The sequence below is a fragment of the Phocoena phocoena genome, chromosome 13, assembly GCF_963924675.1.
Source record: "Phocoena phocoena chromosome 13, mPhoPho1.1, whole genome shotgun sequence".
Lineage (NCBI taxonomy): Eukaryota > Metazoa > Chordata > Mammalia > Artiodactyla > Phocoenidae > Phocoena > Phocoena phocoena.
The window spans coordinates 31,409,464-31,553,642 of NC_089231.1; the positions used below are offsets into that span (position 1 = coordinate 31,409,464).

Sequence of the window (144,179 nt, forward strand, 5' to 3'; positions counted from 1 at the left end):
ATGAGTAGTGCTATCGTGAGCATTATCACCATAAGCACTGTCACCATGGGCACTGTCATCATGGGCACTGATACCATGGAGACTATCACCGTGAGCACTGTCACCATGAGTAGTGTCACCATTGGCACTTCCACCATGAGCAATGTCACCATGGGCACTGCAACAATGAGCACTGTCTCTAAGAGACATGGGAAATATCTCTGTTTGCACTTTCACCATGAGCACTATCATCATTTTGCCCTGCCACCATGTGAACTAGCACCATGGACACTGTCACCATGGGAACTATCACAGTGAGCACTGTTACCATGGGTACAGTCACCATGGGCACTGCCCCCACGCACAAGTTCATGATGGGCACTGCCCCCATGAGCACTGTCACCATGAGAACTGTCAGAATTGGCACTATCACCATGAGCACTGTCACCATGGGCAGTGTCATCTATTTTCCTGCTACCATGTTCTCTACCACCATGTGCACTCTCACCATGGGCACTACCACTGTGAGGACTGTCACTATGTGTAATGTCACCAAGGGCATTTTCACCATGGGCACTATCACCATGAGAACTGTCACCATGAGAACTGCCACCATGGGCACTTTTCCCATGAGTACTGTCACCATGAGATTTTTCACCATGGGCCCTGTCACTGTGAACACTATCACCATGAGCACTATCACCGTGAGCACTGTCTCCATGGGCACTGTCACCTTAGGCACTGTCACCATGAGCACTGTCACCATAAGCACTGTCACTGTGAGCCTTGTCACCATGGGCACTGTCAACATGGCCACTATCACCTTCAGCACTGTCACTATGGGCATTGTAACCATTGGCACTTTCATCGTGAGCTCTATCACCATGGGCACTATGACTGTGAGCACTGTCACCATGATCACTGTCACCATGGACACTATCACCATAAGCACTGTCAATATGTGTACTGTCAGCGTGGGAACTGTCACCATGGGCACGGCCACCAAGTGCATTATCACCATGGGCACTGTCACCATGAGAACTGCAACCATGGGCACTTTAACCATGGGCACTTTCAACGTGAGAACTATCATAATGGGCACTGTCACTGTGAGCAGTGTCACCATAGGCACTGTCACCGTGAGCAGTGTCACCATGGGAGATGTCACCATGGACACTTTCACTCTGAGCACTGTCACCATGGAACTATAACCATGGGCACTGTCACAGTAGCAACAGTCACCATAAGCACTCTCACCATGAGCAATGTCACCATTGTCACTGTCACCGTGGGCAATGTCTCTGTGGGCATTTTCATCATGGGGACTCTCACCGTGGGTCCTTCCACTGTGAGCACTATCACCATGAGCACTGCTACCGGGAGCACTATCCCCACAATCACTGTCACCATGGGCACTGTCACCATTGGCACTGTCACCATGGGCACTGTCACCATAAGCAGTGATACTGTGGGCACTGTCACCATGCCACTGTGACCATGGGCTCTTTCGCTGTGAGAACTGTCACCTTGCATACTGCAACCATAAGTACTATCAACATGAGCACTTTCACCATAGACATTATCCCCGTGTGAACTGTCAGAATCGGCACTATCACCATGAGCACTATCATCATGGGCACATTCACCATTTTGCACTGCCACCATGTGCACTGTCACCATGGGCACTATCACTGTGAGTACTGTCACCCTGTGTAATATAACCATGGGCACTGTCACCATGGGCACAGCCACCATGTGTACTATCACCATGGTCAGTATCACCATGAGCACTGTCACCATGGTTATTGCCAATGTGGGCACTGTCACCATGGTCACTGCCACCATGGGCACAGCCACCATGGGCACTATCACCGTGAGCACTATCACCATGAGGTCTGTGACCATAGACACTGTCACCATGGACACTATCACTGTGAGCACGGTCACTATGAGCATTGTCATCATGGTTACTGTCACCATAGGCACTGTCACAATGGGTGCTGCCACCATGGGAACTGTCACCATGGGCACTATCACCATGGGCACTGTCACCATGTGCACTGTCACAGTGAGTACTGCCACTTTGAGCACTATCACCATGAGTACTGGTACCGTGAACATTATCACTATTAGCACTTTCACCATGGATACTGTCACCATGGGCACTGTCAACATGACACTTTCACCATGAGCACTGTCACTGTGTGCACTGTCACCATGGGTAATGTCACCATGAGCAGTGTCACCATGAGCAATATCACTGTGAGCATTGTCAGCATGTGCATTGCCACCATGAGCACTGTCACTGTGCGCACTGCCACCATAGGCACTATCACGATGTGCACTGTCACCATTAGAACTGTCACTGTGAGCACTATCACCATGAGCACTGTAACCATGGGCACTATTGCCATGAGCCCTGTCACCATGAGCCCTATCACAGTGAGTACTGTCACCATGGAAACTGTCACCATGAACACTATCATCAAAGTACTGTCATCATGGACACTATCACTGTAAAAACTATCACCATAAGCACTGTCACAATGATCAGTGTCACCATGGGCACTGTCACCATTTTGCACTGCCAACATGGGAACTACCACCATGGGCACTGTCACCATGGGCACTATCACTGTGAGCACTGCCAATGTGTACTGTCTTTATGGGCACTGTCACCATGGACACTATCACCATGGGCACTGCCACCATGAGCAATGTCACCGTGGGCAATGTCACTATGGGCACTGCCACCATGGGCACTATCACCGTGAGCCCTGTCACTATAAGCACTGTCACCATGGGAATTATCACCATGTGCACTGTCACCATGGGCACTCTCACCATTGTGCACTGCTAGCACATGAACTACCACCATGGGCACTTTCACCATGGGCACTCTCACTGTGAGGACTGTCACCATGGGCACTGTCACCATGGGCATGGCCACCATGTGCACTGTCACCAGGGTCACATTCACCATAAGCACTCTCACCATGGGCACTGCCAATGTGGACACTGCCATCATGAGCACTTTCACCATGGAAAATGTCACCATGGACATTGTCACCGTGGGCAGTATCACCGTGTGCACTATCACAATGGACACTATCACCATGAGGACTGTCACCTTGGGCAGTATCACCGTGAACACTATCACCATGAGCACTGTCACCATGGGCACTGTCACCATGGGCATTGTCACCATGAGCACTCTCACCATAGGCACTGGAACTATGGGGACTGTCAACATGAGTACTGTCACCATGGGCACTGTCACTATGAGCACTCTCACCATGGGCACTATCACTGTGAGCACTCCCCCCGTGTACTCTCACTGGGGGCATTGTCACCATGGGCATGGCCACAATGCACACTGTCACCATGGTCAGTCTCACTGTGATCTCTATCACCATGGGTATTGCCAACATAGGCACTGCCATCATAAGCACTTTCACCATGGGCACTATGACCGTGAGCACTATCACCATGGGCATTATCACTGTGATGTCTGTCACCATAGGCACTGTCACCGTGAGAGCTGTCACCATGGACACTATCCCTGTGAGTACTGTTACTATGAGCGTTGTCAACATGGTTACTGTCACCAGGGGCACTGCCACCATGAGCACTGCCATCATAAGCACTGTCACCGTGGGCCCTGTCACAATGGGTGCTGCCACCATGGGAACTGTCATCATGGGCACTATCACCATGGGCACTGTCACCGTGGGCACTGTCACTGTGAGTATTGCCCCTTTGAGCACTATCATTATGAGCACTGCTACAATTATCACCATAAGCACTGTCACCATGGGTACTATCACCATGGGCACTGTCACCATGGGCACTCCCACCAAGGGCACTATCACCTTGAGCACTTTCACCATGAGCACTGTCACCATGTGCACTGACACCATGGGCAATGTCACCATGAGCAATATCACCGTGAGCATTTTCCACATGTGCATTGTCACCATGACCACTGTCACCGTGGGCAGTGTCACCATGAGCATTTCCACCATGGGCATTATCACGCTGTGCACTGCCACCAGGAGCACTGTCACTGTGAGCACTATCACTGTGAGCACTGTCACCATGGGCACCATCACCGTGAGCCCTAACACAGTGAGCACTGTCACCATTGGAACTGTCACCATTAACACTGTCACCAAAGCACTGTCACTATGGGCACTATCACCATGAGCACTGTCACTGTGGTAACTGTCAACATTGTGGCACTCATGTTAATACTGCTCATGTTTGCAGTGCTCTCGGTGATACTGTCAATAGTTTCAGTGCACAGGGTGACAGTGTTTATGGTGATATTGCCCACAGTGGCAGTGCCCACAGTGACAGTGCCCATGGTGATAGTTCCCATGGTGACAGTGCCTGCAGTGATAGTGCCCATAGTGACCATGCCCATGGTCACAGTGCTCATGGTGACAGTGCACATGGTGACAGTACCCATGGTGGCAGTGCCCATGTTGGCAGTGCTCGTGGTTGCAGTGCTCATGGTGTCACTGCCCTTGGTGACAGTGCTCACAGTGATAATGCCCATTGTGACAGTGCATATGGTGGCAGTGCCTATGTTGACACTAACCATGGTGACAGTGATCTCAGTGATACTGCCCATGGTGACAGTGTCTATGTGACAGTGGCCACAGTTTTAGTACACATGGTGGCAGTGCAAAAGGCTGAGAGTGCCCATGGTGACAGTGCTCATGGTGATAGTGCCCATGTTGACACTGAACATGGTGATAGTGACCATGATGACAGTGCTCATGGTGTCAGTTCTCATGGTTTCTGTACCCATGGTGACAGTGTTCACAGTGACAGTGCCCATAGTGGCAGTGCCCACAGTGAGTGTGCTCATGGTGATAGTGTCCATGGTGACAATGACCATAGTGTCAGTGCTAACATTGATAGTGCCCATGTTGACAGTGCTTATGGTGACAGTGCCCATGGCGACTGGGCTCATGGTGACAGTGCTCATGTTGACATTTCTCATGGTGACAATGCTCACGGTGGCAGTGCCCATGGTACCAATGCTCACTGTGGCAGTGCTCAAGGTGATAGTGCTCATGATGACAGTACTCACGGTGATAGTGTCAATGCTTACAGTGCCCATGGAGACAGTGCTCATGGTGACAGTCCTCACAGTGATAGTGCTCACGGTGATATTGCTCACAAGAACAGTGCCCATGGTGACTGTACTCATGGTAACAGTGCTCATGGTGAAAGTGCCCACAGTGACATTGCTCATGTTGACAGTGCTCATGGTGGCAGTTGACAAGGTGATAGTGCCCATGGTTGCAGTGCTCATGGTGATAGTGCTCATGGTGATAGTGCTCAAGGTGGCAGTGCCCATGGTGACAGTACCCATGGTGAGTGCAAATGGTGACAGTGACCGTGGTGGCACTTCCCATGGTGACAATGCACACTGTCCATTGCCCATTGTGACGTTGCCCATGGTGTCAATGCCCATGGTGACAGGGTTCACAGTGACAGTGCCCACAGTGACAATGCACATGATGATAGTGTGTATGGTGACAGTGCACATGGTGGCAGTGGCCATGGTGACAGTGCTCATGGTGATAGAGCACATGGTGAGAGTGCTCACAGTGTCAATGCCCATTGTGACATTATTCATGGTCACAGTGCTTACGGTGAAAGTGCTTACGGTGCTAGTGGTCTTGGTGACAGTGCTCACGGTGAGAATGCCCATGGTGACAGTGCTCGTGGTGAGGATGCTTACGGTGATAGTGCTCACGATGATATTGCTCATGGTGACAGTGCCCACGGTTACAGTTTTTACAGTTATAGTGCACATGGTGACAGTGTCCAGGGTGACAGTGTTCATGGTGACAGTGTCCATGGTGACAGTTCCCATGGTGACACTGCCCTTGGTGACAGTGCTCATGGTGACAGTGCTCACGGTGATAGCTCCCATAGTGGCAGTGCCCATGGACACAGTCCCCATGGTGACAGTGCTTATGTGATACTGCTCACATTGGCAATGCCCGCCATGAAGGTGCCCATAGCTATAGTCCCCATTGTGACAGTGCCCATGGTGACATTGCCCAGGATCACAGTGCCCACGGTGACATGGCTTATGGTGGCAGTGCCCATTGTGACATGGCTCACGGAGGCAGTGCCCATGGTGACACTGCTCATGGTGACAATTCCCATGGTGACAATACTCATGGTTAGAGTGCCCATGGTGACAGTGCCCATTGTGAGAGTGCCCATGGTAACAGTGCTCATGGTGAAATTGCCCATGGTGACCTTGTCCAAGGTGATATTGCCCATGGTGTCAATGCTCATGGTGATAGTGCCCATGGTGACAGTGCCCATTGTGAGAGTGCCCCTGGTGACATTGCTCATGGTGATAGTGCCCAAGGTGACAGTGCCCACAGTGAGAGTACCCAGGGTCACAGTGCCCATGGTGATAGTTCTCATGGTGAAAGTGTCCATGGGGACAATGCGCATGGTGCCAGTGCTGAAGGTGATAATGCTCATGCTGATATTGCTCACGGTGATAGTGCCCATGGTGACAGTGCCGATGGTGACCCTTCCCACAGTGACACTGCCCTTGGTGACAGTGCTCATGGTGACAGTGCCCATGGTGGCAGGGCTCATGGTTACAGTGACCATGGTAACAGCACTCATGGTGACAGTGCACACAGTGGTAGTACACATGGTGACGGTCCACATGGTGACAGTTCTCTCGGTGATAGTGTCCGTGGTGACAGTGCACACCGTGATAGTGCCCATGGTGACACTGCTCATGGTGACAGTGCCCATGGTGACAGTGCTCACAGTTATAGTGCTCACAGTGATATTGCTCACAGTAACACTGCCAATGGTGAGTGTACCCATGGTGACTGTGCTCAGGGTGAAAGGGCCCCTGGTAACGTTGCTAATGGTGACAGTGCTAACGGTGACAGTGCTCATGGTGACATTACTCAAGGTGGCGGTGCCCATGGTGACAGTACCCATGGTGAGAGTGCAAATGGTGACTGTGCCCATGGTGACACTGCTCAAGGTGATAATGCCCATGGTGACAGTGCCCATGGTGGCGTTACCATGGTGACAACACCCACTGTGACAGTGCCCATGGTTACAGCGCATATGGTGATGTTTCCCATGGTGACAGTGCTCACAGTGACAATGCCCATGGTGACAGTGCTCAAGGTGACAGTGCTCATGGTGGCTTGCCCAGGGTGACAGTGCCCATGGTGATAGTTCCCATGGTGACAGTGCCAATGGTGACACTGCTCAAGGTGATAATGCCCATGGTTACAGTACCCATGGTGCCAGTTCTAACAGTGACAATACCCACTGTGGCAGTGCCCATGGTGACAGTGCTCACAGTGATAGTGCCCATGGTGACAGTACTCATGGTGATAGCACCCATGGTGACAGTGCTCATGGTGGCAGTGCCCATGGTGACAGTGCTCATGGTGATAGTTCTCATGGTGGCAGTGCCCATGGTGACAGGGCTCACAGTGGCAGTGCCCATGGTGGCTGTGTCCATCATGACATATCTCACGGTGAGGGTGCCGATGGTGATAGTGCCCATGGTGTCAAGTCTATGGTGATAGTGCCCATAGTAAGAGTGCTCACGGTGAAACTGTCCATGGAGACATTGCCCATGGTGACAGTGCCCGTGGTGATAGTGCCCATGATGACAGTGATCACGATGAAATTTCCCATGGTGAAAATGCCCATGGTGACAGTGCTCAAGGTGATAGTGCCCATGGTGACAGTGCGTATGGTAACAGTGCCCATAGTGACAGTCCCCATGGATACAGTTCTCACAGTGACAGTGCCTATGGTGACAGTGCTCACAGTGACAGTGACCATGGTGATTGTGCGCAAGGTTAAAGTGCAAATGGTGACAGTGTTAACAGTGATAGTGCCTATTGTGATAGCACACTTGGTGGTCGTACACATGGTGACACTGCTCACGGTGATAGTCCCATTGTGACAGTGCCCATGGTGGTAGGGCACATGGTGTCATTGCAAAATGGTGACAATGCCCATGGTGAGGGTACTCATGATGATAGTGCCGATGGTGAGAGTGCTCATGGTGACAGTACTCATGGTGGCAGTGCCCATGGTGACAGTGCTCATGGTGGCTGTGCCCATCGTGATAGTGTCCATGGTCACAGTGCCCATCGTGACAGTACCCATGGTGACAGTGCTTACGGTGATTGTTCCCATGTTGATAGTGCCCATGGTGGTAGTGAACATGGTGGCAGTGCACAGGGTTATATTGCCCATGGTGACAGTGCTCATGGTGACAGTGCTCATTGTTGCAGTACCCATGGTGACAGTGCTCACAGTGGCAGTGCCCATCATGGCTTTGCCCATGGTGACAATGCTTATGGTGAGAGTGCCCAAGGTGACAGGGCTTATGGTGTCATAGCTCATCATGGCAGGGCCCTTTGTGACAGTGCCCATGGTGACAGTGCTTATGTTGATAATGCTCATGGTAGCAGTGTTCATGGTGATACTGCTCATGGTAACAGTACCCATGGTGCTGTGTCCATGGTGACAGTGCTCATAGTGAGAGTGCTCATGGTGATATTGCCCATGGTGACAGTGAGCATAGTGAGAGTTCTCACGGTGACTGTGCTTATGGAGACAGTGCTCATGGTGACAGTGCCCATGGTGACACTGCCCTTGGTGACAGTGCTCACAGTGACAGTGCCCATGGTAATAGTGCTCACTGTCATAGGGCCCATGGTGACAGTCCTCATGGTGATAGTGCTCACGGTTAAGTGACCATGGTGAAAGTGCCCATGGTGACAGTGCCCATGGTGAAATTGCTCATGATGGCAGTGCACATTTTGGCAGTGCCTATGGTGACGCTGCTTACGGTGATAGTGCCCATGGTGGCAGTGCCCATAGTGACATTGCCCATGGTGACAATGCTCCCGGTGATAGTGCTCATGATGATAGTGCCCATTGTGGCAGTGTCCATGGTTGAAGTGCCCATGGAGACTGTTCTCACAGTGGAAGTGCCCATGGTGGCAATGCCCATGGTGACAGCGCACATGGTGACATTGCCCATGGTGACCCTGCTCAAGGTGATAATGCCCATGGTGACAGTGCCCATAGTGGCTGTACCCATGGTGACAATGCCTATGGTGGCAGTACTGATGGTGGCAGTGCTCTGGGTGATAGTGCCCATGGTGACAATTTCTACAGTGACAGTGCCCATGGTGGTAGTGCAAATGGTGGCAGTGAAAAATGCTGACAGTGCCCATGGTGACAGTGCACATGGTGATAGTGTCCATGGTGACTGTGCTCATGGTGTCAGTGCTCATATTTGCAGTAACCATGTTGACAGTGCTCACACTGACAGTGCCCATGGTGACAGTGCCGATGGTGACAGAGCTCATGGTTATCGTGCTCACGGGGATATTCATGGTATCAGTGCCCATGGTGACTGTACCCATGGTGACAGTGCTCATGGTGAAAGTGTTCCTGGGGTTCAGCTTTGGATTTGGCCCCACCTCTGCATGTAGGTCACCTGAGGGTGTCTGTTCTTTGCTCAGACAGGATGGGGTTAAAGGAGCCACTGATTAGGGGGCTCTGGCTCACTCAGGCCGGGGGGAATGAAGGGTATGGATACGGGGTGAGCCTGCAGCAGCAGAGTCCGGCATGATATTGCACCAGCCGTAGGCACACCATGGGTTCTCCTGGGGAAGTTGTCCCTTGATCATGGGACCCTGGCAGTGGCAGGCTGCAGAAGCTCCTGGGAGGGGAGGTGGGGATAGTGACCTGTGCTCACACACAGGTTTCTTGGTGGTTGCAGCAGCAGCCTTAGCATCTCATGCCCGTCTCTGTGGTCCTCCCTGATAGCCATGGCTCAGGCCCGTCTCTGGAGCTCCTTTAAGTGGTGCTCATTATCACCTCTCGTCACGCACCAGGAAACAAAGAGGCAAGAAAGAGTCTCTTTTCCCAGACTCCCTCCCGGCTAGCTGTGGCACACTAATACCTTCAGGCTATGTTCATGCCACCAACACCAGTCCTCTCCCTGCTATCTAAGCTCAGAAGCCCAAACCTCAGCTCCCAGCCCCCGCCCACCCTGGTGGGTGAGCAGACAAGCCTCTGGGACTGGTGAGTACTGGTAGGCACCGATCCTCTTTGTGGAAATCTCTCCACTTTGCCACCCACGCCCCAGTGGCTATGCTCCCTTCCATGGCCCTGAAGCTTCCCCACTCTGCCACCCATAGTCTCTGCCCACGAAGGGGCTTCTAGTGTGTGGAAACCTTTCCTCCTTCACAGCTCCCTCTCACTGGTTCAGGTCCCATCCCTATTCTTCTGTCTCTGTTGTTTCTTTCTTCTTTTGCCCTACCCAGGTATGTGGGGGAGGTTCTTCTCTCTTGGGAGGTCTGAGGACTTCTGCCAGCATTCAGTGTGTGTTCTATAGGAACAATTCCAAGTGTAGATGTATTTCTGATGTATCTGTGGGGAGGAAGGTGATCTCCCCTTCCTACTCTTACACCATCTTCTCCTGTCTCAATTTCTAATGTCTGAAAGTACCTTACATACACTGTTAGTAATCTTCACAACCATTTGAGCTGGGTAAACTCAATCAGGATGGTCAGAATTATTGAATGAATGAATGAATGAGTAAAACGTTCAGTAGCTTTAACGTATCTGGGACAGTCATAGTCTAACCAAGTTTCAATCCATAAGCATTTATTTACAATTCTGAAAACTTCCACATAATTACAAACGGGACAATAGTAGTAAATTACTATTTGTATAAAGAAAAGATACAAGTTAGCACAACATAGTTTACCAACTTTCAAATAGGCACATTCAATTTGGTGCTAAGTCATAAAATATTCTTCTGCAAATTATGAAAAATATCCAATAAGCATGTAATGGCCAAAAAGTACAAATGATACAAATATCTATAGATATGACAATGTACAGCTTGTGATATAAATCTATCAGAAACTAGAAAATCTATGTAGGTCTTATAGTTCCAGCTTGCTAAAAGATACAGGCTTTGGGTGGGAACACAAAAAATCCAGACCTGGCCATAACAGGGTTTCCAGAAAGTATGGGAACTAGCAAAGCATAGGCCTCTGGATGGCAGTGAGTCCAACATGAGATAAAACAGTGCCTTAATGGATATGTTGTATGCTGGGATGGAAAATATAGGAGCAAGGGATATTTGGAGAATCAGACAACTAAGTATTTGACACTAACTAAATCTACCAGTATCCGATAGGCCCTCAGGTACCATGCAAGAGTTTGACGGATTCCAGTATTTAATTAAATCACAATGTGACAATGGGAAGAATTAAAGAGAGCCTCAGGGATAGATGAACTGGGTATGTTGCACCAAGACATGTCTCAGTTAACCTGATGGGTTCAAAATGCAGGAAGTGGGTATACGGGAGAAGACAATACCCTAACTCTAACAATAAAGGTGTAGGTCAGAGTAGGGCTTCATGTTCCTAAGTGTTGAAATAGAGCTCTTTAATTTCTTCCTCCCACATGTAAGATTCTTTTAGAGGTTAAGGTGATGCTGAGCCTGCAAGCTAAAGTTAAATGGCTGGAACTAGGGAGAGAAAATAAGTTACATATCCTTGGAACCAGGAAAATCCTAACTAAGGGTTTACCTAAATAGAAGTGAAGTTGGAACAGAATATTTTAATATGTAAACATTTTACTGATACCAAAATTTGTCTTACCACACTTCCCCCAATCTCTCACCAACTACTCTAACCTGCAGTAGTTATGGGTCCCTTGATTTCCATGGAAATATAGAGAAAAGAGACATTGATCTGGCTTACAGGTATTTAGTAAGTTGTTAGCCTCACATCACATATTAGTATCATGTAAGTAGGCCATCTGAAGTAGGAAGCTTAGGGGAAAAACCTTGAAAAAAAACTTAAAATCTTAAGCCACATCTGTATACTATAACACCTTTCACAATTTCTTCTCAAATAAGCATCATCCCCATCAGTGAAAAAACTCATATCACATAATAGGAGAAACAGCCTAAAAATTAAATGTGTGTTTTTGGAGGTCCCATCTATGGGATATCTTCCTGGTACTAGAAAACGCTCAGAAAGTTCAATCTTTGCACCCCTCCCTGAAAGCTTACCACCAAGGAAAATGACTAGATCCATAGATTTCCTTCCTCAAACCAGCTTACCTCACATATAAATCATTAGCAACTCATCCCTTACTCACATTATCACAGTCACAAGAGTGGTTAGGGAGAAAAGCACTAACCAGGGGAATTTAAACAGAGGCAATCAAGGCCAAGTTGGCTAGAGGGCAGATATGGGCTCCTTACACTGGGATGCATAATGCGTCTCACAGCAATGCCTTTTTCACAAACCCTTTTTAAAATTTCTCCACAAAATCCAACAGGTCTAATTCGTTTATGATCCTCAAGATAAAAAATCATCAAGAGAAAAACAAGCAATATGTCTTACAATGTTGGAGTTCTTAAAAATGTGACAAGGAAATAACCATGTAGACAAAACCAGAGCATTTAAAAAAATCTGTATTCTACAAACATACCAGTAAATGCTATAAATAAGGTAATATGACATAAAACAAAATGAGAAATATATGTAAGACTGTTCCCTTTAGTGTACAGAATTCATGGCAGTTGCTGCAGTACCGAGCTACTTATATCTATGACTGTCTGTTCTGGTAATACAAAATGAGGACAAAGTGTGTCAACTTGTTTCCCACAGAAACCAAAAAATCTACATGAATCACTTTTCTCCTGTGCCCTTTCACCTTATCTGCTCCCAGTTCTCCAGGAAATGTCCTCCTCCTTCTCTAATTATTCTCCTCTTCATTTTGCTAGGCCTTGCACCCAAGCATGCAAGACAGAGAATCCTAGAGGTCCAAGATTCTAGTTATTTGTAAGGGGGAGGAGATTACAGTAACTGCCACACTGTATATACTTCTGTGCAAAGAAAAAGAGACAGTATTCGAAATGTCTCTAACATATAAAAAAGCTGGATGGCAGGATACCTTTGTGGCCCAAGGAACCAGAACTACCAAATTATGGGGAAACAGTTGCAACCAAAGGCTGAAAGAGGAAAGGTCTGCAACCAGCTCTGTCTCCTAGTTCTCTGGTATTTGCTTCCAATGGGCAGAGTCTATTATGTGAAGCATCAAGCACTGAAAAGAAGACTCCTGCTGCTGGAAGTTGAGATCAAGTAACATCCATGAGGGTAAGAATGCAAGATCAAGGTTTGTCCTAGACACAATGCCCATAAGGGAAAAAATTGAAAAAAAAGAAAGCAGAAGAGAAATGTAACTCCAACCTGACCCAGCCTAGCCCAGCCAAAGGAAGGTAGGAGTCAAGGAGATGAAACTGAAGGAGAAGAGCCTTGGACCAGAACATTCTCCACAAGTTACACGCAACAAACTTCACCCTACTGTTTAACCAAGTTACAAAAAGAGTTTCTTAATCCCTACTTTTGCTCCTTAAAAGCTGCTATAAGTTCACTGATTAGACAGACATGATTTCAGAACAACTGTAAAAGTTCAAACTAGATGGATCTTGCCTTCCTAAGGATATTAATTAAATAAGATATATATAGCTCTAAGTATATGATACATAAAATATAATACTCTGTAGAATATTAGTAACTGTTAGTAAATTATATTAATGAACGTCTGTAAGATATGTTGCAATGATTTCCTTAATGTAAGAGCCTCAGGGAGGTAAATCTGTCTTCTAGGATTTCCTCCCCAGAGCTCAGAAATTTAGGTGTTGTTTTAGCTCTCCTACACTCTCTCCACCCATACCTGCCTTGCTGTTGGGAATAGGACCTCCCTATTGGCTATCTCATATATTTAAGCTGCCTGCTTTTGGACATCATTCTGCTACCAAACCCACTACCAGTTGGTAGAGTCTTTGGGTTTCCGTGGAGTTGTTTGTAAATAAATTTGCATCATCACAAGTGACCAGTGACCAGTGACCAGTAAACAGTGACCTTTGTACTGGACACATGCTCCGTTCAGCTGAAGCCACTCAGTCATCCTCTGGTGTTGTCTCCTCATCCCTTGTATATGCAGCTGATGCTTCCTCTTCTTCTCTGACCACGTCAGGTAAGAAAAGAAACTTTTTAAAGATTTTCATTACATTTATTTTGCCCCTAAATTTACTAGTAGATTCAAAATAGCATGGAATAATGAGGGAACGTATTGAACTAGAAGTCTGGAGACCTAATTTCAGTTTTGATTTTGGCGTTTACAAACTGTCTGACTTTGGACAAATCATTGACTCTCTCACAAAGCCTGATTTTCTTCTTATCTGTTACGTTAGGATAATACATTGGTTGACCACACTGATCCCTTCTTTTCTAATATTGTGCCTTAAAGTGTACCCATGTAGAAAATGAAATCAGAGACTTCTCAAGAGTGTTTCAACAGAAACACAGAAAAGCCAGGTGACATAGAAAACTAGCAATATATACCAAGAGGTTTCATCTCTAATGGTCTCCCTCCACTAATATTTCGACTAGTTGAAAAGAGAAAATAGGGAGAGAGAAGGGAGAGTACTAAGCTATTGGGAGGCACAGAGTCAAATGTAAGGACGTTTAGGATAGTTTGCATCAGCACAGGCCAACAGGAACCAAGAGATAGGAAAAAATATAAGAATGAAAAGGGAAAGCATAGAGGAGCTCTCAAGAAAAACATAGTTTGCAATGGAATGTTGATGGGAACCAAAGATTTTAAATTAAAGCAGAAACAGCATAGAGTGAATTCTGGTCAGAGCAGGGCAAAACAAAGTTGATTGTAGCAAATCCTTATTTTCACAGACTAAGAGGAAAGTAAGGACAGAAGAGTGTATCACCAGGAAAGGCAGCTTACCAGAAAAGTGATACTCAGTTTTTTTCTTTTATTACCTCTCTGAATACAGTTGGCAGTTGACAGTTTTGAATATAAACATTTTAGAAATATGTTCTAGAAATGATGCTTCCTATATACAAGAAAACAAAGTGTTTATCTAGGGGTCTGCTTTTCAAAATTTTATTCTTTCTAATTTTTAAACTATGTAGACGTTTTACCAATTAAAAATTTTAAACAATATCTTCGAAACTGAATCAGACTTTGGACAAATCATTGACTCTTTGTGGACATATTACATAACGAAATATGTGGACAAATCATTTCCTTTGTGTGATATGTACGTTCTAAGGCAAGGTTGCTTTTCATTTTTACAGTTCTTTCCTTCCTAACACAGACAGCACATTGATCAACAGCCATCATTCGTTTTTAGATCTTAGCTACCTAAGAAGAAAAAGAAAATGTCAAGCCCCACAGCTCTAATTCCAAATTGAGGGAATATGCTGGCCGTCCAGTGGTTAGGACTCGGTGCTTTCACTGCCAGGGTCACGTGGCATGGCAAAAAAAAAAATCCACATTATCTAAAACAATATTGTACAGTTCCTTGGATTCTCTTACATTTGAAAATCTTTTTTAATTGGCTTCTAGTGATGATGTTTTTTTTAGGTTTGGGATGTGATCTTCTTGGATGTTGAAGATGATTATAAACTAAGTTCTAAGATAAATACAAAAACCTTCTGGATACTTTTTAAGCTTCCTTTCTCCTTATTATATATTTCTATTCTTTGAAATATATATTTCTACCAGGTTTAATACCTGTTACTTGCTGGGTAAAAATATGAATGAGCACAATAATGAAATTCTTTTACACTTATTATTTTGCTGTCTGCTTTGTACCAGTTTTCATTGAAATACTTGTCTACGTATATTGAGGCTATCTATACATTCACATTGATTGCATTTTTTTTCTTGTTATGCATTTTTACTGATATATCTTCTCTGTCTGTATGTATTAGGTAGGAATTCATTCAAAATCACCTTCTATCCAGGTTTTTCGTTAATAGTATTCACTGAAATAGAGTGGACAAAATTCACTTTCATAATATTGCACGTATGGTACAGAATGCCATTTGTTAGTAAATTCATTATGCTTTGATACTTGCCACAAACCCCAGTTTTCATTAATAACTATGTATTTCTTTTTCGTTATGTAATATGTTTTTCATGATTTTTCTTTGTCTTTCTAGAACTTATTGTATCTTCCTCCATATAAATAATACACAATATATCAGTTTATTCATGTATTAATTATTACTGCTATTTTTATTGGTGGTGGTGTTATAACCACTTGACAGATGAGTAATCTGAAGAAAGCAGATAACATTTTTCTTTCCAAAAGCACTTAAGAAATTCACTTTCAGGTAATCATTTTGCGGTAGGATGAGAAACCAGGCTTGAAGAGGGTAAAAATGACTCTTTAAATTTACCAGTTGGACTGAGCTATATGTGAACTCTAGGTAATAGCGTGGGAACTGCACAAGCAAAGTGAGACACTGAAAGTTACAATGGTAATAGCCGTACTGTTTTCTAATGGACAAAAAAAAAATGCCTATATTATAAAGTTCTGTTTCTCCTGCTTTCTGGCAGTATCATGCTCAGAGTAGCGTCCTGGCAAGGAAGTCAGGATACTTAGGTTGTGAAACCTGGTAAGGATACTAACGTAATGAGAGAACTTGAACAAGTCAACCCGACCTCTCTGAGCCTCAGTTTCCTTCCTCATGAAATGAGACTGTGAAAATAGAAGTTCTCTAAGGACCTCCTAGTTCTAAAATGCTTCCAGTCTAGGAAACAGTAGAGAAGTCAATACTAGTGTAGGCTGAAGGGAAAGATAGGGCAGGGAGAAGGTTGCTTCCAACCTAGAGAACAATGTCTGAACTATACCACTTGGGTCTTCTGCCCATCTGTGCCCAACATGGGAGCACAGGCAGTTAATACAGAAGAGTGTAAAACTGCTCAGTCCTTACAACCATCATAACGGTCTGATTTTTGGTTTCTCAGTAAGTATTGACATTAGAGGTGTCCTGATAGCAAGAACCTTAAGAAAATGTTGTTCCTCAAACATAGTGAGAATTTATCAATCTCCCTGATTTTTTCATTACCCTCTTGTTCTTACAGAAAATTTTCAAAATCCATCTGTACTTGGAACTCTAAATTCTCTGCAGCACTCTCTTCCTATGGTGAGCAATGCAACTTCCCTAACAGGAAGTGTCTGCAACTTCTCCAGGGTCTCTTCTCCTGCCGTCATTTTGGCATCAGCTAGGACTACCTCTTTCAGGACACTCATGGGTAATGCCGACCTTCACCAACATTCTAGCACAACTATGTAATCTGGAGTTGCTGACCAGAGCCATATCTCCACTTCAGCTGCTTCCTATCCAGGCGTTCTTGAGTGGGACATCACAGGAAGCATTGAAAAGAATTCTTCTTCACTCGGAGACTTTACTCTGGCAGTCACTGACCAGCACACAGCTGCTTGCTCCATGTTTATGGCAGTCCAGTATGATAAAACTTCAGACACCAATATCATGGTCCCTCTATATCCATTACTTTCTGCAGCCTTCCTCAGGGAACACCATCTCAAATTCCAAACCAGGGACACAGACTGTAACTTCCTTACCAGGAAGGAAGGCAAGTATATGACTATAACCAAGGCACATTAGGGTCTTTACTGTATGGAGAAGTTGGCTCCTTCCTGCAATCCTATGGCTCTGTGTCATTCACACGAAGTAGGGCCTCTGTTCAACCAGAAATGGTAATGGTACTAAAGGAGAGTCAGCCCACAAATATCCTACTGCCAGCTTCCAGCTCTGGAATCTACTACCCTGTGTCTGCTCAACCCATCACAGAAACAACTTTTCAAGGTGAGTACAAACATCAAGAAAGTTGAACAATGAGGTCAGCATTCAAAAATGGGGTCAAATCTACAGCTGGGATGTGGTGTATAGACAGGTAGAATTTAGATCCTGAGCCTTTAATAACTACTACCTTCGCTCAGGGCTCTCTGGTTTTAGACTCTATATAACAACACCTGGGGCTTCTCTGGTGGTGCAGTGCTTAAGAATCCGCCTGACAATGCAGGGGACACGGGTTCGAGCCCTGGTCTGGGAAGATCCCACAGGCCGTGGAGCAACTAAGCCCATGTGCCACAACTACTGCGCCTGCATTCTAGAGCCCGTGAGCCACAACTACTGAAGCCCACATGCCTAGAGCCCAGGCTCCACAAAAAGAGAAGCCACCACAATGAGAAGCCCACACACTGCAACCAAGAGAAACCCCCACTAGCTGCAATGAGAGAAAGCCTGTGCACAGCAATTAACACCCAGTGCAGCCAAAAAAATACATACATAAAATAAATTAGTTCAAAAAATAAATTAAAAGAGAAGAACACCTAACGCAGGTGGGAAGGTGGGACGGACACTGCAAAGGTCATCTATGCTACAGGTACAAGAACCCCGAGAACATACCAATAGGTACCACATTTTTCACTGCTGTATCCGATCATTCCCCCTGTACTACCACACTGTATCACTCCCTTCCCTAATCTACTGCTAGAGTCACTTTGGAAGGTGTTTCAGAACTCTTGGTATAATAGTGCCAGTTTAACTGTCCTCACTTCCTTGTTTTACACTAGGATTTAAGACCATGTCATCCGATATCCTGTCCAGAGCAAGCAGGCTAATATTTTGTCTTTGTTTATATATTTCATCAGGAAGGGCTCTACTCCCTCTCTTAGTTCATGGTATGAAGTATTCTTAGCCTGTCAGGAAAATGGGGAGAATTGAAAGGACTCTATATGAGGATGCTAGGCATTATAAAACATTTCATTTTTAAAAAATGAGACATTTTTTATTTGACTTATAACAATTCTATGAAATACAAAGAAAGCCAAGACTCAGTGACATGAAATAATCACCAGTAAGAATTACAACAGTCACCATTTATCTTATAGGATAGGTACATGATTGCTGTGTTGGTGTTTAGGTGGAGCATCTCACTTACGAGGGACTGACTTCTTCCTTGATTCCTTTGTAGGGATGGAGACTTCCCTGGTGATGAAAAACTCCCTGGGATTGCAACCTCCAAGCCAGACATCTTGTGTGACACAAACTCAAGAACTCTGCAAGTCCTGCAGGAGCAGAAATATTCAGATACTTGAGAGTAACCACCACCTGAACTTGGGGACATTTCAGGGACAGCTCCAGTCCAGAATGTCAGTAGTCTCCTGGCCCTGCCTCCAGCTCCAAACCAGAGTGAAGTAGATAGTAAGAACTTGGAGAATATTAATATCAAGCTTTCAAAGCTTCTGGATGCCTACCAGATCCCAAGAGAAAACCAAGAGCCTCCACTACTCCCTTTAGAAATCCTTGATATTCACCAGCTCCTGGCCTGCACTGATCCCCTCAGCAAAGAGAAGCAGCCTGGCTCTGAAGATGCTGATCTGGAAAAGAACAGCCTGAGTCTTGAGGACCTAGGGACACTTGAAAATGGGATGGAATCTAGCAGTGGTTTAGCAGACATTACTACACTAGCGGAAGATATTCACCTTCCCCAACTCTTTAATTCTTTGAAAGATCTTGATCAATCCAAAGGTGCAAACGTGATCAAAGCCAAGACAACAGAGCCATTAAGGTGAATCAGGTGCAGGAAAAGCCAAGTGTCATAAAGGTTCCCTCTGATCAACACAGGAAGAACAAACACAAAGCCTCTGAGCCTATCAGTGGTGCTCCCAATGCCAGAATCCAGCCAGAGAATTCAGGGTGCCTGTTAGGGGAAGAAGTGGTTCTATGCAATGCTGCAGTCAGTGACTGGACTCCTGTGAACACGGCCAAGGATTCTAAAGGCAAACCTCAGAAAGCTGCATCCAGAAAGATCAGCAAAACGAAAAGCCATTGGTAGGAAAATACCAAAAGGACCAGAGGAAGAAAGAAGGCTGAAGGGAATATAAGCAGTCAGGGAACAAAGTCAAGGCAGAAGGGAAGCCAACACTTCCCCAGACGAAGCGAAAGGAACACCAAACTTAGCTTACCCAAGAGAACATTAAAAAGCCTCGAACCTCCCTAGGCATGCACATGCTGGAGTCTGTGAAGGTTTTTCATGCACTGGGGAAGAAGAATGATAAGAAAACTGGGCTTGCTTCCTGTCAGGTATTGGGAAATTCAAGCAACACTAAACACCCACAGTCACACCCAGCTATCCAGCCATGGCGGCATATCCCACGTGAGGGTAAGAGTTCTGAGAAAACTGAAATTAAAGCCCAGAAACCAGACAGTAGTGCTGAAAAAGAGTGTCCATCTCCATCCCAGTATGAGCTGCCTCCTCCTGGGAAGGTCAAGTTGATACCTCTGCCTTTTTCTGCCTGGGAAAAGCCTCAAGCTTGACCTGCTCTTCAGTGACCACAGTCTCTAGCCTCACATCGCCCTGCTGTTGCTGACCATGCCCAGTCTGCTTCTACTAACTCAGCTCAACCTGCCGCAGTCAGTTCATCCCAGCTAGCTCCTGCCTCTTTACCATGTCCTGCCAAACCAGCTCAGCCAATTGTGACCAACCCAACCCAACCGCATTGGACTGACCATACCCAGCCTATTGTCTCTCAGTCTGCCACTCCCAGGCCTGCACCCTACAAAACTTCACCTTGCGGGAGCCTGTTCCCCCTGCTGAGACTAAGCGCTAGTCCCCACCCAAGGTCCAAACCCCATTTCTACTCCAAGACTTCAGCAAGCAATGAATTCCATGGAGGGAACACAATGTCCCTGAGCCAGTAATGTCAAAGCCCATCGAACAAGAGCAGAAGCCAGAGCAGGAGGCCATGAAGAGGTGGGCCCAACAAGAATGTGAGAATGCTGCCAAACACAACTCTTTGGGGAAACTGCAATTTTTCATTGAGAGGGGAAAAGAAATGGAAATTGCTGACTACTACAGATATTTAAAGTAACAGCTGCTAGGATTGTTAGTGCCACCTTGGGTATCACCTGTTCTTCCAAATATAGATAATATAGGTATAAATTTCTCCTTTTATTTTGATACATTTTAAAACAATAAAATTTAATAAATATAATAGAATTAATAGGTAAGTAATAAAACTTTTGAATTTTGAGATGTTGCTAACTGTGACGTGATTTTTTTTGTTTTCTTTTGTTTTTGATGGGGTTGGAATCAAAGTCTGCATGAGATAGGAAGGACTGAAAGTTGGATGCGAGAATGAAGGAAAGGGATAAAAACTGAGGAAACAGGAAGGAATGTGGCCCAGGGCTAGGAAGGCCAAAAGAGATTTATGGATTTATGAAAGGAAGCAGGAATTAGGATGAAATGGCAGAAGGAAAAAGCAGTGTCAGAGGTCAGGGTTGAAAGAAGAAAATTTGAGTAGAGTTGAAGATGACGGAAGATGAGTCTTGGTTTAGTAGGAGAAATAGAAAACGTCTCTTGGGGAGGTTGGCCTTATGTCTCACAACCACCAGATAGGTATTTAAGAAACCAAGAGGTTCAGGACACATCTCTGAAAGGTTTGAGTTGCCTTATTCAGGTGTGATTATAGTGGGAGAATAGGGAAATCCCCCAGAGAGGGAGCTAGGGCTCAGAGTTATCCTAGGGGCAGCTGATGATAGGGGCAGAGCAAAGGGAACTGTGGCATCAGGAGGCCCACGAATAGGGCCTGGTATGTAAATCACCATGTACTCAACACCTAAGCACCAGGGCAGCTAATGCACTATTCAGTTAATCCTGGCAGCAACAGGCAAAGCCAGTATTCCTGTTCCACTTCACTTAGAGAGGTGCAGCAAAGGGCTGACATCACATCGCATGTGGAGTTACAAGGCCTCAATTTGAGGCCCAAATGCCTCCAAAGTCCTCAGTATTTGCAAGTACCCGCAGGCGGCCCACCTGGCTTACAGAGCACAGCATCCTGAGGTTACTGGTGGACGAGATCAAACTTATGGACAGGCCTAAATATTAACTTCAGGGGCTTCCTCCATTGACCAGGGTGCGTGCCACCTTCTATAAACATCACCATCAACTGAAATGCACAAGAAAAATCTGATGGAAGCGTCCACTCTCATGGGAGAGAGCAGTCGGGGCACGCACACTGGGCAGCCGCTCCAACAGCCACAGGACGCAGGCACCCAGCGGTTCAGGGGCTCACTGGGAGGCCTCATGGGCAAGCTCGAGGGAGTGAGGATGGGAGAGAGCAGCGGGGGGCGGGGGGGCGGGCGTCAAAAGTAATGCAATGGGGAGAAGGGAGAGATGGAGACAGTGGATAGTGACCATGGGAAACCTGGCAATTTTCATTTTCAAAATTATTTTTTGGAGATGTCATTCACATGCCATAAAATTCACCTTCTGAAACTGCAAATTCAGCATCATTTCGTATATTCTCAAACCTATGCCACCATTACTGTCATCTAACCCATCAGGTTTTCATCACCCCAAAAAGAAGCCCCCGTAACCATCAGCAGGTTCTCTTCATCCCCTCCTCCTTCAGTCCCTGCAACCATTAATTTCCTTTCTGTCACTATAGTTTTGCCTTTTCTGGACATTTCATGAAATAATACAAATGTGACCACTATGTATGGCTTCTTTCACTTAGCATAATGTTTTCAAGTTTGTCCATGTCATAGCATGTGTCAGTACTTCATTCCTTTTAATGACTGTATAATATTTCACATATACACCACATTTAAAAAATCCATTCATCCATTGATGGGCATTTGTTTTTTTACACTAATAATCTCCATTTATTGACAGTTTATTCTGTGCCAGGCAGCACCAGTCTAAGTTACTGACCTTATTTCACAGATAAAGAGGCTTGGAGAGTGTGAAGAGTTTGCCCAAGATTAAGAGCTAGTAATTTGGGGAACTGGGGTTTGAACTCAGGCGAACTTCAGAGGTAATAAATTCACATGACAGAACATTAGAAAAGGTACACAAGGGTATTCAATGAAAAGTCACCCTTTTCCCCATGTTCCTCAGCCACATATTTCCCTCCTCAGAGACATCTGCTTTTGCCATGCTGTGGATCCTTCCAGAGAACTATTTATACCTCAACATGTATGTATCACAATTTATTGACTAACCTGTCCCACTGATTTGAAATGTCACTTTTATGGTATAATAGATTCTTACACGTAATTATATTACTTTTTTCAGAGCTGTCCTGACTCTTTTTTGCCTATCTTTTATGTTTTCCATTTCTCTAAAATTCTTTTTATCTTCTTTTTGATTTAAAATGTTTTTCCTTTTCTTGTTTGTTTCTCTTAAGGCATTATCCATTATGTTCATTCACTTGTATTATTTTATTTAATTTATTTATTTTTGGCAATGTCAGGTATTAGTTGCAGCATGTGGGCTCTTCATTGCAGTGCGTGGGCACTTCCTTGCGGCTTGTGGGCTCTCTAGTTGTGGCACGTGGACTCCACAGCACGTGGGCTCAGTAGTTGCAGTGTGCAGGCTTAGTTGGCCTGCAGCATGGGGGATCTCAGTTCCTCAACCAGGGATCGAAGCTGCATCCCCTGCATTGGAAGGCAGATTCTTAACCACTGGACAACCAGGGAAGTCCCCACTCTTGTATTATTTTAAATTTAGTCTGCATTTGTGAATTTTTTTTCTTTTATTTTGAAATCTGTCCTGAGTTCTATCATCTTACCTAATTCTAGTTTATGCTGTTGGTTCATCTTTTTTTCATTATGGTAACATATACATAAAACAAAATTTAGTATTTCAACCATTTTCAAGTATACAATTCAGTGACATTAAATACATTCACAATGCTGTGCAACCATCACCACTATCCAAATTCAAAATAATTATGTCTAAAGATTGAGCAGGACCTCAGAAAGATGGAGGCAGCAGTATAGTTTCTGAATCTCTCCAAACCCTTTCATGGAAGAAGATCAACTAAAACTAAACACCCATAGGTGACATTTATCAGCATCTACCATTTCCAGAACTTTTTCACCATCCCAAACAGAAACTCTATAGCCATTAAACAGTAACTTCCAATTCCCTCCTCGATCCATGTTCTTTCATCTTTTCCATTGTTTTTCCTAACATCTTTTAGCTCACTTTGAAATAATAGGTTACAGTTTTGATCTGTTTTGTGGACCTGTTTTTTCCAACTTGATTTTATTGTCTGAAGAGATGCTATTCTGCTCCTTATTCTCTTTCTTCTTACAGTGCCTCTGTACGGGATTTGATCCCCATCCTTTTCTTTTATTGAGTTTTGGATGAAAAAAGTTTTAAAGCACTTTGAAACGGAGGTGTGAGGCCATGTGGAAATATGTTCTTCATAGCTGTTTCATCAATGCTTCACTTATACTGTATTGAAATAACTGTTTTCCAGGAGGCATAAACAAGTGGGCTTTATCATTGGACAGAGTGCAGAGAAAGGACCCCACGAAAGCTGATCACCTTAGCAAAAATGATTTAGTTATGATTTCACCCAAGATTGGTCATAAACCAGCCTTGGAAACTCAATGAACCAGAGACAAGGTATAATGCCATCTTTCTTTCTCTCTGCCTCAACTCTCAAGGATTTGTCACCTATGTGTTATTAGTAATTATTACTTGTTTTCTGTTCATAATTACTATCAGAAGACACAGCATTTATGGGCTAATTACACTGTCCAGCTACACACCATTCTTCTTCATTTTGGCTTCCTGTCCACTAGCAGGAACCTGATTTATTTTTGTTCTCCCTTCACCACAGCCCAATAATTTTTGTGAATGACTCTCAGTCTCACCAGAATCTGTATCTCTCACTCTGCCCCAACATCCCACCCCATCATTCACTCCCTGAAGTGTACTCTAGAAATTTAGGTAAACTGGATATTTTACCACTGTTCACCATCTCCTATGAAAAAAGAAGAAGAGCAGCTTTCTTATGGAATGATGGAGAACTTGTAAAGATAAAACACCAGTCTGCAGGAGAAAGGGAAGAAGAGAATGATGGAAATAGTTTCTGGAAAACTATTTTTAGATTATGTTTTGTTTGTTCCTGGTAAATAAATTGAAATCTTCTAAACATTAAAAAAAAACCTAAACCACTAAATTCAATAATACAGGAATATAACTTAAAAAAAAATTATTTGGCTGTGCAGCATGTGGGATTGTAGCTCCCCAACTAGGGATTGAACTCACGCCTGCTGCATTGGAAGCACAGAGTCTTAACAACTGGACCATGAGGGAAGTCCCAGGAATATAACTTTTACAGGAGAAGTTATAAACCCCTTGGTTATATGAACTGGAGATTTTTAGTAAGAAGTCATATATTTTAAATGACTTGGAGCTTTAAAGAAAGGAAGGAAGGAAGAAAGAAAAAGGGACTTCCTTTGTGGTGCAGTGGATATAATATCAAAAATAAATAAATTAATTAAATAAATTTTAAAAAGAAAAAAAATGCTGAATCCACTGACTAATTATTTAGGCTGTTATATCTCGCTATTTCCAGATACATCCCTTTAAAAACTTTTGGTTAAAGGTTATCTTATGACAGAACAAATGAATTACAAATTTTTCTCTTTGTCCAAAATTTGAGAAATTCCCCTACACTTCTACCTTCAAATTTTATAAAAAGGGAAAAGTAGTGACAACCCTTATACTTACATCCAATTGCATCATCTGGCCACATGCCTTCTACATCAATCAAATATCTACAAAACAACAAAATTCGAATCATTTGTAAATAAAAATAAAATCAAGGTTTTGCAAAAAAGGTCCATTTCGCTTTAACAAATATAGATATAAAAATCCTAAGAAAATATCAGCATATCTAATCAATAGCTATTAAAGAATGATATACACCAGGACTACAAAAAGGTGTTATTTCAAGGATGCAAGGATAATGCAACTTTAGAAAATCTATTAATATATTTATATTAATACAACAATTTAATTAATAAAGAAAGAGAATAAAATACAGGACAAAACTGACAGATGTTAAAAAGTTATCTGATAACATGCAACAGTCAGTTTCGGTGAAAATGCTCTGTACGCTAAAAACAGGAGACCTGATATGACAGAGTATTCATCAAGAACCAGCAAATAATAAAAGACACATTAAGATAAATATTAACATCATATCTAAAAAACCCTATCTAACCAACCATAGGAGCCAGAAACTTAGGAATCACCGTCACTGACAGTTATTTCTCCCTCACACTCATCCTCAACCCAACACCAGTGCTAACAATGATACTGCCTATATACCTCTAGAATCTGTCCACATCTTTCCACCAAAATGACCACCATACCCTGGTCCAAGCCACCGTTATGCCCAATTTCTACAAAAGTCTCCTAACTTGTTTCCTCATTTCCACTCTTTCTCCCTGCAGTGTATTCTCCACTTGGTAGCAAAATGATAGGTTGAAAATGCAATTGGGTATGTTCCACACACTCACCTTGAAGAAAAAAGTTCAATGGTTTTCTATTACTCTTAAAGTCTGAAACCTTAAACATAAGCCTGCACGATCGATCTCCTACCCACACTTGAAGCTCCATTATAATCACAGGCTCCCCCAACAGCCCCACCTTCCTGACCAGTTCCTCCAACACAGCATATGCTTTCCTCTATAGGATCTTTTGCTATTCCTTATGCTCAGAAATCTCTCCCCAACGTCTCTATCTGGTTAATACCTACTCATCCTCCAGATATCAGCTGAAACATTCCCTAAATAAACCTTCTCTAATCTCCATGATGAGATCAAATCCTCCCTAAAATATGCTCTCATGGCACCATGTTCCTCTGCTTGGCACTTGTCAGAGATGTAATTCTACATGCAGAGTATGATTCTTGAATATCTATTCCCTCTCTGGACTGTTAGAATTCACAAAGGGCAAGCCAAGTCTCTTCACACAGAATTTCACAAGCCTTTTTGCTAGCACCCAGCACAGTGCTTAAACATAACACATGCTCAATAAGTATTTCCTGCGTGAACAACCATAAATTGGTACAGTGTAGCAACAACCACAAAAAGCATAAGGGCATCAACACTTTGATGCAGAAGTCCCATTCTGAGTGAAGTTAACTGAGACAAAGCATATATATTCAAACGTGTTCACACAGGAATGTTCATTACTTTGACGTTTTATAATATCAAAAACTTCTGACTTTTATATGTTCATCAGTGAGCAAAGGAACAAAGCAGCCTTAAAAAAAATAAACAAATGGACCTAATGAAACTTAAAAGCTTTTGCACAGCAAAGGAATATATAAACAAGACAAAAAGACAGCCCTCAGAATGGGATAAAATATTTGCAAATGAATAAACAAAGGATTAATCTCCAAAATATATAAATAGGTCATGCAGCTCATTATTAAAAAAAAAAAAACAAACAACCCAATCAAAACATGGGCAGAAGATCTAAATAGACATTTCTCCAAAGAAGACATACAGATAGCCAAGAGGCATATGAAAAGCTGCTCAACATCACTAATTATTAAAAAAATACAAATCAAAACTACAATGAGGTATCACCTCACACCGGTTAGAATAGGCATCATCAGAAAATCTACAAACAACAAATGTTGGAGAGGGTGTGAGGAAAGGGAACCCTCTTGCACTGCTGGTGGGAATGTAAACTGATACAGCCACTATGGAGAACAGTATGGAGGTTCCTTAAAAACTAAAAATAGAATTACCATAGGACCCAACAATCCCACTACTGAGCATATACACAGAGAAAATCATAATTCAAAAAGACATATGCACCCCAATGTTCAATGTGGCACTATTCACAATAGCTAAGTCATGGAAGCAACCTAAATGCCCATCGACAGATGAAATGACAAAGAAGATGTGGTACGTATACACAATGCAATATTACTCAAAGATAAAAAAGAATGAAATTGGGTCATTTGTAGAGACGTGGACGGACCTAGAGACTGTCATACAGAGTGAAGTAAGTCAGAAAGAGAAAAACAAATATTGTATATTAATGCATATATATGGAATCTAGAAAAATGGTACAGTTGGACGGGTTTGCAAGGCAGAAATAGAGACACAGATGTAGAGAACAAACGTATGGACACCAAGCGGGGAAAGTGGGGCGGGGTGGGGGTCGGTGGTGGTGAGATGAATTGGAAGATTGGTATTGACATATATACACTAATATGTATAAAATAGATAACTAATAAGACCTGCTGTATAAAAAATAAATTTTAAAAATTCAAAAATAAATAAAAATAATAAATAAATAAATAAATTAAAAAAAAAAGAAGAATCAGGTTGGAAGACTGTCAAAACAGCACACAGATCACACACTCAAGCCCCGGAAGATGGGGAAGTGCATTACGTACCCCACTTCGGATGACATCTCCCTGCCTCACAAGTCTCAGTCTGACTGGGCTAGCTTTGGCAAGGGGATGGAGCTGGATCAGGAGCCACTGCTGCCATATCTGGATCAAGTTCCAGTTTTGGTCTATCACCCAACACCTAGCCAGACTCACCTAGCAACTTAACTGAGAGGAACAAAATAGGATAGCTCAAAAGAATAGGCCTCATACAGCATCAGCCTAAAGGAGTTTATGATCCTGGAAGAAACGGATCAGAAAAAGGGATCTCGGGGACTTCCCTGGTGGTACACGGGCTAAAGACTCTGCACTCCCAATGCAGGGGACCCAGGTTCGTTCCCTGGTCATGGAACTAGATCCCACATGTATGCCACTACTAAGAGTTTGCATGCCACAACTAAGGAGCCCACCGGCTGCAAATAAGACCCAGTGAAACAAAAAAAAAATCAATAAAATAAAACAAATATTAAATAAAAAGATCCGGGAGTGTGTGATCTGTATGATGAACTTTGTTTATGAGAACCCAATTTGATTTCTGCTGTGTATGCAGATCACCAGGGCTGTACAGATGACTGGCTGATGAGATGCTTCACGTGCCCCTCCTGCATGGAGACAGTTGACGCAGAACTGCTTTTGTCCTACAAGACTAACTAAGCCAGTGACTCGCACCTGACTTCAAGAGAACCATCATTTTTGGTGGTTTTGATCTTTTGTTGTTGAACCCAAAGAGCCAGGGATTAGGAATTAAGATCATGAATGAAAGTTTCCTAAAAATTCCTGAACAGCTGCAGATGTTGGGGAAAAGTATGTGATATTTTAGAAATTTAGGGGGAAAAGTAGGATGCTATTTTTATGTAAAGCCTTTGCCCAGTGTTTAAAAATATAATTGTATTCAGATCTTGTTATTGCTCCAGTACATAGGATTTGTGTAAAGTGTTAGAGCAGCTATATATGTTTCAATTGTGTGTCGAAGATTAGGATAAAGATAGTGGTTGTTGTTCCTAAGTGAGATATCTTTCTTCTTCCCCCTACCCAAATTCTTTTCTGAAGTTGCTGGAATTTGGGTCAAGGTTTTATTTAAAGCTACATTTTATAACACTGGCACAAAAAAGTAGTTTTAAGCTTTTTTGCACAGTTCTTTTTCTTTTTAGAATAAACATAGAGCATTTATTTTGTACTTTATAGGAACTCCACAAGTTAAGGTCCCATTGTTCTTTTGCTGTGATTGTTGTTACTATTGATGCTGCTGTTTTCTGTCTTTGCTGGTTCTTTCTAATCTACCATTTGTCGTTATTGGCATACAACAATCATCTCAGGGTCACAAGATGACTGCTGTAAAACCAAGTATCATATTCTAACAAAACAAGGAGGAAGCAGAAAAAGAGTCCCAATGGTCATTTTCCTAATGCATATTTATCTTTCTTCAGAGAAAAATATTATTCTCATAAGCACAATAACAACCTTCTCCTAATTGCTCATTTGCCAAAACAGATTGATATGACCATTCATAAGACAATTCATGGCAAAGAGGGATATGATAATGATTGCCTCAGCCTAACAAGGATTTATCCACTAAAGCTGAATGCTTCTCTCCTCAAAGAAATCAACACTTTTCTACATATAAAACACAATTCTCTTGAAGGGTTCTTCATAAGTGCATTATAGAAAAATTTAGTATGTCATAAGCACTTAAGAATTCGACATTCAACTGTAGTAGTATCCATGTTGGTTAATTTTCTTATGAGCCCAATGATGAGTTTGAGAAAAACTGAAAGAATTAGAGTATCAGGTTCTATTAAATCCTTACATGTATCTTGTTTAAGTTTTGGTTCATTAATTTATATCCAAATACATAAAGCAAATTTGGTGGAAAAATAAATAAATAAATAAGATTGAGGTCTGCAAATATTTTCATAGGAAGATGTCCACCATATATTAAATTATAAACCAGAATATCTAAATACTATACCATGAAATCACATGTACAGTCAGTGCTGTATATCCAATGGTTCCATATCCTGAAGATATGGAAGGCCAACAATACTACATCATTTTATGGACGGGACTTGAGCATCTGAGGATTTTAGTATCCATGGGGAGTTCTGAAACCAATCCCCTGCAGATTTCCAGGGACCACTGTATATGCTTATATCTGCAATTTTTTACGTCTCAAAAAATATGTGCTAAATTATTACTGGTGGTCACCACTGAGTAGGGGGCAAAATTGCCTTCCACTTCATACATTTCTCTGACTGCATTTTTTGCATTCAGCTTACATTAGCTTACATTACTACTGTAAACAGAACAATTTAAACATGGTCTGCCTCTTGGGGTTGGCAACTCACCTGCAGATGTGGTAGCCAGTCCTGTTTAAACCATGGGTACAGTGGACACCAATAAGTCTGTCTATAAAAGAGGGAATATTGAATTAAGTAAGTGAAGTAGACACACTAAAAACAAGTTAACAATTTTCTGAAGAGTAGCCTTTATTAGTCACCACAACACTATCACTATTCTGAAAACGAAAAACTCTGAAGACAAGAGTGTTTTTGCAGGAATGTACTACAAAGTATTAATTACTATAAAGTCAAAATTCATTGTCTCTGGGAAATTTTGCATAGCCTCCAATCAGATGTAAGTGTGGACTGGAGAATGCCCATCAGGAACTGATCTGACTATAGAAAAAGGGAGTGGAAAAAAAAAACAGGCTATCAGAAGAATAGAATTTGTTTTGAGTGAAAGAAATGGAATGCCTTCACTTTTAATGCTCAATATTAAAAAGAACAAAAAGTTTCTAAAAGGATCTTGGGGTCCCAAAGAACTTCCATTCCTTCTCTCATTCACTGCTCCTCACACACCATGGGTCTATGTGCCTGTGCAGTTCTCGGGTAATTAGCACTGTGCTTATTTCACAATGAAACAATAAGGCTTGAGACATAAGCCCAAGCTGCACAGCAGGCAAACAGAAAAAAGACTAGAATCGAGCCTCAGATTTTTCCAACTATGCCACAGTATTTCGTGGTCCAGCACTTTAAAAAAATTATATGAGAAAGTAAATAAAACACAACATGTAGCTGATCTCTGCAAAATGTATGTCTGTGACTATGTGGTGTCTGGCATTCGTCATCTCCTGCCTGGATTACTACCGCCCTACAATTCTAACAATCTCTTCTATTTCAACTGATCCTCCACATGGAAGATGTTATCTTTCTAAAATATAAACTTGGCTGGATTGCTCTGTTGCTTAAGCATCTTCACTTAGCACAGAATAAAGCCCAAGTTTTTAGCATAGCATTGAGAATTCTTTATAAACAAATATCATTCTGTCTCTCCAACTGAATTATAAGTTCAAACTATAACTTACAAGGACCTACATCATCCACCTCCCTGCTTTCCACTGCCAGCCTCCCTGATCTCATTCTCTACTGCCCTGCCCTCACTCACTTGCCCCTGTCCAGCCACACTGGCCTCCTTACCATTCCTCAAACATACCAAGCACAGTGGTGCCTCTGGGAATTTTCTTATGAGTTGCATGGTGAGTTTGAGAAAAACTGAAAGAATCAGAATATCAGGTTCCAGTAAATTGTTACATATATCTTGCATAAGTTTTTGTTCATTAATATATATCCAACTACCTAAAGAAAATTTGGAGGAAAATAATAACAATAAATAAATAAATAAGATTGAGGTCTCCAAATATTTTCATAGGAAGATGGCCACCATACATTAAATTATAAGCCAGAATATCTAAACACTATACAACTGAATCACGTGTACAGTCAGTGCTGTATATCCAACTGTTCCATATCCTGCACATATGCAAGGCCAACTATACTACACCATTTGACATACGGGACTTGAGCATCCCAGGATTTTGGTATCCATGGGGAGTCCTAAAACCAATCCCCTGCAGATACCAAGGGATCATTGTATATGCTTATATCTGCATTTTTTACGTCTCAAAAAATATGTGCTAAATTATTACTGGTAGTAACCTCTGAGTAGGGGGCAAAATTGCCTTCCACTTCATACATTTTTCTGACTGCATTTTTTGCATTCAGCTTACATTAGCTTACATTACTGTTGTAAACAGAACAATTTAAACATGGTCTGCCTCTGGGGGTTGGCAACTCACCTATAGATGAGGTAGACAGTCCTGTCTAAAACATGGGTACAGTGGACACCAATAAGTCTGTCTATAAAACAGGGAATATGGAATTAAGTAAGCGAAGTAGATACACAAAAAACAAGTTATACAATTTTCTGAAGAGTAGCATTTATTAGTTACCAAAACATGACCACTTCCTGAAAAGGAAAAACTCTGAAGAAAAGAGTGTTTTTGCAGGAACGCACTATAAAGAATTAACTACTATAAAGTCAAAATTCATTGTCTCTGGGAAATTTTGCATAGCCTCCAATCAGATGCAATAGCATGGACTGGAGAATGCCCATCAGGAACTGATCTGACTATAGAAAAAGGGAGTGGAAAAAAACAAAAACACACTATCAGAAGCATAGAATTTCGTTTTGAGTGAAAGAAATGAAATACCTTCACTTTTAATGCTCAACATTAAAAAGAACAAACGGGTTCTGAAGAGCTCTTGGGGTCCCAAAGCACTTCCATATCTTCTCTCATTCACTGCTCCTCACATACCATGGGTCTATGTGCTTGTGGAGTTCTCAGGTTAACTAGTACCATTTTTATTTCACAATGAAAAAGTAAGGCTTGAGATGTAAGCCCAAGCTGCACAGCAGGCAAACAGAAAAAAGACTAGAATCGAGTCTCAGATTTTTCCAACTATGCCAAAGTATTTCGTGGTCCAGCACTTTAAAAAAATTATATGAGAAAGTAAATAAAATGCAACAACATGTAGCTAATCTCTGCAAAATTTATTTCTGTGACTAGGTGGTGTCTGGTATGCATCATCTCCTGCCTGGATTACTACCACCCTACAATTCTAACAATCTCTTCTATTTCAACTGATCCTCCACATGGAAGATGTTATCTTTCTAAAACATAAACTTGGCTGGATTGCTCTGTTGCTTAAACATCTTCACTTAGCACAGAATAAAGCCCAAGTTTTTAGCATAGCATTGAGAACTCTATAAACAAATATCAGTCTGTCTCTCCAACTGAATTATAAGTTCAAACTATGACTTACAAGGACCTACATCATCCACCTCCCTCCTTTCCCCTGCCAGCCTCCCTGATCCCATTCTCTGCTGCCCTTCCCTCGCTCACTTTCCCCTGCTCAGGCACACTGGCCTCTTTACTATTCCTCAAACATGCTAAGTACAGTCATGCCTCAGGGACTTTGCACCTACTATTCCTCCTGCTTCAGAACACACCCTCCCACCCCATCTCCAATCTCCCAGATATCCAATGGCTTGTATCTCATTTGAAGGCTCTGCTCAATCGACATCTTAATAGAGGGGATTTCCCTGATCACCTACCACATTCCCTCACCTCTTCATCTTCTTTTGTTATTCTCCAAAGCATTTACCACCACTTGACACTCCATATATTGACTTATTTATTCATCTCTCTCTCCCACTAGAATGTAAAGTATGTAAGGGCAAGAATTTTGTTCTCTTCCTACTTCCTAGAACAGTGGCTTCAACTTAGAAGGTGTTATACAAATATTTTCTCAAAATGAATTCTTTGCCCTTTCACACTACCCTACAGTCACACCAGAGTCTGCCCCTACAGAGCACAAGTTCAAACCCTGTGCCTTTTGTACCTGTTCCAAATACCTGGGCTGTCCTTTCCTCATTCCAGCAAAATCCTCTTCCCTGAAGCCCAGCTCAAATGCTGTCTCCTCAGTAAGGCCTTCTTCAATTTCTCCTCTATATTCCTGATGCACTTGATTCTTTTATCATAATTACCCACTTATAGTCACTACATGTTTATCTTCCTAGACAACTGTAAGTTGCTACTGAACAAAGACTTCTACTCACCTCTGTATCCCTGTGCCCAAAACAACAAACCTATAAGGCACTTGGTGTTTACTGAAACTATTTTCTGAGTCTCTACCAATTCTAGGGAGTGGATAGTATAGTCTCCTCCTCATTATCAGTGATTCTGGCAACTGTGGGAGGGGATTATAGCAGAGAAAGTCACGAATGGATCATAACTAAGGTCCTGAGACTGCAATGGAAGAGAGCATGGTGAAATTAGCCCACCGCATGCAGAAGACCCACAGAGGAGTCAGCATATGCAATGGACTACACTTGGTATAACATGTGAACAATCAAGGTTTAAAAACGTGTTCTCATGCACTTGTAAGGATCTTCTAGCCCACGTGGAACAGACAGGACATACACAAAGGAACCTGGAGGAAGTGAGTAGGCTGGCAGCTGCACCTTAACATCTTAAGAGGTAACATTTCTGTGACTACAGTTTACACAAATCAGATAATTTGCCTCCTTTCTAGACACCCTGGTGATCACAGACAAGGCAAAGCCTCTCACGTTTTAAAGCTAATGTACAGAGAAGATCTGTGAATAGGGCTTAAGATATTTAAGAGCTAGTATGTGCATTAAGCAACCAGGTTATAGAATGAAAGTTTATCTTGAAATTCCAGTCTCTCCCTCTCTCTCTCTCACCTCCTATCTCCTATCTTCCCACCTCCATCTCTACTGCTTCTCCCCTACTCCCTGTTTTATGTATATATGCACATTATTTTATATGTACACGGAATATTTACTGTCTTTTAGATTTATTTAATAAAGTGCACACTCCTCAGGCTAAATTTAGAAAGAGGACAAAATGAACACTTTCTCATGGGGGTCAGTGGTGTTACAAAGACAAAAGATTCCTCAGTCTTAAAACATGGCAAACACCATGTTCCTTCTGATAGTTAGATGCTAGAAAAAGGCAAGTGTATCCTTAAAATTCACACGCTATTAAGACCTACTATCAACAATGTAGATCTTAAAGTGGAAACAAGAAAACACCAGCCTTTTAAGTTCTTCCTGTCTGAAGATAAGAATAAGACGTGGTCGTGTTTTTCCTCACTTGCACCCAAAGTGTAAAAGCAGCAAACATATCTTAAACACATATGATGAGGAAGCCACTCTTCCAGTCCACTTTCTTTTGTTTTCCTTCTAGGGATCTGCCTCACCTCGAACCTTTGCTTTTTGTTTTCTCTTTTATATACACTAAGAACCTGAGAGTCTTAACCTTTTCTTCCACCTCTCAACCAATAAATAGGACAAAAGAACATTTTAAAAAATGTATTTTCCATTCAAATTTTTAAAAAAAGAGATAAGTAAGCTAGTTCAGTTCATATTTCTCACAAAAATCACTTTCGAGTCTAAACTAAATTGTTTGTCACCATAAACAGGAAAAACATCGCACTTAACTAGCACCATCTGACATTTCCACCTTAATGTTACCAAACACAACAGGCCTAATGTCAGAACTATTAAAAATGTTAAAAATTGCCAACCCCACTCAAAATGCATACCAAAGTCCAGGTAAAGAAAAAAAAAACAAACAAAAAACAACTCATCATTATCTTTATTTTCTTTCAGAAACCCGTTAACAGCACATTGGAATTTAAAACTAGTGTCGTCATCTGGCACCTGATGCCCAATTGTACAAATTTTAAATAAGGAATAGTTTATGGTAAGTCCTAAAAGGCAAAACCATGAAAATATGTATTATTTCCTTTGTAGGGAAAGAATAAAATATTCATTAGAGAAGGCAGAATATAAACCAGGAGAGTATATTAAACTTAGTATGTCAGTCATTCTGATAAGAGCCATTTTTTCCAAAGCTCCTTTAACCAGTAATTATCACTTGAGTTTCATTAAAACTGCAGAATGGACAGTTACTAGGCATGCAAAAGGAAAAGGAAATCTATGTGAATGAATGCACATTTAACTCAAAATGATATAAACAGTTCTACCTACATTTATGTTCTATCTTACATTTCAAGGGCCATAAAGCAGCTGTGATTTAAGTAGAATAGTAGAATAGAGTCAGAAGAACTTGGATTCGAATTAGGAAACAGAGCCAATTTCAGGCATTGTTGAGAACTGGTATTCGTGGGGTGGGAGATAGTAGACTATCAATAGAAGACAGAAAAGGATAAGTGAAAATTCTCTAGTTCTGAATTTAAATGGAAAGTAGCAGTATGAACCTATGACATATTTTAAAAATATTAAAAACAAACATACATTTTTCCTAGCTCTGACCACTGAAAAGGTCTAGAAACAACAGATGTCATATCAAAAGGACTCAGGAGTCACTGAGAATCTCCAACTGGCCAAAGATAGGGACTCAGAATAATAACTGTAATGGAGTCCATGGTGATATGAATAAATAAATTTACAAAATTGGTCACCACTGGAGGATATTTATGAATCAACTCATTATTTTGAAAACTGTGAAATAAAAGAAGAGAATCATGCCTCTACAACTGGGCAACAAAATAGCTGATGAGGGGAATCTTCTCCTCATAGAAATATACGCAGCTAATAAGTGAAAAAAAGAACAACAGAATTCACCATTTTTTGAAGCCTCAACTGAATTAATGGATGTAGGTATGAATCATCAGTGACTGCTAATATCACAGAAAGAGACAATTACATACGTCTTCGTGAAAGAACACACCATCACCTACGAAACTGTTTTGTCAAAACAAAACATGCAAGTTTCATTCTGATCAACTACCAATTTAAAGAAATAAAAGGACTGAAGAATATGTTCACAACACATGGAATGTAATCATCAAAATCTAGATGGGACAAATTACCTGGTTTCTTTCAAAATAAACTTCAAGGAGGAGAAAAAAGTGAGAGAGACATGCAGGGAGAACCTATAGATTAAACAAGACTTCAGAGACCTAACAATCAACGGCAAAGTGTGGACCTTATGTGGATCTAATTCAAAATTCTTAAAAACAATTTTTATGACATTTAGGAGACAACTGCAAATGTGAGCACTCACTGGGTATTTATTATTAAAAAATGATATTAAGGAATAAAAGCCCTATATTTTAAATATACATACCAAAAATATATAGCTCGGGCTTCCCTGGTGGCACAGTGGTTGAGAATCTGCCTGCAAATGCAGGGGACACAGGTTCGATCCCTCGTCTGGGACGAACCCATATGCCACGGAGCAACTAGGCCCGTGAGCCACAACTACTGAGCCTGCGTGTCTGGAGCCTGTGATCCACAACGAGAGGCCATGATAGTGAGAGGCCCATGCACTGCGATGAAGACTGGCCCCGCTTGCTGCAACTAGAGAAAGCCCTCACACAGAAACGAAGACCAAACACAGCCACGAAATAAATTAATTAATTAATTAATTAATTAAAATGTATAGGTGTAATTACATGTTGTTTTGGTGCTCCTTCAAAATAATATGGAATGGGGTGAAACAGGTGGGGGTATAGATAAAAGATGACAGCCATCACTTGGTAAATATTAAAGCTGGATGAGTTCATGGGTATACAAGGAACACTTACAGTATTTTGTATACTTTTGTATATGTTTAAAATTTGTGATAATTGTTTAAAAACAAGATGACACTGTAGAAAACAGTTTGGCAATTTCTCAAACGTTAAACGTAGAGCTACCGTATAATCCAACAACTCCGCTACTACCTACATTGCACATCTAAAAGGAGTGAAAGCACGGATTTGAGCAAATATTCATACACCAATGATCACAGCAGCATGATTCACAATAGCTACAAGGTGGAAACAACCCAAGTGTCAATCAACCGATGAATAACAAAATATGGTATATACACACAGTGGGATTTATTAAGCCAAAAAAGGAATGGCATTTTATTACATGCTAAAACATGGATGAACTTTGAAAACACTAGGTTTAGTGAAATAAGTCAGACATAGAAGGATAAATATTGTAGATTCCACTTCCACGAGGTATCTAGAATAGGCACATTCATAGAGACAGAAAATAGAATAGAGGCTACTAAGGGCCGATGGGAGGGATAATGGGGTTCTTACTGTTTGACGGTTACAGAGTTTTTGTTGAGGATGATGAAAAAGTTTTGGTTATAGACAGTGGTGATAGTTATACAACACTGTGACTGTATTTAATGCCACTGAACTGCATATTTATAAATGGTTAAAATAAATATGATTTATCTATATTTTACCACAATAAAAAAAGAGGAATAACTGAGTTGAAATTTCAATTTTTCCTTGTCTGAGAGTCACTTTCACTGTCTGTAAAATTAGTAATTGTAGTTGTCTATCCTCTGAGCTTAGTGCAGAGTAAGCACTCAGTAGGAGATATCAGTACTACTTCCACTTCAACAGCAAAGGATTGTTGTGAAGATTAACTAACTCGAATGGATATGAAAGAACTTTGTAAATGGCAAACTGCTATACAAATGTTAACAAACATTAGGTGTTACTGTCACCCAAGGCCATGGAACAGGTCAGAAGAAGGATAATTCTTTGCACTGGTATGTCCTACATGGGCCAAGAGAATACATGGGTTTCTGTATTATATCAGAAGATATTAGGAAAAGAAAGCATAAAACTTAGAGAACAGTTGTCTTTTACAGTGATGCTTAATCATACTCAGGAAACTGCTTAAAATAAGTGCTAAACACATAATGGACGTACCTTTCTTTCATTTTAGGCTATTACTATTCTTACTAAAAGTTTACTTCATTTTCAAAATATAGAACATGGAAGCTTATAGAATTTCTTAAGCATATCTAGAGCCTACTGCCAAATACTATAGTTCAATTCATATCTTTAATCTCATTTTGAAACAGCAATTACAAATGTGTATTTCAGGAAACCACTAGCTTCCCTTTTTGAATCCATGAAAGAAGGCCAAGATTCACCTTAGCATAAGATGATAACTGCTGAACTACTATGAATTATTACAGTATCAGAAAGAAGGTCATTTTCAATTACAGGTTCCGTTTACCTCTGGCTTATAATAGCGGCGAGTATATGTTAAGTCAATAATCAGCCAAAGTTCTTCATTGCATTATTGGAGTCTGTTAAAAGAGATCCAAGGGGGAGAAACGTTCTTCTGGAGCAAGATTCTTTTCAAAACTCTGTCAGAAAGAATAAAATAAGAAAGAACATATGTTAATCCTTTACTATATTATCAATTTATTCAAACCCTGTGATGCTAACATATGAGATTCAAAGTAAAGTTTCTTCCTCTGCAGTTTACAAACGATATTACAATCCTTTCTTCCAGAGAGATTAGATAGAAGAAAATAAGCTCACTTCTATATATTTATTTCTATGTTTGTTTATTTCATGTTGGTCTCCTAACCTGACTGTAAACTCCCAGAATGAAGGGACCACATCAATTTTGCCTACCACTGTATTGCCAGCTCCATCCAGGGTGCCTGAAAATAAACAGAAAAATAAATATTTCTTGAATATCTACATATAGGAAGGATGGCTTTCACTGCTAAATATTCTTTTATGTATTAGGCTTATACATGTACTCTGTTCCATTGATCTGTTTGGTTATTCAAGTGCCAGCAACACACTTTTCTTTTTCAATTAGTAGACTAATTTTAGAGCAGTTTGAGATTCACAGCAAAACTGAGCAAAATGTACACAGTTCCCACTTATATCCTCTCTCCTTCAAACCATACAGCCTTCCCCATTATCAACATGCCATACCAGTGTGCTTCCTTTGTGAGAATTCATGAAGCAACACTGACACATCATGATCAACCAAAGTCCATAGTTTATTGCATTCATGGTACAAGTAACTGACTATTCCTTTATTTCTAGTATAGTCATCCCCAAACATTTACATACTGAGATACATATTACTTTCTTATAAATTACTTTATTCTTTATTTATAGTTAGGGCATTCCATTGGTATTGCTGTTTTTTAAATTAAGTTCAAAAGTAGGTTCTATTTATCTATGAATTCCATTGCTGTATAGTAAAAGAGGTATTAAAATATATTTGCGATAAAAAGGGAAAATGGAGTATGACAGGGTTGAGAGCCAGGGCTCTATATGGTGAATTCAGATTTGTGGAAGAATTTGGTATTAACTTTTGCTTACCTTTTTTTTTTTTTAAACATCTTTATTGGGGTATAATTGCTTTACAATGGTGTGTTAGTTTTTGCTTTATAACAAAGTGAATCAGCTATACATATACATATGTTCCCATATGTCTTCCCTCTTGCTTACCTTTTTTGAAGGAACTTTGAAAGCAATGAAATGAGTCCTAGGCATCTGCTGTCCAACTGGGAGATAGTTTTTCCACCTGTTAATATGTTTTTTGTTAGGCAAATTTTATGTTAATCTGTCTCCCTGCATAGGATGAATGCGCCTTGAAAATGGAAATCATATCCGTCTATAGTAGGGATATGATTTCTTTCTGCTTTACATCTTGCTGCTCCCCTTATTCAACCCCACCTAGTAATAACCTATACTTCCCTTGTTCCTGATTTCCCATCTTGAAAACAGATAAAAGGCAACAAAACAATGCAAAGATCTCAACAAATAAGGGATATCTAAAACCAGAGATGGCCAGAACTTCTGTATCCCTGATAAAACCTAGCCTGGTGTTGACTACTAAGGTATCATTAGTACAGGCGTGTTGACTGAAATAGTTTAAACTCAATTCTTCCACTTCACAATTTACTTTTAGTCCTCATACAAAACCTGATAATAAAATTCCTTAATGCTAGGAATCACAGTGAAAAATAATATGTGAACTGACTTCTGTAAGATGGGTTAGAACTAAGGTTAATTCAGTGTATGTGAAGCATAGAAAGTGAGGGCAAAAGTGGCACAATATGGGGCCAGAGAAGCAGAGAGGATTCTAGACCACGCAGAGTGTTAAAGGCCAACAGTTTGTTTTCTATTCTCAAAACAATGTTTTTGAGCGATGTTTATGAGCAATGTTCCAACTGGCTTTTAAGGTTTCTTGTGTGAAGAATGTATTGGAAGGAAACAAGAAATATGGACACTACTTAGGACCTAATTGCAACAGACAGGCAAATTCAGTATTAGGATGCTGAGGAAGAGTTGACAGATTCAGAAGAAATTCAGGAGGTAAACTGAATCAGGCTTAATGGGGTATGAGATTCAGGAAAGGAAGGTCTTAAGGAATTAAAGGGTTTAGTACGTATATGAGCAAAGCCGAAGAATTAATCATTTGAACGTACAGAGGTAGATCTCTCAAATGACACTGGTTAGGAAGCAATTGTACGCCCTATATAATTCCAAGAGACAACACAAATCAACTGTTTCGATGGAAAATTCGGTGGTACCGGTGCGTTTTTTCACTCAAACTTAGTTCCAGTAACTATTCCTCACATTTTCTGTGCCTAAACAACACAGATTGAGGAACTGAAGGGGATTCCATTTTGGTAATTAAGGAGTGTCCCCAACACTGACAGTCCCATCTTAAAAAGCAGTCCCTCTGCATTTTACCCGAGGAGCAATGGCCAGAGCCTCCCTTTTAAAACGATGGGGAGAAATCAGAATATCACACACGGTCCCTTTCAGCTACTGTGAACTGAGCCGTGAGACGACCAATACCCCTTAGCACAGCGTGGACGGGCCAGTGCATGGGGGCAACTGTGACAGGCGACAGCACAAGAGATGAAGCCCAGGCCCAGGGGCTGTGAGCTCCTCTGTAAACGCCCAGGGGCCACGACATATTACCTTTCTGGGATGTGCTTTCCGCCCTTCCTCGTGGCCAACGAATGTCCAGAAAAGCCACGACGCTGCTCCCAGCACCTGCAGGCATGATGCCACTGGCTCATGTCACCCCTAAGATACCACCCACCCAATGCCAGGAGTCCAAAATCACCAACCCGGTGCCCCCAGTGCCAGCAGAAGGCTACGAACCACAGGCGCCTAGGCACAATCCCACGCAGCTCGTGGACCTCCTTCTACTGCCCATGCGCCACCACGCGTCCAGATGACGTCATCCCGCAGGCGCATTAACGCGCTTGATTAGTAAAGAGGATTCTGATGCCTGCAATTTCCCTCCTAAGCCGGAGGCTGTTTGCAGTCATCCATTAGTTCGTGTGTGTACCTTTCATAATTCCAATCATATGGGACGTGGAAAGTTGTCCCACTCTCCCAGTTTCTTGTGTGGTTCTTTCAGATATTTCCCAAGTGCTTACATTCACACTTGTATCTTGTAAGTAAGTGTTTGTACATAAAAGATATCCTGTATTTCATAGAAGAGCAGCATACTATATACATAGTCTACAATGTGTCTTGGATAGTGATTTTCCCACTCAATTATTGCATACATCAGTTCTATTCTCTTCAATAGCTGCGTTAACATTACGTAATTTTCATGACCAGTTCAATATTGATAGACTTTTAGTTGTTTTCAGATTGGGGTTATTTTTGTTTGTTTTTGTCCTCTGTTACAGATAGGCTGCAATGTGAACCTCTTTACACATGTATATAGCTATATATAAATTTCTAGACATAGAATTTCTGGAATGAAAGAGATGTAAACTTAAAATATTGAAAGATTATCAATCAATCTAATCTGCCTAATCAACCTTCAAAAATATTCTATCAACTGATACTCCACTCACAGTGAAACATTTATTGGGTTTCTATTATGTGCCTGGTATCATGCTGGAGGTTGTCAGTATACATTTACATTTTAGACAATTCCAAGAAATGCCTGATAGAGATAAGAGTGTAGCTCAAGTATAACATTTCCTCACAGTATCAGCCTTAGGGATCTGTACCTGTTAGAAAAACTATGAATCCTGCCACAAGTGGAACAGCAAAGAACAGTATGCCCTACAGTAGTCCTGAGGGTAAAATAGCATACTAAATTCCATTGTTATTTATAATAACAAATGTTTTCTGTTAGTTTTACTTTTTAGTTTCTAATTACTTTTTAAAAACATCTTTATTGGAGTATAATTGCTTTAGAGTGGTGTGTTAGTTTCTGCTTTATAACAAAGTGAATCAGTTATACATATACATATATACCCATATCACTTCCCTCTTGTGTCTCCCTCCCTCCCACCCTCATCACACCCCTCTACGTGGTCACAAACCACATAGCTGATCTGCCTGTGCTATGCGGCTACTTCCCACTAGCTATGTATTTTACGTTTGGTAGTGTATATATGTCCATGCCTCTCTCTCACTTTGTCACAGCTTACCCTTCCCCCTCCCCATATCCTCAAGTCTATGCTCTAGTAGGTCTGTGTCTTTATTCCTCTTACCCCTAGGTTCTTCATGACCGTTTTTTTCTCTTATATTCCATATATATGTGTTAGCGTATGGTATTTGTTTTGCTTTTTCTGACTTACTTCACTCTGTATGACAGACTGTAGGTCCATCTACCTCACTACAAATAACTCAATTTTGTTTCTTTTTGTGGCTGAGTAATATTCCATTGTATATATGTGCCACATCTTCTTTATCCATTCATCTGTTGATGGTTGCTTCCATGTCCTGGCTATTGTAAATAGAGCTGCAATGAACATTTTGGTACATGACTCTTTTTGAATGATGGCTTTTTCAGGGTATATGCCCAGTAGTGGGATTGCTGGGTCGTATGGTCTTTCTATTTGTAGTTTTTTAAGGAACCTCCATACTGTTCTCCATAGTGGCTGTATCAATTTACATTCCCACCAACAGTGCAAGTGTGTTCCCTTTTCTCCACACCCTCTACAGCATTTATTGTTTGTAGATATTTTGATGATGGCCATTCTGACTGGTGTAAGATGAGATCTCAGTGTAGTTTTGATTTGCATTTCTCTAATGATTAATGATGTTGAGCATTCTTTCTTGTGTTTGTTGGCAGTCTGTATATCTTCTTTGGAGAAATGTCTATTTAGGTCTTCTGCCCATTTTTGGACTGGGTTATTTGTTTTTTTGTTATTGAGCTGCATGAGCTGCTTGTAAATTATGGAGATTAATCCTTTGTCAGGCTGCTTCATTTGCAAATATTTTCTCCCATTCTGAGGGTTGTCTTTTGGTCTTGTTTATGGTTTCCTCTGCTCTGCAAAAGCTTTGAAGTTTCATTAGGTCCCATTTGTTTTATTTTTTGTTTTTATTTCCATTTCTCTAGGAGGTGGGTCTAAAAGGATCTTGCTGTGATTTATGTCATAGAGTGTTCTGCCTATGTTTTCCTCTAAGAGTTTGATAGTGTCTGACCTTAGATTTAGGTCTTTAATCCATTTGGAGTTTATTTTTGTGTATGGTGTTACGGAGTGTTCTAATTTCATACTTTTACATGTACCTGTCCAGTTTTCCCAGCACGAATTATTGAAGAGTCTGTCTTTTCTCCACCATATATTCTTGCCTCCTTTATCAAAGGTAAGGTGACCATATGTGCGTGGGTTTATCTCTGGGCTTTCTATCCTGTTCCATTGATCTACCTTTCTGTTTTTGTGCCAGTACCATAGTGTCTTGATTACTGTAGCTTTGTAGTATAGTCTGAAGTCAGGAAGCCTGATTCCTCCAGCCTCATTTTTCGTTCTCAAGATTGCTTTGGCTATTCGGGGTCTTTTGTGTTTCCATACAAATTGTGAAATTTTTTGTTCTAGTTCTGTGAAAAATGCCAGTGGTAGTTTGACAGGGATTGCATTGAATCTGTAGATTGCTTTGGGTAGTAGACTCATTTTCACAATGTTGATTCTTCCAATCCAACAACATGGTATATCTCTCCATCTATTTGTATCATCTTTAATTTCTTTCATCAGTGTCTTATAATTTTCTGCATACAGGTCTTTTGTCTCGTTAGGTAGGTTTATTCGAAGATATTTTATTCTTTTTGTTGCAATGGTAAATGGGAATGTTTTCTTAATTTCACTTTCAGATTTCTCATCAGTAGTGTATAAGAATGCCAGAGATTTCTGTGCATTATTTTTGTATCCTGCTACTTCACCAAATTCATTGATTAGCTCTAGTAATTTTCTGGTAGCATCTTTAGGATTGTGTATGGATAGTATCACGTCATCTGCAAACAGTAACAGCTTTACTTCTTTTCCGATTTGGATTCCTTTTATTTCTTTTCCTTCTCTGATTGCTGTGGCTAAAACTTCCAAAACTATGTTGAATAAGAGTGGTGAGAGTGGGCAACCTTGTGTTGTTTCTGATCTTAGTGGGAATGGTTTCACTTTTTCACCATTGAGGATGACGTTGGTTGTGGGTCTGTCATATTTATTATGTTGAGGAAAGTTACATCTATGCCTACTTTTTGCAGTGTTTTTATCATAAATCGTTGTTGAACTTAGTTGAAAGCTTTCTCTGCATCTATTGAGATGATCATATGGTTTTTCTCCTTCAATTTGTTAATATGGTGTATCACATTGATTGATTTGCATATATTGAAGAATCCTTGCAGTCCTGGAATAAGCCCCACTTAATCATGGTGTATGATCCTTTTAATATGCTGTTGGATTCTGTTTGCTAGTATTTTGTTGAGGACGTTTGCATCTATGTTCATCAGTGATATTGGCCTGTAGTTTTCTTTCTTTGTGACATCTTTGTCTGCTTTTGGTATCAGGGTGATGTTGGCATCATAGAATGAGTTTGGGAGTGTTCCTCCCTCTGCTATATTTTGGAAGAGTTTGACAAGAATAGGTGTTAGCTCTTCTGTAAGTGTTTGATAGAATTCACCTGTGAAGCCATCTGGTCCTGGGCTTTTGTTTGTTGGAAGATTTTTTTTTTGTGGTACATGGGTCTCTCACTGCTGTGACCTCTCCTATTGCGCAGCACAGGCTCCGGACGCACAGGCCCAGTGGCCATGGCTCACGGGCCCAGCTGCTCCATGGCATGTGGGATCCTTCCATAAAGGGACAAGAACCCTTGTCCCCTGCATCAGCAGGCGGACTCTCAACCACAGTGCCACCAGGGAAGCCCTGTTGGAAGATTTTTAATCACAGTTTCAATTTTAGTGCTTGTGATTGGTCTGTTCATATTTTATATTTCTTCCTGGTTCAGTCTTGGCAGGTTGCACATTTCTAAGAATTTGTCCATTTCTTACATGTTGTCTATTTTATTGGCATAGAGTTGCTTGTAGTAATCTCTCATGATCCTTTGAATTTCTGCCGTGTCAGTTGTTACTTTTCCTTTTTCATTTCTAATTCTGTTGATTTGAGTCTTCTCCCTTTTTTTCTTGATAAGTCTGGCTAATGGTTTATCAATTTGGTTTATCTTCTCAAAGTACCAGCTTTTAGTTTTATTCATCTTCGCTATCATTTCTTTCATTTCTTTTTCATTTATTTCTGATCTGATCTTTGTGATTTCTTTTCTTCTGCTAACTTTGGGGTTTTTTTTGTTCTTCTTTCTCTAATTGCTTTAGGTGCAAGGTTATATTGTTTATTTGAGATGTTTCCTGTTTCTTCAGGTAGGATTGCTCTGCTATAAACGTCCCTCCTAGAACTGCTTTTGCTGCGTCCCATAGGTTTTCGGTCGTCATGTCTCCATTGTCATTTGTTTCTAGGTATTTTTTGATTTCCTCTTTGATTTCTTCAGTGATCACTTCGTTATTAAGTAGTTTATTGTTTAGCCTCCATGTGTTTGTATTTTTTACAGATCTTTTCCTGTAAATGATATCTAGTCTCATAGCATTGTGGTTGGAAAAGATAGTTGATACGGTTTCAATTTTCTTAAATTTACCAGGGCTAGATTTGTAACCCAAGATATGATCTATCCTGGAGAATGTTCCATGAGCACTTGAGAAAAATGTGTATTCTGTTGGTTTTGGACGGAATGTCCTATAAATATCAATTAAGTCCATCTTGTTTAATGTATCATTTAAAGCTTGTATTTCCTTATTTAGTTCATTTTGGATGATCTATCCATTGGTGAAAGTGGGGTGTTAAAGTCCCCTACTATGATTGTGTTACCGTCAATTTCCCCTTTTAGAGCTATTAGTATTTGCCTTATGTATTGAGGTGCTCCTATGTTGGGTGCATAAATTTTTACAATTGTTATATCTTCTTCTTGGATCGATCCCTTGATCATTATGTAGTGTCCTTCTTTGTCTCTTCTAATAGTCTTTATTTTAAAGTCTATTTTGTCTGATATGAGAATTGCTACTCCAACTTTCTTCTGATTTCCATTTGCATGGAATATCTTTTTCTATACCCTCACTTTCAATCTGTATGTGTTGCTAGGTCTGAAATGGGTCTTTTTTATACAGCATATATACGGATCTTGTGTTTGTATCCATTCAGCCAATCTGTGTCTTTTGGTGGGAGCATTTAATCCATTACATTTAAGGTAATTATCAATATGTATGTTCCTATTCCCATTTTCTTAATTGTTTTGGGTTTGTTATTGTAGGTCTTTTCCTTCTCTTGTGTTTCTTGCCTAGAGAAGTTCCTTTAGCATTTGTTATAAAGCTGGTTTAGTGGTGCTGATCTCTCTCACCTTTTGCTTGTCTGTAAAGGTTTTAATTTCTCCATCAAATCTGAATGAGATCCTTGCTGGGTAGAGCAATCTTGGTTGTAGGTTTTTCTCCTTCATCACTTTAAATATTTCCTGCCACTCCCTTCTGGCTTGCAGAGTTTCAACTGAAAGATCAGCTGTTAACCTTATGGGGATTCCCTTGTGTGTTATTTGTTGCTTTTCCCTTGCTGCTTTTAATATATTTCCTTTGTATTTAATTTTTGATAGTTTGACTAATATGTGTCTTGGCATGTTCTTTCCTTGGATTTATCCTGTATGGGACTCTCTGTGCTTCCTGGACTTGATTAACTATTTCCTTTCCCATATTAAGGAAGTTTCAAGTATCATCTTTTCAAATATTTTCTCAGTCCCTTTCTTTTTCTCTTCTTCTTCTGGGACCCCTATAATTCAAATGTTGGTGCATTTAATGTTGTCCCAGAGGTCTCTGAGACTGTCCTCAGTTCTTTTCATTCTTTTTTCTTTATTCTGCTCTGCAGTATTTATTTCCACTATTTTATATTCCAGGTCACTTATCCGTTCTTCTGCCTCAGTTATTCTGCTATTGATCCCTTCTAGAGTATTTTCAATTTCATTTATTGTCTTGTTCATCATTGCTTATTTCCTCTTTAGTTCTTCTAGGTGCTTGGTAAATATTTCTTGCATTTTCTCTATTCTATTTCCAAGGTTATGGATCATATTTACTATCATTATTCTGAATTCTTTTTCAGGTAGACTGCCTATTTCCTCTTCATTTGTTACGTCTGGTGGGTGTTTACCTTGCTCCTTCATCTGCTGTGTGTTTTTCTGTCTTTTCATTTTGCTTATCTTACTGTGTTTGAGGTCTCCTTTTCACAGGCTGCAGGTTCGTAGTTCCTATTGTTTTTGGTGTCTGTCCCCAGTGGCTAAGTTTGGTTCAGTGGGTTGTGTAGGTTTCCTGGTTGAGGGGACTAGTGCCTGTGTTCTGGTGGATAAGGCTGGATCTTTTCTTTCTGGTGGTCATGTCCATGTCTTGTGGTGTGTTTGGGGGTGTCTGTGGCCTTATTATGATTTTAGGCAGCCTCTCTGCTAATGGATGGAGCTGTGTTCCTGACTTCCTAGTTGTTTGGCATAGGGTGTCTAGCACTGTAGCTTGCTGGTCGTTGGGTGAATCTGGGTGTTGGTGTTGAGAGGTAGATCTCTGGGAGATTTTCATCCTTTGATATTACGTGGAGCTGGGAGGTCTCTTGTAGACCCGTGTCCTGAAGTTGGCTCTCCCACCTCAGTGGCACAGCCCTGATGCCTGGCTGGAGCACCAAGAGACTATCCTCTACATGGCTCAGAATACAAGGGAGAAAAATTAGAAAGAATGAAAGAAAGAAAGAGGATAAAATAAAATAAAGTAAAATAAAATAAATTTATTAAAATAAAGAATAATTTTTAAGAGAGCAATTTTAAAAATTAAAAAAAGAAAGACGGACGGACAGAGCCCTAGGACAGATGGTGAAAGCAAAGCTATACAGACAAAATTTCAAACAGAAGCATACACATACACACTCACAAAAAGAGGAAAAGGGAAAAAATAATCTATATTGCTCCAAAAGTCCACCTCCTCAATTTGGAATGATTCGTTGTCTATTCAGTTATTCCACAGATGCAGGGTACATCAAGTTGTTTGTGGAGCATTAATCCGCTGCTTCTGAGGCTGCTGGGAGAAATTTTCCTTTCTCTTCTTTGTTTGCACAGCTCCCTGGGTTCAGCTTTGGATTTGGCCCTGCCTCTGTGTGTAGGTAGCTTGAGGGCGTCTGTTCTTTGCTCAGACAGGACGGGGTTAAAGGAGCCGCTGATTCAGGGGATCTAGCTCACTCAGGCCAGGGGTAGGGAGGTGTATGGATGTGGCGTGCGCCTGCAGTGGCAGAGGCCAGTGTGACGTTGCACCAGCCAGAGGTGCACCGTTCATTCTCCCAGGGAAGTTGTCCCTGGATCATGGGACCTTTGCAGTGGCGGGCTGCAGAAGCTCCCGGGAGGGGAGGTGGGGATAGTGACCTGTGCTCACACACAGGCTTCCTGGTGGCTGCAGCAGAAGCCTTAGTGTCTAATGCCCATCTCTGGGGACCGCACTGATAGCCACGGCTTGTGCCTGTCTCTGGAGCTCCTTTAAACGGTACCCTTAATCCCTTTTTTTTTTTTGCGGCAAACGGGTCTCTCACTGCTGTGGCCTCTCCCGTTGGGGAGCACAGGCTCTAGACGCGCAGGCTTAGCGGCCATGGCTCACAGGTCCAGTCGCTCCATGGCACGTGGGATCTTCCCGGACCGGGGCATGAACTTGCGTCCCCTGCATTGGCAGGTAGACTCCCAGTCACTGTGCCACCAGGGAAGCCCTTAATCCCCTCTTGTAGTACACCAGGAAACAAAGAGGCAAGAATAAGTCTCTTGTCTCCTCAGCTGCTGCAGAGTTTTCCTGGACTCCCTCCTGGCTAACCCTGGCTCACTAACCCCTTCATGCTGTGTTCATGCCACCAACCCCAGTGCTCTCCTGGGGTGTAAGCTCCGAAGCCCAAGCCACATCTCCTAGCCCATGCCAGTCGTGGAGGGTGAGCAGACAAACCTATAGGGCTGGTGAGGGCTGGTCAGCACCAATCCTCTGTGTGGAAATCTCTCCACTTTACCCTCCACACCCTGGTGGCTGTGCTCTCCTCCATGGCTCTGAAGCTTCCCCCATCGGCCACCAGCAGTCTCCACCCGCGAAGGGGCTTCTAGCATGTGGAAACCTTTCCTCCTTCACAGCTCCCTCCCACTGGTGCAGGTCCTGTCCCTATTCTTTTGTCTCAGTTGTTTCTTTTTTCTTTTGCCCTACCCAGGTACGTGGGGGAGTTTCTTACCGTTTGGGAGGTCTGAGGTCTTATGCCAGAGTTCAGTGGGTGTTCTATAGGAGCAGTTCCAGGTGTAGATGTATTTCTGATGTATCTGTGGGGAGGAAGGTGATCTCCTAATCCTACTCTTCCGGCATATTCTCCTGTCTCAATTTCTAATTTCTGAAAGTACCTTAAATACACTGTTAATAATCTTCACAACCATTTGAGCTGGCCAAACTAAGTTGGCAAGGTCAGAATTATTGAATGAATGAGTAAATAGATCACTAGATTTAACATATCTGGGAAAGTCATAGTTTAACCAAGTTTCAATCCACAAGCATTTATTTACATTTCTGAAAACTTCCACATAATTACAAACGGGACAATAGTAGTAAATTACTATTTGTATAAAGAACAGATACAAGTGAGCACAACATAGTTTACAAGTGTAAATTTTGGCACATACAATTTGGTGCTAAATCATAAAATATTCTCTTGCAATTTATGAAAAATATCCAGTAGGCATATAATGGCAAAAAGTACAAATGATACAAATAACTATAGACATGACAATGTACAAACTGTGACATAAATCTATCAGAAACTAGAAAATCTATGTAGGTCTTATAGTTCCAGTTTGCTAAAAGATACAGGCTTTGGGTGGGAAAACAAAAAATCCAGACCTGGCCATAATAGGGTTTCCAGAAAGTATGGGAACTAGCAGGGAGAAGGCCTCTGGATGGGAGTGGGTCCAATATGAGATAAAACAGTGCCTTAATGGGTATGTTGTATGCTGGGATGGAAAATATATGAACAAGGGATATTTGGAGAATCAGACAGCTAACAAATATTTCACACTAACAAAATCTACCAGTATGCCATAGGGCCTCAGGTATCATGCAAGTGTTTGAAGGATTCCAGTATTTAATTAAATCACAATGTGACAAAGGGAAGAATAAAGGAGAGCCTCAGGGGTAGATGAATTGGGGATGTTACACCAAGACATGTCTCAGTTAACCTGATGGGTTCAAAATGCAGGAAGGGGGTATATGGGACAAGACAATACCCTAAATGTAAGAATAAAGGTTTAGGTCAGGGTAGGGCCTCATGTTCCTAAGTGTTGAAATAGAGCTCTTTAGTTTCTTCCTCCTACATGTAAGACTCTTTTAGAGGTTAAGATGATGCTGAGCCTGCAAGTTAAAGTTAAATGGCTGGAACTAGGGAGAGAAAATAAGTTACATAGGCTCGGAACCAGGAAAAGCCTAACTAAGGATTTGCCTAAATAGAATTGTATGTTGGAACAGAATATTTTAATATGTAAACATTTTACTGATACCAAAATGTGTCTTACCACATTTCCCCCAATCTCACACCAAGTACCCTAACCTGCAGTAGCTATGGGTCCCTTGATATGTATGGAAATATAGAGAAAAGAGACACTGATCTGGCTTGCAGGTATTACTAAGTTGTTAGCCTCACATCACATACTAGTACCATGTAAATAGGCCATCTGAAGAGGGAAGCTTAGGGGAAAAACCTTGAAAAACACTTAAGAGCTTAAGCCACATCTTTATACTACAACACCTTTCACAATTTCTTCTCAGATAAGCATCATCCACATCAGTGAAAAAACTCATATCGCATAATAGGAAAAACAGGCCTAAAAATTAAACGTGTGTCTTTGGAGGTCTCATCTATGGGATATCTTCCTGGTGCTAGAAAATCCCCAGAAAGATCAATCTTTGCACCCCTCCCTGAAAGCTTACCACCAAGGAAAATGACTAGATCCATAGATTTCCTCCCTCAAACCAGCTTACCTCACATATAAATCATTAGCAACTCATCCCTTACTCACATTATCACAGTCACAAGAGTGGTTAGGGAGCAAAGCACTAACCACAGGAACTAAAACAGAGGCAACCCAGGCCAAGTTGGGCTGATGGCAGATATCTGCTCCTTACGCTTGGGTGCATAATGCGACTCACCGCATTACCTTTTTCACAGACCCTTTTTAAAGTTTCTCCACAAAATCCAACAGGTCAAGTTCGTTCATGATGCTTCAAGAAAAATAATCATCAAGACAAAAACATGCAATATGTCTTACAATGTTGGAGCCCTTAAAAATCTGACAAGGAAATAACCATGTAGACAAAACCAGAGCATTTAAAAAAAATCTGTATTCTACAAACATACCAGTGAATGCTATTAATATGGTAATATGACATAAAACAAAACGAGAAATATATGTAAGACTGTTCCCTTTAGTGTACAGAATTCATGGCAGTTGCTGCACTATCGAGCTACTTATATCTATGACTGTCTGTTCTGGTAATACAAAATGAGGACAAAGTGTGTCAACTTGTTTCCCACAGAAACCAAAAAATCTACATGAATCACTTTTCTCCTGTGCCCTTTCACCTTATCCCCGCCCAGTTCTCCACGAAATGTCCTCTTCCTTGTCTAATTATTCTCCTCTTCATTTTGCTAGGCCTTGCACCCAAGCATGCAAGACAGAGAATCCTAGAGGTCCAAGATTCTAGAGTGGCTGTTTGCAAGGGGGAGGAGGAGATTACAGTAACTGCCACACTGTATATACTTCTGTGCAAAGAAAAAGGGACAGTATTCAGAATGTCTCTCACATATAAAAGAGCTGGATGGCAGGATACCTGTGTGGCCCAAGGAACTAGAGGTAGCAAATTATGGGGAAAACAATTGCAACCAAAGGCTGGAAGAGGAAAGGTTTGCAACCAGCTCTGTCTCCTTGATCTCTGGTATTTGTGTCCAACAGGCAGAGTCTATTTTGTGAAGAATCAAGCACTGAAAAGAAGACTCCTGCTGCTGGAAATTGACAGGAAGTAACATCCATGAGGGTAAGAATGCAAGATCAAGGCTTGTCCTGGAAACAATGCTCATAATGGAAAAAGAAAAGAAAGCAGAAGAGAAATGTAAGAGGCAAGTCCAAGTTGGCCGAGCCTGGCCCAGCCCAATGAAGGTAGGAGTCAAGGAGATGAAACTAACAGTGAAGATCCTTGGACAACAACACTCTCCACAAGGTACACTCAACAAACCTCACCCTACGCTTTAACCAAGTTACAAAAGGAGCTTCTTAATCCCTACTTTTGCTCCTTGAAAGCTGCTATAAGTTTACTAATTAGACAGATATGATTTCAGAACTGTAATAGTTCAAACTAGATGGCTCTTGCCTTCCTAAGGATATTAATTAAATAAGAAACATATAGCTCTAAGTATATGATACATAAAATATAATACTCTGTAGGGTATAGGTAACTGTTAGTAAATTATATTAATGAACGTCTGTTAAGAAATGTTGCAATGATTTCCCTAATGTAAGAGCCTGGGGGAGGTAAATCTGTCTTCTAGGATTTCCTCCCCAGAGCTCAGAAATTTAGGTGCTGTTTCAGCTCTCCTACACTCTCTCCACCCAAGCCCGCCTTCCTGTTGGGGATCGGACCTCCCTATTGGCTATATCATACCTTTAAACTGCCTGCTTTGTGACATCATTCTCCTACATCATCACAGGTGACCAGTGACCACTGAGCAATAACCAGTGACCTTTGTACTGGACACATGCGCCATTCAGCTGCAGCTACTCAGACATCCTCTGGTGTTGTCTTCTCATCCCTTGTATCTGCAGTTGATGTTTTCTCTTCCTCTCTGACCATGTCAGGTAAGAAAAAAAACTTTTTAAAGTTTTTTGTTAGATTTATTTTGCCCCTAAATTTACTAGTAGATTCAAAATAACATGGAATAATGAGGGAAAGTATTGAACTAGAAGTCTGGAGACCTCATTTCAGTTTTGACATTGGCATTTACTATCTGTGTGACTTGGGACAAATCATTGACTCTCTCACAAAGCCTGATATATTCCTTATCTGTTACATTAGGATACTACATTGGTCGATCACTCTGATCCCTTTCTTTTCTAATATTGAGCCTTAAAGGGTACCCATGTAGAAAATGAAATCAGAGACTTCTCAAGAGTGTTTCAACAGAAACGCAGAAAAGCCAGGTGACATAGAAAACTAGCAATATACAGCAAGATGTTTCATCTCTAATGGTCTGTCACCACTAATATTTCGACTAGTGGAAAAGAGAACATAGGGAGAGAGGATGGAGAGTACTGGGCTATAGGGAGGCACAGAGTCAAATGTAAGAAGTTTAGGATTGTTTTCATCAGCACAGTCCAACAGGAACAAAGAGATAGGAAAAAATATAATAATGAAGAGTGAAAGCAAAGAGGAGCTCTCAAGAAAAACGTAGCTTGCAATGGAATGTTGATGGGAACCAAAGATTTTAAATTAAAGCAGAAACAGCATAGAGTGAATTCTGCTCATATCAGGGCAAAACAAATTTGATTGTAACAAATCCTTATTTTAACAGACTAAGAGGAAAGTAAGGAGAGAACGGGGTATCACCAAGAAAGGCAGCTTACCAGAAAAGTCATACTCAGTTTTTTTTCTTTTATTGCCTCTCTGAATACAGTTGGAACTTGACAGTTTTGAATATAAACATTTTAGAAATATGTCCTAGAAACGATGCTTCCTATATACAAGAAACTAAAGTGGTTATCTATGGTCTGCTTTTCAATGTTTTATTCTTTCTAATTTTTAACTATGTAGACGTTTTACCAATTAAAAATTTTAAATGGTATCTTCGAAACTGAATCAGAAGGACTATTTCCTTTTTGTGATATGCAGGTTCTAAGGCAAGGTTGTTTTCATCTTTACAGTTCTTTCCTTCCTAACCCAGAGAGTACATTGATCAACAGCCAGGGTTCGTTTTTAGATTTTAGCTAGCTAAGAAGAAGAAGAAAAAGTCAAGCACCACATCTATAATTCCACATTGAGGGAATTCGATGGTTGTCCAGTGGTTAGGACTCAGTGCTTTAACTGCCAGGACCACGCAGTGTGGCCAAAAAAAAAATTTCCATATTTATCTAGAACAATATTGTGGAGTCCTTTCGATGTTCTTGCATTAGAAAATCTTTTTCAATTAGATTCTAGTGATGATGGATTTTTTTAGGTTTTGGGATGTCATCTACTTGGATGTTGAAGAAGATTATAATCTAAGTTCTAGGACAAATACAAAAACCTTCTTGATACTTTTGAAGCTATCTTTCTGCTTACTATATATTTCTATTCTTTGAAATATATATTTCTACCAGACTTAATACCTGTTACTTGCTGGGTAAAAATATGAATGAGCACAATAATGAAATTCTTTTACACTCATTATTTTGCTGTCTGCTTGGTACCAGTTTTCATTGAAATACTTGTCTGCATATATTGTGGCTACATATCCATTCACATTGATTGAATTTTGTTGCTTTTTATGCATTTTTACTGATATATCTTCTCTGTCTGTATGTATTAGCTAGGAATTCATTCAAAATCACCTTCTATCGTGTTTTTTGGTTAATAGTATTCACTAAAACACAGTGGGCAAAATTCACTTTCATAACATTGCATGTATGGTACAGAATGTCATTTGTTAGTAAACTCATTATGCTTTGATACGTGCCACATACCCCAGTTTTCATAACTATGTATTTCTTTTTCGTTACATAATACGTTTTTCAGGATTTTTCTGTGTCCTTCTAGAACTTACTGTATCTTCCTCCATATAAATCATACACAATATATCAGTTTATTCATGTATTAATTATTACTGCTAATTTATTGGTAGCGGTGTTATAACTACTTGACAGATGAGTAATCTGAAGTAAGCAGATAACAATTTTCTTTCCAATAGCACTTAAGAAATTCACATTCAGGTAATCATTTTGAGGTAGGATGAGAAACCAGGCTTGAAGAGGGTAAAAATGACTCTTTAGATTTACCAGTTGGACTGAGGTATGTGTGAACTCTAGTTAATAGCGTGGGAACTGCACAAGCAAAGTGAGACACTGAAGATTACAATGGTAATAGCTGTACTGTTTTCTAACGGACAAAAAAAAATGCCTATATTATAAGTTCTATTTCTCCTGCTTTCTGGCAGTATCATGCTCAGAGTAGCATCCTGGCAAGGAAGTCAGGATACTTAGGTTCTTAAACCTGGTAAGAATACTAACATAATGAGAGAACTTGAACAAGTCAACCCGATCTCTCTGAGCCTCAGTTTCCTTCCTCATGAAATGACACTGTGAAAATAGAAGTTCTCTAAGGACCTCCTAGGTCTAAAATGCTTCCAGTCTAGGAAACAGTAGAGAAGTCAAAACTAGTGTAGCCTGAAGGGAAAGATAGGGCAGGGAGAAGGTTGCTTCCAGCCTAGAGAACAATGTCTGAATACCACTTGGGTCTTCTGTCCATCTGTGCCCAACATGGGAGCACAGGCAGTTAATACAGAAGAGTGTAAAACTGCTCAGTCCTTACAACCATCATAACGGTCTGATTTTTGGTTTTTCAGTAAGTATTGACATTAGAGGTGTCCTGATAGCAAGAACCTTAAGAAAATGTTGTTCCTCAAACATAGTGAGAATTTATCAATCTCCCTGATTTTTTCATTACCCTCTTGTTCTTACAGAAAATTTTCAAAATCCATCTGTACTTGGAACTCTAAATTCTCTGCAGCACTCTCTTCCTATGGTGAGCAATGCAACTTCCCTAACAGGAAGTGTCTGCAACTTCTCCAGAGTCTCTGCTCCTGCCGTCAGTTCGGCATCACCTACTGGTACCTCCTTCCAGACACTCATGTGTAGTGCCTACCTTCACCAACAGTCTAGCATAACTATGTTATCTGCAGTTACTGACCAGAGCCAGATCTCCACTTCAGCTGCTTCTTATCCAGTTGTTCTTCACTGGGACATCACAGGAAGCACTGAAAAAATTTTTCTTCACTCGGAGACTTTACTCTGGCAGTCACTGACCAGCACACAGCTGCTTCCTCCATGTTTATGGCAGCCCAGTATGATAAAACTGCAGGCACCAATAACATGGTCCCTCTATATCCATCACTTTCTGCCAGGCTTGCTCAGGGAACACCATCTCAATTTCCCAATCAGGTACACAGCCTGTCACTTCCCTACCAGGAAGGAAGGCAGTTATATTACTATAACCAAGGAACTTTAGGGTCTTTACTGTATGGAGAACGTGGCTCCTGCCTGCAATCCTAAGGCTCGGTGTCATACACAGGAAGTAGGGCCTTTGTGCAACCATAAATGGTAATGGTACTAAAGGAGATTCAGCCCACAAATATCCAACCACCAGCTTCCACCTCTGGAATGTACTACCCTGTGTCTGCTCAACCCATTACAGAAACAAGTTTTTAAGGTGAGTACAAACAGCAAGAAAGTTGAACAATGAGGTCAGCATTCCAAAATGGGAACAAATCTGCCACTGGGAAGTGATGTATAGACAGGTAGAATTTAGATCCTGTGCCTTTAATAACCATTACCTTCGCTCAGGGCTCTCTGGTTTTAGACTCTATATAAGAACACCTAGGGCTTCCCTGGTGGCACAGTGGTTAAGAATCCGCCTGACAATGCAGAGGACACAGGTTTGAACCCTGCTCTGCGATGATACCTCATGCCGTGGAGCAACTAAGCTCATGTGCCACAACTACGAAGCCTGCATTCTAGAGCCCGTGAGCCACAACTACTGAAGCCAATGCGCCTATAGCCTGTGCTCCACAGTAAGAGAAGCCACCACAATGAGAAGCCTGCACACTGCAACCAAGAGTATCCCCCACTAGCCGCAACTAGAGAAAGCCCATGCACAGCAATGAAGACCCAGTGCCACCAAAAAAATACAAACAGAAAATAAATAAGTTCAAAAAATAAATACATAAATTTTAAAAGAAGAATACCTAATTCAGGTGGGGAAGTGGGAGGGACATTCTAAAGGTCATCTATGCTACATGTACAAGAAACCTGAGTGCATACAAATAGTACAACATTTTCCACTGCTGTAGCTGATCATTCCCCTTGTACTACCACACTGTATCACTCCCTTCCCTGATCTACTTTTAGAGTCTCTTTGGAAGGTGTTTCAGAACTCTCGTTATTCACTTCCTTAATTTATACCTGGATTTAAGACCTTGTGGTCCGAGATCCTGCCCAGAGGAAGCAGGCTAAGACTATGCCTTTGTTTATACATTTCATCATGAAGGGCTCTACTCCCTCTCCCAGTTCATGGTGTGAAGTGTTCTTAGCCTCTCAGGAAAGTGGGGAGAATTGAAAGGACTCCATATGAGAATCCCGGTCTTTGTAAAACATTTCATTTTTTAAAATTAAGACTCATTTTTTATTTGACTCATAACAATCATATGAAATACAAAGAAAGCCAAGAATCAGTGACATGAAATGATCACCACTAAGATTTACAACAGTCACCGCTTATCTCGTAGCATAGGGCACTGTCTATGATCCTTAAGAAGAGTTAGTAGAAATGCCTTGTCTATCTTCCCCCAAAACATCAGCACAGCAATCATGAACCTTGAAAGGTACATGATTGCTGTGTTGGTGTTTAGAGGGAGCATCTCACTTACCAGTGACTGTCTTCCACCTGGATTCCTTCATAGAGATGGAGATTTCCCTGGTGATGAAAAACTCCCTGGGATTGCAACCTCCAAGCCAGACATCTTGTGTGACACAAACTCAAGAACTCTGCAAGTCCTGCAGGAGCAGAAATATTCAGATACTTGAGAGTAACACACCACCTGAACTTGGGGACGTTTCAGGGACAGCTCCAGTCCAGAGTGCCAGTAGTCTCCTGGCCCTGCCTCTATCTCCAATCCAGGGACAAATAGATAGTACGAACTTGGAGGATATTAAAAACCAACCTTAAAAAAAAAAAAAAAAAAAACAACCTTTCAAAGCCTCTGGATGCCTACCAGTCCCAAGAGAAAACAAAGAGCCTCCGCTACTCCCTTTAGAAATCCCTGATATTCACCAGCTCCTGGCCTGCACTAATCCCCTCAGCCAAGAAGAGCAGCTTGGTTCTGAAAATGCTGATCTGGGAAAGAACAGCCTGAGTCTTGAGGACCTAGGGACACCTGAAAATGGGGTGGAATCTTGCACTGGTTTTGCAGAGATTACTACATTGGCGGAGGATATTCACCGTCCCCAGCTCTATAATTCTTTGAAAGATCTTGATCAATCCAAAGGTCCCAACATGATCAAAGCCAAAGACAACAGAGCCATTAAGGTGAATCAGGAGTAGGAAAAGCCAAGTGTCATAAAGGTTCCCTCTGATCAAACCAGGAAGAAAAAACGTAAAGCCTCTGAGCCTATCAGTGGTGTTAACAAGGCCAAAATCCAGCCAAAGAATCCAGATTGCCTGTTAGGGGGAGAAGTGGTTCTATGCAATGCTGCAGTCAGTGACAGAGCTCCTGTGAACACGATGAAGGATTCAAAAGGCAAACCTTAGAAAGCTGCATCCAGAAAAATCAGCAAAACGAAGAGCCATGGGCAGGAAAATACCAAAAGGACCAGAGGAAGAAACAAGGTAGAAGAGAATTAGCAGTCAGGAAAAAAAGTCAAGGCAGAAGAGAAGTCAACAATTCCCCAGACGAAGTAAAAGCAACACCAATTTGAGCTTATCCAAGAGAGCTTTAAAAAGCCTTGAACCTCCCTAGACATGCACATGCTGGAGTCTGTGAAGGTTTTACATGCACTGTGGAAGAAGAATGATAAGCGAACTGGGCTCTCATCCTGTCGGGTCTTGGGAAATTCAAGCAACCCTAAACACCCCTAGCCACCCACAGCTATCCACCCATTGTGGAATAACCCACGTGAGGGTAAGGGTCCTGAGAAAACTCAAGTCAAAACCCAGAAACCAGACAGCAGTGCTAAAAAAGAGTGTCCATCTCCATCCCAGTATGAGCTGCTGCCTCCTGGGAAGGTCAAAGTTGATACCTCTGCCTTTTTCTGCCTGGGAAATGCCTCAAGCTCGACCTGCTCCTCAGAGACCACAATCTCTGGCCTCACATCGGCCTGCTGTTGCTGACCGTGCCCACCCTGCTTCTACTAACTCAGCTCAACCTGCTGCAGTCAGTTCTTCCCAGCCAGCTCCTGCCTCTTTGCCAGGTCCTGCCAAACCAGCTCAGCCAACTGTGACCAACCCAACCCAACCGGGTTGGACCGACCATACACAGCCTAGTGTCCCTCAGTCTGCTGCTCCTAGGCCTGCACCCTACAAAAATTCATCTTGCACTTCTCTCCAGTGGGAGCCTGTTCACCCTGCTGTGACTAAGCACCAGTCCCCAGCCAAGCTCCAAACCCCATTTCTACTCCAAGACTTCAGCAAGCAGCCAATTCCATGGAGGGAACGCAATGTTCCTGAGACAGCAATGTCAAAGCCCATCGAACAAGAGCAGAGGCCAGAGCGGGAGGCCATGAAGAGGCGGGCCCAACAACAACGTGAGAATGCTGCCAAATACACCTCTTTGGGGAAACTGCAATTTTTCATTGAGAGCGAATAAGAAATGGAAATTGCTGACTACTACGGATATTTAAAGTAACAGCAGCTATGATTGTTGGTGCCACCTTGGGGACCAGCTGTTTTTCCATATGTAGATAAGATAGGTATAAATGTATTTATATTGGTATATTTTAAAACAATAAAACTGAATAAATAAATGTAAGAGAATTAATAGATGAGTAATAAATCTTTTGAATTTTGAGATGCTGCTAACTGTGGCGTGTTTTTTTGTTGTTGTTGTTTTGTTTTGTTTTGTGTTGTTTTTGATGGGGTTGGAATCAAAGTCTGCATGAGAAAGGAACGACTGAAAGTTGGATGGGAGAATGAAGGAAAGGGGTAAAAACTGAGGAAAGAGGAAGGAATGTGGCCCAGGGCTAGGAAGGCCAAAAGAGATTTATGGATTTATGAAAGGAAGCAGGAGTGAGGATGAAATGGCAGAAGTAAAAAGCAGGGTCAGAGGTCAGGGTTAAAAGAACCAAATTTGAGTAGAGTTGAAGATGACAGAAGGTGACTCTAGGTTTACTAGGAGAAATAGAAAAAGTCTCTTGGGGAGGTTGGCCTTAAGACTCACAACCACCAGATAGGTATTTAAGAAAACAAGAGGTTCAGGACACATCTCTGAAAGGTTTGAGTTGCCTTATTCAGGTGTGATTATAGTGGGGGGATAGTGAAATCTACCAGAGAGGTGGCTAGGGCTCAGAGTTATCCTAGGGGCAGCTGACGACAGGGGCAGAGCCAAGGGAACTGCTGCATCAGGAGGTCACGAACAGGGCCTAGTATGTAAATCACCATGTACTCAACACCTGAGCACTAGGGCAGCTAATGCACTACTCAGTTAATCCTGGCAACGAAAGGCAAGGCCAGTATTCCTGTGCCACTTCACTTAGAGAGGTGAATATAATCATGAAAATCTAGATGGGACAAATTACCTGGTTTCTTTAAAAATAAAATTCAAGGAGAAAAAAAATGTGAGAGAGACATGGAGGGAGAACCTAGAGATTAAATAAGACTTCAGAGACCTAACTATCAACGGCAAAGTATGGATCTTATTTGGATCTAATTGAAAATTCTTAAAAGCAATTTTTTATGACATTTAGGAGACAATTGCAAATTTGAGCACTCACTGGGTATTTACTATTAAAAAATGATATTAAGGAAAAAAGTCCTATATTTTAAATATACATACCAAAAATATATAGCTAGGGCTTCCCTGGTGGTGCAGTGGTTGAGAATCTGCCTGCCAGTGCAGGGGACACAGGTTCGAAACCTGGTCTGGGAAGTCCCCACATGCCGCGGAGCAACTAGGCCCGTGAGCCACAACTACTGAGCCTGCGCGTCTGGAGCCTGTTCTCCACAACAAGAGAAGCCGCGATTGTGAGAGGCCCGTGCACTGCGATGAGGAGTGGCCCCTGTTTACCGCCACTAGAGAAAGCCCTCGCACAGAAACGAAGACCTAACACAGCCAAAAAAATTAATTAATTAATTAAAGAAAAACGTATAGGTGTAATTACATGTTGTCTCGGAGCTGCTTCAAGATAATATGGAATGGGGTGAAACAGGTGGGGGTATAGATAAAACATGACAGCCATCAGTTGGTAAATATTAAAGCTGGATGAGTTCATGGGTATACAAGGAACACTCACAGTATTTTTACACTTTTGTATATGTTTAAAATTTGTGATAATTGTTTAAAAACAAGACGACACTGCAGAAAACAGTTTGGCAGTTTCTCAAAGGTTAAACGTACAGCTACCATATGATCCAACAACTCTGCTACTACCTACACTGCACATCTGAAAGAACTGAAAGCAGGCTTTTGAGTAAATATTTGTACAGCAATGATCATAGCATCATGATTCACAATAGCTACAAGGTGGAAACAACCCAAGTGTCAATCAACCGATGAATAACAAAATATGGTATATACACACAGTGGGATTTATTAAGCCAAAAAACAAATGGCATTTTGTTACATGCTATAACATGGATGCACCTTGAAAACACTAGGTTTAGTGAAATAAGCCAGACATAGAAGCATAAATATTGTAGATTCCACTTACACGAGGTACCTAGAATAGGCAAATTCATAGAGACAGAAAATAGAATAGAGGTTTCTAAGAGCTGGTGGGAGGGATGATTGGGTTGTTACTATTTGATGGTTACAGAGTTTTTGTTGAGGATGAAGAAAAAGTTTTGGGTTCAGACTGTGGTGCTGATAGTTACACAACATTGTGACTGTATTTAATGCCACTGAACTGCATATTTTTAAATGGTTAAAATAAATATGATTTATGTATATTTTACCACAATAAAAAAAGAGGAATAACTGAGTTGAAATTTCAATTCTTCCTTGTCTAAGAGTCAGTTTCATCGTCTGTAAAATTAGTAATTGTAGTTGCCTATCCTCTGAGCTTAGTGCAGAGTAAGCACTCAGTAGGAGATATCAGTACTACTTCCACTTCAACAGCAAAGGATTGTTATGAAGATAACAAAGTCAATGGATATGAAAGAACTTTCTAAATGGCAAACTGCTATACAAATATTAACAAACATTAGGTGTTACTGTCTCCCAAGGCCATGGAACAGGTCAGAGGAAGGATAATTCTTTTGCACTGGTATGTCCTACATGGGCCAAGAGAATATATGGGTTTCTGTACTATATCAGAAGGTATTAGAAAAAGAAAGCATAAAACTTAGAGAACAATTGTCTTTTACCCCGATGCTTAAACATGCTCAGGCAACTGCTTCAAATAAGTGCTAAAGACATAATGGTCATACGCTTTCTTTCCTTTTAGGCTACTACTATTCTTACTAAAAGTTTACTTCATTTTCAAAATATAGAACATGGAAGCTTACAGAATTTCTTAAGCATATCTAGAGCCTAATGTCAAATACTATAGTTCAATTCATATCTTTAATCTCATTTTGAAACAGCAATTACAAATGTGTATTTAAGGAAACCACTAGCTTCCCTTTTTGAACCCATGAAATAAGGCCAGGATTCACCTTAGCATAAGTTGATAACTACTGAATTACTATGAATTATTACAGTATCAGAAAGAAGGTCATTTTCAATTACAGGTTCCATTTACCTCTGGCTTATAATAGCGGCGAGTATATGTTAAGTCAATAATCAGCCAAAGTTCTTCATTGCATTATTGGAGTCTGTTAAAAAAGATCCAAGGGGGAAAAACATTCTTCTGGAGCATGATCCTTTTCAAAACTCTGTCAGAAAAAATAAAATAAGAAAGAAAATGTGTTTAAAATCCTTTATTATATTATCAATTTATTCAAACCCTGTGATGCTAACATATGAGATTCAAAGTAAAGTTTCTTCCTCTGCAGTTTACAAGCGATATTATGATCCTTTCTTCCAGAGAGATTAGACGGAAGAAAATAAGCTCACTTCTATATATTTATTTCTATGTTTGTTTATTTCATCTTGGTCTCCTAACCACACTGTAAACTTCCAGAATGCAGGGACTACATCAGTTTTGCCTACCGCTGTACTGTCAGCTCCAAGCAGAGTGCCTGTAAATAGACACATAAATAAATACTTCTTGAATATCTACCTATATGAAGGATGGCTTTCACTGCTAAATATTCTTTTATGTATTAGGCTTATACATGTACTCTGTTCCATTGATCTGTTTGGTTATTCAAGTGCCAGCAACACACTTTTCTTTTTCAATTAGTAGACTAATTTTAGAGCAGTTTGAGATTCACCGCAAAACTGAGTAAAATGTACACAGTTCCCACTTATACCCTCTCTCCTTCAAACCACACAGCCTTCCCCATTATCAACATGCCATACCAGTGTGCTTCCTTTGTGAGAATTCATGAACCAACACTAACACATCATTATCAATCAAAGTCCATAGTTTATTGCATTCACGGTACAAGTAACTGACTCTTTCTTTATTTCTAGTATAGTCATCCAGAAACATTTACATATGAGATACATATTACTTTCTTATAAATTACTTTATTCTTTATTTATACTTAGGCATTCCATTTTTTTTTATTTTAAATTAAGTTCAAAAGTAGGTTGTATTTATGTATGAATTCCATTTCTGGATAGTAAAGGAGGTATTAAAAAGTATTTGCTATAAAAATGGAAAATGGAGTATGATGGAGTTGAGAGCCAGGGCTCTATATGGTGAATTCAGATTTCTGGAAGAATACGGTATTAAGTTTTGCTTACCTTTTTTAAAGGTACTTTGATAGCAATGAAACGAGTCCCAGGCATCTGCTGTCCAAAGGGCAGATAGTCTTTCCAACTATTAATATATTTTTTATTAGGCAAATTTTGTGAGGCTGTCTCCCTACATAGGATGAATGCGCCTTGAAAATGGAAATCATATCCATCTATAGTAGGTTCCTCTTCTTTGCACTTTGCTGCTCCACTTACTCAACCCCGCCTTGTAATAAGCTACACTTCCCTTGTTCCTGTTCTCCCATCTTGAAAACAGATAAGAGGCAACAAAACAATGCAATGGTCTCAATAAATAAGGGTTATCTAAAACCAAAGATGGCCAGAACTTCTGTATCCCTGATAAAACCTAGCTTGGTGTTGACTACTAAGGTATCATTAATACATGAATGTTGACTGAAATAGTTTGAACTCAATTCTTCCACTTCACTATTTACTTTTACTCCTCATACAAAATCTGAAAATAAAATTCCTTAATGCTAGGAATCACAGTGAAAAATAATATCTGAACTGACTTTTGTAAGATGAGTTAGAAATAACGTTAATTCAGTGTATCTGAAGCATAGAAAGTGAGGGCAGTAGTGGCACAAGATGGAGCTAGAGCAGCAGAGAGGATTCTATACCACGCAGAGTGTTAAAGGCCAACAGTTTGTTTTCTATTCTGAAAAAAATGTTTTTTGAGGAAGTTTATGAGCAATGTTCCAACTTGCTTTTAAGGTTTCTTGTGTGAAGAATGGATTGGAAGGAAACAAGAAATATGGACACTACTTAGGACATAATTGTAACAGACAGGCAAGTTCAGTATTAGGATGTTGAGGAAGAGGTGATAGATTCAAAAGAAATTCAGGAGATATAATGAAGCAGGCTTAATGGGGTATGAGATGGAGGAAAGGAAGGTCTTAGGGAATTAAGGGGTTTACTGCACACATGAGCAAAGTCTCAAAATTAATCATTTGAACGTACAGAGGTAGATCTCTCAAATGACACCGGTTAGGAAGCAACAGTACGCCCTTTATAATTCCTAGAGACAACACAAATCAACTGTTTTCAATGGAAAATTTGACAGTGCCTGTGCATTTTTTCACTCAATCTCAGTTCCAGTTCATCTTACACACATTTTCTGTGCCAAAACGACACAGCTTGAGGAATTGAAGGGGATTCCATTTCGGTAATTAAGAAGTGTCCCCAATACTCACAGTCCTATCTTAAAAAGCAGTCTCTCTGCATTTTACCTGAGGAGCAATGGCCAGAGCCTCCCTTTTAAAACGATGGGGGAAAATCAGAATACACACACTGTCCCTTTCAGCTACTGTGAACTGAGCCGCGAGACGACCAATACCCCCTAGCACAGCGCGGACGGGGCAGCACGCGGGGGCAACAGTCACAGGAGAGAGCACAGGAGACGAAGCCCAGGCCCAGGTGCTCTGAGCTCCACCAGCAACACCCAGCGGTCAAGGCATGTTACCTTTCCGGGATGTGCTTTCCGCCCTTCCTCCTGGCCGACGAATGTCCGGAAAAGCCGCGACGCTGACCCCAGCGCCACGGGCATGATGCCACTGGCTCATGTGACCGCCTAGGTGCCGCCCACCGAACGCCAAGAATGCCAAAGTCGCCAACCCGGCGCCCCCGGTACCAGCACAAGGCCCCCGAACAACAAGCGCCTAGGCACAAGCCCACGCATCGCGCGGACCTCTTTCTACTATGCATGCGCCACCGCGCGTCGAGATGACGTCATCACGCAGTTGGATTAACGCGCTTGATTAGTAAAGAGAATTCTGATACCTGCAATTTCCCTCCTTTGCTGGAATGTGGTTAAATATATGTAAATCATATTTATTTTAACCATTTATAAATATGCAGTTCAGTGGCATTAAATACAGTCACAGTGCTGTGTAACCATCACCACTGTCTATAACCAAAATTTTTCATCATCCTCAACAAGAACTCTGTAACCATCAAACAGTAACAACCCCAATTTCCCTCCCACCAGCCCTTAGTAACCTCTATTCTATTTTCTGTCTCTGTGAATTTGCCTATTCTAGGTACTTCGTGTAAGTGGAATGTACAATATTTGTCCTTCTGTGTCTGCCTCTTTCACTAAACATCGTGTTTTCAACGTTCATCCATGTTATAGCACGTAATGAAATGCCATTTCTTTTTTTGCTTCATAAATCCCATTGTGTGTATATACCATTGTTTCTTCTTCAACGGTTGATTGACACTTGGGTTTTTTCCACCTTGTAGGTATTGTGAATCATGCTGCTATGATCATGCTGTACAAATATTTGTTGAAATCCCTGCTTTCAGTTCTTTTAGATGACCAGTGGAGGTAGTAGCAGAGTTGTTGGATCATATGGTAGCTGTACGTTTAACCTTTGAGAAACTGCCAAACTGTTTTCTACAGTTTTGCCTTGTTTTTAAACAATTATCACAAATTTTAAACATATACAAAAGTATAAAAATACTGTGAGTGTTCCTTGTATACCCATGAACTCATCCAGCTTTAATATTTACCAACTGATGGCTGTCATGTTTTATCTATACCCCCACCTGTTTCACCCCATTCCATATTATCTTGAAGCAGTTCTGAGAAAACATGTAGTTACACCTGTAGGTTTTTGGTATGTATATTTAAAGTACAGGACTTTTATTCCTTAATATCATTTTTAATAGTAAATACCCTGTGAGTGCTCAAATTTGCAGTTGTCTCCTAAATGTCATAAAAAATTGTTTTTAAGAATTTTCAATTAGATCCAAACAAGGTCCACACTTTGCCATTGATTGTTAGGTCTCTGAAGTCCTGTTTAATCTCTAGGTTCTCCCTCCATGTCTCTCTCACTTTTTTTCCTCCTTGAATTTTATCTTTAAAGAAACCAGGTAATTTGTCCCATCTAGATTTTCATGATTATATTCACCTCTCTAAGTGAAGTGGCACAGGAATACTGGCCTTGCCTTTCGTTGCCAGGATTAACTGAATAGTGCATTAGCTGCCCTGGTGCTCAGGTGTTGAGTACATGGTAATTTACATACCAGGTCCTATTCGTGGGCCTCCTGATGCAGCAGTTCCCTTGGCTCTGCCCCTGTCGTCAGCTGCCCCTAGGATAACTCTGAGCCCTAGCCACCTCTCTGGTAGATTTCACTATCCCCCCACTATAATCACACCTGAATAAGGCAACTCAAACCTTTCAGAGATGTGTCCTGAACCTCTTGTTTTCTTAAATACCTATCTGGTGGTTGTGAGTCTTAAGACCAACCTCCCCAATAGCCCTTTTCTATTTCTCCTAGTAAACCTACAGTCACCTTCTGTCATCTTCAACTCTACTCAAATTTGGTTCTTTCAACCCTGACCTCTGACCCTGCTTTATACTTCTGCTTTTTCATCCTCACTCCTGCTTCCTTTCATAAATCCATAAATCTCTTTTGGCCTTCCTAGCCCTGGGCCAAGTTCCTTTCTCTTTCCTCAGTTTTTACCCGTTTCCTTCATTCTCCCATCCAACTTTCAGTCGTTCCTTTCTCATGCAGACTTTCATTCCAACCCCATCAAAAACAAAACAAAACAAAAGAAAAAAACACACCACAGTTAGCAGCATCTCAAAATTAAAAAGGGTTATTACTCATCTATTAAGTCTATTACATTTTTATTCAGTTTTATAGTTTTACAATATACCAATATAAATAAATTTATGCCTATCTTATCTATATATGGAAGAACAGCGGGTCCCCAATGTGGCACCAACAATCCTAGCAGATGTTACTTTAAATATCCGTAGTAGTCAGCAATTTCCATTTCTTATTCCCTCTCAATGAAAAATTGCAGTTTCCCCAAAGAGGTGTATTTGGCAGCATTCTCACGTTGTTGTTGGGCCCGCCTCTTCATGGCCTCCCGCTCTGGCCTCTGCTCTTGTTCGATAGGCTTTGACATTGCTGTCTCAGGAACATTGCGTGCCCTCCATGGAATTGTTTGCTTGCTGAAGTCTTGGAGTAGAAATGGGGTTTGGAGCTTGGCTGGGGACTGGTGCTTAGTCACAGCAGGGTGAACAGGCTCCCACTGGAGAGAAGTGCAAGATGAATTTTTGTAGGGTGCAGGCTAGGAGCAGCAGACTGAGGGACACTAGGCTGTGTATGGTCGGTCCAACCCGGTTGGGTTGGGTTGGTCACAGTTGGCTGAGCTGGTTTGGCAGGACCTGGCAAAGAGGCAGGAGCTGGCTGGGAAGAACTGACTGCAGCAGGTTGAGCTGAGTTAGTAGAAGCAGGGTGGGCACGGTCAGCAACAGCAGGCCGATGTGAGGCCAGAGACTGTGCCCGCCGAAGAGCAGGTCGAGCTTGAGGCATTTCCCAGGCAGAAAAAGGCTGAGGTATCAACTTTGACCTTCCTAGGAGGCAACAGCTCATACTAGGATGGAGATGCACACTCTTTTTCAGCACTGCTGTCTGGTTTCTGGGCTTCGACTTGAGTTTTCTCAGGACCCTTACCCTCACGTGGGGTATTCCGCCATGGCTGGATGCTTGGGGTGTCTGGGGGTCTTTAGTGTTGCTTGAATTTCCCAAGACCCGACAAGAAGAGAGACCAGTTTTCTTATCATTCTTCTTCCCCAGTGCATGAAAAACTTTCACAGATTCCAGCATGCGCCTGCCTAGGGAGGTTCGAGGCTTTTTACTGCTCTCTTGGATAAGCTCAATTTGGTGTTGCTTTTGCTTTGTCTGGGGAATTGTTGACTTATCTTCTGCCTTGACTTTGTTCCCTGACTGCTTATTCTCTTCAGCCTTCTTCCTTCCTCTGGTGCTTTTGGTCTTTTCCTGCCCATGGCTCTTCGTTTTGCTGATCTTTCTGGATGCAGCTTTCTGAGGTTTGCGTTTAGAATCCTTGGCCATGTTCACAGGAGCCCAGTCACTGACTGCAGCATTGCATAGAACCACTTCTCTCCCTAACAGGCACTCTGGATTCTTTGGCTGGATTTTAGCCTTGGGAGCACCACTAATAGGCTCAGAGGCTTTATGTTTGTTCTTCCTGGTTTGATCAGAGGGAAACTTTATGACACTTGGCTTTTCCTGCACCTGATTCACCTTAGTGGCTCTGTTGTCTTTGGCTTTGATTGCGTTGGGACCTTTGGGTTGATCAAGATCTTTCAAAGAATTAAAGAGCTGTGGAAGGTGAATACCCTCCGCCAGTGTAGTAACGTCTGGAAAACCACTGCTATATTCCATCCCATTTTCAGGTGTCCCTAGGTCCTCAAGACTCAGGCTGTTCTTTCCCAGATCAGCATTTTCAGATCCAGGCTGCTCCTCTTGGCTGAGGGGATCAGTGCAGCCCAGGGTCTGGTGAATATCAGGGATTTCTTGAAAACTTGTTTCGGTGATGGGTTGAGCAGACACAGGGTAGTACATTCCAGAGGTGGAAGCTGGTGATTGGATATTTGTGGGCTGAATCTTCCTCAGTACCATTACCATTTCTGGTTGCACAGAGGCCCTACTTCATGTGTATGACACAGAGCCATAGGATTGCAGGCAGTATCCAAGTTCTCCATACAGTAAAGACCTCAATGTGCCTTGGTTATAATAATATACCTGGCTTCCTTCCTGGTAGGGAAGTGACAGGCTGTGTCCCTGATTTGGAATTTGAGATGGTGTTCCCTGAGCAAGCCTGGCAGAAAGTGATGGATATAGAGGGACCATGTTATTGGGGTCTGCAGTTTTATCATACTGGGCTGCCATAAACATGGAGGTAGCAGCTGTGTGCGGGTCAGTGACTGCCAGAGTAAAGTCTCCGAGTGAAGAAGAATTCTTTTCAGTGCTTCCTGTGATGTCCCAGTCAAGAACCCCTGGATAGGAAGCAGCTGAAGTGGAGATCTGGCTCTGGTCAGTGACTCCAGATAACATAGTTGTGCTAGACTGTTGGTGAAGGTAGGCACTACACATGAGTGTCCGGAAGGAGGTACCAGTAGGTGATGCCGAACTGATGACAGGAGGAGAGACTCTGGAGAAGTTGCAGACACTTCCTGTTAGGGAAGTTGCATTGCTCACCACAGGAAGAGAGTGCTGCAGAGAATTTAGAGTTCTAAGTACAGGTGGATTTTGGAAATTTTCTGTAAGAACAAGAGGGTAATGAAAAAATCAGGGAGATTGATAAATTCTCACTATGTTCGAGGAACAGCATTATCTTAAGGTTCTTGCTATCAGGACACCTCTAACGTCAATACTTACTGAGAAACCAAAAATCAGACCGTTATGATGGTTGTAAGGACTGAGCAGTTTTATACTCTTCTGTATTAACTGCCTGTGCTCCCATGTTGGGCACAGATGGGCAGAAGACCCAAGTGGTATTATTCAGACATTGTTCTCTAGGCTGGAAGCAACCTTCTCCATGCCCTATCTTTCCCTTCAGCCTGCACTAGTATTGACTTCTATGCTGTTTCCTAGACTGGAAACATTTTAGAACTAGGAGGTCTTTAGAGAACTTCTATTTTCACAGTCTCATTTCATGAGGAAGGAAACTGAGGCTCAGAGAGGTCGGGTTGACTTGTTCAAGTTCTCTCATTATGTTAGTATCCTTACCAGGTTTCAGAACCTAAGTATCCTGACTTCCTTGGCAGGACGCTACTGCCAGGATGATACTGCCAGAAAGCAGGAGAAATAGAACTTATACTATAGGCAGTTTTTTTGTTCGTTAGAAAACAGTACAACTATTACGATTATAATCTTCAGTGTCTCACTTTGCTTGTGCAGTTCTCACGCTATTACCTAGAGTTCACATATAGCTCAGTCCAACTGGTAAATTTAAAGAGTCATTTTTACTCTCTTCAAGCCTGGTTTCTCATTCTACATCAAAATGATTATCCGAAAATGAATTTCTTAAGTGCTTTTGGAAAGAAAAATGTTATCTGATTACTTCAGATTACTCATCTGTAAATTGGTTGTAATACCACCACCAATAATGATAGCAGTAATAATTAATACATGAATAAACTGATATATTGTGTGTGATTTATATGGAGGAAGTTACAATAAGTTCTAGAAAGACACAGAAAACTCATGAAAAACATATTATGTAATGAAAAAGAAATACATAGTTATGAAAACTCGGGTATGGGGCAAGTATCAAAGCACAATGAGTTTACTAACAAATGACATTCTGTACCATACATGCAATGTTATGAAAGTGAATTTTGCCCACTGTGTTTTAGTGAATACTATTAAAGAAAAACACTATGAAGAAAGAATTTATCTTTGTTTGAAAGAATTCCTAGCCAATACATAGAGACAGAGAAGATATATCAGTAAAAATGCATAAAAAGCAACAAAATTCAATCAATCTGAATGTATAGGTAGCCACAATATATGCAGACAAGTATTTCAGTGAAAACTGGTACAAAGCAGACAGCAAAATAATAAGTGTAAAAGAATTTCGTTATTGTGCTCATTCATATTTTTACCCAGCATGTAACAGGTATTCAGCCTGGTTGAAATATATATTTCAAAGAATAGAAATATATAATAAGCAGAAAAGAAGCTTAAAAAGTATCAAGAAGTTTTTTGTATTTTTCCTAGTACTTAGATTATAATCATCTTCAACATCCAAGTAGGTGAAATTCCAAAACCTAAAAAAAATCATCACTAGAATCCAATTAAAAAATGATTTTCAAATATAAGAACATCGAAAAGACTCCACAATATGTTTCTAGGTAAATGTGGAATTTTTTCTTTTTTGCTGCGCCACGTGGCCCTGGCAGTGAAAACACTGAATCCTAACCACTGGACCGCCAGCAAATTCCCTCAATGTGGAATTAGAGATGTGGGGCTTGACATTTCGTTTTTCTTCTTAGGTAGCTAAGATCTAAAAACTAACGATGGCTCTTGATCAATGTGCTCTCTGTGTTAGGAAGGAAAGAACTGTAAAGATGAAAAGCAACCTTGCCTTAGAAGCTACATATAACCCAAAGGACATAGTCCTTCTGATTCAATTTAGAAGATATCATTTAAACTTTTTAATTGGTAAAACATCTACATAGTTTAAAAATTAGAAAGAATAAAACATTGAAAAGCAGACCCATAGATAACCACTTTGGTTTCTTGTATATAGGAAGCATCATTTCTAGGACATATTTCTAAAATGTTTATATTGAAAACTGTGAAGAGCCAACTGTATTCAGAGAGGCAATAAAGGAAAAAAAAACTGAGTATGACTTTTCTGGTAAACTGCCTTTCCTGGTGATACCCCATTCTGTCCTTACTTTCCTCTTAGTCTGTTAAAATAAGGATTTGCTACAATCAACTTTGTTTTGCCCTGATATGAGCAGAATTCACTCTATGCTGTTTCTGCTTTAATTTAAAATCTTTGGTTCCCATCAACATTCCATTGCAAACTACATTTTTCTTGAGAGCTCCTCTATGCTTTCCCTCTTCATTCTTATATTGTTTCCTATCTCTTTGTCCCTGTTGGCCTGTGCTGATGAAAACAATCCTAAAGTTCCTTACGTTTGACTCTGTGCCTCCCTATAGCTCAGTACTCTCCGTCCTTTCTCCCTATTTTCTCTTTTCAACTAGTCGAAATATTAGTGGTGGGAGAACATTAGAGATGGAACATCTTGTTGTATATTGCTAGTTTCCTATGTCACCTGGCTTTTCTGTGTTTCTGTTGAAACACTCTTGAGAAGTCTCTGATTTCATTTTCTACATGGGTACCCTTTAAGGCTCAATATTAGAAAAGAAAGGGATCAGAGTGATCAACCAATGTAGTATCCTAATGTAACAGATAAGGAAAATATCAGGCTTTGTGAGACAGTCAATGATTTGTCCAAAGTCACGCAGATAGTAAATGCCAAAGTCAAAACTGAAATGAGGTCTCCAGACTTCTAGTTCAATACTTTCCCTCATTATTTCGTGTTATTTTGAATCTACTAGTAAATTTAGGGGCAAAATAAATCTAACAATAAACTTTAAAAAGTTTCTTTTCTTACCTGACATGGCCAGAGAAGAAGAGGAAACATCAACTGCAGATACAAGGGATGAGGAGACAACACCAGAGGATGTCTGAGTGGCTGCAGCTGAATGGCGCATGTGTCCAGTACAAAGGTCACTGGTTATTGCTCAGTGGTCACTGGTCACTTGTGATGATGTAGGAGAATGATGTCACAAAGCAGGCAGTTTAAAGGTATGATATAGCCAATAGGGAGGTCCGATCCCCAACAGGAAGGCGGGCTTGGGTGGAGAGAGTGTAGGAGAGCTAAAACAACACCTAAATTTCTGAGCTCTGGGGAGGAAATCCTAGAAGACAGATTACAGGCTCTTACATTAGGGAAATCATTTCAACATTTCTTAACAGACGTTCATTAATATAATTTACTAACAGTTACCTATATCCTACAGAGTATTATATTTTATGTATCATATACTTAGAGCTATATGTATCTTATTTAATTCATGTCCTTTGGATGGAAAGAGCCATCTAGTTTGAACTACTAAAGTTGTTCTAAATCATATCTGTCTAATAGTGAACTTATAGCAGCTTTTAAGGAGCGAAAGTAGCGATTAAGAAGCTCTTTTTGTAACTTGGTTAAAGCGTAGGGTGAAGTTTGTTGAGTGTAACTTGTGGAGAGTGTTGTGGTACAAGGCTCTACTCTTTTAGTTTTGTCTCCTTGATTCCTACCTTCCATGGGCTGGGCCATGCTGATCCAGGTTGGACATGCGACTTACATTTCTCTTCTGCTTTCTTTTTTTTTTTTTCCCCATTATGGGCATTGTTTCTGGGACAAGCCTTGATCTTGCATTCTTACCCTCATGGATGTTACTTCCTGTCAACTTCCAGCAGCAGGAGTCTTCTTTTCAGTGCTTGATGCTTCACAAAATAGACTCTGCCCATTGGAAGCAAATACCAGAGAGCTAGGAGACAGAGCTGGTTGCAGATCTTTCCTCTTCCAGCCTTTGGTTGCAATTGTTTTCCCCATAATTTGCTACCTCTAGTTCCTTGGACCACACAGGTATCCTGCCATCCAGGTCTTTTATATGTGAGAGACATTCTGAATACTGTCCGTTTTCCTTTGCACAGAAGTATATACAGTGTGGCAGTTCCTGTAATCTCCTCCCCCTTACAAACAGCCACTCTAGAATCTTGAACCTCTAGGATCCTCTGTCTTGCATGCTTGGGTGCAAGGCCTAGCAAAATGAAGAGGACAATAATTAGAGAAGGAAGAGGACATTCATGAAGAACTGGGAGCAGATAAGGTGAAAGGGCACAGGAGAAAAGAGATTCATATAGATTTTTTGGTTTCTGTGGGAAACAAGTTGACACTTTTTGGCCTCATTTTGTAATACCAAAACAGACAGTTATAGATATAAGTAGCTCGATAGTGCAGCTACTGCCATGAATTCTGTGCACTAAATTGAACATTCTTACATATATTTTTCATATTGTTTTATGTCATATTACCTTTTTAATAGCATTCACTGGTATGTATTTAGAATATAGATTTTTTTAAATGCTCTGGTTTTGTCTACATGGTTATTTCCTTCTCATATTTTTAAGAACTCCAACATTGTGAGACATATTGCTTGTTTTTCTCTTGACGATTGTTTATCTTGAGGATCATGAACGAACTTGACCTGTTCGATTTTGTAAAGAAAAATTAGAAAGGGTCTGTTAAAAAGGCATTGTGGTTAGATGCATTATGCATCCCAGCATAAAGAGCACATATCTGCCATCTGCCCAACTTGGCCTGGATTGCCTCTATTTGAATTCCCTTGGTTAGTGCTTTTCTCTCTAACCACTCTTGTGACTGTGATAATGTGAGTAAGGGCTGAGTTGCTAATGATTTTTATTTGAGGTTACCTGGTTTGAGGGAGGAAATCTATGGATCTAGTCATTTTCCTTGGGGGTAAGTTTTCAGGGAGGGGTGCAAAGATTGGTCTTTCTGGGGATTTTCTAGCACCAGGTGCTGAGCCTGCATGTCCGGAGCCTGTGCCCTGCAATGGGAGAGGCCACAGCAGTGAGAGGCCCACATACCACAAAAAAAAAAAAAGAGAAAAAAAAATCTATGAACAATAAATATTGGAGAAGGTGTGGAGAAGAGGGAACCCTCTTGCACTGTTGCTGGGAATGTAAATTGATACAGCCACTATGGAGAACATTATGGAGCTGCCTTAAAAAAAAATTAAAAATAGAACTACCAGACGACCCAGAAATCCCACTACTGGGCATATACCCTGAGAAAACCATAAATCAAAAAGAGTCATTTACCACAATATTCATGGCAGCTATACTTACAATAGCTAGGACATGGAAGCAACCTAAGTGTCCATCAACAGACGAATGGATAAAGAAAATGTGACACATATATACAATGGAATATTACTCAGCCATAAAAAGAAACGAAATTGAGCTATTTGTAATGAGGTGGATAGACCTAGAGTCTGTCATACAGAGTGAAGTAATTCAGAAAGAGAAAAACAAATACCATATGCTAACACATATATATGGAATTTTTTAAAAAATGGTTATGAAGAACCTAGGGGCAAGATGGGAATAAAGATTCAGACCTACTAGAGAACGGACTTGAGGACATGGGGAGAAGGAAGTGTAAGTTGGGACAAAATGAGAGATTGGCATGGACTTATATATACTACCAAATGTAAAATAGATAGCTAGTGGAAAGCAGCTGCACAGCACAGGGAGATCAGCTCGGTGCTTTGTGACCACCTTGTGGGGTGGGATAGGGAGGGTGGGAGGGAGGGAGATGCAAAAGGGAAGAGATATGGGGAAATACGTATATGTATAGCTGATTCACTTTGTTATAAAGCAGAAACTAACACACCATTGTAAAGTAATTATACTCCAATAAAGATGTTTTTAAAAAGAACTCTAATTTTCAAATTTTATAGAGTGTTATTTAGAATGCCCTTAGAAGATAGTCATAACTCTCAGGGCTTAATATTAGAGACTGGAAGGAGGGGGCTCGTCTCATCAATTTACTCTCCAAAATTCATACTGCTATGTCCTGTGGGTGTGGGTGTGTGTTGCAGTTTTGTGTAGTCAGAGGAAAGCTGTGGTTCCAGAGAAGGGAGAGGTGATCCACAAAGAGATTTTTCTTTCCAGGGTATCTAAATATCGAACTTCTATTATTTCACAATATCACTTGAAAATTTTCTCATCTTGCCATAATGAAATTTGATTCATGTTCAAGACATTCCCATCCGAATCCATGTCATTTTCTGTGGCTGACTATGCAACTGTCTGCCCAGAAGTCAACATATCCATTTTCTGTGAGAGAATCTGTTCTTTCTCATAGTGAATTATAGGCCACAGTGACCTCAAAGCTTTCAGGGAACGCACAAAGACACATTTGTTGTTTATCCATACAACACATCCAAGTGATTATTTCCCTCTTTAATGGAAAGTGTAATTTGAAGCTAAAAGTCTGTAATGCTCATGGTTTTTAAACAGATTATATTTTTGTTTTGGTTATTTTGAGAGTATGCTCCTGGGTAAATTATAGGCTTCTAATGCTTCATATAGCTATTTTGTTTTTTTTTTTTTTTTAAACATCTTTATTGGGGTATAATTGCTTTACAGTGGTGTGTTAGTTTCTGCTTTATAACAAAGTGAATCAGCTATACATATACATATGTTCCCATATGTCTTCCCTCTTGCGTCTCCCTCCCTCCCACTCTCCCCATCCCACACTTCCAGGCTGTCACAAAGCACCGAGCTAATATCCCTGTGCCTTGCGGCTGCTTCCCCCCAGCTATCTACCTTACTACGTTTGTTAGTGTGTATATGTCCATGACTCTCTCTCGCCCTGTCAAAACTCACCCTTCGCCCTCCCCATATCCTCAAGTCCGTTCTCCAGTAGGTCTGCGTCTTTATTCCTATCTTACCCCTAGGTTCTTCATGACATTTTTTTCCCTTAAATTCCATATATATGTGTTAGCATACGGTATTTGTCTTTTTCTTTCTGACTTACTTCACTCTGTATGACAGACTCTAGGTCTATCCATCTCATTACAAATAGCTCAATTTCATTTCTTTTTAAGGCTGAGTAATATTCCATTGTGTATATGTGCCACATCTTCTTTATCCATTCATCCGATGATGGGCGCTTAGGTTGTTTCCATGTCCTGGCTATTGTAAATAGAGCTGCAATGAACATTTTGGTACATGACTCTTTTTGAATTTTGGTTTTCTCAGGGTATATGCCAAGTAGTGGGATTGCTGGGTCATATGGTAATTCTATTTGTAGTTTTTTAAGGAACCTCCATACTGTTCTCCACAGTGGCTGAACCAATTCACATTCCCACCAGCAGTGCAAGAGTGTCCCCTTTTCTCCACACCCTCTCCAGCATTTATTGTTTCTAGATTTTTTGATGATGGCCATTCTGACTGGTGTGAGATGATATCTCATTGTAGTTTTGATTTGCATTTCTCTAATGATTAATGATGTTGAGCATTCTTTCATGTGTTTGTTGGCATTCTGTATATCTTCTTTGGAGAAATGTCTGTTTAGGTCTTCTGCCCATTTTTGGATGGGGTTGTTTGTTTTTTTGTTATTGAGCTGCATGAGCTGCTTGTAAATTTTGGAGATTAATCCTTTGTCAGTTGCTTCATTTGCAAATGTTTTCTCCCATTCTGAGGGTTGTCTTTTGGTCTTGGTTATGGTTTCCTTCGCTGTGCAAAAGCTTTGAAGTTTCATTAGGTCCCATTTGTTTATTTTTGTTTTTATTTCCATTACTCTAGGAGGTGGGTCAGAAAGGATCTTGCTGTGATTTATGTCATAGAGTGTTCTTCCTATGTTTTCTTCTAAGAGTTTGATAGTTTCTGGCCTTACATTTAAGTCTTTAATCCATTTTGAGCTTATTTTTGTGTATGGTGTTAGGGAGTGATCTAATCTCATACTTTTACATGTACCTGTCCAGTTTTCCCAGCACCATTTATTGAAGAGGCTGTCCTTTCTCCACTGTACATTCCTGCCTCCTTTATCAAAGATAAGGTGTCCATATGTGCGTGGGTTTATCTCTGGGCTTTCTATCCTGTTCCACTGATCTATCTTTCTGTTTTTGTGCCAGTACCGTACTGTCTTGATTACTGTTGCTTTGTAATATAGTCTAAAGTCAGGGAGCCTTATTCCTCCAGCTCCTTTTTTCGTTCTCAAGATTGCTTTGGCTATTCGGGGTCTTTTGTGTTTCCATACAAATTGCGAAATTTTTTGTTCTAGTTCTGTGAAAAATGCCAGTGGTAGTTTGATAGGGATTGCATTGAATCTGTAGATTGCTTTGGGTAGTAGAGTCATTTTCACAATGTTGATTCTTCCCATCCAAGAACATGGTATATCTCTCCATCTATTTGTATCATCTTTAATTTCTTTCATCAGTGTCTTATAATTTTCTGCATACAGGTCTTTCGTATCCTTAGGTAGGTTTATTCCTAGATATTTTATTCTTTTTGTTGCAATGGTAAATAGGAGTGTTTTCTTGATTTCACTTTCAGATTTTTCATCATTAGTATATAGGAATGCCAGAGATTTCTGTGCATTAATTTTGTATCCTGCTACTTTACCATATTCATTGATTAGCTCTAGTAGTTTTCTGGTAGCATCTTTAGGATTCTCTATGTATAGTATCATGTCATCTGCAAACAGTGACAGCTTTACTTCTTCTTTTCCGATTTGGATTCCTTTTATTTCCTTTTCTTCTCTGATTGCTGTGGCTAAAACTTCCAAAACTATGTTGAATAAGAGTGGTGAGAGTGGGCAACCTTGTCTTGTTCCTGATCTTAGTGGAAATGCTTTCAGTTTTTCACCATTGAGGATGATGTTTGCTGTGGGCTTGTCATATATGGCTTTTATTATGTTGAGGAAAGTTCCCTCTATGCCTACTTTCTGGAGGGTTTTTATCATAAATGGGTGTTGAATTTTGTCGAAAGCTTTCTCTGCATCTATTGAGATGATCATATGGTTTTTCTCCTTCAATTTGTTAATATGGTTTATCACATTGATAGATTTGCATATATTGAAGAATCCTTGCATTCCTGGAATAAACCCCACTTGATCATGGTGTATGATCCTTTTAATGTGCTGTTGGATTCTGTTTGCTAGTATTTTGTTGAGGATTTTTGCATCTATGTTCATCAGTGATATTGGCCTGTAGTTTTCTTTCTTTGTGACATCCTTGTCTGGTTTTGGTATCAAGGTGATGGTGGCCTCGTAGAAGGAATTTGGGAGTGTTCCTCCCTCTGCTATATTTTGGAAGAGTTTGAGAAGGATAGGTGTTAGCTCTTCTCTAAACTTTTGATAGAATTCACCTGTGAAGCCATCTGGTCCTGGGCTTTTGTTTGTTGGAAGGTTTTTAATCACAGTTTCAATTTCAGTGCTTGTGATTGGTCTGTTCATATTTTCTATTTCTTCCTGATTCAGTCTTGGCAGGTTGTGCATTTCTAAGAATTTGTCCATTTCTTCCAGATTGTCCATTTTATTGGCATAGAGTTGCTTGTAGTAATCTCTCATGATTTTTTTTATTTCTGCAGTGTCAGTTGTTACTTCTCCTTTTTCATTTCTAATTCTATTGATTTGAGTCTTCTCCCTTTTTTTCTTGATGAGTCTGGCTAGTGGTTTATCTATTTTGTTTATCTTCTCAAAGAACCAGCTTTTAGTTTTATTGATCTTTGCTATTGTTTCTTTCATTTCTTTTTCATTTATTTCTGATCTGATTTTTATGATTTCTTTCCTTCTGCTAGCTTTGGGGTTTTTTTGTTCTTCTTTCTCTAATTGCTTGAGGTGCAAGGTTAGGTTGTTTATTCGAGATGTTTCCTGCTTCTTAAGGTGGGCTTGTATTGCTATAAACTTCCCCCTTAGAACTGCTTTTGCTGCGTCCCATAGGTTTTGGGTCGTTGTGTCTCCATTGTCATTTGTTTCTAGGTATTTTTTATTTCCTCTTTGATTTCTTCAGTGATCACTTCATTTTTAAGTAGTGTATTGTTTAGCCTCCACGTGTTTGTATTTTTTACAGATCTTTTCCTGTAATTGATATCTAGTCTCATGGCGTTGTGGTCGGAAAAGATACTTGATACAATTTCAGTCTTCTTAAATTTACCAAGGCTTGATTTGTGACCCAAGATATGATCTATCCTGGAGAATGTTCCATGAGCACATGAGAAAAATGTGTATTCTGTTCTTTTTGGATGGAGTGTCCTATAAATATCAATTAAGTCCATCTTGTTTAATGTATCATTTAAAGCTTGTGTTTCCTTATTTATTTTCATTTTGGATGATCTGTCCATGGGTGAAAGTGGGGTGTTAAAGTCCCCTACTATGAATGTGTTACTGTTGATTTCCCCTTTTATGGTTGTTAGTATTTGCCTTATGTATTGAGGTGCTCCTATGTTGGGTGCATAAATATTTACAATTGTTATATCTTCTTCTTGGATCGATCCCTTGATCATTATGTAGTGTCCTTCTTTGTCCCTTTTAATAGTCCTTATTTTAAAGTCTATTTTGTCTGATATGAGAATTGCTACTCCAGCTCTCCTTTGGTTTCCATTTGCATGGAATATCTTTTTCCATCCCCTTACTTTCAGTCTGTATGTGTCTCTAGTTCTGAAGTGGGTCTCTTGTAGACAGCATATATAAGGGTCTTGTTTTTGTATCCATTCAGCCAATCTATGTCTCTTGGTGGGAGCATTTAGTCCATTTACATTTAAGGTAATTATCGATATGTATGTTCCTATTTCCATTTTATATATTGTTTTGGGTTCGCTACTATAGGTCATTTCCTTCTCTTGTGTTTCGTGTCTAGAGAAGTTCCTTTAGCATTTGTTGTAAAGCTGGTTTGGTGGTGCTGAACTCTCTCAGCTTTTGCTTGTCTGTAAAGGTTTTAATTTGTCCATCTAATGTGAATGAGATCCTTGCTGGGTAGAGTAGTCTTGGTTGCAGGCTATTCTCCTTCATCACTTTCAGTATGTCCTGCCACTCCCTTCTGGCTTGTAGGGTTTCTGCTGAGAGATCAGCTGTTAACCTTATGGGGATTCCCTTGTGTGTTATTTGTTGTTTTACCCTTGCTGCTTTTAATATGCTTTCTTTGTATTTAATTTTTGACAGTTTGATTAATATGTATCTTGGCGTGTTTCTCCTTGTATTTATCCTGTATGGGACCCTCTGTGCTTCCTGGACTTGATTAACTATTTCCTTTCCCATATTAGGGAAGTTTTCAACTATAATCTCTTCAAATATTTTCTCAGTCCCTTTCTTTCTTTCTTCTTCTTCTGGAACCCCTATAATTCGAATGTTGGTGCGTTTCATGTTGTCCCAGAGGTCTCTGAGACTGTCCTCAGTTCTTTTCATTCTTTTTTCTTTATTCTGCTCTGCAGTAGTTATTTCCACTACTTTATCTTCCAGGTCACTTATCCGTTCTTCTGCCTCAGTTATTCTGCTATTGATCCTATCTAGAGTACTTTTAATTTCATTTATTGCATTGTTCATCGTTGCTTGTTTCATCTTTAGTTCTTGTAGGTCCTTGTTAACTGTTTCTTGCATTTTGTCCATTCTACTTCCAAGATTTTGGATCATCCTTACTATCATTATTCTGAATTCTTTTTCAGGTAGATTGCCTATTTCCTCTTCATTTGTTAGGTCTGGTGGGTTTTTATCTTGCTCCTTCATCTGCTGTGTGTTTTTCTGTCTTCTCATTTTGCTTATCTTACTGTGTTTGGGGTCTCCTTTTTGCAGGCTGCACTTTCGTATTTCCCGTTGTTTTTGATGTCTGTCTCCAGTGGCTAAGGTTGTTTCAGTGGGTTGTGTAGGCTTCCTGGTGGAGGGGACTAGTGCCTGTGTTGTCCTGGATGAGGCTGGATCTTGTCTCTCTAGTTGGCAGGTTCACGTCTGGTGGTGTGTTTTGGAGTGTCTGTGGCCTTATTATGATTTTAGGTAGCCTCTCTGCTAATGGGTGGGGTTGTGTTCCTGTTTTGCTAGTTGTTTGGCATAGGTTGTCCAGCACTGTGGCTTGCTGGTCGTTGAGTGAAGCTGGGTGCTGGTGTTAAGATGGAGGTCTCTGGGAGATTTCCACCGTTTAATATTATGTGGAGCTGGGAGGTCTCTTGTTGACCAGTGTCCTGAAGTTGGCTCTCCTACCTCAGAGGCAGAGCCCTGACTCCTGGCTGGAGCACCAAGAGCCTTTCATCCACACAGCTCAGAATAAAAGGGAGAAAAAGTAGGGAGAATTAGTAGAAGTATGAGTAAAGAAAGAAGGAAAGGAGGAAAGGAAGGAAGGAAGAAAGAAGCAAAGAAGGAAAGAAAGGAGGGAGGGAGGGAGGGAGGGAGGAAGGAAGGGAGGAGGGAAAGAAGGAAAAAAGAAAGAAAGATGATACAGTAAAAATAAAATAAAGTATAATATAGTTATTGAATTAAAAAATATTTAGAAAAAAAGGGACAGATAGAGCCTTAGGACAAATGTTGGAAGCAAAGCTATACAGAGAAAATCTTACACAGAAACATACACGTTCACAAAAAGTGGTAAAGGGGGAAAAATCATAAATCCTGCTCCCTGAGACCACTTCCTCAATTTGGGGTGATTCGTTGTCTAAAGGAGGGAAGGAAGGAAGGAAAGAAAGAAAGAACGAAGGAAAAGTATAATAAAGTTATTACAATTAAACTTAATTATTAAGAAAAAGAATTTTTTAAAAAAAAGTCATGGACGGATAGAGCCCTAGGACAAATGGTGGAAGCAAGAGTATACAGGCAAGATCTCACACAGAAGCATACACGTACACATTCACAAAAAGAGGAAAAGGGAAAAAAATCATAGATCTCGCTCCTAAATTCCACCTCTTCAATTTGGGATCATTCCTTATCTATTCAGGTATTCCACAGATGCAGGGTATATCAAGTTGATTGTGGAGCTTTAATCCGCTGCTTCTGTGGCTGCTGGGAGAGATTTCCCTTTCTCTTCTTTGTTCTCACAGCTCACAGGAGCTCAGCTTTGGATTTGGCCCTGCCTCTGCTTGTAGGTCGCTGGAGGGCGTCTGTTTTTTCGCTCAGACAGGACGGGGTTAAAGGAGCCGCTGATTCGGGGCCTCCGGCTCACTCAGGCCGGGGGTTGGGGGATGGGGGAAGGAGGGGCACTGCGTGCGGGGCGGGCCTGCGGCGGCAGAGGCAGCGTGACGTTGCGGCAGAGGCCGGCGTGATGTTGCACCAGCTTGAGGCCCGCCGTGCGTTGTCCCGGGGGAAGTTGTCCCTGGATCCCGGGAACCTGGCAGTGGCGGGCTGCACAGGCACCGCGGAAGAGGGGTGTGGAGAGTGACCTGTGCTCGCACACAGGCCCCTTGGTGGCGGCAGCAGCAGCCCTAGCGTCTCCCGCCCGTCTCTGGGGTCCGCGGTTTTAGCCGCGGCTCGCGCCCGTCTCTGGGGTTTGCGCTTTCAGCCGCGGCTCGCGCCCGTCTCTGGGGCTCGCGCTTCCCGCCGCGGCTCGCGCCCGACTCGGGGGCTCGTGCCCTCAGCCGCGGCTCGCGCCAGTCTCGGGGGCTCGCGCCCCCAGCCGCGGCTCGCGCCCGTCTCTGGGGTTCGCGCTTTTAGCCGCGGCTCGCGCCCGTCTCTGGAGTTCCTTTAAGCAGCGCTCTTAAACCCCTCTCCTCGCGCACCAGGAGACAAAGAGGGAAGAAAAAGTCTCTTGCCTCTTCGGCCGGTGCAGCCTTTTACCCGAACTCCCTCACGGCTAGTCGTGGTGCACTAACCCCTTCAGGCTATGTTCAAGCCGCCAACCCCAGTCCTCTCCCTGAGCTCCGTCCAAAACCAAAACCCGAGCCTCAGCTCGCAGCCCCGCCCGCCCCGGCGGGTGAGCAGACAAGCCTCTCGGGTTGGTGAGTGCTGGTCGGCACCGATCGTCTGTGCAGGAATCTCCCCGCTTTGCCCTCCGCACCCGTCGCTGTGCACTACTCCGCGGTCCCGAAACTCCCCCCTCCGCCTCCCGCAGTCTCCGCCCGCGGAGGGGCTTCCTAGTGTGTGGAAACTTTTCCTCCTTCACAGCTCCCTCCCACTGGTGCAGGTGCCGTCCTTATTCTTTTGTCTCTGTTTTTTCTTTTGCCCTACCCAGGTACGTGGGGAGTTTCTTGCCTTTTGGGAGGTCTGAGGTCTTCTGCCAGCCTTCAGTAGGAGTTCTGTAGGAGTTGTTCCACGTGTGGATGTATTTCTGGTGTATCCGTGGGGAGGAAGGCGATCTCCGCGTCTTACTCTTCCGCCATCTTCAAGGTTCCCCTGTTGGAAGATTTTTAATCACAGTTTCAATTTCAGTGCTTGCGATTGGTCTGTTCATATTTACTATTTCTTCCTGATTCAGTCTTGGCAGGTTGTGCATTTCTAAGAATTTGTCCATTTCTTCCAGATTGTCCATTTTATTGGCATAGAGTTGCTTGTAGTAAACTCTCATGATTTTTTTTATTTCTGCAGTGTCAGTTGTTACTTCTCCTTTTTCATTTCTAATTCTATTGATTTGAGTCTTCTCCCTTTTTTTCTTGATGAGTCTGGCTAGAGGTTTATCTATTTTGTTTATCTTCTCAAAGAACCAGCTTTTAGTTTTATTGATCTTTGCTATCATTTCCTTCATTTCTTTTTCATTTATTTCTGATCTGATTTTTATGATTTCTCTCCTTCTGCTAGCTTTGGGGTTTTTTTGTTCTTCTTTCTCTAATTGCTTGAGGTGCAAGGTTAGGTTGTTTATTCGAGATGTTTCCTGCTTCTTAAGGTGGGCTTGTATTATTATAAACTTCCCCCTTAGAACTGCTTTTGCTGCATCCCATAGGTTTTGGGTCGTTGTGTCTCCATTGTCATTTGTTTCTAGGTATTTTTTATTTCCTCTTTGATTTCTTCAGTGATCACTTCATTTTTAAGTAGTGTATTGTTTAGCCTCCACGTGTTTGTATTTTTTACAGATCTTTTCCTGTAATTGATATCTAGTCTCATGGCGTTGTGGTCAGAAAAGATACTTGATACAATTTCAGTTTTCTTAAATTTACCAAGGCTTGATTTGTGACCCAAGATATGATCTATCCTGGAGAATGTTCCATGAGCAATTGAGAAAATTGTGTATTATGTTGTTTTTGGATGGAGTGTCCTATAAATATCAATTAAGTCCATCTTGTTTAATGTATCAATTAAAGCTTGTGTTTCCTTATTTATTTTCATTTTGGATGATCTGTCCATGGGTGAAAGTGGGGTGTTAAAGTCCCCTACTATGAATGTGTTACTGTCAATTTCCCCTTTTATGGCTGTTAGTATTTGCCTTACGTATTGAGGTGCTCCTATGTTGGGTGCATAAATATTTACAATTGTTATATCTTCTTCTTGGATCGATCCCTTGATCATTATGTAGTGTCCTTCTTTATCCCTTTTAATAGTCCTTATTTTAAAGTCTATTTTGTCTGATATGAGAATTGCTACTCCAGCTTTCTTTTGGTTTCCATTTGCATGGAATATCTTTTTCCATCCCCTTACTTTCAGTCTGTATGTGTCTCTAGGTCTGAGGTGGGTCTCTTGTAGACAGCATATATAAGGGTCTTGTTTTTGTATCCATTCAGCCAATCTGTGTCTTTTGGTGGGAGCATTTAGTCCATTTACATTTAAGGTAATTATCGATATGTATGTTCCTATTCCCATTTTCTATATTGTTTTGGGTTCGTTATTATAGGTCGTTTCCTTCTTTTGCATTTCTTATCTAGAGAAGTTCCTTTAGCAGTTGTTGTAGAGCTGGTTTGGTGGTGCTGAACTCTCTCAGCTTTTGCTTGTCTGTGAATGTTTTACTTTCTCCATCAAATCTGAATGAGATCCTTGCTGGGTAGAGTAGTCTTGATTGCAGGTTTTTCTCCTTCATCACTTTCAGTATGTCCTGCCACTCCCTTCTGTCTTGTAGGGTTTCTGCTGAGAGATCAGCTGTTAACCTTATGGGGATTCCCTTGTGTGTTATTTGTTGTTTTTCCCTTGCTGCTTTTAATATGCTTTCTTTGTATTTAATTTTTGACAGTTTGATTAATATGTGTCTTGGCGTGTTTCTCCTTGTATTTATCCTGTATGGGACTCTCTGTGCTTCCTGGACTTGATTAACTATTTCCTTTCCCATATTAGGGAAGTTTTCAACTATAATTTCTTCAAATATTTTCTCACCAATATTTTGGTGCGTTTCATGTTGTCCCAGAGGTCTCTGAGACTGTCCTCAGTTCTTTTCATTCTTTTTTCTTTATTCTGCTCTGCAGTAGTTATTTCCACTACTTTATCTTCCAGGTCACTTATCCGTACTTCTGCCTCAGTTATTCTGCTATTGATCCCATCTAGAGTACTTTTAATTTCATTTATTGCGTTGTTCATCGTTGCTTGTTTCATCTTTATTTCTTCTAGGTCCTTGTTAACTGTTTCTTGCATTTTGTTCATTCTACTTCCAAGATTTCGGATCATCCTTACTATCATTATTCTGAATTCTTTTTCAGGTAGATTGCCTATTTCCTCTTCATTTGTTAGGTCTGGTGGGTTTTTATCTTGCTCCTTCATCCGCTGTGTGTTTTTCTGTCTTCTCATTTTGCTTATCTTACTGTGTTTGGGGTCTCCTTTCTGCAGGCTGCACGTTCGTAGTTCCCTTTGTTTTTGATGTCTGTCTCCAGTGGCTAAGGTTGTTTCAGTGGGTTGTGTAGGCTTCCTGGTGGAGGGGACTAGTGCCTGTGTTGTGCTGGATGAGGCTGGATCTTGTGTCTCTAGTGGGCAGGTTCACGTCTGGTGGTGTGTTTTGGGGTGTCTGTGGTCTTATTATGATTTTAGGTAGCCTCTCTGCTAATGGGTGGGGTTGTGTTCCTGTTTTGCTAGTTGTTTGGCATAGGTTGTCCAGCACTGTGGCTTGCTGGTCGTTGAGTGAAGCTGGGTGCTGGTGTTAAGATGGAGGTCTCTGGGAGATTTCCACCGTTTAATATTATGTGGAGCTGGGAGGTCTCTTGTTGACCAGTGTCCTGAAGTTGGCTCTCCTACCTCAGAGGCAGAGCCCTGACTCCTGGCTGGAGCACCAAGAGCCTTTCATCCACACGGCTCAGAATAAAAGGGAGAAAAAGTAGAGAGAATTAGTAGAAGTATGAGGAGAGAAAGTAGGAAAGGAGGAAAGGCAGGAAAGAAGAAAGAAGCAAAGAAGGAAAAATGGAGGGAGGGAGGGAGGGAGGAAGTAAGGAAGGAAGGAGGGAAAGAAGGAAAAAAGACAGAAAGAAAGAAGATACAGTAAAAATAAAATAAAGTATAATATAGTTATTGAATTAAAAAAATATTTAGAAAAAAATAAAAAAGGGACAGATAGAACCTTAGGACAAATGTTGGAAGCAAAGCTATACAGAGAAAATCTTACACAGAAACATACACATTCACAAAAAGTGGTAAAGGGGGAAAAATCATAAATCTTGCCCTCAGAGACCACCTCCTCAATTTGGGGTGATTCGTTGTCTAAAGGAGGGGAGGAAGGAAGGAAGGAAAGAAAGAAAGAACGGAGGTAAAGTATAATAAAGTTATTACATTTAAAATTAATTATTAAGAAAAAAAATTTTTTTAAAAAACTATGGACGGATAGAGCCCTAGGACAAATGGTGGAAGCAAGAGTATACAGACAAGATCTCACACAGAAGCATACACGTACACATTCACAAAAAGAGGAAAAGGGAAAAAAATCTTAGATCTCGCTCCTAAATTCCACCTCTTCAATTTGGGATCATTCCTTGTCTATTCAGGTATTCCACAGATGCAGGGTATATCAAGTTGATTGTGGAGCTTTAATCCGCTGCTTCTGTGGCTGCTGGGAGAGATTTCCCTTTCTTTTCTTTGTTCTGACAGCTCACAGGAGCTCAGCTTTGGATTTGGCCCTGCCTCTGCGTGTAGGTCGCTGGAGGGCGTCTGTTTTTTGCTCAGACAGGACGGGGTTAAAGGAGCCGCTGATTCGGGGCCTCCGGCTCACTCAGGCCGGGGGTTGGGGGATGGGGGAAGGAGGGGCACTGCGTGCGGGGCGGGCCTGCGGCGGCAGAGGCAGCATAACGTTGCGGCAGAGGCTGGCGTGACGTTGCACCAGCCTGAGGCCCGCCGTGCGTACTCCCGGGGAAGTTGTCCCTGGATCCCGGGAACCTGGCAGTGGCGGGCTGCACAGGCTCCGCGGAAGAGGGGTGTGGAGAGTGACTTGTGCTCGCACACAGGCCCCTTGGTGGCGGCAGCAGCAGCCTTAGCATCTCCCGCCCGTCTCTGGGGTCCGCGCTTCTAGCCGCGGCTCGCGCCCGTCTCTGGGGTTCGCACTTTTAGCCGCGTCTCGCGCCCGTCTCTGGGGTTCGCGCTTTTAGCCGCGGCTCGCGCCCGTCTCTGGAGTTCCTTTAAGCAGCGCTCTTAAACCCCTCTCGTCGCGCACCAGGAAACAAAGAGGTAAGAAAAAGTCTCTTGCCTCTTCGGCAGGTGCAGGCTTTTCCCCGAACTCCCTCCCGGCTAGTCATGGTGCACTAACCCCTTCAGGCTATGTTCAAGCCGCCAATCCCAGTCCTCTCCCTGCGCTCCCTCCAAAACCGAAACCCGAGCCTCAGCTCGCAGCCCCGCCCGCCCCGGCGGGTGAGCAGACAAGCCTCTCGGGTTGGTGAGTGCCGGTCGGCACCGATCGTCTGTGCAGGAATCTCCCCGCTTTGCCCTCCGCACCCATCGCTGTGCACTACTCCGCGGTCCCGAAACTCCCCCCTCCGCCTCCCGCAGTCTCCGCCCGCGGAGGGGCTTCCTAGTGTGTGGAAACTTTTCCTCCTTCACAGCTCCCTCCCAGTGGTGCAGGTGCCGTCCTTATTCTTTTGTCTCTGTTTTTTCTTTTTTTCTTTTGCCCTACCCAGGTACGTGGGGAGTTTCTTGCCTTTTGGGAGGTCTGAGGTCTTATGCCAGCCTTCAGTAGGTGTTCTGTAGGTGCTGTTCCACGTGTGGATGTATTTCTGGTGTGTCCGTGGGGAGGAAGGCGATCTCCGCGTCTTACTCTTCCGCCATCTTCAAGGTTCCCCTATTGTTCAGTTTTACAATCGCTATTTAATAAAAATAATGGAACCACAGGGTCTTGATTTACTAAGAGGACACCCATCAATTTGTTACATAAAATTAGCCCAATAGAGTTATCCATAGACAGAAATAAAACAATGAGTCATTATATAATGTTTTCCTTCTTTCTCCCATTTAATCAATTGGTACAGATAGAGATTCTGTTTTTGCTCAGTTCCTTCTCCTGCTTTTGAATAATCTAAGTTCTATTCAGTTACACAGCAAACAGCCATCTTTTTCTTGCTGTTCTTTCTCTACTAACAAACATCATGCCTGTGCTGTACAATATGATAATCACTATCCACATGTGGCTAGCATGTAAAATGTGGTCAATCCAAATTGAGATGTGCTGTAAGTATAAAAAACATGCTGCATTTCTAACGTTAGGTATGAAAATTTTAAAAAACAATGTAAACTATCATTAAGTTTGTATATTTGCTGCATGTTGAAACAATATTTGAATATACTGGGCTAAATAAAAATATATTATTAAAATCAAGTTTATCTATTACTTTGTAATTTTTTGATGTGGCTACCAGTAAAGCTAGAATTACATATGTAGGCTGAATAATATTTATATTGCAGTGTGGTCCAGGCAGGAAAAGCATCCAGTTGGTATTCTGATACAATGTCTTCTTACTCCTTTATTCACCTCTCTTAATGCTTGTGGACAGCAGTGGCAGAAAGAATATATTGGAAAGGTAAATAGATATTGGGAGATGAACCAATTTATTCTACAAACTATAAGAAAGAAAATCTGAAACTATGCTTATGGTTATAACACTCTCTAAATGAAAATTCTTCAGTGAATTTTTGTTTTTCTCAGAGTAACATCCAGGGTCTGTCACACACCTTAAGGCCTTGCATAACATGGCCCTTGTCTTTGTTCAAGCTTCATCTCTCCAAACTCCCCACCTGGCAGTTACATTGCCTCTATGCAATTTTTTTTTAATTTCTCATACAGAACTTCTTCTCTCCTGCACACAGATTTTTGCACAAGTCTGTAAATACCTCTCTTTAATCATCATTTCACATGGTTAAATTTTGCTCATCCTTCTTTTCACAGAAGTTCCCTAATTTTCTAAAGGTCCAAAGTTGGCTTAGGCATATCAAGTGTATATGTTGTAATATCTCATATGAGTGGCAATTATATATTTTAATTTTATATGTTATGTCATATTTTAAAATGCACATTGTTTTCTTTTCCTGCAGTGGTATTCAAGAGAGGCACTATAAGCATGTTGGGCAGGCCATTCTTTATTAAATGGGTCTCTCCCAGGTTGTACAGGATGTTTACCATGGACTTCAATCATTGAAGATCCATAGTACTGCCCAATCATTATTTCAATTAATAGCAGCCAAGCTCTCTCCTGCCCCACTACATACACACACATTCACCACTTGCCAGTTTTCCACATCCTACCTAGAGGGAGGCTAATCAGCTCTGGTTGAAACCCACCTGATTATAAGCCCCATGAAATCAGAACACCATGTCTGACCATTTCATTACTGAGACCCTTGCATCCAGTGTAGTATATGCCATAGAGCAGTAGTGCTCTGTTTATTAAAGTAGAATTTTTCCTAGTATTATTTTAAACTTTATAACATGATATACCACTAGTCATTTTTAAATGACTAAATAAAATAGAGCAAGTTTCAGGGCTCCTTATTTAGCAAATATTCGTTAAGGTCATCACTATCACTACATTCCTCCTTGGGTCTTACAATCCAGACTATATAAGTATTTATGAAATGAAGGCTGAGGTAACTAACTGTCCTTATTCTCATAGTCTCTGAATTCCAAGCTCCTTTAAACATCAAGGTTGGTACATTTCAAAAGAACTTAATGCAATATCCAACTTAATAAAAAATCTTTTCTAATGGTTCAAATATTTAGTTCATAATTATTGTTCAATAAATATTTATTAAATTAAAATTAATATGTAAGTGCTATTTTTCTATAAAAGATAGTGTTGGTTGCTAGAAATGAAAACACTTAAGTGTTTTTCTTTAAGTGTAACACTTAAAGAAAAAAGAGTAATTGGGCTGAATGGGGTACTTTGTTGACTAATTTATTGCTTACATATTTCTGTAATTCTCCAATTAAGTCTAATGCCTGGTTATTGTTACATAAGTTTGCCTAGGCATTAAATTTGATGCTTACCAAGGCTGTCTCATTTCCATCTTCTATTCTTGTCCCAATGTTTTTCCACTGCAACCCAAGTTACCAGTGTTGGCAGAGCCCCTACATCATTTTTACAAATGACATGTGTATGCATGAGAGCTTTTGTTCTAAACAATGAGTCCTGAATCTTAAGCTCTGGCCAATAATAGTACAAGATATAATATGGGAATTCATATTAAGTACAGAAATTAAATTTAGATCCCAGCTTCAACAATCAATATTTAGGAAACTACTAAAATATCCAGAAAATGAAAGCCAACACACTCAGAATACAACTAAGTGAACAAAATATTTGTTTTGAGATATCATTATAAGCCACTTAAAAATCATTTTTGGATTAAAGTTTGAGCACAGATAAACTAAAAATAAAATGTGTGTTTTTATTTTAGGGGGAAAAGAAATATTGATCTTGGTGACTGCCATGAGAAAAAAAATCAACAGATGCAAAATGGACTGGTGACTTCAGATTTTTGTTGTTGTTAGGTTTTTAAAACACCTGGTGCACCACCTGTACCAAGAATCTGACAAATTGAAAGAAAATGATGTGCAATGTGCTAGCTTAGAATTAAAACAATATACTCTTCCAGTTCCATATTTAATTTACTACCTGATAATATGTATTTACATAGAATTTAAGAATGAATTATTTCAATTCATTCTTATAATTTCCCTACAAGTAGAGCATTATTTGTTTTATTTGTATAATTCAACAACCAGATTATCCATCCTTATTGATTTTCCTTCACTGAGATTGACTGTCTTATCATTTAATTTCTTAGTCACACCCTCTCTAACCAATTTAACAGTAAATTATATCTTTTTTAAGCTAATTGCTATCCCATATGTTTGTCTTCCTTCTCAGATGCACTAAAAGATGTTTTTGGTCCAAGCATTATATTATTACAGTTGTATACATTCAGACACATGTTTACTTATTCATTAGCCATGAATTGATCATTTACTAAATAGAAAGGCAATAGTGATATATATATGAATAAAATGCAAAAAACAAAGAGGTTGCATTTAAATAGAAGAGGGATACTTGCATAAGCAGCTTCAATTACAGATATTGAGTAAAAGGAATGAAAGGTCATTGTCTGGTGTACATTAATAACATAGATAATCGACCTCAAGTTTCTATTCTTGAGAATGATGTTTTCCTATGTGCCACTTGAAAATCCTCTTTTAATAGCTGCCTGGTCCTTTCTAAAGCTTAATTACTAGAGGCTTGAAAGTAAGCATATTTAAAGGACTACCCCAAAATCATTATGTTAAATTTTAAAATGTATCTGGACATCTGAAGAGACTTCACAGTGTTTGGTAAACACTGGATCCCTGCTAAGTATTCAATAAATAATTGTTTGGTTATTGAGACTTTAGTAGACACTGTTGATGCTGTCAATTACAATTGACACTCACCATTGGGACTTGCCATCTACCTCTACAAGGATTAAACCATGTGCTGCTGCACCTGCTGATTTTCAACACCCCCCTGAAAGGAGTTCAGGGTGGAGAACTGAAATGAGGCACTCTGTGCTCTGGGAAAAACTGGCAGAACAGGTCTTCAGATAGTTAGATATTGTCAGGAGCTGATTTTATGAGCCCAAATCTTGTATCTCCTCATATCTAGAGAAACACTAAAATTCTTCATGGTGATGTCTGCTCCTCGTGACTAGCAGTAACTTTCATGAGACTAACAGAAACGTTCTAAAAAAAAGATGTGCTTGATTGCATGTATTCCCCCTTCACCAAAATCACATATATACTGTCCTTCCTCCCTAACTCTTTGGAGCAGTTTCTCAGAGCTATCTGAAATATTGTCTCCTAGGCTTCAGTTCTCATTTTGCCCCAAATGAAACTTAACTCGCAACTCTCACGTTGTGCATTTTTTAAAGTCGACAGTTATGGCGACCACGAAGGAAGAGACAGAGTGAACTCCTCTCCTTTGCCTGAACTCTACAAGGATCGGGAGGCTTGGTACCAGCAGAGGTCCCTTGCATCCATCTGTCTCCTCAGAGAGTCCAGACGAATTTGGGTAAGTCTCTGCTGGTTCTCGGATCTCCCGTATTGGTTGATAATCCTGAGTTTTATTTGGCAGTATTGCAGGTACCTGCCTCCTCCCAGTGGAAAGATACTGGGCAGGGGGTTCCTGGTTGAAAGATACTGGGGAATACCCACCCAGGTGAAAGATACTGGGGTGGGGGAGGCTGGTTGAAAGATACCAGGGTTTGTTCAGTTGTAGGAGACTGAGTGGTCTGCGCTGAGTGGTTAGGTAATTTGTTGATCTGACGCTTTTTCTCAATTCGGCTGCCTTAATAGAATTTGTAGGGATAAAAGTGGAGATATTACATTAGAGCTTTGCTCCGAAGAAAAGGGACAAGACACCTCCCGGCCGGTTACAGCTTTCTCAGGTGACTGAGAAATATACAGGAGTGGTGGAGGCAGAGTCCTCATACTGTGCAGTGGTCCCATAGGGAAACCCACTCATTAATTAAAATACTTGCTCATCCAGGGTTCACAGATAAGAATTGGCCATTCAGTGATTTGAGCACCAGTGGTGGTCTTAGACCGTCGAAGGGAGAAACAGAGAGGTAAGAGGGCTGAAACAACTCTAGGGTGATGCCTAGAGGAATTAAGCTCACAAGAAGTACACAATTTCACTAGTGTTTTTATCCCTGACAAATTCAACTTTAAAATGGGAAACAGAGACTTTCAAACAGAAACAAGGGGCGTCAGAAATCCAGCCTCTGACTAACACTCCAGCCAGGTTCATATACATACAAAAACTCATACTTGCAAGTACCTACTTAATTGGGGAACTTATACTAAAGGAGATCTCAACTTAAAATGACCAAATTGGGTTTCTTTTTTTTTATTTTTTTTTATTTTTTTAACATCTTTATTGGGGTATAATTGCTTTACAATGGTGTGTTAGTTTCTGATTTATAACAAAGTGAATCAGCTATACATATACATGTGCTCCCATGTGTCTCCCCTCTTGCGTCTCCCTCCCTCCCACTCTCCCCCTCCCACCCCTCCAGGCTGTCCCAAAGCCCCGAGCTTATATCCCTGTGCCTTGCGGCTGCTTCCCCCTAGCTATCTACCTTACTACGTTTGTTAGTGTGTATATGTCCATGACTCTCTCTCGCCCTGTCAAAACTCACCCTTCCCCCTCCCCATATCCTCAAGTCCGTTCTCCAGTAGGTCTGCGCCTCTATTCCTGTCTTATCCCTAGGTTCTTCATGACATTTTTTCCCCTTAAATTCCATATATATGTGTTAGCATACGGTATTTGTCTTTGTCTTTCTGACTTACTTCACTCTGTATGACAGACTCTAGGTCTATCCATCTCATTACAAATATCTCAATTTCATTTCTTTTTAAGGCTGAGTAATATTCCATTGTATATATGTGCCACATCTTCTTTATCCATTCATCCGATGATGGGCGCTTAGGTTCTTTCCATCTCCGGGCTATTGTAAATAGAGCTGCAATGAACATTTTGGTACATGACTCTTTTTGAATTATGGTTTTCTCAGGGTATATGCCCAGTAGTGGGATTGCTGGGTCATATGGTAATTCTATTTGTAGTTTTTTAAGGAACCTCCATAGTGTTCTCCATAGTGGCTGAACCGATTCACATTCCCACCAGCAGTGCAAGAGTGTCCCCTTTTCTCCACACCCTCTCCAGCATTTATTGTTTCTAGATTTTTTGATGATGGCCATTCTGACTGGTGTGAGATGATATCTCATTGTAGTTTTGATTTGCATTTCTCTAATGATTAATGATGTTGAGCATTCTTTCATGTGTTTGTTGGCATTCTGTATATCTTCTTTGGAGAAATGTCTATTTAGGTCTTCTGCCCATTTTTGGATGGGGTTGTTTGTTTTTTTGTTATTGAGCTGCATGAGCTGCTTGTAAATTTTGGAGATTAATCCTTTGTCAGTTGCTTCATTTGCAAATGTTTTCTCCCATTCTGAGGGTTGTCTTTTGGTCTTGATTATGGTTTCCTTTGCTGTGCAAAAGCTTTGAAGTTTCATTAGGTCCCATTTGTTTATTTTTGTTTTTATTTCCATTACTCTAGGAGGTGGGTCAGAAAGGATCTTGCCGTGATTTATGTCATAGAGTGTTCTTCCTATGTTTTCCTCTAAGAGTTTGATAGTTTCTGGCCTTACATTTAGGTCTTTAATCCATTTTGAGCTTATTTTTGTGTATGGTGTTAGGGAGTGATCTAATCTCATACTTTTACATGTACCTGTCCAGTTTTCCCAGCACCATTTATTGAAGAGGCTGTCCTTTCTCCACTGTACATTCCTGCCTCCTTTATCAAAGATAAGGTGTCCATATGTGCGTGGGTTTATCTCTGGGCTTTCTATCCTGTTCCACTGATCTATCTTTCTGTTTTTGTGCCAGTACCATGCTGTCTTGATTACTGTTGCTTTGTAGTATAGTCTGAAGTCAGGGAGCCTGATTCCTCCAGCTCCTTTTTTCGTTATCAAGATTGCTTTGGCTATTCGGGGTCTTTTGTGTTTCCATACAAATTGCGAAATTTTTTGTTCTAGTTCTGTGAAAAATGCCAGTGGTAGTTTGATAGGGATTGCATTGAATCTGTAGATTGCTTTGGGTAGTAGACTCATTTTCACAATGTTGATTCTTCCCATCCAAGAACATGGTATATCTCTCCATCTATTTGTATCATCTTTAATTTCTTTCATCAGTGTCTTATAATTTTCTGCATACAGGTCTTTCGTATCCTTAGGTAGGTTTATTCCTAGATATTTTATTCTTTTTGTTGCAGTGGTAAATGGGAGTGTTTTCTTGATTTCACTTTCAGATTTTTCATCATTAGTATATAGGAATGCCAGAGATTTCTGTGCATTAATTTTGTATCCTGCTACTTTACCAAATTCATTGATTAGCTCTAGTAGTTTTCTGGTAGCATCTTTAGGATTCTCTATGTATAGTATCATGTCATCTGCAAACAGTGACAGCTTTACTTCTTCTTTTCCGATGTGGATTCCTTTTATTTCCTTTTCTTCTCTGATTGCTGTGGCTAAAACTTCCAAAACTATGTTGAATAAGAGTGGTGAGAGTGGGCAACCTTGTCTTGTTCCTGATCTTAGTGGAAATGCTTTCAGTTTTTCACCATTGAGGATGATGTTTGCTGTGGGCTTGTCATATATGGCCTTTATTATGTTGAGGAAAGTTCCCTCTATGCCTACTTTCTGGAGGGTTTTTATCATAAATGGGTGTTGAATTTTGTCAAAAGCTTTCTCTGCATCTATTGAGATGATCATATGGTTTTTCTCCTTCAATTTGTTAATATGGTTTATCACATTGATAGATTTGCGTATATTGAAGAATCCTTGCATTCCTGGAATAAACCCCACTTGATCATGGTGTATGATCCTTTTAATGTGCTGTTGGATTCTGTTTGCTAGTATTTTGTTGAGGATTTTTGCATCTATGTTCATCAGTGATATTGGCCTGTAGTTTTCTTTCTTTGTGACATCCTTGTCTGGTTTTGGTATCAAGGTGATGGTGGCCTCGTAGAAGGAATTTGGGAGTGTTCCTCCCTCTGCTATATTTTGGAAGAGTGTGAGAAGGATAGGTGTTAGCTCTTCTCTAAACGTTTGATAGAATTCACCTGTGAAGCCATCTGGTCCTGGGCTTTTGTTTGTTGGAAGATTTTTAATCACAGTTTCAATTTCAGTGCTTGTGATTGGTCTGTTCATATTTTCTATTTCTTCCTGATTCAGTCTTGGCAGGTTGTGCATTTCTAAGAATTTGTCCATTTCTTCCAGATTGTCCATTTTATTGGCATAGAGTTGCTTGTAGTAATCTCTCATGATTTTTTTTTATTTCTGCAGTGTCAGTTTTTATTTCTCCTTTCTCATTTCTAATTCTATTGATTTGAGTCTTCTCCCTTTTTTTCTTGATGAGTCTGGCTAGTGGTTTATCTATTTTGTTTATCTTCTCAAAGAACCAGCTTTTAGTTTTATTGATCTTTGCTATCGTTTCCTTCATTTCTTTTTCATTTATTTCTGATCTGATTTTTATGATGTCTTTCCTTCTGCTAGCTTTGGGGCTTTTTTGTGCTTCTTTCTCTAATTGCTTGAGGTGCAAGGTTAGGTTGTTTATTCGAGATGTTTCCTGCTTCTTAAGGTGGGCTTGTATTGCTATAAACTTCCCCCTTAGAACTGCTTTTGCTGCATCCCATAGGTTTTGGGTCGTTGTGTCTCCATTGTCATTTGTTTCTAGGTATTTTTTTATTTCCTCTTTGATTTCTTCAGTGATCACTTCATTATTATGTAGTGTATTGTTTAGCCTCCATGTGTTTGTATATTTTACAGATCTTTTCCTGTAATTGATATCTAGTCTCATGGCGTTGTGGTCAGAAAAGATACTTGATACAATTTCAATTTTCTTAAGTTTACCAAGGCTTGATTTGTGACCCAAGATATGATCTATCCTGGAGAATGTTCCATGAGCACTTGAGAAAAATGTGTATTCTGTTGTTTTTGGATGGAGTGTCCTATAAATATCAATTAAGTCCATCTTGTTTAATGTATCATTTAAAGCTTGTGTTTCCTTATTTATTTTCATTTTGGATGATCTGTCCATGGGTGAACGTGGGGTGTTAAAGTCCCCTACTATGAATGTGTTACTGTCAATTTCCCCTTTTATGGCTGTTAGTATTTGCCTTACGTATTGAGGTGCTCCTAAGTTGGGTGCATAAATATTTACAATTGTTATATCTTCTTCTTGGATCGATCCCTTGATCATTATGTAGTGTCCTTCTTTATCCCTTTTAATAGTCCTTATTTTAAAGTCTATTTTGTCTGATATGAGAATTGCTACTCCAGCTTTCTTTTGGTTTCCATTTGCATGGAATATCTTTTTCCATCCCCTTACTTTCAGTCTGTATGTGTCTCTAGGTCTGAGGTGGGTCTCTTGTAGACAGCATATATAAGGGTCTTGTTTTTGTATCCATTCAGCCAATCTGTGTCTTTTGGTGGGAGCATTTAGTCCATTTACATTTAAGGTAATTATCGATATGTATGTTCCTATTCCCATTTTCTATATTGTTTTGGGTTCGTTATTATAGGTCTTTTCCTTCTTTTGCATTTCTTATCTAGAGAAGTTCCTTTAGCAGTTGTTGTAGAGCTGGTTTGGTGGTGCTGAACTCTCTCAGCTTTTGCTTGTCTGTGAAGGTTTTACTTTCTCCATCAAATCTGAATGAGATCCTTGCTGGGTAGAGTAGTCTTGATTGCAGGTTTTTCTCCTTCATCACTTTCAGTATGTCCTGCCACTCCCTTCTGTCTTGTAGGGTTTCTGCTGAGAGATCAGCTGTTAACCTTATGGGGATTCCCTTGTGTGTTATTTGTTGTTTTTCCCTTGCTGCTTTTAATATGCTTTCTTTGTATTTAATTTTTGACAGTTTGATTAATATGTGTCTTGGCGTGTTTCTCCTTGTATTTATCCTGTATGGGACTCTCTGTGCTTCCTGGACTTGATTAACTATTTCCTTTCCCATATTAGGGAAGTTTTCAACTATAATTTCTTCAAATATTTTCTCAGTCCCTTTCTTTTTCTCTTCTGCTTCTGGAACCCCTATAATTCGAATGTTGGTGCGTTTCATGTTGTCCCAGAGGTCTCTGAGACTGTCCTCAGTTCTTTTCATTCTTTTTTCTTTATTCTGCTCTGCAGTAGTTATTTCCACTACTTTATCTTCCAGGTCACTTATCCGTACTTCTGCCTCAGTTATTCTGCTATTGATCCTATCTAGAGTACTTTTAATTTCATTTATTGCGTTGTTCATCGTTGCTTGTTTCATCTTTATTTCTTCTAGGTCCTTGTTAACTGTTTCTTGCATTTTGTCCATTCTACTTCCAAGATTTCGGATCATCCTTACTATCATTATTCTGAATTCTTTTTCAGGTAGATTGCCTATTTCCTCTTCATTTGTTAGGTCTGGTGGGTTTTTATCTTGCTCCTTCATCTGCTGTGTGTTTTTCTGTCTTCTCATTTTGCTTATCTTACTGTGTTTGGGGTCTCCTTTTTCAGGCTGCACGTTCGTAGTTCCCTTTGTTTTTGATGTCTGTCTCCAGTGGCTAAGGTTGTTTCAGAGGGTTGTGTAGGCTTCCTGGTGGAGGGGACTAGTGCCTGTGTTGTGCTGGATGAGGCTGGATCTTGTTTCTCTAGTGGGCAGGTTCACGTCTGGTGGTGTGTTTTGGGGTGTCTGTGGCCGTGTTATGATTTTAGGCAGCCTCTCTGCTAATGGGTGGGGTTGTGTTCCTGTTTTGCTAGTTGTTTGGCATAGGTTGTCCAGCACTGTGGCTTGCTGGTCGTTGAGTGAAGCTGGGTGCTGGTGTTAAGATGGAGGTCTCTGGGAGATTTCCACCGTTTAATATTATGTGGAGCTGGGAGGTCTCTTGTTGACCAGTGTCCTGAAGTTGGCTCTCCTACCTCAGAGGCAGAGCCCTGCTTCCTGGGCTGGAGCACCAAGAGCCTTTCATCCACACGGCTCAGAATAAAAGGGAGGAAAAGTAGAGAGAATTATTAGAAGTATGAGGAAAGAAAGAAGGAAAGGAGGAAAGGAAGGAAGGAAGAAAGAAGCAAAGAAGGAAAGAAAGGAGGGAGGGAGGGAGGATGGAAGGAAGGAAGGAGGGAAAGAAGGAGAAAATGTAGAGAGAATTAGTAGAAGTATGAGGAAAGAAAGAGGGAAAGGAGGAAAGTAAGGAAGGAAGAAAGAAGCAAAGAAGGAAAGAAAGGAGGGAGGGAGGGAGGGAGGAAGGAAGGAAAGAAGGAGGGAAATAAGGAGAAAATGTAGAGAGAATTAGTAGAAGTTTGAGGAAAGAGAGAAGGAAAGGAGGAAAGGAAGGAAGGAAGAAAGAAGCAAAGAAGAAAAGAAAGGAGGGAGGGAGGGAGGAAGGAAGGAAGGTAGGAGGGAAAGAAGGAGAAAATGTAGAGAGAATTAGTAGAAGTATGAGGAAAGAAAGAAGGAAAGGAGGAAAGGAAGGAAGGAAGAAAGAAGCAAAGAAGGAAAGAAAGGGAGGGAGGGGAGAAGGAAGGAAGGAAGGAGGGAAAGAAGGAGAAAATGTAGAGAGAATTAGTAGAAGTTTGAGGAAAGAAAGAAGGAAAGGAGGAAAGGAGGAAAGGAAGGAAGGAAGAAAGCAAAGAAGGAAAGAAAGGAGGGAGGGAGGGAGGGAGGAAGGGAGGAAGGAAGGAGGGGAAGAAGGAAAAAAGACAGAAAGAAAGAAGATACAGTAAAAATAAAATAAAGTATAATATAGTTATTGTACTAAAAAATATTTAGAAAGAAAAAAAAAAAAAAAAAAGAACAGATAGAACCCTAGGACAAATGTTGGAAACAAAGCTATACAGAGAAAATCTTACACAGAAGCATACACATATGTGTTCACAAAGAGAGGCAAAGGGGGAAAAATCATAAATCCTGCTCCCAGAGACCACCTCCTCAATTTGGGGTGATTCGCTGTCTAAAGGAGGGAAGGAAGGAAGGAAAGAAAGAAAGAAAGAATGAAGGTAAAGTACAATAACGTTATTACAATTAAAATTAATTATTAAGAAAAAAAAATTTTTTTTAAAAAAAAAACCATGGACGGATAGAGCCCTAGGACAACTGTTGGGAGCAAAGCTATACAGAGAAAATCTTACACAGAAGCATACACATACACATTCACAAAGAGAGGCAAAGGGGGAAAAATCATAAATCCTTCTCCCAGAGACCACCCCCTCAACCTGGGGTGATTCGCTGTCTAAAGGAGGGAAGGAGGGAAGGAAAGAAAGAAAGAAAGAACGAAGGTAAAGTTCAATAAAGTTATTACAATTAAAATTATTAAAAAAAAATTTTTTTTTTTTAAAAAAAAAACCATGGACGGATAGAGCCCTAGGACAAATGGTGGAAGCAAGAGTATACAGACAAGATCTCACACAGAAGCATACACGCACACATTCACAAAAAGAGGAAAAGGGAAAAAAATCACAGATCTCGCTCCTAAATTCCCCCTCTTCAATTTGGGATCACTCCCTGTCTATTCAGGTATTCCACAATGCAGGGCACATCAAGTTGATCGTGGAGCTTCAATCCGCCACCTCCGCGGCTGCCGGGAGAGACCTCCCCCTCTCCTCCCTGCTCTCACAGCTCACAGGAGCTCAGCTTTGTACCCGGCCCTGCCCCTGCGCGCAGATCGCTGGAGGGCGTCTGTTTTTTTGCTCAGACAGGACGGGTTAAAGGAGCCGCTGATTCGGGGCCTCCGGCTCACTCAGGCCGGGGGTTGGGGGATGGGGGAAGGCGGGGCACTGCGTGCGGGGCGGGCCTGCGGCGGCAGAGGCGGCGTGACGCTGCGGCAGAGGCCGGCATGACGCTGCACCAGCCCGAGACCCGCCGTGCGCACTCCCGGGGAAGCTGTCCCTGGATCCCGGGAACCCGGCAGTGGCGGCCCGCACAGGCTCCGCGGAAGAGGGGCGCGGAGAGCGACCTGTGCTCGCACACAGCCCGCCTGGTGGCGGCAGCAGCAGCCCCAGCGTCTCCCGCCCGTCTCTGGGCTCCGCAGTTTCAGCCGTGGCTCGCGCCCATCTCTGGGGCTCGCGCTTCCCGCCGCGGCTCGCGCCCGTCTCAGGGGCTCGCGCCCTCAGCCGCGGCTCGCGCCCGTCTCTGGGGTTCGCGCTTTTAGCCGCGGCTCGCGCCCGTCTCTGGAGTTCCTTTAAGCAGCGCTCTTAAACCCCTCTCCTCCCGCGCCAGGAAACAAAGAGGGAAGAAAAAGTCTCTTGCCTCTTCGGCCGGTGCAGGCTTTTCCCCGAACTCCCTCCCGGCTAGTCGTGGCGCACCAACCCCTCCAGGCTATGTTCAAGCCGCCAACCCCAGTCCTCTCCCCGCGCTCCATCCAAAACCGAAACCCGAGCCTCAGCTCGCAGCCCCGCCCGCCCCGGCGGGTGAGCAGACAAGCCTCTCGGGTTGGTGAGTGCCGGTCGGCACCGATCGTCTGCGCAGGAATCTTCCTGCTTTGCCCTCCACACCCGTCGCTGTGCACCACTCCGCGGTCCCGAAGCTCCCCCCTCCGCCTCCCACAGTCTCCGCCCGCGGAGGGGCTTCCCAGTGTGTGGAAACTTTTCCTCCTTCACAGCTCCCTCCCACTGGTGCAGGTGCCGTCCTTATTCTTTTGTCTCTGTTTTTTCTTTTTTCTTTTGCCCTACCCAGGTACGTGGGGAGTTTCTTGCCTTTTGGGAGCTCTGAGGTCTTCTGCCAGCCTTCAGTAGGTGTTCTGTAGGAGTTGTTCCACGTGTAGATGTATTTCTGGTGTATCCGTGAAGAGGAAGGCGATCTCCACGTCTTACTCTTTCGCCATCTTCCCGCCGACCTGGGTTTCTTTTGATATTCCAAAATTAATATTTTGCACACACAGAAAAAAGCCAGCCATAAAATCAAACAGACTGAATAGAATGCTTACTAGGATCTTCTAAAAGAAGAAATGATAGAGTAACTTCTTTGCATGAAACCAACAATTAATTACTTGAAACTATATCAGACCAACTTTGCAGAACCATTAAATAGAAAGAAAAGTGGGTATCTACAAAAAAATTTTTTTAAACATCTTTATTGGGGTATAATTGCTTTACAATGGTGTGTTAGTTTCTGCTTTATGACAAAGTGAATCAGCTATACATATACATATGTTCCCATATGTCTTCCCTCTTGTGTCTCCCTCCCTCCCACTCTCCCCATCCCACCGCTACAGGCTGTCACAAAGCACCGAGCTAATATCCCTGTGCCTTGCGGCTGCTTCCCCCCAGCTATCTACCTTACTACGTTTGTTAGTGTGTATATGTCCATGACTCTCTCTCGCCCTGTCAAAACTCACCCTTCCCCCTCCCCATATCCTCAAGTCCGTTCTCCAGTAGGTCTGCGTCTTTATTCCTGTCTTACCCCTAGGTTCTTCATGACATTTTTTTCCCTTAAATTCCATATATATGTGTTAGCATACGGTATTTGTCTTTTTCTTTCTGACTTACTTCACTCTGTATGACAGACTCTAGGTCTATCCATCTCATTACAAATAGCTCTATTTCATTTCTTTTTAAGGCTGAGTAATATTCCATTGTGTATATGTGCCACATCTTCATCCATTCATCCGATGATGGGCGCTTAGGTTCTTTCCATCTCCGGGCTATTGTAAATAGAGCTGCAATGAACATTTTGGTACATGACTCTTTTTGAATTTCGGTTTTCTCAGGGTATATGCCCAGTAGTGGGATTGCTGGGTCATATGGTAATTCTATTTGTAGTTTATTAAGGAACCTCCATACTGTTCTCCATAGTGGCTGAACCGATTCACATTCCCACCAGCAGTGCAAGAGTGTCCCCTTTTCTCCACACCCTCTCCAGCATTTATTGTTTCTAGATTTTTGATGATGGCCATTCTGACTGGTGTGAGATGATATCTCATTGTAGTTTTGATTTGCATTTCTCTAATGATTAATGATGTTGAGCATTCTTTCATGTGTTTGTTGGCATTCTGTATATCTTCTTTGGAGAAATGTCTATTTAGGTCTTCTGCCCATTTTTGGATGGGGTTGTTTGTTTTTTTGTTAATGAGCTGCATGAGCTGCTTGTAAATTTTGGAGATTAATCCTTTGTCAGTTGCTTCATTTGCAAATGTTTTCTCCCATTCTGAGGGTTGTCTTTTGGTCTTGGTTATGGTTTCCTTTGCTGTGCAAAAGCTTTGAAGTTTCATTAGGTCCCATTTGTTTATTTTTGTTTTTATTTCCATCACTCTAGGAGGTGGGTCAGAAAGGATCTTGCTGTGATTTATGTCATAGAGTGTTCTTCCTATGTTTTCTTCTAAGAGTTTGATAGTTTCTGGCCTTACATTTAGGTTTTTAATCCATTTTGAGCTTATTTTTGTGTATGGTGTTAGGGAGTGATCTAATCTCATACTTTTACATGTACCTGTCCAGTTTTCCCAGCACCATTTATTGAAGAGGCTGTCCTTTCTCCACTGTACATTCCTGCCTCCTTTATCAAAGATAAGGTGTCCATATGTGCGTGGGTTTATCTCTGGGCTTTCTATCCTGTTCCACTGATCTATCTTTCTGTTTTTGTGCCAGTACCATGCTGTCTTGATTACTGTTGCTTTGTAGTATAGTCTGAAGTCAGGGAGCCTGATTCCTCCAGCTCCTTTTTTCGTTATCAAGATTGCTTTGGCTATTCGGGGTCTTTTGTGTTTCCATACAAATTGCGAAATTTTTTGTTCTAGTTCTGTGAAAAATGCCAGTGGTAGTTTGATAGGGATTGCATTGAATCTGTAGATTGCTTTGGGTAGTAGACTCATTTTCACAATGTTGATTCTTCCCATCCAAGAACATGGTATATCTCTCCATCTATTTGTATCATCTTTAATTTCTTTCATCAGTGTCTTATAATTTTCTGCATACAGGTCTTTCGTCTCCTTAGGTAGGTTTATTCCTAGATATTTTATTCTTTTTGTTGCAGTGGTAAATGGGAGTGTTTTCTTGATTTCACTTTCAGATTTTTCATCATTAGTATATAGGAATGCCAGAGATTTCTGTGCATTAATTTTGTATCCTGCTACTTTACCAAATTCATTGATTAGCTCTAGTAGTTTTCTGATAGCATCTTTAGGATTCTCTATGTATAGTGTCATGTCATCTGCAAACAGTGACAGCTTTACTTCTTCTTTTCCGATTTGGATTCCTTTTATTTCCTTTTCTTCTCTGATTGCTGTGGCTAAAACTTCCAAAACTATATTGAATAAGAGTGGTGAGAGTGGGCAACCTTGTCTTGTTCCTGATCTTAGTGGAAATGCTTTCAGTTTTTCACCATTGAGGATGATGTTTGCTGTGGGCTTGTCATATATGGCCTTTATTATGTTGAGGAAAGTTCCCTCTATGCCTACTTTCTGGAGGGTTTTTATCATAAATGGGTGTTGAATTTTGTCGAAAGCTTTCTCTGCATCTATTGAGATGATCATATGGTTTTTCTCCTTCAATTTGTTAATATGGTTTATCACATTGATAGATTTGCGTATATTGAAGAATCCTTGCATTCCTGGAATAAACCCCACTTGATCATGGTGTATGATCCTTTTAATGTGCTGTTGGATTCTGTTTGCTAGTATTTTGTTGAGGATTTTTGCATCTATGTTCATCAGTGATATTGGCCTGTAGTTTTCTTTCTTTGTGACATCCTTGTCTGGTTTTGGTATCAAGGTGATGGTGGCCTCGTAGAAGGAATTTGGGAGTGTTCCTCCCTCTGCTATATTTTGGAAGACTGTGAGAAGGATAGGTGTTAGCTCTTCTCTAAACGTTTGATAGAATTCACCTGTGAAGCCATCTGGTCCTGGGCTTTTGTTTGTTGGAAGGTTTTTAATCACAGTTTCAATTTCAGTGCTTGTGATTGGTCTGTTCATATTTTCTATTTCTTCCTGATTCAGTCTTGGCAGGTTGTGCATTTCTAAGAATTTGTCCATTTCTTCCAGATTGTCCATTTTATTGGCATAGAGTTGCTTGTAGTAATCTCTCATGATTTTTTTTTATTTCTGCAGTGTCAGTTGTTACTTCTCCTTTTTCATTTCTAATTCTATTGATTTGAGTCTTCTCCCTTTTTTTCTTGATGTGTCTGGCTGCCAGCAGGATATTTACCGAGAAATTCGGGGGTGCAGTTAGTTTGGCCAAAGTAGAAGTGGGGTGGTGTGGAGAGCACACGGACCTGAGCCCCGCTGTACTGAGTGGCAGTGAGGGCCTTTTAGGTCCTCCAGTTTTCAGGATATGTGCACAAGATTCCAGCCACCATGGTGATTCTGCAGAGAAAGGGGTTAATTTATTGTTGTATTACTATGTGATCATTTTAAGCTGGGTACCTTATAAAAGTGATGCCTAAGGCTCTTAGAGGGAAGGCTAGCATGAAGATTTTATCAATAATGTGAAGATTCATTAAGTCAATTGAACTAAATTATTCCATTGCTTAAACAACCCTATGATATTTGAAGCACCCGCTCAATATTTATTTAGCTTACTTAATACATTAAGGGTCTTTTAAAATATTTCATATACTAGCTGGAATAAAGAAAAAAAAATCTCTTAAAAGTTTTTTTAATTTTATCTCAAGAATTAATATAAGTACATTATTATTATGATAGATAATTCTACTTAGAATTATTATCTTCTCTTACGTACAGTACTAACATTTCCATAAACTAGCAACAGGGAGAGCTAATATCGCTGGGATTTTTCAACCCTCATTACACGACTGGGACACATTTCTTTGTAAAAAAACAACAACATTCTCAGATGACTATTACCCACTGTGATAAACTATTTCTTACTCTGCCATTATTGTCATAAGAGTTAATGAAAAGCCTCTTGTTACTTTACAAGTACAAATCTTTAAAAAAAAAATTTTTTTTATGAAAGTAGAGTCAAGTTACAATGTTCCAGGTATACAGCAAAGTGATTCAGTTTTATATATATATATATATATATATATATATATATATATATATATATATATATATATGATATTGAATATAGTTCCCTGTGCTATACAGTAGGTCCTTGTTTATCTATTTTATATGTCGTAATGTGTATCTGCTAATCCCAAATTTCAATTTTATCCCTCACCCCCTTTCCCCTTTGGTAACCATAAGTTTGTTTTCTATGTCTAGGATATTTTAAAATATTCATTCAGAAAATAGTTATTATTATTATGTGACTGACTATGGATTAGGGACTAAGAATACAACAATAAAGACAAATGCTTGTGCCTCATGGTTTTCATTCTAGTGAGGATAAGGTTATGTCTAAGTGGGTTTTTCCTTTCTTGGCCACACACTTAGATACTGACATTTGAATATCTAAATTTTAGCATCTCATGTTGTTTTGTTAGCTCTATTATGCATCTCTGATTGTTTTGTGTATTTTTTCTTTAGGGAGTTGGTAACAACTTAGTGGTAAAAAGTGCAAGGTTAGGGCCTTATTGCCTAGGTCTGAGTCCTGCTCAGCTACTTTCTAGTTGTGTTATATTGAACAAGTTTTCTTTATCATTATAAGCGTCCCAGGAGTAGCAGTAGGGACAACTATGCCATAGGTTTAAAAGAGACACTTGTAAAGCACTTAGCAGAGTGCCAGGCACATTCATTAACCATTATTTCTTAAGATTAACTATTAATTTTGAGACCAAATATTTTCATTAATACATATTTTTCATATCCTATAACAATTAGAATGGTGCTGTGTTCACAGAGAGGCAATAATAAATTCCCTGGAAAAAAGTAATAAGAGCAGCTTTGATAAAGAAAAGCAGGGGAGAATACACAGGCTCTAAGCAATTCCATCAGGGGAAGTGATAAATGAAGGGGAGAGGGGAGCTGAAAACAAAGGTCTCAAGGTAAAGCCATACTCCATAGTTAGCCACTTTTACCATTTATTAATGACCAGTCTTAAGGGGGAGGATTCAAAAGAATTTTTTTTTGTTTTTTAAACAATATTCTCCTCAGAATTGAAACTCCATATCTATAGTTCTCCCTTTCCCTGGAGGAAGTTAGATAAGAGAATACAGAGAAAGGGTCATCTTTGAAAAGTCTTCTCTTCCTTGAAATGAGTTTCAGACCCAATAGCACAATGTGTTGGAGAGGCAAGGGAATTGTGGCCCATCAACTGCAAAGATGTCTTCCTTCTCTGCTTTACTAAGAATCCAGATGCCTGGGAATGACTGCTTTGGTCTCCTGACATCTCCAGAAGGTTTGATGTGTTACTGTGGGGGTCAATAAACCATTTTATCTGTGATGACAGAGTTCTGAGTCCAGCTGTGTCAGACACAAAGAGGAGTGATTCTTTCCTTCAAATGTTCGGGCTGTCACCTAGTGTGAGACACCTCGATGGGGTTGTAACTTTGGGGAGATGTGACAATGATAGCATAGCCCTGTTTGCTGGGTCTGAGTGATGCATAATTCTTGCAGTCAGCAAAATCCTCAGCCAAGAACAGAGAAACCTTTTGTACCGAGTTTCTCTTTTCTTCACACTCTTCTCTTTAGAGAATTCCGAGTTGAATTGGGCTGATGGAGATTTTGCTATTTATCACATCAGACAGCTTTCTCTCCAGACACAATTTTTCTGGGAGTTTCACTGATTTTAGATGAAAGTCTACACGTGCCACATCCAAATTTGGGCTAAAGAATTTAGAAATGTAATCAGGAGTCATCACTATTTAGAAAATGTCTTTGTCCTTGCTTGTTAGTTTAGCTTTTGCTGTGGGTTTTCTCAGTCTGGAGCTGGTCCAAGCAAATATGCTTTTACCAGCACCTTTCATGGCAAGCTATGCTGTTGACAGTATGATTTCAACCTGAGAGTAGATAGAGTCCCAGACTGTGAGCTGATTGAAATCTCTCTCCTCAAGTACTGGAGGAGGAACAATCTTTTATTAAACCAGCACCTATTATGTCATGTCCTGGTAATGTGCCATTTGCATGGCAATAGGAGATAAATAGCCTGCTACACCTCAGCTCAAACTCACCCAGTGATTCATGAAGCACCATTACATTAAGGCAACTCAAAGTGGCTCATATAAAAAATTATTCTTAAATCTCACCTATCTGAATGCAGATTTAGAAAAGCAAATGGAGTAATATAAAATAATTCAGTAAATTTATCATGAAAAATGCATTTATACCAATGTGTAAAGTTTGCTGCTAAAATGTGAACAAGATGGTAAAATAAAAAACAGAAGGTTTGTCAATGTATCAAGCAGGTACAAAAGAATTTAGATATGGATAGGGGGCTCTGTGTGTAAGTTATAGTGTCTTTTTATTGATGGCATTTAAGTTTGTTCATGTTTAGAGCAAAGCCTTTTTCATTTCCAGAAGCAGCTTGAAAATGACAAATGGTATTTGTAAAAGGGTAAGGAACAGATATTTTTATAGGGTGAGGGAACAAATTAATGTATAGTTTATATATAGTTTATAGTTTATATAATGCTTGATAAGACATGAATCTGTCACTTTATATTAAGTACATCCTAGTGATCTAGTAACATGTTAATTCGCCTGGAAAATTTGAAAAACAGAACCCCCGACCTGCAGGTACATACACTGTAAACACATTTTCTTGAAAACATGCCATAGAGGAAGAGCAGTATAAATTAAAACACTTAGCTATTTATCATTCAAATTATATTTGTGATTCTTAGAAGTATGGAGTGTAGTAATTTAGGAAACTGTGGATAATCTAAAGTGAGGGATAATTTTTAGGAGAAATAGGGGAAGAGGGCATGCAGGGTAGCGTGAGGGCTAGGGTAACACCATGGCTCATGTACATCTGTCAGTTTGGGCCACTGATGAGAGAGATAGGAAGTAAGGGGGTGGGAACAGTGACCTAGAGAGAGCTTGAAAGATTAAAAGAGAAGCATAGAATACATGTGCCAGGCAATCAGGAGACATCATTGCACTGAGAATATAACTGCAGGCACTGATTAGGTAAAAGCCTCCACACTGTCTTTCCATGAATTGGTGAATTTTGCACTCAGGTTTACAAGATGAAAGCTTTCTCTTTAGAGCATTTGCTACTTTGCACTTCCCAGGATGCTTGAAATCTTGCCTAGTCATCAATAATCATTCACTCATCACTTGCTGTATTCAGTTGTCCGAGATCCTGATGCCCTATCAACCTATCTGATTTCCAAAAGACTACAGATCTATTGGAGCATTTGAAGTTGGGTTTCAATGGGACTTCTGAACATGTCTTCATTCCTCCCTCCTCAACAAACAAAATTAGGCTTGGAAGAACTCCCTTTGCTTTTCGTTCATTTGCATGTTAATAAAACAAAACCAAACCAATGGAGTAGGGATCTATCATTTTGATCTGCTTGTATCCCAGGGAGCTTTGTTAAACTACTTTTATCACTCACTACTGGAAGCAACCAATTGAGTGAGGAACAATCTCTGAAGCCTGGTACTGATCTTGCTAACACGGAGGTAGGTGTAGTTAGTGGAAAGATATATGGCTATAGATGCAGACGATCCCACTGTACTCATACCCTGGATCTGCCTGAGGGCAACTCTTTTGGGGATCTGACTCCTGTTATCAGGGTGAAATAAAACAACCTCTGTAAAATATGTTGTAGTAACAAAAAGCTGAACATTCACTTATTAATAAATAAAAACATATTTTCAGGCAAATACACAATGAAATGTCTCCCTATGATTCATGTTTAGCTTTGGGGATACCACGGTAAAAGGGATTGATATGGTTCTCCCTCTCGTGGAGTTCCCAACCTAGTAAATTAGGGGTTTGGAGGATGAGAAAAATGTCATTGAACTAGGAAGAAAGAGGAGGAACATGAGAGGTGCTAGGCTAAAAATCATATGATTATGTACCTTAACGAAACTGTAGACATAATTTCCTATACATGAAATAAAATGCAGCAAGGCCTAAATTTTCTTGTTCATGATCTATTTCCTTTTCCCTATTACCAACCCTGGTCATAACATACAAGATCTACTGAAATTCTGGCACTATCTGTTCCTTGTAATGTCCCAGGCTAGATAAATATACCACCCTTAGAAACTCCAATTTGTTCTTCTGGCAACAAAGGAATCTTCTTAGGTTGTTGGATCAGAAAAAAAAATTAGTTGCAGAGACTAGCAGGGAACAAAGAAACAGAGAAAGAATTAAGACAAAAAACAAAAAAAGAAAGAAAGAAAGAAAAGAAAAGAAAAAATGAAAAAAATAAAACAGAAAAAAAGAAGAAAGAAATAATGGGCTGGAGAAAAAAAGTATTAAAATCTTGTCATTCTTGCTTACTCCCCAGTCTTTATTTATTTATTTTTCACTGCATACATTCACCAATGCATGGAAAGGCAGTGTGGAGGTTTTGACCTAATCAGTGCCTGTAGTTATATTCTCAGTGCAATGATATCTCATTATAAAAGGTTATAAATTATAAAAGGTTATAACTCAGGAGCACAGAGCTTCCATGCCCTCTGAGTTCTCTACTTCCCAAATCTCCACAAGTTCACCAACCTGGAAGCTCTCTGAACCTTATCATTCTGGGGTTCTATGGAGGCTTCAGTACGATGGGCATGACTGACTAACTCACTGGCCATTAGTGATTGTGTCAACCTCCAGCCCCTCTCCCCTCTCCAGGAATCAGGGGGTGGGACTGAAGGGAAGTAGAAAGATCTTAGAGGAACCAGATTCAAGCCACTGGGCAAAGAACACCTCTGCCTGGATATTTTAGTAAAATACTCTGGTGACTGTCTAGAAGATGAGCCAGAGATATTTGGGGGGTATCAAGGCAATGCCAGCCTCACAGAATAAGTTAGGAAGTGTTCTTTCTCCTGAATTTTTTTTGCATGACTTTGAGAAGGCTTGGTGTTAGTTCTTCTTTAAATGTCGTATGATTCACCTGTGAATCAGTTTGCCAGCTATCAATTTGTTCCAGAGCTCTTTTTTAAAGAGGTTTTTGATTACTGATCCAATCACCTTACTAGTTATGAGTCTATTCAGATTTTCTATTTCTTTGTGATTCAGCCTTGGGAGGTTTTATACTTTTAGGGATTTGTCCATTTTATCTAGGTTATCCAATTTGTTACAGTACAATTTTTCATAATCCTTTTTATCTCTCTACAGTCAGTAATAATGCCCCCATGTTCATTTCTGATTTTAATAATTTGTCTTCCCTTTTCTTTAGTCATTCCAGCTAATGATTTGTCAACACTGTTAATTTTTCCAAAGAACCAGTTTTGGGTTTTGTTGATTTTCTCTATTGGTTTTCTACTCTCTATTTTGTCTCTGCTCTAATCTTTATTATTTGCTCCCTTCTGCTAGTATTAGGTTTAGTTCATTCTTCTTTTACTAGTTCCCTAAGTTTCATGAGGTTAGGTTGTTGATTTGAGGGTTTTAAAAATGTGTTTATAGCTATAAATTTCTCCTTAGCACTGCTTTGCTCTTTCCTATGTTTGGTGTGTTGTGCTTCATTTTCCTTTATCTCTAAGTATTTCCTAATTTCCCTCTTGCTTTCTTCTTTGACATGGTGGTTCTATAAAGTGGTTTAATCTTCACAAATTTGTGAATTTTCCACTTTTCCTCCTGTTGCTGGTTTCTTTTTTTTTTTAATAAAAAATTCTTTTTTTTAACGATTTTTTTGATGTGGACATTTTTTAAAAGTCTTTATTGAATTTGTTATAATATTGCTTCTGTTTTGTTTTGATTTTTTGGCCCTGAGGCACTCTGGATCTTAGCTCCCTGACCAGGGATTGAACCCACACCCCCTGCATTGGAAGGTGAAGTTCTTTTTTTTTCTTTTTGAATTAATTAAAAAAAATTTTTTTTTATTTATTTACATTTTGGCTGTGTTGTGTCTTCATTGCTGCAAGAGGGTTTTCCCTAGTTGTGGTGAGTGGAGGCTACTCTTCATTGTGGTATATGGGCTTCTCATTGCAGTGGCTTCTCTTGTTGCAGAGCATGGGCTCTAGGCATGCAAGCTTCAGTAGTTGTGGTGCACAGGCTTAGCTGCTCCACAGCATGTGGGATCTTCCCAGACCAGGGCTTGAACCCATGCCCCCTGCATTGACAGATTCTTAACCATTGTACCACCAGGGAAGTCCAGAAAGTGAAATCTTAACCACTGGACTGCCAGGGAAGTCTCACTCTTTCTGATATCTATTATCCCATTGTAGTTGGAGAAGATACTTTGTACGATATCTATCTTTTAAAATCTACTGAGACAAATCGTGACCTAACACATGGTCTGTCCTGGAGAAGGTCCCACATGCACTTGAGAAGAACATGTGTTCTGTTGTTGGGAAGGGTTCTGTGTGTGTCTATTAGATCTAATTGGTTTATTGTGTTGTTCAGTATTGTGTCCTCTACCTCCTCACTTCTGTTGTCTGGTTGTTTATCCATCATTGAGAGTTGAATATTGAAGTCTCCAACTATTATGTAGAATGATTTTTCCCTTCAGTTCTGTCCACATTTGCTTGTCTTTAAGTATGTAAATGTTTATGATTTTACCTTCTTGCTCTATTGAACCCCTTATTAACATATAATGTCCTTCTTTGTCTCTTGTAAACTCTTCTGGGTTAAAGTCTATTTTGTCTGATATTAGTACAGCCACCCCTGCTTTCTTTTGGTTACTATTTGCATGGACTATCTTTTGCTATCTATGTTCAACTTTTTTTGGTCTTTGGATCTGAAGTGAGTCTCTTATAGGTAGCAAATATTTGCATCATATGTTTTTATCTTTTTTATCTGGGAATGTCTTAATTTCTCCCTCATTTTTGAAGGACAGTTTTGCTAGTTATAAGATTCTTTGTTGACAGCTTCTTTCCTTCAACACTTTGAATACATCAACCCAAGCCATCTGATCTCCAAGTTTCCTGATGAGAAATCTGCTAATGATCTTCCTGGCAAATCTTCCTCTCAGCTTCCTGGATAATAATATACGTTATCATGTCTTATGCAAAAGAAAATTTTTCTACAGTGTCCTGACATCAGTTAAGTTGTAACATCTTTTTAAGACCAGAGCTTAAGGAAAAGGAATTGAATATTTCAAGTGTAGATATTATGAGGTCTTTAAAATTCCTACAGATTTTCAAACTAGAAAAGAAAATGTCACTGAAGCATCTTACAGATTTAAATGTATAACAAAGTAAATACCAATCTGTAATAACATACATAAAGAAAAATCTCTTTGGGATCATTTTTTTCTAAGCATAAAGGGGTCTTGAGACCAAAACATGAAAGAAAGAAAGAAAAAAAAAAAAAGAAAGCAAAACACTGTGGTTTATCCCCAGCCATGATTGGTCCATTTCTTTCTCTGACCTCATAAGGTGCCATTAAGTCCCTGATTAGGCCTAAGTTTTTTGTCCTTAGAGTCCAGGAAGATTCTTTTTGTGACCTGATATCCTTGAACTCACAGTGAGCTTGTGTTTTCTCCTTGTTTTTGCCATCTTGTTTTCTTTATTTTTTTCTTTTTCTCTACTCTTTTTTATTTTTCTCATTTTCTTTTGCTTTTCATTTTACTTTTCTTTGTTCTGTTTTCTCATTTTTCTTTATTAAAAAGTTTTTTTCTTCTCAATTTTTTTGTTTTCCCCACTTTTTTCTTTCTGCTTTTTTTTCTTTCTTTGTTTTTTCTCATTTTATCTTATTTTTTCCCCTAATATTGCTAGTATTAGTTAATATTGTTGGTATAGTTAGCATAGTTGGTATAGTTAATATTGTTTATTAGCATAGTTGGTATAGTTAGAATTGTTAATATTAGCACTGTTAGTATAGTTAGTGCACTTAGCATAGTTAGCATTGCTAGTTAGTGCTGTCAGTTGGTGTAGTTAGCAGGCCACCATGATGAAGGGCCCCAAGGCCATCTCTGCTGATGAGGAGGTTCATATTGACAACTATGAGATCCTCCACACCATTGGTGAAGGTAACTTTTCCAAGGTGAAGCTGGCCTGGCACATTCTGACTGGGACAGAGGTAGCCATCAAGGTCATTAAGAAAAGTCAGCAGAGCTCCTCCAGCTTCCTGAGACTTTTCTGGGAAGTCCACATTATGAAGGCTCTGAATCACCCCTATACTGTACAGCTGTTGGAGGTGACTGACACTGTTCCTGGACATGGAGTACCTAAGTGGGGGGAACATGTCTAGCTAGGTACAGCACCATGGCCACATGACAGAGGCAGAGGCCTGAGGCACATTCTGACAGCTGATCTCTGCTCGGCAGCACTGCCAACATTGGGCATCATGCACCAGAACCTGAAGCCATGGAAGCTCCCCTTTGATGCCAAGATGAACATGAACATTACAGACTTTGGCCTCAGCAATGAGTTTAATTAGTGTGACAAGCTTGATATCTTCTGTGGCAGCCCCATTCATGCTGCCCCAGAACTCTTCCTGGGCCAGAACTATGCTGACCCTGTGGTGGGCGAGAGAATCCTGGGGGTGGTTCTCTACTTTATGGTGACTGGATCTCTACCCTTTGGAGGAGAGAACTTTTGGGAGCTGGGCAGTAAACCTTGAAAGGGCAACATTATATCTCCTTTTATCTCTCCTTAGAGATAGAAAATCTCTTGAAAACAATAATGACCCTCAACCCCAGGAACAGAGGCACTTTAAATGACCTAATGAAGCATGCATGGGTGAACATGGGAGAGGAGGAGCCACTCAGGCTGTACAGTGAGCTGTCTTGTGAAAAGAGCCCCTGAGATTGGGGTGGAACCAGGTTCACCACTCAAGAACAGGCAGGAGGCATGACAGCATGAGCTCTAAGGAACCCAAGGTTGGGTCTGCACCATCACTATGAAGCCCTCCCCTTCCACTAACCTCAGCAGCCACAGGGTTGAACCTCCCCAAGTCCTGAGGTGTCTGTGAAAAGTGAGCCTCTTAACCCCACATGGCTGTAACAGGGAGAAAATGAGTGGCTTCAGGAGAACCAGGAGTCAGCGCAGAAGGCCAGAGGGCCTGCCAATTCCCCATCCAGCCTGGAGGTGAATACTGCCAGCCCCATCCCAGTCCACCCGGTGTGGGCCTGGGGCATCCTCCTCCAACGGGAGCACCAGTAGCAAGACTGGAGCTCAAGAAGGAACCAGCTGCTCTCAGGGAGTATCCAACTCTGGAAATTCCTCCCATGCTGGGGAGGCTGATAGAGTGTCCCCATCTGCTCCCTCTGGCCACAGCCAGAAACAGCAGGGGGTGGCTGGGAGATTCTGGAACTTTATTTTAAAACACCTATGTTTCAGACTGCCCAGCAAGAAGTGTCAAAATAAAGTGAGCCCAATGTAATACCGAATGGATGGCCAAAGCATGAAGGTCAGGCCGTGCTCCCTGGGACTTTGTCCATTGGATGATGGGAGTTTTCTTTGCACATCCATGGCCTTCAGAAGCATCATATCCAAAACATGGCCAGCTCAGAGGATGGTTTGGAGTCACCTGGAGGACCAGAGTAGAGGTCACCCTGACTGCAGGTCTGTCCCCTCAGTCCCCACCTAGGTGAAAATTAAGAGACTGAACTGCATCTCCTGGGACACTTTCCCTCATTCTGTCTTCCATGTTGATGGAGGAGGGGGCTAGCTCTTTTCAGCTACTTTGTTCTTCCAATTCTTGTCAATAAACTTGATGCTCCAGAAAGATATATCACAAACACTTTGTTTTGAATCTTCCCTTCACAGAATTGGGGCTATGCATTTTCCAGTTTGAGAAGCATGTAGTCATGCAACACTTGGAGATAATGAGAACTAAATGGAAAAATGACCTAAGAGAATTATCACGATGACTCCCAACGGCAACAATTGCTGCATTGCAGGGTAGAAATGCAGAAAGTGTGTATTACCTTCTGGCACTAACATTACCAAACATTTTCATAAGGTCCAAGAGGAACTTTTGGTCCCTGCAACCTGTGTTAATTATGAGAAATGCCATAAAATTATTCTATAGTTTACCCTGAGCTTAACTAGTATTAAAGAAATAAGGATTTCAGGTGTCTTTAGAAAGGAATTGCCACAGATACATCATTTCATTAATTGAAAGGCTCTTTATAAACTTGATCCTGAATACCTCTTTGCCCTGGGTTGTTTGTTTTATTAAAAAAATTATTACCTAACTGCACTGTATACTTGAAATTTGCTGAGAGAGTAGATCTTAAGTGTTTCGCTACACACACAATATGATACCTTTTTGTGGTGGATATGTTAATTGTTTTTACTAAATCATTTCACAATGTATATTTATATCAAAACATCATGTTGCACACCTTTGATATATATAACTTTTATTAATAAATAAAATTCTCACTGAAATATAAAATAAATTATGACTGAGAGGTGTGTAATAAGATAACAAGGCCCCATGAACCAAACTGTGTGTGGTGTGGTCAGTTTCCTGTGCAGCTGAGTTTCCTATCATGTAGGATTTGGGCTCTGCCATCCCCTCTCCCCATGGGGAGGGGTCCCAACATATGGATTTGACCACAGGAATTGGAGAGCAGGCATCAGTGCAGTAAGAAGTTGAAGTGTTAGTTTCTGGCCTTACATGTAGGTCTTTAATCCATTTTGAGCTTATTTTTGTGTATGGTGTTAGGGAGTGATCTAATCTCACACTTTTACATGTACCTGTCCAGTTTTCCCAGCACCATTTATTGAAGAGGCTGTCCTTTCTCCACTGTACATTCCTGCTGCCTTTATCAAAGGTAAGGTGACGATATGTGCGTAGGTTTATCTCTGGGCTTTCTATCCTGTTCCATTGATCTATCATTCTGTTTTTGTACCAGTACCATACTGTCTTGATTACTGTGGCTTTGTAGTATAGTCTGAAGTCAGGGAACATGATTCCTCCAGCTCCATTTTTCGTTCTCAAGATTCTTTTGGCTATTCGGAGTCTTTTGTTTCTCCATATAAATTGTGAAATTTTTTGTTCTAGTTCTGTGAAAAATGTCAGTGGTAGTTTGATAAGGATTGCATTGAACTGTAGATTGCTTTGTGTAGTAGAGTCATTTTCAGAGTGTTGATTGTTACAATCCAAAAACATGGTATACCTCTCCATCTATTTGTATCATCTTTAATTTCTTTCATCAGTGTCTTATAATTTTCTGCATACAGGTCTTTTGTCTCCTTAGGTAGGTTTATTCCTAGATATTTTATTCTTTAAGTTGCAATGGTAAATGGGAGTGTTTTCTTGATTTCACTTTCAGATTTTTCATCATTAGTGTATAGGAATGCAAGAGATTTCTGTGCATTAATTTTGTATCCTGAAACTTTACCCAATTCATTGATTAGCTCTATAAAACTCTTAGAGCAAAACATAGGCAGAACACTCTATGACATAAATCACAGCAAGATCCTTTTTGACCCACCTCCTAGAGAAATGGAAAGAAAAACAAAAATAAACAAATGGGACCTAATTAAACTTCAAAGCTTTTGCACAGCAAAGGAAACCATAAACAAGACCAAAAGACAACCTTCAGAATGGGAGAAAATATTTGCCAATGAAGCAACTGACAAAGGATTAATTTCCAAAATTTATAAGCAGCTCACGCAGCTCAATAACAAAAAAACAAACAACCCAATCCAAAAATGGGCAGAAGACCTAAATAGACATTTCTCCAAAGAAGATATACAGACTGCCAACAAACACATGAAAGAATGCTCAACATCATTAATCATTAGAGAAATGCAAATCAAAACTACAATGAGATATCATCTCACACCAGTCAGAATGGCCATGATCAAAAAATCTAGAAACAATAAATGCTGGAGAGGGTGTGGAGAAAAGGGAACACTCCTACATTGCTGGTGGGAATGCGAATTGGTACAGCCACTATGGAGAACAGTATGGAGGTTCCTTAAAAATCTAAAAATACAACTACCATATTACCCAGCAATCTCACTATTGGGCATATACCCTGAGAAAACCATAATTCAAAAAGAGTCATGTACCAAAATATTCATTGCGGCTCTATTTACAGTAGCCTGGAGATGGAAACAACCTAAGTGCCCATCATCAGATGAATGGATAAAGAAGATGTGGCACATATATACAATGGAATGTTAGCCATAAAAAGAAACGAAATTGAGCTATTTGTAATGAGGTGGATAGACCTAGAGTCTGTCATACAGAGTGAAGTAAGTCCGAAAGAGAAAGACAAATACCGTATGCTAACACATATATATGGAATTTAAGAAAAAAAATGTCATGAAGAACCTAGGGGTAAGACAGGAATAAAGACACAGACCTACTGGAGAACGGACTTGAGGATATGGGGAGGAGGAAGGGTGAGGTGTGACAAAGCGAGAGAGGGCCATGGACTACACATACACTACCAAACATAAGGTAGATAGCTAGTGGGAAGCAGCCGCATAGCCCAGGGATATCGGCTTGGTGCATTGTGATCTCCTGGAGGGGTGGGATAGGGAGGGTGGGAGGGAGGGAGGTGCAAGAAGGAAGAGATATGGGAACATATGTTTATCTATAACTGATTCACTTTGTTATAAAGCAGAAACTAATAAAAAAAATTGCTCTTTAGGAAATCAGCAGAACCTCAGAGGACTGCTCATTTTATATACTTATCCCACCTGAAGTAGAAGGAGAAAATGAATTGCAATAAATGAACTTTCATTCCACCCAGAGGCTGGAAGCTGAAAGCAATATAATCTAAGTCTGAGAACAGTCTGGTTCTCACTTTTTTATTTATTGAGAATTTAGGGAAGGGAGACTTTGTAAAGACAGTAAAAGATTTTTTTCTGGACAGCCTCCTATAGAAAAGCCAATGCCCTCTAAAAGAGCCTACTAGTAGAATGTTAATATGACATTGAGCTACTAATAAATATAGCCCAGAAAGAGTCAGTTTTATAGCCCATACCAGAGTGCTATCCTAAACTCACCCTCTTCCCCTTTGGAAAGTCACTATTGACATAGATTAATAAGTAGATTCACACAGAGGAAATAAAATGTTTCATAATAAAAAAAAAAAGAAGTTGAAGTGTTGGGAGTGAGGCTGGGGAGTGGGGTGTTAGATGAGCACCCCTTGCTTCCAGACCACCTCCAGTGGTGCACTGTGCTCTGTGTCTCCAAACTTAAACATCCCCCAATTCAGGGCTGGAAAGCAGTCAGGCCTGATGACAGAACACTCTGCTTATGAGAACATCTCCTGTTCTGTAAGCCTTGGGCCTAGACTGGCTGGCTGCGCCATGGCTGCCTCTGGTTGTCCTCATTAGTCCAAGCACAGTCCCACAGGGAGGGCTGTGGGTTTTGTTCTAAAGAGCAGGGAGTCCATGAGCAGGAAGTGACATGGTCACCTTCCATTGGATAAGACATCTCTGGCTTCAGGTGCCCAGTGGGCTAGTCCTAGAGGAGGAGGATGGGACACCACGCATGACCTCACCACATGAGGAAGCACAGGAGGAGATGGAGGAGCAGGGAGCTGTGAACAAACGGGAGACTTTATCGTGTTTCATCACTGCCTGGATCATTCTTGTCTGTGGCCTACAGTGTCCACACACCCAGCACACATTCACTGAGCTCCTACTGTGTGCTGGGCAGCTTTTAGACACCAGGCACAGAAAGGAGTGAAGCAGGTGGGTTTCCATTCTGAAGGAACAGACAGCACAAATAAGTCCACAGGCAGAAGGGTTCTGGCAGGGTTGTACTTGGAGCTCAATGATATCAGCAGGAATTGTCTCTCCCAAACTCTTGGCTCTGCATACTGGTGTCATCCTCACTCAGGTGGCTGTACCTTTATGAGAGCAAGATGACCACCCTGTCATAGGCTGAGGTCATGTCTCTTCTGCTCCAAACAGAAATCTTATTTCCCTGTCTTTATAAGCTCATGTTAATATTTTTATTCTTTTTATTTTTGTTATAGTCTCTATCAGTACCACAAAATACAGCTTTCAGTCATATTCAGTTATAATTTTGATTATGGTTAGTAAAAACAAAAACTGATTTGAATTAAATTAAACTAATACTAAAAATAATAATAATGATTTATTCTGATCTGCAAGGTTGGCACACAGAATGAAAAGGCAGAATATAGCTGGGTTCAGGAGAATAAAAGCAGAAAATGTAAAGCTATCATAACTTCTTTTTGACTCCTGATTCTGCCTTTCCCAGCATATCTGCTCTTTTTAGTTCTCCCTGCATGGCAGCTCTCTGTTGCAGATGTGGTTTCTAGGATGAAGATGCTGAAATGGTTGGGATGCAAGATGTTTATCAGCAATCATTATAAAGGAAAGCAGGAGAAAACAGAATTGGGTGGAGAAAAAAATTCAAATTCAAAGCAGGAAAAAACAGAATTGGGTAGAGGCGTGCCTGACCAGGCCTCTACCAAGTTGGCAGAGATCTGGAGTGAGTATTACCCATCAGGGCTATGCCCTGTCGGGCTGAAGTGAGGGCAGCATTTTACCCCCTCTTGGCAGACGTAGGATTTAGGCTGCCCTAGAAGATGTGAGAAGGACATGACTTTAGGAAAAGGCGGGTCTGGCTCCACGGAGCTGAGCAGGGACTGACAAGAAGATGTGTGCTGACCACACTTCTCAAAACTGGCAGCAAGTCTTTCCTTAAAGAAATCTGAGTGTCACATCTTCATGTTCACCACACTCTGACTTTCTTGACCTCATGTAAGAGTGGTCATTTCACCATGGCTGAGTTTCTTTCACATGCTGTCTAGCCAATACCTTTTAGAAGGCAAAAATTTCCCTTTACCACTTGTGTATTCCCCATAGGAGCCTGAGCAATTAGAAAGTAGACATTCAGATCACCACACCATCAATACAAGAAGTACTACACTTTTTTTTTTAACATCTTTATTGGAGTATAATTGCTTTACAATGGTATGTTAGTTTCTGCTTTATAACAAATCAGCTATACATATACATATATCCCCATATCTCCTCCTTCTTGCATCTCCTTCAGATCCTCCTTATCCCACCCCTCTAAGTGGTCACAAAACACGGAGCTGATCTCCCTGTGCTGTGTGACTGCTTCCCACTAGCTATCTATTTTACATTTGGTAATGTATATATGTCCATGCCACTCTCTCACTTAGTAAGCTCTAGTAAAATTCTTGATTAGTTTCTGAGGAAGACAGACATAGAAAAAATTAGGAAGTTTTATAGTTGGGTGGGGCAGAAAGAAAGGATTCTAGTGAGGAGAAACAGTAGAACAGAGTACTGAGGAACTTTGTGGAACTTCTTTTCCTAGAGAACATTAAGGGGGGGGGAAATAATAATTTGCTTTAAAAATATATGTACAAGAGTTAACGTTGGCAACTTCAGTTTCTGCCTTAGTTATATTAACAATTCTACATGTGACATTGTTCAAGGCACTTAGATTTTCTGGGATCCTGTTTTTTAATCTGGTAAACAAGAGGTTGGGGTGAGATGTCTCATGAAATCTATAAGAACATAGATAGTTACATACTGGGTCATGCTAGATGTTTTAGCCATTTATCACTGAAAACTAGATGTCTTCCTCAAGGGTTACTTGTTTTTTTCTTAATTTAGGACTTCTCTAATTATAAAATGAAGGTTTATAGGGTAAATCAATAAAGAAGGAACAGAACGAAGAGGCAACAACATGGAGAAGACAAGATGAAGTAAGCCACTATGGCTGACTTGGATAATTATTACAATAGAAACATTTTTTTGAAGCCTTGGATTTAACTATAGATAAACTTGAGTTGGAATTCATCTTCTTCCACTGATTAGCTCAGTGACTGTGATAGGCCACTTAAACCCACTGAAACATTTCCCATACCATTTATAAGAGGTATGTATAATATCTAACATATGCACATCAAGAAAATGTTGTAGGGTTATAATCAATAGTGTATGGGGAATGGTGCCTTGTAAAGTGTAAAGCTTTATACATACTTTAATGTGGTTATAATTTCTTCATCTTAGATAGTTAATAGTTTTGGTATTTTAAAGAAGCTTAATCATGAGCAGGTCAAAGTGGGTGAATTTATAAGACCACCTTTCATGATAGTGTGGAAATCTGGGATAATTTGAGGCATTAAAAATCGAGCAAGAAGTAGGGATGCTATAAAAATGTAAGGGTAAGAATTAGGGTGGAATGGATAAACTATGACTTCCAATATTTCTGAGATTTGGTATGTTATCTGACTTGACATGTCATCTCTGTCCCAAGCCTGTCATTTTTTACTATCTATTGACAGAGATTTTTTTTCCTCAAGATAAAATAAAATTTCAAGAGATAATTGAAGTAAAATTTAGCTCTTAAAGAAATAAAGCCAGCCATAAAATGAAAGACTTCTTCAAACAATAAACTTCATTGAAGCCTATCATTTCAATTAAAGCTCATTCTAAGGATCCATGATGGTCTCATATTTTTCTTAGTCACCAAGATTTTTCATGGAGCAGACATAAAGTCAGTAATAGATAAATAGATTTGTGATTAATAAAAAAGTTTTAAAATCATCATTTTTAGTCACTGTAGTTTATATATAAGAAATCATACAATAATGGTAAATGATAATAATGTTTATAATCTCCTAACCTCTTTCTTGACCTATACTGACCAATTTTGTTTCATGATAGTAAAATTGTGTATAAATAAAATTGATATAAATAAATACTCATGAGCATGCTTTCCTAGGAAATACTTTGTAAAACTAAGAATAATTTTGTGAAGTAAAAGACTGGTTTATAGTTATGTAGATTTGGATAATCAACATTTGGGGTTTTTAGAAATTAATTACATCTCAGTTCCTATTGATATACAATCACTTAAAGCTGGCAATTATATTTGAAATTCCCTTGTCTAGCCCCTTTTATTTTTCTGGAGGATAAATCTGAAACACTGGAAAGTGAAGAGATCTGCCAAAAACTCACAGCTCTTTATTAACAGAGCCTGAGCCTGAGCTCATTCTTCTGATGCCAAGACTAGTGCAAAAGACATTGTGACTCTAGCCCTCCAAGCTCGCAGCATGAGCAGTCATTTCCAAAGTGTTCTGGATTCATCAACATTTATAATTGTTCTCTCTAGAAATCATCTTCTGAGTTCTTGGTCCTCCAATATTTGTGCCAGTGTAAGACATTCTTATTGGGTACATGTAACTCCAGTGACAGACTCCAAGAATCATAGTAAAAGGAGACCTTAGAAGTCACTTATTATTACTCTTTATTCCATGCATGATGCCTTCAGAATGGCCACATAAAACCTGATGAAACACCTCCAAAGACAGAAACTTACTGCTTTATGTCATTGTAGGTAGCTTTAAGCATTGGTTAGTCATCTGTTTAAAACCATAATATTCTGTTTCAAATTTGAAGATATTTGAGGCAGCCATTTTTCTTCTTACCTGTTCTCTTTTCCAGGTAAACATAAAACATTAAGCCATGCACTGACACATTATTGTGTCTACTAAAGATCTTTATCTCAAACTTAAATAGGTCATTCACTCATGAGAACTTAAAAATGCATAGCATCAGGGAATAGAAAAATAAATTTATAAATAGTTCTATCATAATGAACTCATAGTCCAGTTGAGGGAAAAGTTAGGTAACTAAATACTTGCAAAACTCTTATTTAAGCACAATATAAGTTAAGCAATGCAACTTAGGAACATAAATGATTGAGAGAATGTGTCTAGAAAATGGGGAGAGGTAGAATTTCCAAGGTGCATCAACATTGTTGTACTTGTGGAATTAACTCAAGGACCAGAAACAGAACTGACAATAAAGATCACTTCCAATTTGCTGATTTTAGAGATGGAGACATTGAATCTTAGAGAAGTGACTTCTCCAATAGCTTTGATGAGAAACTGGGGCTTCTAACATGCTCATAAAGACCCAAAGGGAATTCAGTGGAAGGGCATTTTAGATCAAGGAACAGCACTGTGAGACTTGGAGGTAAGACACTTCAGGAGTTGTCAGAGTTGCAGTAAGCAATTCAACATGGTGAGGCCATTGTAGAACCAGGGAGGAACAAAACAGAGAAAAATCCCTATTAGTAAAAATAAAATTTAAAAAGCTCCAATGCTTTTTTTTTTTTTATCCAGTTCCAACCTTTCTCAACCTCCACCGTCAGAGAGTTCTTCCCTCTGATAAACCTCTTTCGTTTGTTATCATTAATTAGAATTATAGAAAACAAATGGATATAATTGTTCATTATTCATTGCTCTAGCTCAAACAAATGGCTCTTCAAATTCACATTACCGCCTTCCTAATTTACATGTAAAGAATTAGAGGAGTAGATTTCTAGTTACCACTTTCTTGGTTTTCCTTTTATCTTGATGCAAGAACAATTGGGTTAAGACATTGCAGAAACTTCCTCATCTCTTCTTCAGCCCTATTATATGGTTTCCCTTGGTTTTTATCCATCTACTTTTCTCCATGATGTAACAGAACTATTCACTTCACATAGTTATCCCTTCTTCAGGGTTTGTTTCCTGTCCACTTATTCTGACATTATGGAAATGAACCTCAGATGTGAGGATCGAGAAGGCAGGCCTGTATAAATCACCACCATTAGAATTATTGGCATATGTATAGCTGATGTTTATTAGAAAATAAATAAATGTTACTCTCTACTGTTTTTCATTTGTAAATATGAGCGAATTCAGGGAGAATACAAGTAAAATCCTGTTTGCTTAAAAACAAAATAGCTGATAGGGGACCTTGAAGATGGCGGAAGAGTAAGACGCGGAGATCGCCTTCCTCCCCACGGATACACCAGAAATACATCCACACGTGGAACAACTCCTACAGAACTCCTACTGAAGGCTGGCAGAAGACCTCAGACCTCCCAAAAGGCAAGAAACTCCCCACGTACCTGGGTAGGGCAAAAGAAAAAACAGAGACAAAAGAATAAGGACGGCACCTGCACCAGTGGGAGGGAGCTGTGAAGGAGGAAAAGTTTCCACACACTAGGAAGCCCCTCCGCGGGCGGAGACTGCGGGAGGCAGAGGGGGGAGTTTCGGGACCGCGGAGTAGTGCACAGCGACGGGTGCGGAGGGCAAAGCGGGGAGATTCCTGCACAGACGATCGGTGCCGACCGGCACTCACCAACCCGAGAGGCTTGTCTGCTCACCCGCCGGGGCGGGCGGGGCTGCGAGCTGAGGCTCGGGTTTTGGTTTTGGACGGAGCTCAGGGAGAGGACTGGGGTTGGCGGCTTGAACATAGCCTGAAGGGGTTAGTGCACCACGACTAGCCGGGAGGGAGTTCGGGGAAAAGCCTGCACCGGCCGAAGAGGCAAGAGACTTTTTCTTCCCTCTTTGTTTCCTGGTGCGTGAGGAGAGGGGTTTAAGAGCGCTGCTTAAAGGAACTCCAGAGACGGGCGCGAGCCGCGGCTAAAAGCGCGAACCCCAGAGACTGGCGCGAGCCGCGGCTGAGGGCGCGAGCCCCCGAGACGGGCGCGAGCTGCGGCTGAAAGCGCAAACCCCAGAGACGGGCGCGAGCCACGGCTAAAACCGCGGACCCAAGAGCCGGGCGGGAGACGCTAAGGCTGCTGCTGCCGCCACCAAGGGGCCTGTGTGTGAGCACAGGTCACTCTCCACACCCCTCTTCCGCGGAGCCTGTGCAGCCCGCCACTGCCAGGTTCCCGGGATCCAGGGACAACTTCCCCGGGACAACGCACGGCGGGCCTCAGGCTGGTGCAACGTCACGCCGGCCTCTGCCGCAACGTCACGCTGCCTCTGCCGCCGCAGGCCCGCCCCGCACGCAGTGCCCCTCCTTCCCCCATCCCCCAACCCCCGGCCTGAGTGAGCCGGAGCTCCCGAATCAGCGGCTCCTTTAACCCCGTCCTGTCTGAGCAAAAAAACAGACGCCCTCCAGCGACCTACACGCAGAGGCAGGGCCAAATCCAAAGCTGAGCTCCTGTGAGCTGTGAGAACAAAGAAGAGAAAGGGAAATCTCTCCCAGCAGCCACAGAAGCAGCGGATTAAAGCTCCACAATCAACTTGATATACCCTGCATCTGTGGAATACCCGAATAGACAAGGACTGATCCCAAATTGAAGAGGTGGAATTTAGGAGCGAGATCTATGATTTTTTTCCCTTTTCCTCTTTTTGTGAATGTGTACGTGTATGCTTCTGTGTGAGATCTTGTCTGTACTCTTGCTTCCACCATTTGTCCTAGGGCTCTATCCGTCCATGACTTTTTTTTAAAAATTCTTTTTCTTAATAATTAAGTTTAATTGTAATAACTTTATTATACTTTACCTTCGTTCTTTCTTTCTTTCCTTCCTTCCCTCCCTCCTTTAGACAATGAATCACCCCAAATTGAGGAGGTGGTCTCAGGGAGCAGGATTTATGATTTTTCCCCCTTTACCTCTTTTTGTGAAGGTGTATGTGTATGCTTCTGTGTAAGATTTTCTCTGTATAGCTTTGCTTCCAACATTTGTCCTAAGGTTCTATCCGTCCCTTTTTTTTTTCTAAATATTTTTTAATTCAATAACTATATTATACTTTATTTTATTTTTACTGTATCATCTTTCTTTCTGTCTTTTTTCCTTCTTTCCCTCCTTCCTTCCTTCCTCCCTCCCTCCCTCCCTCCCTCCTTTCTTTCCTTCTTTGCTTCTTTCTTCCTTCCTTCCTTTCCTCCTTTCCTTCTTTCTTTACTCATACTTCTACTAATTCTCCCTACTTTTTCTCCCTTTTATTCTGAGCTGTGTGGATGAAAGGCTCTTGGTGCTCCAGCCAGGAGTCAGGGCTCTGCCTCTGAGGTAGGAGAGCCAACTTCAGGACACTGGTCAACAAGAGACCTCCCAGCTCCACATAATATTAAACGGTGGAAATATCCCAGAGACCTCCATCTTAACACCAGCACCCAACTTCACTCAACGACCAGCAAGCCACAGTGCTGGACAACCTATGCCAAACAACTAGCAAAACAGGAACACAACCCCACCCATTAGCAGAGAGGCTGCCTAAAATCATAATAAGGCCACAGACACCCCAAAACACACCACCAGACGTGAACCTGCCCACTAGAGAGACAAGATCCAGCCTCATCCAGCACAACACAGGCACTAGTCCCCTCCACCAGGAAGCCTACACAACCCACTGAAACAACCTTAGCCACTGGAGACAGACATCAAAAACAACGGGAACTACGAACGTGCAGCCTGCAAAAAGGAGACCCCAAACACAGTAAGATAAGCAAAATGAGAAGACAGAAAAACACACAGCAGATGAAGGAGCAAGATAAAAACCCACCAGACCTAACAAATGAAGAGGAAATAGGCAATCTACCTGAAAAAGAATTCAGAATAATGATAGTAAGGATGATCCAAAATCTTGGAAGTAGAATGGACAAAATGCAAGAAACAGTTAACAAGGACCTAGAAGAAATAAAGATGAAACAAGCAACGATGAACAATGCAATAAATGAAATTAAAATCACTCTAGATAGGATCAATAGCAGAATAACTGAGGCAGAAGAACGGATAAGTGACCTGGAAGATAAAGTAGTGGAAATAACTACTGCAGAGCAGAATAAAGAAAAAAGAATGAAAAGAACTGAGGACAGTCTCAGAGACCTCTGGGGCAACACGAAACGCACCAACATTCGAATTATAAGGGTTCCAGAAGAAGAAGAAAGAAAGAAAGGGACTGAGAAAATATTTGAAGAGATTATAGTTGAAAACTTCCCTAATATGGGAAAGGAAATAGTTAATTAAGTCCAGGAAGCACAGAGGGTCCCATACAGGATAAATACAAGGAGAAACACGCCAAGACTCATATTAATCAAACTGTCAAAAATTAAATACAAAGAAAGCATATTAAAAGCAGCAAGGGAAAAACAACAAATAACACACAAGGGAATCCCCATAAGGTTAACAGCTGATCTCTCAGCAGAAACCCTACAAGCCAGAAGGGAGTGGCAGGACATACTGAAAGTGATGAAGGAGAATAGCCTGCAACCAAGACTACTCTACCCAGCAAGGATCTCATTCACATTTGATGGAGAAATTAAAACCTTTACAGACAAGCAAAAGCTGAGAGAGTTCAGCACCACCAAACAAGCTTTACAACAAAGGCTAAAGGAACTTCTCTAGACATGAAACACAAGAGAAGGAAATGACCTATAGTAGCGAACCCAAAACAATATATAAAATGGAAATAGGAACATACATATCGATAATTACCTTAAATGTAAATGGACTAAATGCTCCCACCAAAAGACACAGATTGGCTGAATGGATACAAAAACAAGACCCTTATATATGCTGTCTACAAGAGACCCACTTCAGAACTAGAGACACATGCAGACTGAAAGTAAGGGGATGGAAAAAGATATTCCATGCAAATGGAAACCAAAAGAAAGCTGGAGTAGCAATTCTCATATCAGACAAAATAGACTTTAAAATAAGGATAATTAAAAGGGACAAAGAAGGACACTACATAATGATCAAGGGATCGATCCAAGAAGAAGATATAACAATTGTAAATATTTATGCACCCAACATAGGAGCACCTCAATACATAAGGCAAATACTAACAACCATAAAAGGGGAGATCAACAGTAACACATTCATAGTAGGGGACTTTAACACCCCACTTTCACCCATGGACAGATCATCCAAAATGAAAATAAATAAGGAAACACAAGCTTTAAATGATACATTAAACAAGATGGACTTAATTGATATTTATAGGACACTCCATCCAAAAACAAAAGAATACACATTTTTCTCAAGTGCTCATGGAACATTCTCCAGGATAGATCATATCTTGGGTCACAAATCAAGCCTTGGTAAATTTAAGAAAACTGAAATTGTATCAAGTATCTTTTCCGACCACAACGCCATGAGACTAGATATCAATTACAGGAAAAGATCTGTAAAAAATACAAACACATGGAGGCTAAACAATACACTACTTAATAATGAAGTGATCACTGAAGAAATCAAAGAGGAAATAAAAAAATACCTAGAAACAAATGACAATGGAGACACAACGACCCAAAACCTATGGGATGCAGCAAAAGCAGTTCTAAGGGGGAAGTTTATAGCAATACAAGCCCACCTTAAGAAGCAGGAAACATCTCGAATAAACAGCCTAACCTTGCACCTCAAGCAATTAGAGAAAGAAGAACAAAAAAACCCCAAAGCTAGCAGAAGGAAAGAAATCATAAAAATCAGATCAGAAATAAATGAAAAAGAAATGAAGGAAACAATAGCAAAGATCAATAAAACTAAAAGCTGGTTCTTTGAGAAGATAAACAAAATAGATAAACCACTAGCCAGACTCATCAAGAAAAAAAGGGAGAAGACTCAAATCAATAGAATTAGAAATGAAAAAGGAGAAGTAACAACTGACACTGCAGAAATAAAAAAAATCATGAGAGATTACTACAAGCAACTCTATGCCAATAAAATGGACAATCTGGAAGAAATGGACAAATTCTTAGAAATGCACAACCTGCCAAGACTGAATCAGGAAGAAATAGAAAATATGAACAGACCAATCACAAGCACTGAAATTGAAACTGTGATTAAAAACCTTCCAACAAACAAAAGCCCAGGACCAGATGGCTTCACAGGTGAATTCTATCAAAAGTTTAGAGAAGAGCTAACACCTATCCTTCTCAAACTCTTCCAAAATATAGCAGAGGGAGGAACACTCCCAAATTCCTTCTACGAAGCCACCATCACCTTGATACCAAAACCAGACAAGGATGTCACAAAGAAAGAAAACTACAGGCCAATATCACTGATGAACATAGATGCAAAAATCCTCAACAAAATACTAGCAAACAGAATCCAACAGCACATTAAAAGGATCATACACCATGATCAAGTGGGGTTTATTCCAGGAATGCAAGGATTCTTCAATATACGCAAATCTATCAATGTGATAAACCATATTAACAAATTGAAGGAGAAAAACCATATGATCATCTCAATAGATGCAGAGAAAGCTTTCGACAAAATTCAACACCCATTTATGATAAAAACCCTACAGAAAGTAGGCATAGAGGGAACTTTTCTCAACATAATAAAGGCCATATATGACAAGCCCACAGCAAACATCATCCTCAATGGTGAAAAACTGAAAGCATTTCCACTAAGATCAGGAACAAGACAAGGTTGCCCACTCTCACCACTCTTATTCAACATAGTTTTGGAAGTTTTAGCCACAGCAATCAGAGAAGAAAAGGAAATAAAAGGAATCCAAATCGGAAAAGAAGAAGTAAAGCTGTCACTGTTTGCAGATGACATGATACTATACATAGAGAATCCTAAAGATGCTACCAGAAAACTACTAGAGCTAATCAATGAATATGGTAAAGTAGCAGGATACAAAATTAATGCACAGAAATCTCTGGCATTCCTATATACTAATGATGAAAAATCTGAAAGTGAAATCAAGAAAACACTCCCATTTACCGTTGCAACAAAAAGAATAAAATATCTAGGAATAAACCTACCTAAGGAGACGAAAGACCTGTATGCAGAAAATTATAAGACACTGATGAAAGAAATTAAAGATGATACAAATAGATGGAGAGATATACCATGTTCTTGGATGGGAAGAATCAACATTGTGAAAATGAGTCTACTACCCAAAGCAATCTACAGATTCAATGCAATCCCTATCAAACTACCACTGGCATTTTTCACAGAACTAGACCAAAAAATTTCGCAATTTGTATGGAAACACAAAAGACCCCGAATAGCCAAAGCAATCTTGAGAACGAAAAAAGGAGCTGGAGGAATAAGGCTCCCTGACTTTAGACTATATTACAAAGCAACAGTAATCAAGACAGTACGGTACTGGCACAAAAACAGAAAGATAGATCAGTGGAACAGGATAGAAAGCCCAGAGATAAACCCACGCACATATGGACACCTTATCTTTGATAAAGGAGGCAGGAATGTACAGTGGAGAAAGGACAGCCTCTTCAATAAATGGTGCTGGGAAAACTGGACAGGTACATGTAAAAGTATGAGATTAGATCACTCCCTAACACCATACACAAAAATAAGCTCAAAATGGATTAAAGACTTAAATGTAAGGCCAGAAACTATCAAACTCTTAGAAGAAAACATAGGAAGAACACTCTATGACATAAATCACAGCAAGATCCTTTCTGACCCACCTCCTAGAGTAATGGAAATAAAAACAAAAATAAACAAATGGGACCTAATGAAACTTCAAAGCTTTTGCACAGCGAAGGAAACCATAACCAAGACCAAAAGACAACCCTCAGAATGGGAGAAAACATTTGCAAATGAAGCAACTGACAAAGGATTAATCTCCAAAATTTACAAGCAGCTCATGCAGCTCAATAACAAAAAAACAAACAACCCCATCCAAAAATGGGCAGAAGACCTAAACAGACATTTCTCCAAAGAAGATATACAGAATGCCAACAAACACATGAAAGAATGCTCAACATCATTAATCATTAGAGAAATGCAAATCAAAACTACAATGAGATATCATCTCACACCAGTCAGAATGGCCATCATCAAAAAATCTAGAAACAATAAATGCTGGAGAGGGTGTGGAGAAAAGGGGACACTCTTGCACTGCTGGTGGGAATGTGAATTGGTTCAGCCACTGTGGAGAACAGTATGGAGGTTCCTTAAAAAACTACAAATAGAATTACCATATGACCCAGCAATCCCACTACTTGGCATATACCCTGAGAAAACCAAAATTCAAAAAGAGTCATGTACCAAAATGTTCATTGCAGCTCTATTTACAATAGCCAGGACATGGAAACAACCTAAGCGCCCATCATCGGATGAATGGATAAAGAAGATGTGGCACATATACACAATGGAATATTACTCAGCCTTAAAAAGAAATGAAATTGAGCTATTTGTAATGAGATGGATAGACCTAGAGTCTGTCATACAGAGTGAAGTAAGTCAGAAAGAAAAAGACAAATACCGTATGCTAACACATATATATGGAATTTAAGGGAAAAAAATGTCATGAAGAACCTAGGGGTAAGATAGGAATAAAGACGCAGACCTACTGGAGAACGGACTTGAGGATATGGGGAGGGCGAAGGGTGAGTTTTGACAGGGCGAGAGAGAGTCATGGACATATACACACTAACAAACGTAGTAAGGTAGATAGCTGGGGGGAAGCAGCCGCAAGGCACAGGGATATTAGCTCGGTGCTTTGTGACAGCCTGGAAGTGTGGGATGGGGAGAGTGGGAGGGAGGGAGACGCAAGAGGGAAGACATATGGGAACATATGTATATGTATAGCTGATTCACTTTGTTATAAAGCAGAAACTAACACACCACTGTAAAGCAATTATACCCCAATAAAGATGTTTAAAAAAAAAAAAAAAACAAAATAGCTATATGAAGCATTAGAAGCCTATAATTTACCCAGGAGCATACTCTCAAAATAACCAAAACAAAAATATAATCTGTTTAAAAACCATGAGCATTACAGACTTTTAGCTTCAAATTACACTTTCCATTAAAGAGGGAAATAATCACTTGGATGTGTTGTATGGATAAACAACAAATGTGTCTTTGTGCGTTCCCTGAAAGCTTTGAGGTCACTGTGGCCTATAATTCACTATGAGAAAGAACAGATTCTCTCACAGAAAATGGATATGTTGACTTCTGGGCAGACAGTTGCATAGTCAGCCACAGAAAATGACATGGATTCGGATGGGAATGTCTTGAACATGAATCAAATTTCATTATGGCAAGATGAGAAAATTTTCAAGTGATATTGTGAAATAATAGAAGTTCGATATTTAGATACCCTGGAAAGAAAAATCTCTTTGTGGATCACCTCTCCCTTCTCTGGAACCACAGCTTTCCTCTGACTACACAAAACTGCAACACACACCCACACCCACAGGACATAGCAGTATGAATTTTGGAGAGTAAATTGATGAGACGAGCCCCCTCCTTCCAGTCTCTAATATTAAGCCCTGAGAGTTATGACTATCTTCTAAGGGCATTCTAAATAACACTCTATAAAATTTGAAAATTAGAGTTCTTTTTAAAAACATCTTTATTGGAGTATAATTACTTTACAATGGTGTGTTAGTTTCTGCTTTATAACAAAGTGAATCAGCTATACATATACGTATTTCCCCATATCTCTTCCCTTTTGCATCTCCCTCCCTCCCACCCTCCCTATCCCACCCCACAAGGTGGTCACAAAGCACCGAGCTGATCTCCCTGTGCTGTGCAGCTGCTTTCCACTAGCTATCTATTTTACATTTGGTAGTATATATAAGTCCATGCCAATCTCTCATTTTGTCCCAACTTACACTTCCTTCTCCCCATGTCCTCAAGTCCGTTCTCTAGTAGGTCTGAATCTTTATTCCCATCTTGCCCCTAGGTTCTTCATAACCATTTTTTAAAAAATTCCATATATATGTGTTAGCATATGGTATTTGTTTTTCTCTTTCTGAATTACTTCACTCTGTATGACAGACTCTAGGTCTATCCACCTCATTACAAATAGCTCAATTTCGTTTCTTTTTATGGCTGAGTAATATTCCATTGTATATATGTGTCACATTTTCTTTATCCATTCGTCTGTTGATGGACACTTAGGTTGCTTCCATGTCCTAGCTATTGTAAGTATAGCTGCCATGAATATTGTGGTAAATGACTCTTTTTGATTTATGGTTTTCTCAGGGTATATGCCCAGTAGTGGGATTTCTGGGTCGTCTGGTAGTTCTATTTTTAATTTTTTTTTAAGGCAGCTCCATAATGTTCTCCATAGTGGCTGTATCAATTTACATTCCCAGCAACAGTGCAAGAGGGTTCCCTCTTCTCCACACCTTCTCCAATATTTATTGTTCATAGATTTTTTTTTCTCTTTTTTTTTTTTTGTGGTATGTGGGCCTCTCACTGCTGTGGCCTCTCCCATTGCAGGGCACAGGCTCCGGACATGCAGGCTCAGCACCCATGGCTCATGGGCCCAGCCACTCTGCGGCATGTGGGATCTTCCCTGACTGGGGCACGAACCCACGTCCCCTGCATCGGCAGAAGGACTCTCAACCACTGTGCCACCAGGGAAGCCCTGTTTGTAGATTTTTGATGATGGCCATTCATTGTAGTTTTGATTTGCATTTTTCTAATGATTAGTGATGTTGAGCATCCTTTCATGTGTTTGTTGGCAATCTGTATATCTTCTTTGGAGAAATGTCTATTTAGGTCTCCTGCCCATTTTTGGATTGGGTTGTTTGTTTCTTTGATATTGAGCTGCATGAGACGCTTGTAAATTTTGAACGTTAATCCTTTGTCAGTTGCTTCATTTGTAAATATTTTCTCCCATTCTGAGGGTTGTCTTTCCATCTTGTTTATGGTTTCCTTTGCTATGCAAAAGCTTTTGAGTTTCATTAGGTCCCATTTCTTTATTTTTGTTTTTATTTCCATTTCTCTAAGAGGTGGGTCAAAAAGGATCTTCCTGTGACTTATGTCAGATAGTGTTCTTCCTGTGATTTCCTCTAAGAGTTTTATAGTGTCTGACCTTACATTTTGGTCTTTAACCCATTTTGAGTTTATTTTTGTGTATGGTGTTAGGGAGTGTTCTAATTTCATTCATTTACATGTAACTGTCCAGTTTTCCCAGCACCACTTATTGAAGAGGCTGTCTTTTCTCCACTGTGTATTCTTGCATCCTTTATCAAAGATAAGGTGACCATATATGCGTGACTTTATCTCTGGGCTTTCTATCCTGTCCCATTGACCTTTATTTCTGTTTTTCTACCAGTTACTGTACTGTCTTGATTACTGTAGCTTTGTAGAATAGTCTGAAGTCAGGGAGCCTGATTCATTTTTCTTTCTCAAGATTGCTTTGGCTATTTGGGGTCTTTTGTGTTTCCATACAAAATTTGATATTTTTTGTTCTATTTCTGTGAAATACGCCACTGGTAGTTTGATACGGATTGCATTGAATCTGTAGATTGCTTTGGTTAGTATAGTCATTTTCACAGTGTTGATTGTTACAATCCAAGAACATGGTATATCTCTCCATCGGTTTGTATCGTCTTCAATTTCTTTCATCAGTGTCATAGATTTCTGTCCACAGGTCTTTTGTCTCCTTAGAGAGGTTTATCCCTAGGTATTTTATTCTTTTTGTTGCAGTGGTTATGGTAGTGTTTCCTTGATTTCTCTCTTAGATTTTTCAACATTAGTGTATAAGGATGCAAGAGATTTCTGTGCATTAAGTTTATATCCTACTACTTTACCCAATTCATTGATTAGCTCTAGTAGATTTCTGGTGGCATCTTTAGGATTCTCTATGTATAGTATCATGTCATCTGCAAACAGTGACAACTTTACTTCTTCTTTTCTGATTTGGATTCCTTTAATTTCTTTTTCTTCTCTGATTGCTGGGGCTAAAACTTCCAAAACAATGTTGAATTATAGTGGTGAGAGTGGGCAACCTTGTCTTGTTCCTGATTTTAGTGGAAATGCTTTCGGTTTTTCACCATTGAGAATGATGTTAGCTGCAGGTTTGTTATATATGGCCTTTATTATGTTGAGATAAGTTCCCTTTATGCTTACATTCTGGAGTGCTTTTATCATAAATTGGTGTTGAATTATGTCGAAAGCTTGTTCTGCATCTATTGAGATGATTATATGGTTTATGTTATTCAATTGGTTAATATGGTGTCTCACATTGATTGATTTGCGTATATTGAAGAATTCTTGCATTCCTGGGATAAACCGTACTTGATCATGGTGTATGATCCCTTTAATGTGCTGTTGGATTCTGTTTGCTAGTATTTTGTTGAGGATTCTTAAATCTATGTTCATCAGTGATATCAGCCTGTAGTTTTTTTTCTTTGTGATATCTTTCTCTGGTTTTGGTATCAGAGTGATGGTGGCCTTGTAGAATGAGATTGGGAGTGTTCCTCCCTCTGCTATATTTTGGAAAAGTTTGAGAAGGATAGGCGTTAGCTCTTCTCTAAATATTTGATAGAATTCACCTGTGAAGCCATCTGGTCCTGAGCTTTTGTTTGTGGGAATATTTTTAATCACAGTTTCAATTTCAGTGCTTGTGATTGGTCTGTTCATATTTTCTAATTCTTTCTGGTTCAGTCCGAGAGTTGTGCATTTCTAAGAATTTGTCCATTTCTTCCAGGTTATCCATTTTATTGGCATAGAGTTGCTTGTAGTAATCTCTCATGATCCTTTGTATTTCTGCAGTGTCAGTTGTTACTTCTCCTTTTTCATTTCTAATTGTATTGATTTGAGTCTTCTCCTTTTTTTTCTTGATAAATCTTGCTAATGGTTTCTCAATTTTGTTTATCTTCTCAAAGAACCAGCTTTTAGTTTTTTTGACCTTTGCTATCATTTCCTTCATATCTTTTTCATTTTTTTCTGATCTCATCTTATGGTTTCTTTCCTTCTGTTAACTTTGGGGTTCTTTTGTTCTTCTTTCTCTAACTGCCTTAGGTGTAAGGTTATGTTGTTTGCTTGAGATGTTTCTTGTTTCTTAAGCTAGAATTGTATTGCTCTAAAATTCCCTCTTAGAACTGCTTTTGCTGCCTCAGATAGGTTTTGGGATGTTGTGTTCTCATTGTCATTTGTTTCTATATATTTTTTGATTTCGTCTTTGATTTCTTCAATGATCTCTTGGTTATTAAGTAGTGTATTGTTTAGCCTCCATGTGTTTGTATTTTTGACAGATTTTTCTGTGTAATTGATATATAGTCTCATAGCGTTGTGGTCAAAAAAGATACTTGATATGATTTCAATTTTCTTAAATTTATCAAGGCTTGGTTTGTGACTAAAGTGATGATTTTTCCTGGAGAATGTTTCATGAGCACTTGAGAAGAAAGTGTATTCTGATGTTTTTGGATGGAATGTCCTATAAAGATCAATTAAGTCCATCTTTTTTAATGCATCATTTAAAGCTTATGTTTTCTTATTTATTTTCATTTTGGTTGATCTGTCCATTGGTGAAAGTGGGGTGTTAAAGTCCCCTACTATGATTGTGTTGCTATCAGTTTCCCCTTTTATGGCTTTAGCATTTGTCTCATGTATTGACGTGCTCCTATGTTGGGTGCATAAATATTTACAATTGTTATAACTTCTTCTTGGATTGATCCCTTGATCCTTATGTAGTCTCCTTTTTTGTCTCTTGTAATAAGCTTTATTTTAAAATCAATTTTGTCTGATATGAGAATTGCTACTTCAGCTTTCTTTTGATTTCCATTTGCATGGAATATCTTTTCATATCACCTCACTTTCTATCTGTATGTGTCCCTAGGTCTGAAATGGGACTCTTGTATACAGCCTATATACAGGTCTTGTTTTTGTATCCATTCAGCCTGTCTATGTCTTTTGGTTGGAGCATTTATTCCATTTACATTTAAGGTAATTATCAATGTGCATGTTCCTATTCCCATTTTCTTAATTGCTTTGGGTTTGTTATTATAGGTCTTTTCCTTCTCTTGTGTTTCTTGCCTAGAGAAGTTCCTTTAGCATTTGTTGTAAAGCTGGTTTGGTGGTGCTGATCTCTCTCACCTTTTGCTTGTCTGTAAAGGTTTTAATTTCTCTGTCAAATCTGAATGAAATCCTTGCTGGGTAGATTAATCTTGGTTGTAGCTTTTCCCCTTTCATCACTTTAAATATGTCCTGCCACTCCCTTCTGGCTTGCAGAGTTTCTGCTGAAAGATCAGCTGTTAACCTTATGGGGATTCCCTTGTATGTTATTTGTTGTTTTTCCCTTGCTGCTTTTAATATTTTGTCTTTGCATTTAACTTTTGATAGTTTGATTAATATGTGTCTTGATGTGTTTCTCCTTGGATTTATCCTGTGTGGGACTCTCTGCACTTCCTGGACTTGATTAACTATTTCCTTTCCCATATTATGGAAGTTTTCAACTATAATCTCTTCAAATATTTTTGCAGTCCCTTTTTTTTTTCTCTCTCTCTTCTTCTTCTGGGACTCCTGTAATTCGAATGTTTGTGCATTTAATGTTATCCCAGCAGTCTCTGAGACTGTCCTCAATTCTTTTCATTCTTTTTTCTTTATTCTGCTCTGAAGTAGTTATTTCCACTATTTTATCTTCCAGGTCACCTTTCCATTCTTCTGCCTCAGTTATTCTGCTATTGATTCCTTTTAGAAGATATTTAATTTCATTTATTATGTAGTTCATCACTGTTTGTTTACTTTTTCGTTCTTCCAGTTTCTTGGTAAATGTTTTTTGTATTTTCTCCATGTTATTTCCAAGATTTTAGATCACATTTACTGTCATTACTCTGAATTCTTTTTCAGGTAGACTGCCTATTTCCTGTTCATTTCTTTGTTCTGGAGGGTTTTTACCTTGCTCCATCATCTGCTGTTTGTTTCTCTGTCTTCTCATTGTGCTTCACTTACTGTGTTTGGGGTCTTCTCTTTTCAGGCTGCAGGTTCATATTTCCCATTGTTTTTGGTGTCTGCCCCCAGTGGCTAAGGTTGGTTCTGTGGGTTGTGTAGGCTTACTGGTGGAGGGGACTAAGGTCTGTGTTCTGGTGGATGAGGCTGGATCTTGTATTTCTGGTGGGCAGGTCCACGTCTGGTGGTGTGTTTTGGGGTGTCTGTGAACTTGTTATGATTTTAGGCAGCCTCTCTGCTAATGGGTAGGGTTGTGTTCCTGTCTTGCTAGTTGTTTGGCATAGGGTGTCCAGCACTGTAGCTTGCTGGTCGTTGAGTGGAGCTGGGTCTTGGTGTTGAAATGGAGACCTCTGAGAGTTTTTGCCATTTGATATTATGTGGAGCTGTGAGGCCTCTGGTACACCAATGTCCTGAACTCAGCTCTCCCATCTCAGAGGCACAGGCCTGACACCCGGCAGTAGCACCAAGACCCTGTCCTCTGCACAGCTCAGAATAAAAGGGAGAAAAAACAAGGAAAGAAAGAAAAAATAATAATTAAAGTATAAAAAATAAAATTAATTAAAAAAAATTAAAAAATAATTAAAAAAAGAAAGAAAGAAGAGAGCAACCAAAACAGAAAACAAATCCAGCAATGGTAACTGGTGCTAAAAACTGTACTAAAACAACAACAACAAAAACGGACTAGACAGAATCCTAGGACAAATGGTAAAAGCAAAGCTATACAGACAAAATCACACACAGAAACATCCACATACACAGTTAACAAAAAAGAGAAAAAGGAAAAAAAAATATATATCATTGCTCCCAAATTCCACCCCCTCAATTTTGGGATGATTCATTGTCTATTCAGGTATTCCACAGGTGCAGGGTACATCAAGTTGATGGCGGAGATTTAATCTGCTTATCCTGAGGCTGCTGGGAGACATTTCCCTTTCTCCTCTTTGTTTTCAGAGCTTCTGGGGTTCAGCTTTGGATTTGACCCCACCCCTGCATGTAGGTCAACTGAGGGCATTTGTTCATCTCTCAGACAGGACGGGTTTAAAGGTGCAGCCAATTCAGGTGCTCTGGCTCACTCAGGCCGGGGGGTGGGAGGGGTACAGAATGTGGTGCAAGCCTGTGGCAGCAGAGACCGGCATGAAGTTGCACCAGCCTGAGGCACACTATGTGTTCTCCCTGGGAAGTTGCACCTGGATCACGGGAACCTGGCAGTGGCGGGCTCCACAGACTTCCAGGAGATGAGGTGTGGATAGTGACCTGTGCTTGCACATAGACTTCTTGGTGGCTGCAGCAGCAGCCTTAGCATCTCATGCCCATCTCCGGTGGCCACGCTGATAGCTGCAGCTTGTGCCCGTTTCTGGAGCTTGTTTAGGCGGTACTCTGAATACCCTTTCCTTGCGTACAGCTAAAGGCAATGTCTCTTGCCTCTTCAGCAGTTCCAGACTTTTTCCCGGTCTCCCTCCTGGCTAGCTGTGATGCACTAGCCCCATTCAGGCTGTGTTCACACAGCCAACCCCAGTCCTCTCCCTGGGGTCTGACCTCCGAAATGGAGCTTCAGCTGCCAGCCCCCACCCGCCTTGGCGGGTGAGCAGAGAAGCCTCTCAGGCTAGTAAGTGCTGGTTGGCACCGATCCTCTCAGGCTAGTAAGTGCTCTCCTCCGTGACTCCAAAGCTTCCCCCCACCAGACACACCCCCCCGTCTCCACCAGTGAAGGGACTTCCTAGTGTGTGGAAACTTTTCCTCCTTCCACAGCTACCTCTCACTGGTGCAAGTCCCATCCCTATTCTTTTGTCTCTGTTTTTTTCTTTTTTCTTTTGCCCTACCCAGGTACGTGGTGAGTTTCTTGCCTTTTGCGGGGCCTGAGGTCTTCTGCCAGCTTTCAGTAGGTGTTCTGTAGGAGTTGTTCCACATGTAGATGTATTTCTGATGTATTTGTGGGGAGGAAGGTGATCTCCACGTTTTACTCTTCTGCCATCTTGAAGGTCTCTTTGGAAAATAGATTTTTAAAATTAATTTATTTATTGGTTAAACCAAGCTCTCACCATGTGCCATAACTCTTGATCTAGAAGAACTTACAGGCTACACAAGGAGACAGACATGCAAACAAACACTGAAGAAATCAGTAGAGTTGTAAATGCAGCCATTTGGTTTTATTCCAAGAGGTACAGACACAGAAGTAAGGGGAATCTCTTCAGAGAGTTCACCTTTTGCTTTTGAGTTCTCAGCCTTCCCAATTTTCTAGCATTATGCCCTGCTGGCATTCTCTTTTTCACCATATCCCCACTGCCTGTCAATTGCCTCCATCCCCAATACCACCTCCCTCAGAATATCAAAATCTGATTTCTAATCTATTCACACTGAGATATAAATGTGGAAGGGTGGACTTGGGGGATGGGCTATATAAAACTCTAGGAGTATAATTTTAGGTATAATCTAATAGACAAAAAGTATGTTTGTGCAAGGAATATAGTGAGGGGAGGGAGAAGCAGGCCTCAGGCCCTTGTCTAGGACCCCAGACAATGTGTAAAGCTAGTACTAGAAACATACACCATGTGGCTATTTGTAATTGGGGCAAGCACTAATGGCTGTATAAACCTTTGCTCTGTCTACACATGCTGATTCAAAACTCCATGTTCCTCTTTCCTGAAGAATGTAAGCAGTGTGCAAAAAATAGCTTGCATACACTCAAGAATAAATCACATCTGATGTCACCTGCCATTTACTGCTATGTTTTTTCCTCCAGTGTTTCAGCCTCCTCTTGCTGTGTAGCTTGGTGTCTTATGGATTTTCTGTGCTTTCAGTGATTTTGGAAGCTGGTGTTGCTTCCTGTAGGTTTTCCTCTGGTTGAAGATTATCCCATTAGGGTCTATGAAAGAGATATCACAAATTGCTTTCCTCTGTTCAGATACAATAACAATAATTTGCAAATCAAAACATGGGGACTAACAAAAAAATTTCTTCAAGTAAGTGCTGTGTTCATATTCTTTCACTTTTATAGCAAATAATTCACATTTACTTATATGTTTACTTTATTAAATACTAATACAGTTATACTAATATAGTGATCATTAAAATCATTACTTTAATCAATTACTGTGGTTTGATACTTATATCCTGTTGAAAACTCAGTTTGAACAATAAGCATTTTTTAAGAGGAATGATTCAGTTGGATTCTAGTTGTCAATATTTTGGAATTTTCAGGGCATTTCTATGATATATGAGGAAAACACGTAAGGATATATGAAAATGGCATAAATAAAAATCTCCTTTGCCCTCTAATTCTCTACAGGAAGAATGATTTCAATAGAATTATGATCATTTTATTGTTTTGTTTTATGTTAATTTATTTTAGGTTAGGAAATGAAACTCTTTTGCATTCCTGCTGGTATGAAACTCTAGTCAGGCAGATGTCTGCTTAATTAAACAACAGCAAAACATTTTGAAAAGCTAATCATAGTAGCTTTGTTTCATTTTTTGGTTTTTACACTGGTTCATGTGGTTTTTAATACTTCATAAGTAGCTTCTGATATCCATATACTTCTCAACAACCAGGTTGTGGAATTGGGGAAAGTGGAAAGAAATAGGGGGTTGTACGCATAATTTCATGATGTAGAAGTCTAGCAAGACTTACTAGGACTATTATGATCACATTTTGAACTCTCTTTTTTCTCTGTTGGAATACAACACTCATTTGCTGCACCAATGACTCCATTATTCCCTACACGCTTTATATTCCCAACCATATCTTCTCTTTCAGGTCCCTTGTCCTTTATACTACAGTGAAATGAAAGTTAAGCAGGCTGACTTCTTGGACCATGTCTCAGTACATGTCTCCTTCCTACATTTGAATTTCTTAGGGTTGTTTTTATTACAAATATTTTCCTATACTTCTTATCTAGTGTCTTCAAACCCATAGATGGAACATAGATACAATTCAGGCAATACTGATATTGCTTGCAAAATTTTGGGTGTGTACATTTTTAGGCATCTTTCTTGGAGGAGGTTTGTTAATTCTTGATAAATTCTCTAAAAATGACTAAAAAATCTCTTTGTTATATTGTCTAGGCTTAGTTTTTAAATAATTAATATAACTTGATCAGCTCATT

The 144,179-nt window shown here is 40.5% G+C and overlaps 3 protein-coding genes and 5 pseudogenes across 3 annotated transcripts; 4 read left to right on the plus strand and 4 right to left on the minus strand.

Annotated features, from left to right (window-relative positions):
- The first annotated feature begins 263 nt into the window (after positions 1 to 263).
- LOC136132539 (uncharacterized) lies at positions 264 to 1,190 on the plus strand. Its single transcript, XM_065889445.1, has one exon. It carries the CDS (start codon positions 264 to 266, stop codon positions 1,188 to 1,190), a length of 927 nt encoding a protein of 308 aa, XP_065745517.1.
- Positions 1,191 to 4,648: 3,458 nt separating this feature from the next.
- Positions 4,649 to 5,962, minus strand: LOC136132540 (mucin-22-like). Its single transcript, XM_065889446.1, has one exon. It carries the CDS (start codon positions 5,960 to 5,962, stop codon positions 4,649 to 4,651), a length of 1,314 nt encoding a protein of 437 aa, XP_065745518.1.
- An 11-nt stretch (positions 5,963 to 5,973) lies between these two features.
- LOC136132541 (uncharacterized) lies at positions 5,974 to 7,056 on the minus strand. Its single transcript, XM_065889448.1, has one exon. The coding sequence runs from the start codon at positions 7,054 to 7,056 to the stop codon at positions 5,974 to 5,976; it is 1,083 nt and encodes a 360-aa protein (XP_065745520.1).
- A 4,277-nt stretch (positions 7,057 to 11,333) lies between these two features.
- LOC136132542 (uncharacterized protein C2orf78-like) lies at positions 11,334 to 20,830 on the plus strand (annotated as a pseudogene).
- A 2,869-nt stretch (positions 20,831 to 23,699) lies between these two features.
- Positions 23,700 to 66,604, minus strand: LOC136132543 (RNA/RNP complex-1-interacting phosphatase-like; annotated as a pseudogene).
- On the plus strand, positions 28,163 to 28,831 carry LOC136133146 (RING finger protein 11-like; annotated as a pseudogene).
- Positions 53,976 to 60,866, plus strand: LOC136133141 (uncharacterized protein C2orf78-like; annotated as a pseudogene).
- Positions 66,605 to 68,790: 2,186 nt separating the features above from the next.
- On the minus strand, positions 68,791 to 74,093 carry LOC136132544 (uncharacterized protein C2orf78-like; annotated as a pseudogene).
- Between the last annotated feature and the right edge of the window lie 70,086 nt (positions 74,094 to 144,179).

What these genes read in the sequence shown, in the direction of transcription:
- LOC136132541 (XM_065889448.1), bottom strand. Translation starts at nt 7,056, where the DNA reads ATGGGCACTGTCACCATGGGCATTATCACCTTGAGCAGTGTCACCATG.
- LOC136132540 (XM_065889446.1), bottom strand. Translation starts at nt 5,962, where the DNA reads ATGGGGACTGTGTCCATGGGCACTGCCACTATGGGAGCTATCACCGTG.
- LOC136132539 (XM_065889445.1), top strand. Translation starts at nt 264, where the DNA reads ATGGACACTGTCACCATGGGAACTATCACAGTGAGCACTGTTACCATG.